Consider the following 144,039-nt stretch of genomic DNA (forward strand, 5'->3'; position numbering starts at 1 on the left):
AAGTCATTACATAGAACTTTACATTCGAATTCGTTGAACGCCTCTCGTATAGCCCTTCTCACACTACATTTTGACTCATGTAATTTTTGTTTGTCTTCAAGGCTTTGGCTATTTTTATGTTTGCTGTGAAGTTCTCTTTGCTTCCGTAGCAGTTTTCTAACTCGGTTGTTGTACCACGGTGGCTCTTTTCCATTCTTACGATCTTGCTTGTCACATACGCATCTAATGCATATTGTACGATGGTTTTGAACTTTGTCCACTGATCCTCAACACTATTTGTACTTGAGACAAAACTTTTGTGTTGATCCATCAAGTACTCTGAAACCTGCTTTTTATCACTTTTGCTAAACAGAAAAATCTTCCTACCTTTTTTAATATTTCTATTTACATCTGAAATCACTGATACTGTAACCGCTTTATGATCGCTGATTCCCTGTTCTGCATTAACTCTTTCAAATGGTTTGTGTCTGTTTGTCACCAGAAGGTCTAATATGTTATCGCCACGAGTTGGTTCTCTGTTTAACTGCTCAAGGTAGTTTTCAGATAATACACTGAAAAAAATTTCACTGGATTCTGTCCCTACAACCCATTACTAATGTTTGAGTCCCCCAGTGTATATCTGGTAAATTAAAATCTCCACCTAAAACTATAATATGGTCGTGAAATCTACTCGATATATTTTCCAAATTTTCCTCAGGTGTTCAGCCACAACAGCTGCTGTACCAATTACCATGTTTGAGCCCACTTTAACCGTGAGCTTCACCCAAATTATTTCACATTTCAGATCTCCATCAATTTCCTTCAATAGTATTGCACTTTTTATCGCTATAAACATGCCACCCCCTTCACTGTCCAGCCCGTCTCTGCGGTATACATTCCAATCTGAGTTTAGAATTTCATTACTGTTTACATCTGGTTTCAGCCAACTTTCTGTCCCTAGTACTATGTGGGCATTGTGGCCGTTTATTAATGAAAGCAGTTCTGGGACCATTCTATAGACACTCCTGCAGTTTACTATTACCACATTAATATTGTCATTCCCTGCTGCATTTTGCCTACTGCTACCTTGTCGCGTCGCAGGTGGTGTCTTGTCGGGCCTAGGAAGGGAATTTTCTAACCTAAAAAACCCACATGTGCATTCCACATGTACTCCACTACCCTTGTAGCTGCTTCCTGCGTGTAGTGCACACCTGACCTATTCAGAGCGACCCTACATTTCTCCCCCCCGATAGCGGAGGTTGAGAAATTTGCACCCCAGATCATTGCGGAATTGTCTGAGCCTCTGGTTTAAGCCTTCCACTCTGCTCCAAACCAGAGGACTGCGATTGGTTCTGGGAACGACACTACAAATAGTTAGCTCAGATTACACCCTGCGAGCGAGGCTTTCTGCCTTCACCAACTCCGCCAACTGCCTATATGAACTGAGGATGACCTCTGAACCCAGACAGCAGGAGTCATTTGCGCCAACATGAGCAACAATTTGCAGTCAGGTGCATCCAGTGCTCTCTATTGCCGCTAGCAGGGCTTCCTCCACATCTCGAATAAGACCCCCGACCTTTCCGCTATTTCCCTAAGGGGTCTATCACCCGCCTTACATTGGAGCTCCAAATCAGTAATAAACTTCTCCCCCCATGTGCCTGCTCAGACCTTGCTGAAGGAGCAGCCACATGTCCACTCACAGGCAGAGTGGGCGATGCCACACGGCCAGCCTCCATATTGACCCTCCACCTCGTGCGACGCGAAAACCATTGAACCCACCACTCCCCTTGTGGAGAGGGTGGCCCATCCGCGCCCGGTACCCGCGAAGATGTCTCGACAGCAGAAACCATGGGTGAAGCATGTAACACCTGGGATGTACCATGAAATGCACCAGACTCTCCACTGCCGCTACACTCTGAGGCAGCAACCTGAAGACAGCTGACCGTGGCCATCAGCATGTCCAGCTGTTTGCGAACAGTGGCCAGCTCCTACTGCATCCATACACAGCAGCCACACATCCTATCCTTCCTAAGAAATAAACAATTTACTGTAGAGAGTTAAGTAATCAACTTTTAGCTAGACTGCTAATTCACTAAAGGCAGCTGATAGCTGATTAAACTGTGATTACTAGACACTTCTTGTTGGAAACAGCGAAAATAAGCAGTGACTGTCTCTGGACTGTATTCAAAACAAACGTGAAATCTATGGAACACTATTACTAGTACTCAAAAATTAAAGCTTCCTAAAAGCAAAAACACACAGAAAAAGAAGTGACAAGTAAGAAAAACACATTTCTGCTGGGGTAGTGAGGGTCAAATTCATATTATTGAAGTTACTTGAAATGTCTGGTCTGAGGTATTCCATAGCAGCATCTAGAGAACCTGACAACCCCATCTATTCAGTAACAGTTATAAAACGTCTGTTAAATAGTTCTGCAACACTATGCACATCTGTCACCAATCTTCATGTCTGGTTCTACCGGTCTCCTCCTTCACTATATCACATATTGTCTTTATTTTGTTATCTCATGTGACTATCTTTTCCTTGTAATATATTTGCTTTGATGCCCGTATTACAGTCTTTAATATTTTGCAGTATTTATTGTAATGTGCTATAGCATCAACATCAGAACTGTTTCAGATTGACAGATAGAGCTTTCTTTTTGTTTTACAAGATACTCCTATTCCTTGAGTAATTCATGGCTTCTTTGTAGACTTTCCTCTAACCTTGGTTAGTTTCGAGGGGAAACAGTGTTCAAATAAGGTAATAATTTTATTAGGTAAAGTGTTATATTTTTCATTCATGCCATGAGCACTGTAAACATCTATCCAGTGAATGTCTCTGAGGAGTGTCCTAAAATAATCAGTTTTTGGCTTATTGATTACCCTCTTGAGCTCACATTTAACAGATTTTATATCCTATTCAGTATTAACATTTAACAGAAGGAACTGCATGTCATGATCTGAGAGGTGATTGATTATTGTTTTGTAATGTAATTTTGTTCATTGAACTTTTCTATAAAGATATTATCAATGGCTAGTGGGGAACTTTACAGTGGGAATTAAGTTGAATGATAGCATTACTAACTCAAATAAGTTCTTATTGGGAGTCTTTAAGAAAATCTACATTGAAATCACCAGCAACCACTATTTCTTTGTTTTTAGTTGTTAAATGGGCCAGTACAGCTTCAAGGTGGTTTAGGAACAGATTAAAGTTACCTGCAGGTGCTCGATGTACACCTAATATTATGAGGATTTTTTGTGAAACTCTACTTCTGTTACTATGTTAACATCAGGAACTAATTGAAATTGCATGTGAAAAAATAGTTGCAGTGTGGGTCAGATTCTACATTAAGGTGTAAGTTCTGACAGTGAAGTTGATACCATCTCTAACAGGACCTTATGTAGTAAAGCCTTGTGTGTTAATAATTGTCTGGCAGTGATGGCAGGAGAAGAAGATAAGAACACAGGTCAGAGAAAGCTCATATGGGTGGATAGTTCACTGGTTGTCATGACTGTATCAATTTTATCCCCTCTTTGATGAAAAATGTTCAAAAATTGTTCTACAACAGTCACATGATGTACCATTATGAAACAGCATTGCTGGCCAATGTTTACCCTCAGGAGGTGAATTATCAGTGCTTCTGATAAACACATATAAAAATGCGTGACACTACCCTAGCTTGTGTGACTAGCTGTTTCTTGTTCAGGCAGTAGAGTTGGGGAATATTTGTAACAAAAGGCAGGTCACCCACACCTTAGAATGAGAGGAACCCAGCTGTTGTGAGAAAAAGAGGAGACAAAGAAGAAAAAAGTGTGGAATTGTAGGAGATCAAAGATGGTACAGGGTGTCTCACAAAAGATGTCTGTGAGAGGTCCATGAGTAACACAGCAGTGCCACCGGCCACTACCATGCTCAACTCTCGGGCTCTAATCTGCTGGTAGTTGGGTGTGTGCATGCTTCCCCTGAATTAACATAAACAGTGTTGACATCTGATTAACTTAAGCCTATCTTTATTTACAGTAGGTGCTCAAAATGATGTCCCTGTGCGGTAAGAGCAGCCTGACATCTCCTGAACATAGCAAACACTCAACGAATTTAGGCTGCCCCAGTCTGGGAAATGACTAGCCAAACCCTGTCTTCCAACTCTTTGAGCTTGTGGGGATTGGTTGCATACACCACATCCTTTAACGTTCCTCAAAAGTGAAAATCACACAAATCTGTATCTGGAGAATGAGGTGGCCAGTTAGCTATCCTATTATCAAAAACACTTCATATTGTTGTTGTAGAAACATTGGCAATGTGTGCTCTTGCATTGTCCTGCATGAAATAACCGTACATCTTTTTGTTAGTTTAAAAAAAAAAGGATGCCGTATATTGTCCAGATACCTGTCAGAACATATTGTTTTGTGGAAAAAGATTGGTCCAGTAATCCGTCTTCCACTAATTGCACACCACACTCCTGTTTTCACATCATGCGGAGGTTGTTCATGTAATTCATAAGGATTTTCGGAGCTCCAATGTCAATTGTTCTGAGGATTTACATACCCTGACAAATGCAGCCATGCTTCATCAGAAAAAAAACATCTCAGGATCAACTTCCTCATCATGCAGACTAACACCCAGTTGCAATAATGACATCGAGCAACAGTATCTGAGTTTCTCAGTTGATGCACTACCATTATTTTGTATAGTTTCAATTTCAGTATGTGTACAGCTGTGTTAGCAGATGCTCTTGCCACACCAGTCTGAAATGCCAAACAGCACAGAGGTTTTCTCCAGCTCCTCCTCTAGCTCATCTAATTTATTTTTGGTTAAAACACTAGGTTCTCTAGTACTCTGTTTGTGTAACACAGATCTAGTCTCTTGAAATTTCTTCACTAATCTGTGTATTGTTGAATCATTGGGAACATGCACACCAGGAAATTTTCATATGAATTAATACCAACATTCTACATATGATTCTGTTTTTTGCACTCGTTGATCCGTTTTGTGTACCATACTGAGTGGAAACTCGACAGGAAACTCAGAATAAAACACTTGAACACTCAGTCGCACAGTGTAGAGGACACACACACAGTGTTTCAGTCTGAGGACTGGATCCAGCAACATACGGGTAGTGAAAGTCCCAGGCTTGGCATTTGCAATAATGATGTCTAATTACAATATTTGAGGCAAATAAACTTGACAAAAAACTCAAAAGAAAACACCAGTATACTCAGACACACCATGTAGGGGCCATGCGCAAAGTACTGGTGTCAGAGAACTATGCATAGTAACAACCAGCAGAAACAGTGGCAATGTGCTGCATGACCCACGGACACCTCTCGGATATCATTCATGGGACACCCTGTACGTTGGTAAGCACTTCTGTGCTGAGATGAAGACAGAGTGAGAAGTAAAAGTGAATTAATGCAAGAGAAGGGGGAGAACAAAGAAGCTAAAACAAAATGAAAATAAAGAAAATGGTGGGACATAATAGATAAAAATATATGTAAAACATAATGAAGAGATGATGATAATGAAAACAGAGAGGGAAAGTTTCTAATTGGGAGTTGCATCCAAGAGGTTGTTTGGATGCACAGATGTTTTGGAGAGCAAGTTCTGACCCAGGGCTCAGGGAAACTACTGTTGCATGGGAGGATCCAGACAGCCCATGAGTTGTAGCATGCACTTAGTCACTTGAATCATGATATGAAGACTGTTCAGCAACTGGGTACTGGGTGCCTCCCAAGGTGGACAGTTGTCTGTCCACTCATGCATTTGGCTAGTTGACTCTTGGTCGTTCCAATAGGACAATTCATTTCTCTTCATCTAAATCCATCTGTCATCACCACCGCTGGACTGAAGCTGACATGGCTCCTGGCACTGTATTATCTTTGACCCACTCTCCCTGATGCATGCCCCTCTCTCCCACCTCCATTTCATCTTCACATCCCCTCTTCCTCACAACAGTTTGGTTGCTCTCATCCTAGGATCTTGAGTGACCTGCCTTTTATGAATTTGTATGAGGGGCAGTTCCTGCCCTGTGCAGAAATTTTCAAGTTTGTCATTGAGATATGACACTACTGATTTTTTAATTAGTTAACTGAACATGAATATCTTTCTGCTCATTTTAATTGTCCTTTGTACTTTGGCAATCATTGTTGCCACAAGTGCATTATGGTCACTGATATCAGTTTCAGTGTGAACATCCACAAAGAGTTCAGATCTATCCTATATATTTGTATCATGAGTGGGGTTCTGAACTGTGAGTTCTAGGCAGTTTTCTGAGAAGATCCAGTTAACATTCTATGTCCACCCCTAATAATGAGTCGCGCACAATCAGGTTCACATGCAGCTGCAATTTCTGTCTTGGTGGATTTGACTTTCTTGCCTTCCCCAATAATCTCATTGCTATCAATTTCAGGTTTTAGCCAGCTTTCCATACTTAATATTATGCGAGCACCACTGCTTTTCAAGGAGTGCTTCAAACTCTCTCTGAATTTAGTAGCTCGGGCAACTAAGGATTTAAACCACAGTTATTACATATATAAGGGGGTTGTTTGTGTTGTTGCCCCTGAATGATAATTAAACAAAATATTTGTCAGGATTTGTAAGAGGTGGGTCCTTGAGGTACAGCAATACGCGAACATGAGAAGTAAGTTTAAACAGTTTTATTAACAAAGCCTGATTATAAAACATGCAAGCAATGCATGCCCATCATCACAGTGTCTGACATCCTAATTACGGTTGTATCGAAAGACTCCATGGTGAGCTAAGAAAAGAGACATATTCGTGCCCGAGGCCACGCTAGTTAATATGGCGCACTGTTGACAGTGGCCAGTGGCTTACTCCCTGCATTGCACTGTGGCTGGATGCATGTGTACTGACCAAGCAAATTGTCAGCGTTCCAGACAGGTCGGCTGGTGAGCACTTGTTACGTACCGTATGGCTGCGTGCAACCCGTAGACCCTTACACATATAAATATATTCCATAAACGGAATATATATGAGTATAAATATACATAGATGGTATACATATGAGTAAAGAGAAGTAATCAACTTAGGGTGTATCTTCATATAGAAACCCCAAAACAAAATGTGTGTGACAGATTAGCCAAATCTAGATCTCAGGACTAATAATCCAGAATTCATGTAAAATGTCTATCTTATTTAAGAACATAAATAAAAAGGGTGGCTGTGTCTGGAAATAGTGTTAAAGTTCTCATAGGAGATAGATACACTATGTGATCAAAAGCATCCAGACACCCCCAAAAACATTTGTTTTTCATATTGGGTGTGTTGTGCTGTCACCTACTGCCAGGTACTCCTTGTCAGTGACCTCAGTATTCACTAGACACCGTGAGAGAGCAGAATGGGGCACTCCGCAGAACTCACAGATTTCAAACATGGTCAGGTGATTGGGTGTCAATTGTGTCATACGTCTGTATGCGAAATTTCCACACTCCTAAACATCCCTAGGACAACTGTTTCCAATCTGATAGTGAAGCGGAAATGTGAAGGGACACGTACAGCACAAAAGCGTACAGGCCAACCTCATCTGTTGGCTGACAAGAGACCGCCGACAGTTGAAGAGGGTCATAATGTGTAATATGCAGACATCTATCCACACCATCACACAGGAATTCCAAACTGCATTAGGATCCACTGAAAGTACTATGACAGTCAGGAGGTGATAAAACTTGGATTTCATGGTCGAGTGGCTGCTCATAGGCCACACACGACATCGGTAAATGCCAAATGGAACCTCACTTGGTGTAAGGAGCATAAACGTTGGACAATTGAACAGTGGAAAAATGTTGTGTGGAGTGACGAATCAAGATACACAATGTGGTGATCTGATGGCAGGGTGTGGGTATGCCGAATGCCCAGTGAACATCATCTGCCAGCGTGTGTAGTGCCAACAGTAAAATTCAGAGATGATGCTGTTATGGTGTGGTCGTGTTTTTCATGGAGGGGCCTTGCACCCATTGTTGTTTCATGTGGAACTATCTCAGCACAGGCCTACATTGATGTTTTAAGCACCTTCTTGCTTCCCACTGTTAAAGAGCAATTCGGGGATGGTGACAGCATCTTCAAACATGATCAAGCACCTGTTCATAATGCAAGGCTTGTGGTGGAGTGGTTACGTGACAATAACATCCCTGTAATGGACTGGCCTGCACACAGTCCTGACCTGAATCCTATAGAACACCTTTGGGATTGTTTGGAACACCGACTTTGTGCCAGGCCTCACTCACTGACATCGATACCTCTCCTCAGCACAGTACTCCGTGAAGAATGGGCTGCCATTCCCCAAGAAACCTTCCAGCACCTGATTGAACATATGCCTGCGAGAGTAGATGCTGTCATCAAGGCTAAGGGTGGACCAACACCATATTGAATTCCAGCGTTACCAATGGAGAGCACCACGAACTTTTAAGTCATTTTCAGCCAGGTGTCCGGATACTTTTGATCACATAGTATATTAGTATTGTATGTAGACCACTTACCAAACAGTACTGTCTGACACTTTATTTATAATATATACCTCTGTAAGCCTGAACTTACTAGTTGTTAACAGCTAAAAGGCTTCTTGTATACACTGCTGTATTTTTATGGATCATAGTGTTTTGAAGGGTTTTATGAAGCAAGTTTGTAGTGGGCATACTGCTGTGTCTTGTTTCAATTTAATGTATTTTTCATCCATCAATGTACAGCTTTGTGATTACTGTCCAGATGATCATTCTTCACATGCGCTTCCTTATTCATGTCTGTGTATACTAACTATGTTTTTCTCATTCTGTTTTTTACAGTCCTCCGTGTTGATGGTTGCTGAACTGAAACTGGTTGAGGATAAAAGTGTATATGTAGTGCTAGTGACTCAAAATGCTTTCCCTCAAATACTTGACAGCTATAAACAATTACCTACAAAAAGTTAAAAAAGTGTAGGGTCCGATGTCTACAATATTAATTATTCATAATTAGAATAAGCCAACTATTTCAATTAACTGGATGTAACAATCAGTAGGGATATGAAATGACCACATAGGCATGGCTGAAGGTAATGCAGGATACTGGGAAAATACAGTCAGTCTAGAAAGGAAGCTGCTTACAAATCACTTCTGTCACAAATCTTACTCATTGTATGAGGACCATACCAGACTGGACTAACAGAGGCTATTTATCATGTACGAGGGGAATTTGAAAAGTCCGTGCAAAAATAAAAACTACTTACGTGTTTGGGGTAAACTTTTTTATTTTTCGACATAGTCCCAGACTTATACACTTCGTCCAATGCTGTTCTAATTTGTTGATCCTTTCCGAATAATAGGAATTGTCCAAGTCTGCAAAATAGCTGTTAGCTGTTGCAATCACCTCCTTGTTTGAATAAAATCTTTGTCCCACCAGCCATTTCTTCAAATTGGGGAACAAATATAAGTGCAAGGGAGCCAAGTCTGGAGAATAGGGGGTATGTGAAATGAGTTGGAATCCTATTTCCATTAATTTTGCGACCACAGCTGCTGAGGTGTGTGCTGGTGCATTGTTGTGATTGAAAAGGACTTTTTTGCAGTCCAGTCACCGGCATTTTTCCTGCAGCTCGATTTTCAAATGGTCCAATAATGATGAATTATATGCATCTGTAATAGTCTTCCCTTTTCCAGAAAGTCAATGAGGATTATTCCTTGCGAATCCCAGAAGACATTCACCATAACCTTTCCGGCTGAAGGAATGGTCTTCATCTTTTTTGGTGCAGATTCTCCCTTGGTAACCCTTTGTTTAGATTGTTCTTTGGTCTCAGGAATATAGTAATGTATCCATGTTTCATCCACTGTGACGAAACAATGCTTAAAGTCCTGCGGATTCTTCCTGAACAGCTGCAAACCATCCTTGCAACACTTCACACAATTCCGTTTTTGGTCAAGCGTGAGCAATCGTGGAACCCATCTTGTGAATAGCTTTCTCATGTCCACATGTTTATGCAAAACATTATGTACCCATTCATTGGAGATGCCCACAGCACTAGCAATCTCATGAACCTTAACTCTTCTGTCATCTATCACCATATCATGGATTTTATCAATGATTTATAGAGTCATAACCTCCACAGGGGGTCCAGAACGTTCAGCATCACTTGTGCCCATGTGGCCATTCTGAAAATTTTGAAACCACTTATAAACTGTTCTAATCGAAGGTGCAGAGTCACTGCAATGTTTATCAAGCTTCTCTTTAGTCTCCTGAGGTGTTTTGCCTTTCATGAAGTAATGTTTAATCACCACACGAAATTCTTATTTGTCCATTTTTTGACAATCACTGAACTTCTTTGATTCGCACCGATGCCAAACACAAAGAAATAGATCAATATGGCTGAAACTTGGTGTGCGTTCTTTCCAAAGATGCTACTAACTAAACATAACCTCGATACGTGCTGGTGGTGCCATCTCTCGGACTTTGCATGGACTTTTCAAACGCCCCTCTTATATAAAGAAGGGTGGACTAATGGCCTTGCTGCAGTAGTAAAACCAGTTCCCATCAGATCACAGAAGTTAAGTGCTGTCAGGCTTGGCTAATGCTTTCATGGGTGACTGTCTGGGTCCATTGAGTGCTATTGGCAAGTGTGGTGCACTCAGCCCTTGTGAAGCCAAATGAGGAGCTACTTGATTGTGAGTTAGCAGATCTGACCATGAAAACTTAAAAGGGCCAGAAGAGCAGTATGCTGACCACATGCCCCTCCATATCAACATCCAGTGACACCTATCGGCTGATGGTAATACAGTGGTCAGTGGGTACTGTTGGGCCTCCGATGCCTGTTTAGGTGGAGTTTAGTTTTGTAAAGAAGGGCAGAGTGAATGGTCACAGGTTTGTTTGATTCATGGGAGGGAACCACAGAAATGTTGAAAACCCTGAATTGGTAGATGCTTGAAGATAGATGCAAATTATCTCATGAAACCCTACTTACAAAATTTAAAGTACCAGTATTAAGTTAAGTATCAAGAGAGAATTTTCTTCCCCCTACTTATCACTCCCATAGGGATTGTGAAAACAAAATTAGACTAATTACAGCATATACTGAGATATTTAAACATTCATTCTTCCCACTCTTCATGTGCAACTGGAAGGGCAAAAAAGTTTAACATGCGAACCATGCTAAGTACCCTCTGTCATGCACTTCAAAATGTTTTTCAAAATATGTATGTAGATGATTTAGATAAGCTTTTGATGATCGTCAGTTTTCTACTAGACAGAACCATCATCACCATCACCACCATCGGAGGAATGTTACTTGTTGTATAGCAGGTGATATAGTATATATCCAGCTGTCAAGACAGAAATATGTTTCACAGCAGACCTTATATCCTCCCCATGGAAAGCCAGGATATTGAGCTTTCGGCTACCAGTAGAATGTTTTCTGTTGAGTTGCTATGCACTATAAATATAAACAATAGAAGTGTACTTCATTTATGGAAAAGTAGTTGTATCTTATAGCTCTAAAATACAGACAGGACCAGTTTTGCATGTTTTTCAAAAGAATTCTTCCTCTTATGCATTTTCAACATTGCATTTTATTCACTGTAGTGTTATACAGGACCTAAAATCCAGCTGCATTGGTGAAGGCAATTTTTAAGCTTATACATGTACATCACTGGGCAGGGGGCAGTTCCCCCTCCCCACAGCGTAATTCATGTTGCTGGGATGACTCATTTCACCCACTCTTTCTTTAATTGATTTTTACTTGTGTTAGGCTTTTAATAATGATTTTTGTAAATATTATTGAAAGGACAGTGATATCTGAAGGGGGGGAGTTATAAAAGTTAAAAATTAAAACAATCTTGATTGCATAACAATATTTATTACAATGTCGACTGATTTTAGTCAATTTTTATACTATTCTCTAATGGTGGCAGGGTCCGCCCCAGTAGCTGAGTGGTCAGCGTGACGGATTGCCGTCCTCTGGGCCCGGGTTCGATTCCCGGCTGGGTCGGAGATTTTCTCCGCTCAGGGACTGGGTGTTGTGTTGTGTTCATCATCATTTCATCCCCATCCGGCATGCAGGTCGCCCAATGTGGCGCCGAATGTAATAAGACCTGCGATATGGCGGCCGGACCTGCCCCGCGAGGGGCCTCCCGGCCAATGACGCCAAACGCTCATCATCATCATGGTGGCAGGCAGAGTGGTGAATGTAGCAGCGACTATCTGTTGAGAGATATTCTTCTTTAGCTATTAATGATGACTTGGATTAGGTCATTTTTGGCCTCTAGAAATGTGTACAATATGATTTTGAATCAAACAATGGAAAATTCAGGATTGAATGTAACAATATTATCTCCTTCTCATAATATTGTTAAAATAAGAATTTGTACCTTTATGATATGTCTACAGCAGGGGTGGCCAAGATTTCAGCTCATGGGCCATGCCTGTGCCAAATTGCTCAGCCTCACTTCACATTTCTCCCATCCCCATGCCAAGCTGTCTGAGCATGAAGAGGGGTAAGAGGGGGAAACAGCGAACACACCACATTTAAATGGCAGTACGGGCAAAATGCATGTGACTTGGTTTTGTATTTCATATTTCTCAACAATGTAGATCACAAATAAAACAAGTTTACAGTGTTAATTATTTTTGGCAGGCTGAAAACATCATATAATTTTTATCTGGTGAAAACTGTCGGCGTACAGACGGATGTAGACAATTACACAGAGTTTTGCACTCAAGTTGCCATATAATTGCGACTTATTTAGTTTCATAATATCAGAAAAGGGTCTTTCACAGAAATATGTCGATTGAAATATTGTGGCAATTTTGCGACCTCATTAGAGAAACATGGAAAATCTACCTGAGACAAGCAATGTAGATGTCCTAGACAGTTTTAATATAAAAAGATTTGTAATTAAAATTGGATTAACCTTGCAGATCAATCAGTTACATCTGCACAATCACAGGGGTGCTCGCAATTGAAATGGCAAACTGTCTTGAAAAAAGATGTAAGATCGACAGTGTCCTCAAAACCTTTAAAAGACTATTGTAATTTTTCGAAGGGCACAAAGAATTTGTGGCACTGATGAGGTCGACACCAGCATCGATCTGAGTATCATCTTCAAACTAAACTACGGTTATCTTTGGGCGAAACCGCCATGTTAGTTCTGTGTAACTCTTGCTTGTGTAAAGAGGTGAATAAATGAACTACTGTAAAATGGGAGTGTTGTTTGGTGTAACTGACCCAAACTTCCTCCTCAAATTCTTCAAACCTCAGGCTTTCTTTGAAGCCAGTGAGCTTAGGGATCTGGATTGTCTTCCTCAGAATGTGTCCCTTCTACAACGCAAGTTTCCTTTTAAATGTGTACCCGTCAAATGAGAAAGAAGTTACCTTGCAATGTCTTATTGTGGGCAGTGTGCAGTCATGTCCACTTAAAATGCAAAGTCTGCAGTCCATTCCGGACGTTCTAATGTCTCTTCCCTGCACTCTTTTTTTCCCCCCCTTCATAAATTCAATAATAGAGAGATTTAAATAAAAAAATTATTGGCAGGCTCAAACTCTTTGTTCATTTCCATTGAAAATTGTTGCAACTGAAAATGGAATAATGAGTACGACTTCAGATAGTTTGCTATTCGTACCACCAATTTCTTCACATACTCCATACCTCTAAATTTAGCACAAGGTGCTTCTTGAGGTACAGAACAATGAAACCTATCTGTTGATTATTGTAGTTTTTTTTGTCTTATATTGTTAACTAAAAGTTTAAATTTTTCTGCATGGTACTAAAGTGTCATTTTGTAGCAAATAAGCAGTACCTGTCACTTACACGATTTGATAATTCTCATCCCTCTTTCTATCATTGTCATTCCCATTCATTTTAAATGATTGTGACGATAGGTCACTATACTGCCTCTTTTTGTGCAAACAGCCACTGGGACCTGTGAATGTCCTTTGTGCCACAAGCAAATAGTGAAAGGAAACAGCACTGACACCATGAGTCTTCTGAACTCAGAGTTGTGCAAAGGGCAAAATGCCGCACCTCAGTGCTAAATGAAATGTCGCACTGTTCCAGATACTTGCAGGAAGGAACGAGCAAAGCTTTGTGGCAACATGTGCTGCAAGCATGAAGTTTGGCACGCCTTGGCCGGCCCTGGTCAACAGTATAAAGTTAATCAATACTGCTTCTACAGTGCTAACTCCAGAAGTTCCAGTAAGTCACATGAGAACACACTCTTGTATTTGCCGTAACACTACCATTTACTACAGTGCACCCATATGCTGCCTGCAAACATCACTATTTAACCTGTTGACTGCCACATGCTTAGTGACGGATGTTCCACTGGCAGGCCAGTGTTAGTAGGGATTGCTGGCAGCCACTCTGCAGTCAACTTGTCAAATCTAAAATCACTATTGGCTCTAATACCCAAAATTAGTATTTTTGGAATTGATAATACCAGGAGCAGCTGCCTTGTACATATCAATAACAAGTATGTATATGCACAGATGTCAGTATGGTTTTTACCTTAGTGGCAACAGTTTTTTTGCGTGCATCCCCACTACAGTCATCAAATGATTCCCACTCACCTCCCTGTCCACGTTTCCTTGGTATATTGTGATAGTACTACGAAGATAATACCCAACAGATGAGATTAATCCTTCTACTCCATTGAGTACACACATCACTTGTTGCAGGAGAGTTTCAATTGCAAAGCCCCAGGAAACTAATATACATCAATATCGCATGCCGGGCGGAACCTGTTTTCTTATTACCATTCAGCTGCTGCAGTGATCAGAAAGGGTACTGAAAGCTTCATCAAATCAGATGAATCTTGTATGCCATCACATTTCATTTAGTTTGGAAGGCTTGATTTATAGCATCTTTGATACATACTCAAATTCTGTCAACTTTTGTTACTGTATTCGTATCTTTGATAGACTTATATTTCCAAAGAAAGTACTGTCACTGGCTGGCGCATGTAAAATTAGCCTCACAAGCAGTTACTTCTTACAAAAATGGTAGTGTTATCACTGTGATTTTGGATGGCAGATAATTTTTTTTATCTTTATACTGTGTCATCATACCTGTTCCTTCCTCACTTCATCTTTATGAAAATTTGCCAATAAAATGTAAATTCATACGAGTCTGTACACGTCCCTCTTTCATAAGTAACTGGTTAGCTGCTTCTGCATAGCCAATAACCGTCCCTCTTGAAAAGTGGGATATTTGTAGGTTTGCTAGGAATGTAAGGCTGCATTCTAACTTTTGAAACATCCATGTGCTGAAGACGTTCTCCCACCATCTTATGCAATGAAGTTACGTAGCTGAGATTTGTCTTTTGATGTAACACAATCCCATGCAATCAATATCAGTTGCCCCTGCAGTTCCTTTTCTCTATAGTAGTGCTTTATTTGGTACTAAAGTTTCTCTACTTACTGCTCAAAAGTTGAAACCTAGTTAGTAAAATTTCTTGTTCCTTTTCAGCTTTCCCAGTAAACACTTTCGGTGTTCTGATGTCTGCAGTTTGTACCAATTCAGGACATCAGAGGTTTCTTGTTACTTTTATGTTTGTTTGAGTGTAAATGGGGCAGGGGAGATGGGTGTAAGTAGTTAGATATTGTACTAATACCGAACACCCAAAATTAGCATTTGAATCAACGCATTAACTCACTCTCCCACACCCCCTCTCTCCCACTCCCCCCCCCCACTCACTCACTCACTCACTCACTCACTCACTCACTCACTCACTCACTCACTCACTCACTCACTCACTCACTCACTCACTCACTCACTCACTCACTCACTCACTCACTCACTCACTCACTCACTCACTCACTCACTCACTCACTCACTCTACGTGTTAGTAGTCATAGGCAAACTTCACAGAACATAGCAAATGTAATTTAGCAACATCTGTCTGTTCACGTCTAAGAGTTCACTAAATGGCGTTCCCTGTTTTAAGTCTGCCCTGCATGATGTTCTGTAACCAAGTAAGTGAGAGCTGCTCTTCTATCTTCTGAGTAGGCTTCTGTCCATTGCCATCCAGTCATTGACGGATTATACTCGGCTGGCAAGGCAAAGTCGATATCTTCATCCTCAGCACCGCCTGTGGCACTGGTGGAACTCTTTCAAGTGGCGAGTCTATGGCACTGGCACCAGCTTGCACCTGTGGTGCTTTTGCCCTGGCTGTTTCTTGTTTGGACAACACAGCAGAATGCACCAATAATGTTTCCTAGACCACCTCAATCCAAAAAATACCATTTTTATTAAATTACAACTACAGCAGCAACTAGGAGGTTCAGTTGTGATGCTCCGTCGATGAGCTGCTCTCTCAGCTTCGTGGAGGACATCCTTTGTCCTGTAGAAGAGAACTGTAGTGAACTGGGGACCTAGAAATGACAGAGGGGCTTCGTCCCCATTGCAGCCCACAGTGGTACACAACCCACAACAGGCTACAGCAGCCCACTCACCCCACTGCCACCCCACACCGAACCCAGGGTTATTGTGTGGTTCAGCCCCCAGTGGCCCCCCCAGGAACGTCTCACACCAGACGAGTGTAACCCCAATGTTTGCATGGTAGAGTAATTAAGGTGTACGTGACATGGAGAAAGTGTTTGCTCAGCAATTGCTGACAGTGTAAAGGAGACGTAATAAGAGAAACCAGCCCAAATTCGCTGAGGCAGATAGAAAACCGCCTTAAAAACCATCCACAGACTGGCCGGAACACCGGACCTTAACACCAATCCGCCAGGCGGATTCATGCCGGGGACCGGCATGTCTTCTTGCCTGGAAAGCAGTGTGTTAGACTGCACGGCTAACCGGGTGAGCCCTGCTGGAGATACTGCTGGAGCTATTGGAATATTTTCCACCATCAATCCATCAGCATGTAGTCTCACGCATTTTGCGCATAGTGTCTACTAATTTCTCAACCAAACACATGGGGAAAGGTGAGTAGTTTGAGATGGACCACCTCCTTGGCTACCAGTCACTAGATTTAATCCCTCGTGCCTTTTTTTTATGCTTTAGGAAGTGTTTTTTATGGGACTCCTTTACAGTCAGAAAAGATCTCATTGCCCAAGTTCTGGTGGCAGCTGAAATTATTCAGTAAAATACATGTTAAAACATCCCTTCTTTTTCAGTCTGCATTAAATTAGCTAAACTCTTCTACTTCTTTTGGTGTTCTGTTTGGTAATTTAACTCCCTCTGTATCATCCGATTTAATTCAAATACATTTCATTACTACTGTTTTACTTTTGTTGATGTTCATGTTATTTCTTTCCAAGACACTAGCCATTTGGATCATCTGGTCTTCAAAGTCCTTTGCTGTGTCCATAATAATTACAATGTTGTGGCAAGCCTCAATGTGTGTGTGTGTGTGTGTGTGTGTGTGTGTGTGTGTGTGTGTGTGTGTGTGTGTGTGTGTGTTTTTTTTAATTTCTTCTCCCTGAACTTCAATTCTGTTCCAAATTTTTCCATGGTTTCTTGTAACAATAGCTCAGTTTAGAGACAGTAACATTGGGTATAAGCTACAACCACATCTCATTCCTTGTGCTGCTTCTCTATGTCACATGACTTTTAACTTACGGTTTCTGTATAACTTGTAAATAACATTTCACTCCCTGAACTTTTTTCCTTGCTACTTTCAAAATTTCAAAGAGAGTAGTCCAGTCAAAAGTTCTCTCTAAATCCAAAAATGTCTTCCACCCATTTTAATCCTAATCAGTACCAAAGGTTCTATGAATTTTCGAAAACAAACCTACACTATAATTGTGGATACAAGATGGGCTAATCCCTTAAATGGACAGATTTGCTACTGCTAAGACCATATTTTATCAAAATACAGGGAGGAAGATTACTGCCCATCACAGTCTTATATAAATGACAATGACAGTTGTTCACAGATAACACTGTTCTAGCCTCACGTGTGGCATAATAGGAACCTGTTACAAGAATCATGGACATTTAGTTGAACAACCTGTTGGTGCTAAGGTTGCTAATCAACAAATGTCAAGTGAGCATACATGTTTTACAAAACCTGCTTTTTATCACTAATTTATGAGCAATGTTATTAGGGAAAAGGAAGATTAGAGTAACTGTGGATGAGGTCATTAGAGGTTGAGCATAAATTAGAATTTCAGAATAACCATCTTGTTATTTGCCTGAAGTGATTTCGAGAAACCATGGAAAACCTATATCTGGATGGCCAGGCAGCATTTTGAATTGCTGTCATCCTGAATGAAAGTCAAGTGTGCTGGGTGCCGTGCCACCTCACTTGGTAATGTTATCGGTGTCAGTTTTAGTAAAACAACTATGTTAATCAGATGGAAAGCTGTAAACATGGTATTGTGAAAGCAGGAATACAAAAGTGGGAGTGGCTGCACACAAAGTCATCATCCTTACCTTAGTGAGTAGTCCTATTTTATTGAAAAGTTATCCGAATGGTGTGTCAAATTTGTCAAGTTTGGCTGTAGACTGTCAGAACAAATAACCTGTATTGTTCCACCTCAGGAAAGAGTTGTTGTTCTTTCTAAATTAAGTATGAAACTGCACAGTTTAACAATCTGAATTTAGCGACTGATCTTAGTTAATATTGTTTTTATTCAAATAAGAGATCTTTGTATTATGAAAGAAGATTGTAGGTTTGGATGTATGAAAACATTCGGAGTAATGTATACTGCCTATTTATTGTGTAAAAGTACAAATTACATGTGGAAATTTTTTTAACCACAACTCTATTCAAATTACAATTTTAGATATTCTTTGCTAAATAAAGAAAAATGATTACATCTAAAATGGCCAGTAGTTGCAGTCTGTGGTCCCCTGAACAAAGTATTAATACTCTGAAGCCACTGCACACCAAATCTTTTAACACTGTAAATTATGTTTATTTACAGATTGGCCTGGAAATTGCCTTGGCCGTGTTTGCGAAGACCCTCCAGAAGTCTTTTCCCAAATTCAGCATCAACTTTTGCAAAATTTTTGACTGCTCTCTCCTGCAAAGATAAGAAATGCATATTAATGGAGTCTGGCATAAGCACTGTGAAATGTTACAGAATTTATTTTGCCATTAGTTTATCCTCACTAGATTACATTCAAATTTGTTCTACTCAGTATGCCAAATGAAAGCAGGAAACAAGAAAATATATTTTGTGTATTCAGAAACAGCAGTTTCATCATGAAACAAACCATGTGTTATGACATATACTTGCGGGGTTTTGATTTTCTTAGCAAAATCCTCTAAATAAGTGTGCCATAAAGTGATATTTAAGTCTTCAAGACATTGACCCCAACTGGCTTACTCTTAAAACAATACAAAAAAAACTGTTGTTCAAATTCGAACTTCATTTTTAGAGTCTTTACTACATTCACTGTCATCACTTTGTAAATGTCATATACTGGGTGTACAATTGAAAGGTGTTCAAGATGAAAAGCATTTGATTCTGGATCGATCAACTTAGAACCACAGGTAGCATGTTATGTGTAAAATCTCCCGAAAAACCATTTCCTCTGAAGGAAACTTCGATTGCATTACAGAAGCGATTCAATGTAGCCCACATGAATCTGTATGTGCTGCTAGTTTGCAGTTATAGATTCCATGTTCAACAGTGCATGATGCATTGGACGAAACTCTTTGTCTAAAAACGTACAAGATTAAAATAATTCATACAATAAAATCTACTGGCAGAGTTGTGTGTATGGACTAAACATTAGAAATGCTACAAAGGATATGTGAGTCACACAACTGCTGGAGTTGTTTACAACTGTAGAATATGGGGCAGTAAAAAGCGACATGTGATGTACGAACTGGTGAGGGACACCATGAAAGTCAACGTTTAGGCTAGCTAAATGTTTAACACAGTTATCAGACTACTACTACTACTACTACTACTACTACTACTACTACTACTACTACTGACTGACTGACTGACTGACTGACTGACTGACTGACTGACTGACTGACAGCAATGAATTTCATACCCGGATTGTCTGAACAGCATGCCCTTCCACAACTACAACACGGAACTATCTTTCGGTGGGACAGAACTCCATGTTTCCACCTTATTGATAGGGAATTTCTGAATAGCAAATTACCCGGGAGGTACTCTGCAGGAGGTGGGCCAACTACATAACCTTTTACACATCCAGACATGATCCCATTGAATTTTTTCTTAAGGGTTTATGTGGTAAAGAAAAACCATCTACCAGGTTAAGATTGATAGCTGTCAACACCTGAAAACAAAATATGGGATGCTACGGCAACAGTTACACCAAACACGCTCCAGGCTATATGGAGCAAAAGGTGGAATATCATTTTGCACCATTTAAGCCATAAATTATATAATAATTACTTTGCGAGTTAGGGTTTGTTTATTTTGGATACTTCCACCCTGACATCGTATTGCAAATTGCATAATCTTGCTGAGTTTCACCTTAGTGTAATTTCTTCATCTGTATTTAAAAACTGTTACTTAACTTTTGAGGCTTAAAATGCCTACCTTACTTAATCTTTAGATTCAATATTTCAAGGACGAAGTAAGGAAACCAAAGTCAAGACAATGAAGAAAAACACAATGAGTGAGATCCCCTAATGTATATTAAAAAATAATAACCTTTATCCTAACAATTCACATTTACGTTACTTTGTTTACAACTTACTGTTAGCTTCACGAAGTTACACAAAAGCATTTCTTTTTCATTCTTCCCAACATATCAGTTTGTTTTCATCGCTCAAACTACGCAACATTCTCATCATGTCATAATTTCCTGTTTAGTTAGTTTGGTCATGTTAATCCAGTGACCCATCCTTGTGTAACAAATGCCTCATTAGTCTTAATTGTAGTAACCAAAACTACTTTGTCAGCAACACTACTATGATCACAGTTTTAATTTTTTATGTGAAGCAGCACAATTGCTATCAAATTCTTTCTGATTAGACCACTGGTGTTAAATACCGCTTCTCCACTAGTTTGACAGTTATCCACCATTTAACTTTGGAGCTTCCTAATACTATCTATCCCACTATGTCTTTGTGCTAATCCAAATGCCTTTTATTGTTGTACGTTTTATCTTTGAAACTATGAAAAAAAATTTCTATAACCAATTTCAGTCATTCATTTAACCAATTTCAAGTGTCTGAAATTGGCAGTTTCACTAGAGATTTAACCTTTTACCATTGAACTAACTGCTCTCCTTTTTTTCTGGAGGGGACAGGTAGTTCAGAAAGACTTTGTTGAGAAGTACTTGGCAAACACAAAATGGATAATTAAAGTACAAAATAATCTTCACTATATGCATACCATTTGGAGAAGGACATTGACTAGGAGAAACTTCTGGATGATTGTATCAACAAGAATCAACAATTTGACACATCTTGTGAGATACCAAATTTGATCAAAGTGAAACAAAGAGCAAAACTTCAGTTAGTACATGGGAGACATCTGGACTTTACATCAGTGAAAGCCCCAGTTCTCAGCCATCCAACACATCACAGACATCATGAAAACCTTCACAAAATATATTCTGTACAGTGTAACAATAACAGCATAGGTTACATTACCGATTGGTTGGTCTTTATAAATAACTATAGCTATAACTAAGAAACTGATCAAAAAATTTTCCTGAATTATTTTAAGTTCCTGAAATACATTTTAGACTAATGTTAAGGTTCTATACAAAAACAAGATAAATATTTCAGTTAAAACTTTGAGGGTAAGAGGCTATGGTTTAAGTATAAACCTTTCAATGAAGTTTCCTCTCTCTCCACAGGGATTTATCAAAGGTAAATCATTAACTGCATCAAATGATTAGGACAAAACACTAATGAATAACGTTGAACTTCAAAAAATGCTCTCTCAGCTTAAAAGTTTTAACTGAATTAAACTCCAAACCAGAAAGCCTTTTTAAAAATATTTATTAGTATTTAATGTGCTACTTATGAGGACACAAGGTTGTTCAATTTGTGATGAATTAGTTGTACCTGAATGAATCCTACAGCATGTCTCAAGTGGTCCACTATGTTGTCAACAAGACGCTGGCGTTCTTGTTCATTTAATGTCTTCTTCCAGAAGACAGCTGGTTGAGATACATTGTCATCATCATCTGTGTTGTACCTGCAATTTTTTATATTTTTATAGAGTGAAAAATCTTATGTACAAATACAAATTATTAGCAGAAACATCTCATCACAAAACTTTGTTCTTCATTTAGAGAGATTTGCAGTTACAGCTCCCTTGAAAGTGTAATTCAGTGATTCACCAGGCTGTGTCTAAAAAATGAACTCGTGCTGAGTGTGGAAAAAGCATCATAAGTGATGGTAACCCCTCCTGGCTTTCATTAAAGACATTTAGAATGTCAACCACTGAGCTTAATATTTGTCTATGTATTTCGGAAATCATTTGAGTATACATTTTTTGACAAATGAGTTGATCTAATGTTATGCATTGCTGGTGGTCACTGACTGGCTTCTATTTCCTTTTTACCTATTGCAGTATTTTGCTGTGGATGTTGTAATAAATTAATGGAAATAAAGTTTTACGCTAAACCATGTTTTATGCTAACAATGCCATTGAAATAAGCATATCATCATGTTCTATTTAAAGGGAGGAAAATCCATTTAGATATCAGAGACCTACACAAGTCTAAATATACTCGAGTACGTGCAATCTGACTCATGTAACCACTCAATCACAAAGAAACTGTTGAGAGGACGTATTGTTTTTTCTCTAGTAACAGTTGCAATTTGCTCGCATATATTCAAATTTTTATCAGTACGTATTCTTATCAAAAATTCTGCACAAGTAAGTTTTACCTTTGGACATCTCCAACTGTTGTAAACTTCGAAAGACCAACACTTGGAACTTCAATGGGTCCCCCAAAACTGTTTGGAAAGTAGTTTGGAGCACCATCTTGATTGTAAAGAGCTTGTGGCCCATCACGTTGGTAGTTTGCAATCTTTGAGCGATAAGGACAGTTCACAGGCAGTTGCAAATAGTTAGGTCCCAAACGGTGTCTGTGAGTGTCAGAATAAGAAAACAGTCTTCCCTGAAAATATGAAGACCAGATTAGTGGTAAAACACACCTACTGTATTTTATGTGAAAGTGCAAAAAAGAATACTTGACTGACAGTCAACTCGAGCAATATATTACCTGCAGCATTTTGTCAGGGCTAGGCTCAATTCCTGGAACCATATGGGCAGGACTAAAAGCTATCTGTTCCACCTCTGCAAAATAATTTTTGGGGTTGCGATTCAGCACAATTTTGCCCACTGGGATGAGTGGAAACTCGTCGTGTGGCCAAACCTAAATAAAACTCTAATATTATTTCATGTACTGCGAAGTTTGTACTGGTATTAACACTGTATAATTTAGAAACTAATGAAAAGATACGTCAAACAGTTTTTCTTGTCAACTTGAGAATAATCTCATAAAAGTGAATACAAAGTATCAATGAGAAAATCACATATATAGTAATAATGATGAAGGATAGAATGGATATAAGGTACTTGTACCATTAAGAGTTTTTGAATCAACAACTTGCCTGATCACCTGAAATTACACCATTAAACTTTGGTTTGAAGTAAGGCAAACCAACTAATCAGAGTAACAAAACCAAATCTAAAAATAAGTGAAACAATAAAGCAACTGTGATTTATGTTCTTTGTCTGCTAAAAAGGTCCCTTACCTTAGTGAGATCAAACGGATTGAATTTCCAGTTCTCAGCCTGCTTAAACGTCATGACTTGTATGTACATAGTCCACGACGGATAGTTTCCTGTTGCAATAGCATTGTAGAGATCCCTGATTGAATAATCAGGGTCACTTCCAGATAGATCACCAGCCTGTTTTGCTGGAAGATTTTTTATTTTTTGATCCGTCTGAAAAGGGAAAAACATTGTTGCATATGATTATCAAACTAGATAATATAATTTCCGTACTACTCTGAAATTTAAAGATCAGGTATTACCTTATAATGGAATTTGCAATAAACAGCTTCATTCTTGGCATTGACCAACTTGAACGTGTGTGAACCATAGCCATTCATGTGGCGATATCCATCTGGGATTCCTCTGTCAGAGAAGAGGAACATGACCTGATGGGTGCTCTCTGGTCTAAGTGTTATGAAGTCCCAAAACATGTCAACATCCTGTAAGAGAAATTATTTACATCAACAAACACTTAAACATAGCAACTGAATGTTATTTGGATGAATTTGAAGACAGGAGAGAAACGAAACCTTCAAGAACAGTAATCAAACCCTGTTTCATATCTAGAGTCTCTACACTGCCTGGAAGAGTTAGAAACAAAGTCAGTTTTCCATTTTGTGAAATTAAAGAATTTATATGAAATACTACTCAACCAGTTTTATATATAGTATACTTGGTAATACAAATAGGGTGTCATCTACATCTATTTGTGTAGTTTGTATACAAAATATACCAAAATATTTGATAAATGCTTATAGATTTGCTAAATACAGAAAAGTGATTCTTGAAATGAGAAATGAACAAAATATAATTAAATTAAATATTTGAGAATTTACTAGAAGTGCAAATACACACAGCTGAAGACAGTGATACAGTACAGTTAAGGGACACTAGGAGAGAACTAGTTCAGAAATATAATTCTAGCAAATGCTGTAATCCTGCATTTCAAGTACAAGTAACTTGAAAAAGAAACTGTCCGGTGCCATGTAAGAGAATATTTGCGAGGGTGTAATACAATTACATTAAAATATTCTGCATATTATGATAATTTTAAAAGGCTGTCCACTTAAATTAAAGTTTGGTATGTTATGTAGGAATTTAACATTTACACATGAGGAATTTTTTTATTTACTTTCTTCCTGTATTGAACAAAAATCTATGCTCTTAAAGGACACTTCATAAAAAGCTAATAAGAATTTTATGAGGTGAACAACTGAATAACAACTTGGTTATAAGCTTGAATGAGGGTATCAAACATTCTCTTTGTAGTTTTTAAGAAACAAAATCATCGTAAAGTTTCATCAAGTAAATACACCCTATTATTTTTATATACCAAGTGTAACTTTAGGGTATCCATAACAGAGCTCTAAAAATTAAAATGATATTCTTTTAATAATAACCTTCAGATGAGTTTCTGGATTCCTCTTCTGAGTGTGTATAAAGACCGGGAAAAATATTGGTTCTCTTATGAAGAAGATGGGGGTGTTGTTGCCCACCAAATCCCAAATACCTTCTTCAGTGTAAAACTTGACTGCAAATCCACGGGGATCCCTGCAGATAATAATAATATTTCAATATTTATATTGGTGTAATTACTAAAATGCATATTTTCTATGAATTAAGTTAGACTCACTCTAATGAAATAAATATGTGATCAATCAGGATGAAATCAATGAAGAGTCATTGACACAAAATTAAATCAGCAAAAAAGAATAAGAATTTTATCCTCCACAAGCAAAAGTACAAATATAACATTTTGAAGTTATTAAATCACTTCATTATCCTCAGGAGTTAAAATGTAAATCCGAAAGATATTAAACAGTATTTTGAACAACACCACTTCATCACAATATAGGAATTAATAAAAATTTGATAGTTCATTATAAAAGGCAGTATTGCCTGTCTCATCTATTTTAGTATTTTAGTGATCAGTTACCAAAACAAAATCTCACCTTACAGTATCAGCTGACCCACTCTCACCTCCCACAGTGGAGAACCTTACAGCTAATGGTGTCCTCTTTCCAATTTCAGAAAATATTTTTGCCTTACAGTAAGCTGAAATATCATGTGTAACTTCAAAGTACCCAAAAGCACCTAAACATAGGGAAAAAAGAAAAGGAATACATCATTAGCAGTGTTTATTATGGGCATTTCAAAATAATTTCTTAAATACAATTATAAAAAATAAAAAGACAAGCACATACTACCTAATCATCAAAGGAGACTAACTATGCTGCTTCCATTAAATGTATGTTTCTTCAGTTTAACCATTTAATATAAATTTAAGCATACATTAAAATTACTACTGCATGTATATGTGTTCCACATCTCCCAATCTTTCTTCACATCTCCCAATCTTTCTTTGTCTCAACTATTTACAACAAAATTTCACATTATCATTGCATAAATGTTTACCTGCACCCTTGGCATGTACAACTCTTTCTGGGATGCGTTCACGATCGAAGTGGGCAAGTTCATCAATAAGCGTAAAGTCTTGCAGCAGAATAGGTCCTCTTGGACCTGCTGTTAAGCTGGCTGTATGGCTGTCAACAGGATTACCACTGCCTGTTGTGATTTTCCCCTGGTCTTCTTCTGACTGTGGATATGAGAAGAAGAAAAATAGTTATGACTAACAATACAATCTCTTAAGCGATCAGAGATGATGTATAAGGATAAATCCACAGATGGAACAGAATATTCTAGTCACAGGTGTTTATACTGATTAAGAAATTACATAAATGGTCAGCATATTGCCATAATTTTCTCTCTGACAGTGTACTGTAATTGTCTTCTTATACAACAGAGGATATGCCAACTTCCAGAAATGTATCGTGATTCCCATTCTGAAAAAGGCAGCAGCTACAAAATGTTGGCAGTATCAAACTTCAAGCCTCTTATCATATAATCAGAAATTTTCAAGAGGGTAATTCTGAGGAGAGTCGAAAAGAAGGTGGGGGGGAGGAGGCTAAGCTCAGCAAAGTTCAATTTGGCCTCTGGAAAGGATTTGTAACAAGAAGAATTCTGGCACAGATACTACTTATTATAAAATAAAATAAAAAAAAAAGTGTTGCCTTTTTAGAGCTCAATAAGCCATTTGATAATGTTACTCGACATATCTTCAGAATACTGAAGAAAGCAGGTCTAAAAAAGAAACAGCTTCTGTAATAATAAAATGGCTGTGATTAGGAATTTTAATAAGGAATGAGAAGCAAAAATTAGAAATGTCACAAGACAAAGGTGTTGACTCTGCTCTCATATTCAGTGCTTACATCCAGAAAGTCTATATACTTAGTTTGCAGCAAGTGAGGCTGGGGTCAACATTACTGGACAAAAGACAGACATGCTGCAATATGCAGATGCTATTGCTGTGGTTATGGAGACAAAAGATCCAGATAAGATTCTTGGTGCAATGAATGAAGTTTTCTGTAATCAGTATGGCACAAGAAAGACTAAAGTGATGGTATGCAGTACTGAACAAAAATATGAAACTCTAAGAATGACAGTTATAAGAGAGGATTTAGAATTGGTAGAGGAATTTACCCATTTGGGAGGGAGAAACCAGAAAGAAAGGGTGAGCAGAATACAGGGGGCCAAAATTGTGTTTCACTTGAGAAAGAACTTTCTCATCAGCAACGACAATATAGAAATAAGTAAGGGTTCATATAGCATTTGTTTGGAGTGTCCTTAACACAAGTGTGACACTTTACAATATGCAGCAAGAGAGAAGACAGCTAAAAGTCTTTAAATTTGCTGCTACATAAGTTTAGCTGAAGAGATTGTTGCCAGTGAAGACATGCTGAGAAGAATACAAGAAACCAGATTTCTCTCAGACAAATATTAAGAAACAATAACATTGGAACAATGCCAGAAGAAGCGGCTGAGGGAGGGAATCCCTAGCGATAAGCAAAGGTGTAATATGCGCAGCAGCTGACGAGTTACGTAGGATGTGCTACATACTTTATGTATGCAGGAGGAGGTACACAGAAGAGTGGAATAGTCTACTGCTGCAAACCAATGTCAGCGTTTAACATTGAACAAGAAGAATCTTAAACCGAAGTATGTCACATCACGGCAAGAAATCATAATTATGATCCATGGAACTTGTGAATAACTAAATCAACTCTGAATATACACTTCGGTCAAACCAATATATGGTCCTGAGTATTTCTTTGAAAGCCAAGTCAAAATTTTATTCTCATAACACCTGGACATAATTATGAAGATAAAAATCTTCACTGCTTCTACGATAAGAGCTGCCTAAAGTACACACTATTATGCTCAGGGTCCTCTATGAGAGGACTCTCCCATTTCCCCTCCTCCCTCCAAAATTATATTAAAGTTCTTCATATTAAATGGTCACTTATTTCCCGTGTTTTGCTCATATTTAAATTTCTATAACCTAGAAAGGAACTACTCTATTAAAATACAGACAAGCCTGAGTGATATTACAAATGATCAGACACTAAATCAATGTTAAATACGTTTGTATGGCAACACCTGATACTAATTATTTTTCTTATACATTGAACACTACACAGGTGGGCTAGACAGAAGCTTCTTTTTTTTCCTAACTTTTCACGAGTAAATCACATCACATTATGTTTAATTTGAAATAAGTAGTGTGAGCAACTTCTTTAATGAACTCTCATTTAGTAGACAGTGACTACCACTGCTGTTATGACTACTTCCTGGCAACTGGAAGCTGTCCTGAAAATACCCATTCACAGAGCAAATGGGAACTGCAAACCAGCTTGTAGGAAAAATGATAAGAGTTACATAATGCCCCTTGCTCTTATATTTTTGTAACTTAAGTTATACATACATATCTAAATAAAGGGATACCTAGCAATGAACACAGGAGGTCACCTATCATCCTCCATATAGTCCCAACTTCACCCCCATCCCATTTTCATCGATTTCCAAAACAAAGAATAGTTTTGAGGACTTCAATTTGATAGTCATGAAGTGGTGCAAGCAGAGGGGAGATTGTGGCTCCATCAACAAAATCGAACATTCTACTAGTGCAGTGATAGTTTCAACAAACTGGTCTCTCTCATTGGGAGAGACATGTTTGTCATCAGGGTGACTATACTGAGAAATAAATTTGTAGACGTTAAGAATAAAGACGTAGAACGTTAATAATGTTAGTTTTATTTAAAAAGCTTTAAGAGTTTTCCCATAAACTCTGGGGCATTACTCTTCAGCACACCCTCATAAATGCAGCAGAACTTTAAGTATATACAGGTGTCAACATCACATCCAGAATTTAACAGACAAAGTCAGCTGCGTGGCAGCACTTCCAAAAGAAATGGGCGACTAAAAAGGTAAACAAGACACAAGAAGTTTCAACTGATAATGCTAAATATCAAATGGAGGGAAGACCATGCTCTTTTCGTGAGGCACTATTGCTGAAATTTTGAGCACTAGCATTTGAGTCTGACAGCAGAAAGATTCTACCACAGCCAATGTACATTTCTCGTAAGGGCCACAAAGATAAGACGCGAGAATTAGGGCTCGTACGGAGGCTTTTAGACAGTCGTTTTCCCTCGTTATTTTCGAGTGGAACAGTAATGGAAATGATTACTAGTAGTATGAATTACCCTCCATCCAGCACCGTACGGTGACTTGCGGATAATGTGAGTAGATGTAAAGAGCAAAGCTTATCAAGTCTCATCACACGCTGAAAAAAAAAAATTAATTTATCACAGCAATATTGGTTTTATAAAAGTTATTTCCTATTTCAGAGCGAAAATGAGACAGCAAGCTGTATAATGAATCTACAATAATGCTACGATCAAAAACTACATGCAAATGAATTTAGCTTTGAAGAGTAGGTATGTGACGACTCTGTACTATTCGCGCAAACTATGTAGACCCGGCGCGGTCGCTGATGGAAGCGACGGACCAGGCACGCAGCAGCCGTGATGACGCTTTATATACATATATCTTTGTCCCATCTGCACACGGCACAAACATTCCAATACGCTTTTTCTTGTATCTCTCCCTCATCCACAAACACCTCTAACTGCCCCAAAGGATTTTGTCGCTTCGCTGTCTCTGCTTCACTGGCCGGGGCTGTATAAACCCAGCCGGCCGAAGTGGCCGTGCGGTTAAAGGCGCTGCAGTCTGGAACCGCAAGACCGCTACGGTCGCAGGTTCGAATCCTGCCTCGGGTATGGATGTTGGTGATGTTCTTAGGTTAGTTAGGTTTAACTAGTTCTAAGTTCTGGGGGACTAATGACCTCAGAAGTTGAGACCCATAGTGCTCAGAGCCATTTGAACCATTTTTGTATAAACCCACGCCGTACTCGAGTAGGCGGTGTAACTACACATTAAAGGTGAAAAAAGAAAATATTAAGAATCCTACTGTCTCTGATTTCTTGACCCTAACGGCTGACATCTCTGCATATTAATATGTGGCAAGCTACCTCCGAATAGTTCCGTGGTACAAGCCGAACTACACACCCCGCTTGTAAAGCCAAGAATAAAAAAATTTTATTCGTTCGAAATAATTATTAATAAACTTGAAAACTGAAGTATGCGACGCAAACTGAATGGAAGAAAAAAAAAAACAAGCACGCCTCGTCTTTAGTCACCTATCGCAGTGACCAGGCGGATGAAGCGCACACTATCGCTGAGAATTTCATAAAAACATGAGTGGCAGACGAAAACCAATGTATGCTCAGTGAAAAATCTGCAGATCATAATCTTATAGTGCCGTTTTCGAACGAAACTTTTTCGCGTCGAATTAACGCTGTCGCAGGCTCTATCAAACAAGAACTAGTTTGACACCAACACAACAAATTCGTCTTGCAATTATAGGCGTCGACTGATGTTACAGGACTAGCCATCTTACCGATAACAGAAATAAACCACCTCGTTGGAACTATTGTATTGATATTTGTACAGTTGGGGCCAAGCCTATGACTGGATACAGCAGGGGCGGTATCACTAATAAAAAGTAAAGATGTAAACTGTAGTTCCACATATTGTATCCTGCACAGACAAGCACTCGCGATAAAGAAGATGCTTCTTGAGCCAGCAGTAAAAATAATCAGTTACGTTAAAAATAATCAGTTACGTTAAGTGACGCCCTCTTCAGTGCCGATTGTTTTCAATACTATGTGAAGATAATGGGAGCAGACATAAAACACTATTGCTCCACACCGAGGTTAGATTGTTATCTCGGGTTAAGACCTTAACATGAGTAACTGAGCTACGAGCTGAATTACTAGCTTTTATGACTGACGTTTCTTTTTAATTGAAAGACCGTTTGAGCGATGTGACTGTTGTTCAGACTAATTTTGTTGGAAGATGTATCTGAAAAAATTATATAAATTAAATCTGTCTTTACAAAGAAAACAGTAACAGTTTTCAATATGTGTACTAATAACTAAATAACATCCTTAAAAATAGATTTTTTGGATTGTTAGTGTTGGCAAGAGGGTAGCTTGGTAACACTAACGTTTTCGCTGGTAAGACAGCAGAATTAGCAAATTAAATACCTGAAGAATTGGTCTACTGTTCCCCACGATATGCGCGCATTTTATGAGACCGATTTTTCTGGAGATCAGAACGGTGCAGAATCCATTCCTACAGAATTTGCAGACGCCAGAAAATATGTTAAACGAAACCTATGTATCCTTTATAGATACATCCTATTTAAGCACGGATCCATTATTCAAAACAAGGGCTCTTTATGATATTTTTGTGCAGGATTTGTGAGATGCCACACTGGCTGTAACTTTTGCCATCTCGTTCGTAACAACATACTTGTACGAAACTGAATTATATGCAGCAACAGAATCAAAATATCGTAAGAGACTGGTTGCTGAATCTGAAATGCGCCTTCAACACACTGCTATCAAGCCTGACAAACAGTTTGTCAAAAATAATTAAAAACCTTCATACCTCCCATTAAATGGAAACAATTGTTGTATCAATTTACAATGGAAAACAATACAGGGTTACTTGTGTATTGTAAAATGCGGACAGTATATAGTGCCTGTTTCAGGTGGGGGGGGGGGGGTGTTTTGAAGCTGTTTTGAACTATGGTTCCATAAGATGCAGGTATCGGTCGGTCCTGAACTAACACTGCCAACTGCAGCAATCAATAGCGCTGTAGCATTACCAAATGCTTTGTGTATTCCAATTTGCTTTATGTTGTGGATTTGTTGTTTTTCGTTTTTCTAATTTTGAAATATGACCGTTATGTCAGTTCTGCTTTCGTGGAAGCACAGACCGCGGGCGTAGGATGGCAGTTCTTCGAGAGGGGGTCGGGACGTATTCACCGCACCGCTCCTCTCACCCGAACAGTCAGATTTCTTATTTGATTACGGTCAAGGCCGACTGCAAGGATATAGTGTCCGCACTATATCACTGTGTGTCGCTTTAGATGTTGTTTTATTAGTCAGTAGTGTATAATGTATCTGTTTTTGCACGATTTTCATTGAATGATTATAAATAGTGAATGAAAATAAAACTAGGTTTTTGTTTATTATATTTAGTATCTCAAATGGGGTTCCGTCGCCAAACAAGTTTGAGAACCACTGGTGTAGGCACCCAATACGCTAATTCATATAACAATGCTATAGTGCCAAGTGGAATAAAATGCTGTTAATCTTTTATTTGGCAGCGTTGCTCTCAAGCAACATCAAATTTACGTTGGCCTTATGGGACAAACACTTCCCAGTGATTTTTACTGGCATAGGTACCTCCAGGCAACGTTCCTTTACACACTGCGAATGCCAGTTGTTTTAACAGTTCAAGGTTTTCCACACGAGATGGCAGTTTGTGCAATGGTGTTACAGAGGTCTCCTCGTGTGAGCAACAGCGGTACCTTATTTTGGTTCTGAAAGAGTGGATTTCAATAAATTGGCAGTAATCTTAGCAGATTTTCTTCAATAAATACCCAGAGGTGAGTTTACAGCAGAAATATTTCATTCTAATATTGTTTTGAATTACGTAAATAGTATAAAACTTATGTTGCCTGTGAGCAACATTGCCCATAGTTGGGACATCTGCCATTAGTATATTACATATGCTTACGGCAGATATTCAAAACAATAAAATCGTGACACTTGCAAGCTCATTTTGTGGTGTCCAACCACTCTCAACAGTAAAATGATGGGACAGTAATGAAAAGAAAAAAAAAAAACAAGAATTGATTTGCCTTGTCCCAGTATTGTACGTCAGTACAACAAGCATATGGGAGGAGTTTATCTTGCTGGTATGCTGATAGAGCTCTGCAGAGTACCAATGAAAACTAGGTGTTGGTACATGAGATTGTTGGGATTTATGCTAGATCTGAGTGTTGTAAATGCCTGGCTGGTATTTCGAAGAGACTCTCTTGACAAGAAGACCTCACTGAAGTTATTCAGGGCAGCTATTGCCAATGGTTTGATGTTTTCAGGGAAAAGGAAAATAGGAAGGCCCTCAATAGACATAACACCACCACAAAAGAAGAGGAGGAAGCCAACAGCTCCGACTGTTATACAAGATGTCCGATTTGATAATATTGAGCATTGGCCTGTATACGGTCCCAAAGGTCGTTGTCGTTATCGTCCATCTGGATTTTCTACAGTCTTGTGTTCAAAATGCAATCTAGTATTGTGTTTCGTTCCAAAGAGGAACTGTTTCCAAAAATTCCATTGCAAGAACTAGAAGGGAAAATGAAACAGTTTTATTACACAGCAGGAATGCATAAATGTGTTTATAAATTATATTATCCACGTACAGGAAACCTTTTGCTTGAGGTTATTGGCAAACACTTTTTTATATAATATGTATAAATGTGGTCTACTGCTGTCAATGTTGCTTGTAAGCAACATTTCATAATTTTTGTCAAAAATTTCTAAAACTGACTGAATTGTATTTCTTTAAGCATAATAAATAAATAAATATAAGCACTGGAATTTTTTTGTTTTTATTTTCATCACTTGCCAAATAAAGGGTTAATCTGGGCACAAATATAGAACGACAAGTGGAATAATGACAATCTTTCTGCATTACAAATCTTTTATGATCACGGACAGTCTATAAGAATTTTTATGTATTGCTGTGGCTTCGCAAGATACTGATTTGAGGATCATCAGAAGGGCGTCACAAATAGCGGTTTCTGGTGATGCAGATTTAGATAAACATTACTACACACTACCAGTGGCAAGTCAATTTCCCGCTGGACGAAAACTGTTCCCTTTCTTACTTCTAGTAATCTGAATCGGTTTAGTTTCAAGTTATTTGCACATACGACCTTTATATCAGATTGATTGGCCGCATTGCTAGTGCATATTGAGAGCGAGGTCGCCGAACTCTTTCACTGCTGCTTTCAAGGCGAACTGCCTTCAGTGGGCAGTTTGCCCTACATTCACCGCCATTCAAACATTCAGGTTCTGAAGACATTCTCAGGTCTTACTATCTAAACCACTTTACTGTAGTGGACGAACATTGCATCACGCTGAAATGCTCTTTCATTATGAATAAGAACAGCTTGAGAAAATGGATTACGCAGAACACGAAGTTTTATTGCCTAATCCAATTAACACCGTATAAGTAGATTCAATGGCCCGTGTACTCGATAGGAAGCCAATTAACGAATGGAGTGATAGTAAACTGAAACTGGAACGGCAGTTACAGCGACGACAATAGAACTACACACAGAGCGTCATCCATTTAACAGCGAAAAACAATGCACTGCTGCAAGTAACGTCGCCTGGCGTTTTGCCATATCCGAGGACTTCCTCCGACTGCGTCATTCCACGTGATGCACTTTCGTCCCTCGTGTTTGGCGTCGCGCATTCCGTAGCGATCAGTCAATTTCATAATTTTTAGATCCAATGTGAGCATTCCGTTCCATGATCCTCTGATTAAGCGCTGGTGCACTGTTTCGAAATGACAGAGCAAACGCCTCTTCACGAATAGTGCGGGAGTGAAATGCACTTCCAGAGCCCAGTTTTTAACAAAACTTATCGTACCTCACAGGCACTGGTGGATCAATCAATGTCAGTGCTTTCTGCTGCTGTAGTTGGAGTTGGTATTTTATAATTCATACGCAAATTAAGCGAGACAAGTGGCAAATATGGATCTGAGATAGCCTCAAACAGTTTATACGGAAATATGTTCAAACTAAGTGGTATCGTCTAAATGGCCAGGAAAGAGGATTGTGTTTAACTGTAGGCAACCGGCCGAAGTGGCCGAGCGGTTCTAGGCGCTACAGTCTGGAACCGCGCGACCGCTACGAATCCTGCCTCGGGCATGGCTGTGTGTGATGTCCTTAGGTTAGTTAGGTTTAAGTAGTTCTAAGTTCTAGGGGACTTATGACCTCAGAAGTTAAGTCCAATAGTGCTCAGAGCCATTTGAACCATTCAACTGCAGGCGAGACTGTTCTAAACTTTAAGTATAAACAGATGAGGATCAAACATACCATTTGCCTTTCCCAGTACTTCCTACAACTGGCCAGAAAACTGAATTAAATTCAGTCTTTGTACAATGCAGAAACACTGCTGTAAGGCTACCAACCTTTCTTTACCGTTATCCTTAAGTGCAGTCAGATATTATCGAGTATCTCCCCCCCCCCCCCCCCCCCCACACACACACACACACACACACACACACACACACACACACACACACACACACACACACACACACACACCTCAAGTTGATCCAATGAGTATTGCTTATGTCTAACAATTTTTTTTAAATTTGAGTGGTGCTCAATCAGTATATAGCATAAATCATGGTCAAAAGCCCTTTAGTTCGTTGTCTATTTTCATTGCTATCATAGTAAAAAAGAAGAAAAAACATGTTATATATGTGATGAATTCCAAATTTTCTTCCCGTACTTTGTAATCTGGTAGTGTGTGGGAGCGGGGGGGGGGGGGGTTAGAATAAAAAAATCTATCCACAGCGAGAGCTGAGACGTGTTACAAAATGTGCGTCTCTCCCTAATGACACTTGCTTCACCTGCATCCTGCGCTCCCATTTAAAATCAACCACATTAAATGTGTACATCATACTTAATGTTTGTAAATCACTTGATTGCTGGATTCCCTACTTCTGAACTGGCAGAAAATGGCAGACTCCAGGCTCTCAACGCTTCGCCTCAGACCTCTTTAATAACAACAATATTGTGTAGAACACTATTAGTCCTTAGTGTTGTTTTGTGCTGTCAATTAGATCATTTTCTGTTTCGAAGTGAGTAATGAAGCAATTTATGATCTATTGTTGGAACTATCTGCAATCATAGAAGGCATTTTCAGGAGATATTTTGCGTTTGTTGTGCATATGTCCAGTGCTTTTTTCTAAAAAGTTTGACGGTGCTCCGACATTGGATATAATCCAGCGAAAATTACTTATAACTGAAGCATGGGGTACCACCCGTCTGCTTTTAGCCATGACGTCATTATCATCATCATGTAGCGGGACCGTAGACACATCTATCGGTAGCTCGGCGTTTGAGCGTACACATATCCGTTTAGCACTACCATCGCCCACTATTAGCGTGCGAGGGCACTACATGCTTGTTCAACTGGCTGCCAGCGATTCAGTTGTCAGGCACGGTTGCCGCAGCTTCTAAATGCTTGAAACAGTCAATGACATCGCTTTTCCCACTCCTAACTGCACTGGTATCGTTCGCATTGCAATTACCAACACGAAAAAATGAAATAAAAAATTAACGCCAGTGAAATAAATCTTTGGCACTCTTCCAAGTTCTCAACATCGCAAAAAAATTATTTTGTTGACGAAAAAGTTTAGGGGTACGCATCTCCCAGAAAAACAGCACTGCATATGTCTCATTTTTACCATCATCAAAATATGGTACACAGTATGTTTATAGTGGGCTGACTATGTGAGGAATCAGTAATCTTCATAGCAGAGTGTCGTTAATGGTATTTGAGAAAAAAGTAAATATTAACAAATTATATAATCAATATTACAGTAGTAACAATCTTTTAAAAATAACTTAGTTTCATGACAAACACAATCAGACCTTTTTAGTTTCCACCCCTCAGAAAATTTCAGTTTACTCTTCAGTGGGTAATACCCCTAGGGTTGGGAAATACCAGTGTGAGGCATTCATGGTTTTTCTGGAACAGTCTCAGAGAGGAACCAAAAATATCTCCAGTCCTCTGTTTCCGTCCATCTGCAATACACCGGTTCTCAAACAGCGCCTGGTCTTACTACTCTAGGATAAGGGAAGGTGAGGGGGAGAGGGGGGGAGAGAGAGAGGGAGAGGGGGGAGAGAGAGAGAGAGAGAGAGAGAGAGAGAGAGAGAGAGAGAGAGAGAGAGAGAGAGAGAGAGAGAGAGAGAGAGACCCTTTTTAAACTATTTCAGAAGATACCGCAGCAGTCGGCCTGTGTGGCCGAGCGGTTCTAGGCGCTTCAGTCTGGAACCGCGCGACCGCCACGGTCGCAGATTCGAATCCTGCCTCGGGCATGAATGTGTGTGATGTCCTTAGGTTAGTTAGGTTTAAGTAGTTATAAGTTCTCGAGGACTGATGATCTCAGATGTTAAGTCCCATAGTGCTCACAGCCACTTGAACCATACCGCAGCAGCTTATTTCACTCTCGCACCTTTAAGCTTCCGCATATCTGTATTAATGGTTCTAAATGCCTTTGCAAATTCCGAACGCTTGCTTCTATTTACCGTAGCCATTATACGGTGTTACTATTAAGTTCAGACATGCGCGTGAATTGTAGTGGTGTTAGCACACCCGCATGATGCAGCGAGTATAAAACGGAAGGCTTCGGTTCCACCCAGACAAGGCTAGATTAATTGCAGCCCACCCACGGACATTTAAGCATTTTCTTCGCTCTCCTTCCGCTTATATTGGGGGAAGAAATCCTGATTCTTGACACTATGGGAAGCATACTCCGCTATGCAATTCACAGTGGTTTGCACAATACGGATGTAGATACACAAATTTCCGAACTGGATGTGTGTTTTAAGCATGCCTTATTTTAAAAAGTAATTTAATTCCCCCAGCTACTCTCTGTACTATCACTCTTACTAAAACATCGCATTTTATGAATAGGGAAAATATTTCTCATCATAGATTCATTCTCATGCAGTCTTCGTGCGGAGTGTATTTTCTTTTTTTTTTGTGAGCAGTTTGACAAGACTGGCGAACTCAAATGACACTTTACAAATTATTCTGGAGAATACATATTAGAGGGGAACTTTAGTCCCCCAAGTGTGTTCTCTATTGTTACTGCAAACACCGAAATTGCATAACCAGGATCTGTGCACTTCGTCTTGAAATGTCAGGTCGAAAGTCATTTAAACTACTGGCCCATTTCATCGTCGTACAGCGAAAGTACGACAGGCGGCGAAGTTGAATTTATGAACAGTCACTTTCCCAAGAACAGTGCCCAACTTGAAAAATTAAATGAAGGTGTCCAAAGCGCGAGGTAGCAATGGTAATCAATTCAGGTGAAGTGTTTGAAATCTTAAGGAAAACTAGAGACCCAATTATACTCTTTGACAAGTGTTGGCAGTTTATTCAACATATCTGAGCGATCTTTATGCCGAAGAGAAGTAACAAGTCGCATACGTAAATTCGGAGCATTTAGTTTAACGACGAATTTTCATTAAATGCTATCACTTGTTTGAGTACATTACAGGGCCCGTATCTTTCTCAGCTGTAGATTAGCAACTTGTCTTCGCTGTTTGATACAGTTATCTCGTCCCCTTCAGTCAAGGTCGCTAGCTGAACTTTGCTTATTTACGAGACAAAGTTGCAAAAAATATGTAGTTATCAGGCAATATTCTCTCCCTATTCACGGCTAGCATCATTTAAAACCATCTTTACTTTATTACAGCATGTTCAGCAGCCTTGTAGGCTTAGGAATGTAGACAATTATGGGATAAGTAGTAGATACAGAGAATAAAAATCTCAAAAACTCTCGTACGTCAGTACATTTTTAAGCATGTCAGAACCATTTATCTGGTCGCTTTATGCTTCAGTAAGCGTGTTTCTCCAACTGACTGAAGAAAGCAAAGAGGCGATGGACACCAGTGCCTTCGAAGTCATCCACAATTCAGCGTAACTAAGACACCGCATGTGCCTTTTACTGTAGAATCACGTCGAACGAGGCTGTAATTAATCTGTTTATTACAGATAAGCCAGTGTTATTAGTATCTGGATAGAATTTGAATTATCTTCAGTATTCATGAGGAGGCTAGAACTTTTAGTGGAATGTTGTTCAAACTATTGCGAAAATTCGGGATATCTAAAGTATTAGGTCGGTTGCAGGATGCTGTTGGGCGTACTTTGTGGTGTACTTTATCGTGCAGTAGGTTCCTGTATCTTTCTCTGCTTAGAGACAATAAACGTAGGCGTTTACATTTCACCCCGTGCAAACAAACCCTACACGGTAATATCTCGACCAGCTGCCTAAAATTTAGAAGTAGTGTGCATCACCTCAGTTTTGAGGCATCGAACCTTGCCGTGGACGTGTACCATACAAACACAGCAACTCAGTTCAGGCAACTTTTCTCCCTTTTTCAGCGTCCGGAGCAGGTGTTTTGCGCCCATGCTAAACTGTATCCCGCTGGGACCAGAAGCATGTTGCTACAGGTTAAGGACCTAAGGACGGCAATAATGGCCACTTCGATTTAGTCTCTAAGATTACCGCAGCTAAGTGTGGAACTTATAAAAATTCGAGAGTTTTCTGTGGCTTAGTCAGCGAGTTTCATGGCGGAAGTTGCGCGCGCTCCTTCACAGTGAAATATTGTATGTTTTCTTTACGTCTGATATAAGACAGGTGACAAAGTCATTTGCGTACATAGTGACCGCTAATTCTAGAAAGCTGGTAAAACATTTTTAGCCTACGAAACTACATCTTGATGAATTGCCTAGGTTATATAATGTCGTATTCAGACAGCATTTAACGTAATGGCGTCTAATCGGGCACAGTGGCCAGTAGTTTCATGGTGACCACTTTGCCGGAACAAATACTTTGTTCAAGACAAAGGGATTGATACAGGTGCATTTCATAAAATATACTAAATCATTTGAGTATTAAGAATTTGATGAAAAGCTATGCTCTTATTATAGGTGTATGCAGATGCCATAAAATTATTTAAGAAAATCATTACAACAATCATTGGGCTTCCGAGCTATGCAACAAGCATTGAAGGCTGTAAAAAGATTTCTTTTGCTATAGCAACGAAACTATTCACTGTCTCAAAAAATCCTTCAAATATGAATTCTTAAAAAAAAGAAACCGCGGTGCTACTATAGACAAGAAGATTTTTGAAAACTTCAGGCGTGTATTCGACCAAGAACAAGAGGAAGAACTCCTTAACCATAGTTTTGACGTGGAACTGATATATTACGGCATACCAGTAACTGATTTACGCCACTTGGCCATTCAGCCTGTTGAGCGGGCATGGATGTGTGTGATGTCCTTAGGTTAGTTAGGTTTAAGTAGTTCTAAGTTCTAGGGGACTGATGACCACAGCAGTTAAGTCTCGTAGTGCTCAGAGCCATTTGAATCATTTTATTGCATATGCTTGAAAGTGACATGATGTTAGAGAAAAACAACTTTCCCCTTGGATAACAACTTTACTCAGCTTTCCTCTATACTCGTGGGTATTTACTTTTATACCGTAGCGCCAGGTGATGACTATGGATCCTACAGTTGCTCACCAGTTGTTGCCCGCCACTGGAATTGCGGGTGATTTATTGCACTGTGGCCCATCTATCCGCTATTAAAATCTGCGATGATTGAAGACGATCCCTTTATTCAACATGATTGAAGACGATCCCTCTATTCAACAGGTGGTTGCCTGCGGCAGTAGACTCTTGCGGCAGCAGTTTCTCTTCAAGCCAACATATTTGAAGTATACCCTTGACACGGTGGCACATAAAAATTGCAGTGACTGTACGACCTTTACGATGGTGTATGCCACGCGTTAGCCACCCACGAAATTGCCGCCACCATATACTCTGACATCCAGCCTTGACGATGGCTCTTGCGTATGTTCACCCGAAGAGCGAATTTCTTGCATCAATCTCTAATCTATGTACCTTGCAACAAGCTGACTACTAGTGGCAAGTGAGTGTTCGTCTGCAGCAGCGCCCCTGGTGTATTTTCCTGCACCTACATTCGCCTGCTACGAGTAGTCGTTTTCGTTGACACGTCGACGACAAAACTGCGCTTGTTGGAAGAGCTATATGTTGTACAGTCTGGCATTCGAACGCAGAAAGTAACGTTATGAGGGACCCATCTTTCTTATGAAATGATGAAATATGGTGACAGAATTAAGAAACTAGCAAAGACAACAGAGTTTATTAATGACCAAAGCGAAATTCAAAGTGGATTCTCTTGATAAAGGTCATACGCCAAATTCTCCACACTACTAAGAATTGAAGGGCATTTAAAAACATTAACACCTATTTACTTGGGAAAATATAGACATACAAAGAGCAAATAACACTTAAAAGGTACAGATCACCTATCATTTTCTTTTGCCCCAAGTTTTCTTTCTAAGTGCCAAAAAACACTGAAAATTACTTTATTTTCATGAAAAACATTTATCTATTTACTTTCTTCTACGTGTACAGTGTAGGATTTTTCTTTGTCAAGGTATCATAAACCATTAAACATCGTTTTGTTTTCCAATATTTGGTCCGTTGTGGAAGCACACATTTGAAAAAAATGAGATCCTCATGCAACCTTTGCAATTAAGTCATGAAAACAAAAACTATGAAAAACATTATGAAGACACAAAAGCTATTATATCACGACGGGACGGCTATCCATGGGTTCCCTTTTTTTTCAGTTCACCAGTTATGGGTACGGCCGAACAAACAATCACAAAATCGTTCTTTGATGTGCTTTTAAAACAATTTTTCTTCATTATTCATTATCAACTTCCCTGTCCCAACGCTACACAGACGTGCCTGAGCATATAAGCATTTGCTTCCATTTTTCTAGCTTTTTGTTTTAACTTTCTTTCTTTCAATAAGCTTGCTGACGGAGGAAGGAACGAAGCAAAGACGTATCCGCCACGATTCCTTTAGTACTGGCAGCATCTCTGCTCGCCGTTTACGAATTCGACACTTCAGCTAACTTGTTCTGTTCTGGAATGAAGAACAAAGAAGGTGGCATATCTTTGCAAATAACCAAGATGTTCAGAATAGATTTCTACGACCTACCACACCCAATTATTGAAGCCTTTCTCATATTTCACGGTGACCCAAGTAATGCGTTGGGAAATATACACGTTAGTTCCGCAATGCTTTATCGATTCTCCATCAGTAATATCGACACGGGAACTTTAAAACTAAGTATTCGTGAAGCGTTGTCACTGTATTTTCTAAGAAACAATCTGTTTCTTTACTTGCTCTCATTTTAAGAAGGTTTCGCATCTTATCACGTATCACAGCGGATCTATCCGAGATAACTTCCTCTCGGATGTTGAGAAGGGTGCCCCTTCGGAGAGAGAACGGGATTTAACGCGGACGATTGCCAAGTACATGTCTCTCAGACCAATGTTTACTTCGGTTTATAGTTGCGTGAACTACAAATGGAACGATACATGCCGCAGTATTTCCAAGCAGCAATGAACGTAAATAAAAACTACAACCATAAAGGCAATTAAAGTCACTGAAAAGATTAACAGAATGGTAAGACGCTGAGGAACTGCAAGTACTTCTAGGGCTGACGGTTATAAATCACTCAAGTGGGTCGTCTTTAAGTAGTAGAGTACACAACATCCACGCCTCAGGAATAACGTATTTCTGGCCATGTACAGAAGCGAGCCACGAAAACTGGTCTACTAGCGTAGATGTGCAGAAAACTCTATGGAGTTGAAACTGAAGCGCCTGACATACTGAAGCAAAGTAAAGTCCTAATAATTAGGTTTAACGAGAGGATTTGAAAGTTTCATACTCAGAATGAAGAACAAACCAGTAACAAAATACGTATGGTCATTTGGAAGTAACTCCTGCGACGCGTCAAAAACATTTTATCGCAAAGCTCGAGCGGGACATTAATTACGTATGAGGAGGAAGTGGTAGAGGCGTCGGCGGCCACGATTCTGAGGTATGCTTGGATGATGAGGCGAGTTAAATGGTTTCTGTGAAAGTCATCATTTTGCCGTAAACGTAGGGACGTTATTTCGTTATGACAGTTTCATGTTTCCAATCTATGGCGAAGAGGATGCCGTTTCAAAAACAAGACCATTATAAATGATTTATTCCCATTCAGAGTTATGCATTTCCCAGTGTATTACATGTACAAATAAATATGTTTTATTGATTTATTTATCTAACTTTATCTTATTAGCATCATCAGGCCCTCCCTTACATCGGACGAGGATTTCGCACAATTCCTTTTTTACATTTTATTTACCTAAGAATTAACAGTTTTAATTTGACAAATAGTATTAAAATGATTTTCGTATGTATAGTGACAATATGGATAAATAATACTGACTTAAGTAATAAAGTTAATACTGGCAGTACTTCTACTATTGCTGATAATAATAATAATAATAATAATAATAATAATAATAATAATAGCGTAACATAGAAAAAGACTTTATAGACGTACGACTAATGCATGAACAAATCATAAAAACAGAGTTTCCATTGTGCCCAGCAGCTGGCGTTATGAGTGCAGTGGCTTGACAAAAATTGCGAGAAAGCGACAAAATGTTTTTGAGTGAAACTTACTGCCAGATAAATACCGTGTGCTATCTTCAGTTGCCTCACCACACTGGCAAACAAGTGACTGGCTGGAAGCCTTAGACACATTTAGCGATTTTACGCAGGGCCGGTATTTTCTCTGGTTCCCTGCCAGACTTTTCGCTAAGGTATGACGTTGGTAGTAACTGTATGCTTCGCGCAAAGATATTTTCACATACCCATGAATCTCTAACAACCTTTGCGTATCATTTGCGCGTTCTCTTTCGAACCGAGAATGCAACAGCCTCTGCTTTCTAGATCTCGTCATTATACCATGGCGAGTCTTTTCCGCCCCTTAATCCACTTACTACGCACAATTCTCCAGACCACGATTTAAATTTTTTCTTTAAATTTGCCCATAATTCCTCACGTCCATCTTACTGGAACTATGTGGTGTCAGTTCGCTACGTGATATGCTAACAACTGCTTATCTGCTCTTTCTAGCAGAAACACTCCCCTAGCCTTCTTGACTACGATATTTCCATTCCGTATGGGGTGCCGAACTAGCTGCTTAATACAGTTCTCAGAAAACTGTGTTCGAAAGTACTTCGAATGATCTGTCTCTACTCCCAGCAGTGAATCCACACACTCTCCAGTCCATACCCGGTAGATTAAAGTCCCTCCACCTAGTATTTTGTTAGTAAATTGTCGAAGTATTCGTAACAAAGTTCCGAAACTACTGGCCTCCAGGAAAGTTCTCGCGCTCAAATTATTCTCGGGACCGGGACCGACAGCAGCGGAAGTGGAAAGCTCTGCATTCGAGAGCTGCATCAAACCAGTCTCAGGACTGAAGACCACAACAACAACAACACCTAGTATTACACGATCTAGATATTTACGCGCCACTGACCGTCGCCTTTCTTTGATTTACTCTAGAGCTGTCACAGGAGAATCGGGTGGCCGTAAAAACATCCAGAAATTAACTTTGTTTCACCTAGACCTGTTATACGCGACCAGATGACTGTCACACTCAACTTCGACCTCAACAGAGACAACATTTTTGTGAACGGCAATTAACACCCCCTACTATAGCCTCTAATCCGGCTTTCTGATATACGCAGCGTGGCTCGCTAAGTATATCAGAGCTTTCCACTTCCGCTGCTGTCGGTCCCGGTCCCGAGAATAACTTGAGCGCGAGAACTTTCCTGGAGGCCAGTAGTTTCGGAACTTTGTTACGAATACTTCGACAATTTACTAACAAAATTTTGTCAGTCTAACTGTCTTTACTCTGAACGCTGTTTGACTTCCCTTGCTGCGTATCGACTGGTCATTTGAGTCCGTCAAACTACCGCCTAGTCAAAAAAATCCTCGTGTACTCTCCCCAAGTACTCTGCAGCCCGAGGAACTGGTTTCTTTGCGTGGTGAACGCTAAAGAGCGTGTCGTGCGGGCAGACGAGTACTTACAGAACATCTATAGAGTGCAAAATGCAAAATATACAGCTGTGACAAAGAATGAATCATTTACAGTAGGCTTGTATGTTTGAGGTGGTGTGGCTGTTAATGTAGCAAAACCATGCGCCTTTTTTAATAATAGCAAATAAAAATAATTACGGCATGTGCACAGTGATACACGGCCATTTCTTCCCGCGTTCTTTTCACAGAAAAAACTGCAGCGAATCTCTGCAACCGTTACAATAATTGTACTTTTAATATATGTGTGTACCAATTTCACAAGCTGATAGATTATGGTAATACCCCAATAATCTCTTATGAATTTGCGCACTTCATATTTTGGAATGTAATACTATTTATCGCAGTTATGTGATTTGGGGTTGTGAATTACCCGCAGTAAACTTGCTGCGCTGCAGAACTCTTTCACATGCCTGTAGCGCCCTTACAGGAGAAAGTGGTTCAAGGAGTTTCGGTGAAACCTACAGCTTGTGTACGATTCTACAACAGACAGCTTCGAAGATAGTGTCTGCGTTTCATTACCATATATCAACACGAAAAGTAAGAAAGCAATATCTTGCTACAAAATATTTTTGCTCATCCACTTACGTGGAAGCTTCTACAAATCCGCTCTAATTAATTTCAGCCTTAATGATTAACAAGTCTGGTTCAGCATATTTTAAAATGTTTATTCTGCAAAAAGAGCCGTTTCAGAAATTAGAGTTTTAGAACTGTTCGTCTTCCTTTAAGTAACACATTAAATAATTTATCCTTCATCCAAGTATGGAAAACGTTCACCTGATATACTTCACACGTCATTGGCCTTCATCTACCAAAGATAGCAGGCACTGTAAGCGACAAACAAAGTCGATATGTGATAACGAGGAACTTTGTACTCGTTGGGATTTTCATGATAACTAGCTAATTGAAAAACATTTAAACTCACATGATTCATCCTTCTAGAAAACTCTAGATGCCGTTTCTAGATCTAGAGCGTCTCAAAGCTGTTTAATCTATTACACGAGTGAGAATCTACATCTACATCGATACTCTGCAAATCACATTTAAGTGCAAAGGGTTCATCGAACCACCTTCACAATTCTCTATTATTCCAATCTCGTATAGCGCTCGGAAAGAATGAACACTTATATCTTTCTGTACGAGCTCTGATTTCCCTTATTTTATCGTGGTGATCGTTCCACCCTATGTAGGTCGGTGTCAAAATATTTTCGCTTTCGGAGGAGAAAGTTGGTGAATGGAATTTCGTGAGAAGATTCCGTCGCAACGAAAAAAAGTCTTTCTTTTAACGATTTCCAGCCCAGATCCTGTATCATTTCTGTGACACACACTCCCTACTTCGCGATAATACGAAACGTGCTGCCTTTCCTTGAACTTTTTCGATGTACTCCGTCAGTCCTACCTGGTAAGGATCCCACACCGCGCTGCAGAAGTCTTTAGAGGACGGACAAGCGTAGTGTAGGTAGTCTTCTTAGTAGGTCTGTTACATTTTCTAAGTGTCCTGCCAATAAAACGCAGTCTTTGGTTAGCCTTTACCATAACATTTTCTGTGTGTTCCTTCCAATTTAAGTTGTTCGCAATTGTAACATCTAGGTATTTAGTTGAATTTACGGCTTTTAGATTAGACTGATTTATCGTGTAACCGAAGTTTAACGAGTTCCTTTTAGCACTCATGTGGATGACCTCACACTTTTCCTTATTTAGGGTCAACTGCCACTTTTCGCACCATTCAGATATTTATTCTAAATCGTTTTGCAGTTTGTTTTGATCTTCTGATGACTTTATTAGTCGATAAACGACAGCGTCATCTGCAAACAACCGAAGACGGCTGCTCAGATTGTCACCCAAATCGTTTATATAGATAAAGAACGGCAAAGGGCCTATAACACTACCTTGGGGAACGCCTGAAATCACTTCTGATTTACTTGATGACTACGAACTGTGACCTCTCTGACAGGAAATCGCAAATCCAGTCACACAACTGAGACGATATTCCATAAGCACGCAATTTTACTACGAGCCGCTTGTATGGTACAGTGTCAAAAGCCTTCTGGAAATCCAGGAATACGGAATCGATCTGAAATCCCTTGTCAATAGCACTCAACACTTCGTGTGAAGTGTTTAGTGCTATTAACAAGCGATTTCAAAAATTGACAAATGGGTTTACACTGTTGACAGTACACTTTTAGTCTTCACACTCTTAGAAGGAAGGAAGGAAGGAAGACTAGGTTTTAACGCTCCGTCGACAGAGCTCATTAGAGACGGGGCACAGGCTGACTGATCAAAGATATGGAAGTTCATTGGCCGTGCTCTTTCAGTGGAACTATCCGGACTTTGCCTGGATCTATTTAGGGAAATCGAGGTAAACGTCTGAATTGCAGGAGGTGAATTTGAACAGTCGTCGTCCTGAATGTTAGTCCAGCGTGTTAACCACTGCGTCATCTTGCTTTTTTTTTTACGCTCTTAGACATTTTCAACTGTCAGCCCTTCAGTTGGTTTGTACTGCCTTGAAACATTGCGCTGGATAAATCAGTCGACCTGAAGCGAAGTGCTGAACTAAAATCCGTTTTTCACATGCAGATTTCATTGCTACGTTTACTAGACCGATGAAGCGGAGTTTCCGCATGCTGTGTTCCTTTATAACAAACCGCCTTGGAGCTGCAGTGATTTGTACACTTTCATTAAAAATGACTTAGGGGGTGTGCTGCAGTGCTGAATTTTTTTGGTTTTACAGAAATGTTTATAGAGTTATGACTTCTTTTGTCGTCCTTTTCTCATAAAGTGAAATGCTTATGTGAGCTTTTTTCTTTCGCGTAACTTCACGACAGTGAACTTTCAGAAAAGATAAGATAAAACTGACTAAATTGAAAAACCTGCAACAATGCACATGCATGCATGAATGCGTGAAAAAGATATATCCTCGTAAAATCTGATGGCTCTTGAGAATAAAAATGTTTAGTCCTATGCGTAAGCTCAAATTCGCCTAAAGTTTCTATTTTCTTTTAAGTAGAACACTAGTCTTGTGAAATCGGATGAATGTTTTGCAACATACTGTATCATAGCAATCCAAACTTACTTAATGAATTCTGACTGCAAAAATCTATATGACGTATCTTGTGCATTTCTTTGTTAGTTTTGATTTATAATTTACCTCCTTGGTCTACGGTTGTACGCCGCTTAAAACCCAGTTTGTAGTAGCCACACTGATAAATGGCGACGCATTTCAGCGTCGTTCAGTAATGCGACGCATATGTACACGGATGCACGGAGATAACTTCGGTTCCAGAGTCTGTATTGTCCGACCAAGCACGGTGCGTGACTGGCGATACGACCAACGCCGTGCTTCGGAGGTGTGCTCAGGACAAACGGAAAAAGTAGTCACGAGGATTTGTCTCAGAAAAACGTGAAGAAAATGTAGCAAAACTGTCTAGCGCATATTGTGTATCATGTATTTCGAAGTCGTGTACAGCTACTTCTAAACTCTGCGAATAATATGCCTATCGTTGATTGTTTTCCACATCAAGGTTTCTTCGTGTTCCTTTCACTGCTGGTGTGTGAGGAGAATGACTGACTACATCCCTCTATATGAGGGATCAGTGCAATCTCGCTCCCCCCCCACCCCCCAGCCATAGAAACTTCACGGGAACGTATAAAAGTATCTGTGATTTTCATACTGCCATCCATTTCTTTGAATGAACTAAAAAGATTTTGGCGAGATGTTCAGCGTCTTCGAATTTTCTGTCACTCTCGTTCGCTAAATAAGCCCATCCATTTTAGCAGAATTCCAGCGTGGTCTGTCGAACCGTTTTGTAAGTAATATTTCGTAGGCTCATAGCAGTTTCACAGTACGCTACCATCTGCAACTGAATCTGAGAACCCAGCCTCTTTATCTCACCAAAATGTTACTCCCAGATGCATCTACGAGTGCAGGCGGTACTAGTGTAAAAATTTTTGCAACAAAAGCCTTTTAGACCGTTACATATATTTAATCGTAGGGGCCACTCAAAGTAAAACAAGACCTATGGAGAAAAGAAACTAAACCATCTAACATTCCAACATTTCAAAAAAAAAAAATATCGCCACTACAGTTAATACATTTATCCCACTGTGAAACAAGACAGCTTTTTTAGTGCCTTCATGGGAAAATGTTTGCGGTTGCCTACAGAACTATGCTTGTATCCAGGTGTGCACCTCTTGGTCCGAAGAGAATCGACGGCCACGATGTTTTTCTTGGGGGCTCCAAAAAGATGGAGATCGGGAATGTATGGAGGATGTGCAATACTCTGCAACAGAATGATGCCTCACCATTCCATCAACATTCCTCGGCGATTGGACTTTATTGTGCGCTTCAATTTCTGCAAAGCGTCCACATACCGCTGTGCGTTAATTGTGGCGCTGTGTTCCAGGAAGGAGTACCGAGCCCTTTTAGTTAAAAACGTCGTCATGGCTTTCCCGGAGATGGCGTGCCTGTTGTGTCTACTACGCTGCAGTAGTTTCGCTGGAAAATCCTTACACATCTTCCATACAGTCCCGATGTCTTTACGTACGTATGCATATTTTGGGAGTCAGAAAGACATTAGTGATTAGATTCGTACGTAGAGGTGTACGCCTGGGTACAATCCTGGTTCTGTAGGCAACTGCAAAACATTTTTCAATGAAGGTATTGACTGTCTGATCTCACAAAGGGCTATATGTGTTAACAGTTACGGCGATTACTTTTGAAATAGTGAACAGTTCAGTTACTTTCCTCCTCCCCCTCCCCCCATCTTTCTTGTTTTCATTCGACTGCTCCTTATATAACGACGTTTTGGCTACTGACACCATCAGATCAATAATTTGGAACTTGTTGTAGTAAGCTCAACGTCAGTTTCAATGAAACCCACCCCTACCCCGGCGTAAATTTACTTCATTTGTTCACATGTCACCAGAAATTACTAAAACTATGTGTCTCGTAATGAGCACTAATTTACCTCTATTAAAATTGTTTCCAGTCTTGTCAATAGTATGGTCCAGCAAGCACTAGTTGGCGCGCACACGAGAGTACAAGATAACCTAAAGACAATGATAATCAAAAATACACTTTTACCGGACACTGCTATTTACTTGCAAAACCATGTTACGTTTGAAAGCCCACTGCTTTACCTGTGCGTTACACACCAGAAACAACGAGTTGCAAATTATCGACTATTAGCTCTCGAGGAAAAGGCTTGACAAACATATAGGCATGAACTCGTCCAAGGACATGTTAAAAGCGAAATGTTCCTACATTATGTGAAGAGGGAAAGAACGGAACGGTAAAATAGTTAGAGGACGTGCGACGGGTTGGTGTGGGGGCTCGCATCGTATCCCAGAGATTATACACGAGACACACAATCGTACATAATAGTGTATTGTAAACGAAAATATTAGTTTCAACGACCACCGAATACTTGAGGCTTTTTTCCTTTGGAAAAACTCACCAGACAATACACACATAATCCGCAAACCGTATAATCGGGTCAAATGTAAGAATATCAAACTCGCTTATCCTTACAGCCACATACTAGAGTTGGTCGAGATATTAATAGCTACCCGGAATAAAGTCCGAAAGCAAAACAGAAATGCAGCAGCAAGGGAAAGATATATTGTGAAACAACGTCTTGCTTGTAATGAAACGTGTTTTTAATCTAGTGCAATTACGTAGTAAACGCTTTTCCAGTTTTTCCTCTGTTGCGTAAATTGTGCTTGTTGTCTTTGCAATAGCTGAAGACTTTGTATCTTTCAAGCGTAGAACAAGTTGCATGCTAGCTTGTACACTGGTTGCTATTTTTACTTCACTATTTAAGTGGGAAATGCGAGCCGAGAGAGTGTCGAGAAAAAACGCCGAGTCTGGTAGTGAGTGAGTAGTCTTCACTGTGAGTCTGTCGTGAGCGGCCGGCTACGCAGAGTGTAAACAGCTGCGTCGCCGCCGAAGGGGGGCGGTGGCGCAGTAACCGCTGCGTCACGATGACCTGCCGTCCTTGCCAGCAACGGCTAGTCGCTAAGCCAAGCACGCTCCACGCGTGCCTCCTCGTACCCACGATCCCAACAAGGCCTAACTCCTGTACATAGCAAGTCCCTATGAGCGTTTACAGGTACGTTTCGCATTACTTCTAATCTCGTTAGTTCACAACTTTTCTAACGACGTTGGTAGACACGAACTGAATGCTGTGACAGGCTGACGTTACGTAACGTATGATAAAGGTTCTCGTGTGGGTAGCCCAGTTTCCGTCGCCCCAATGCTCATTATCACTGTTCAGGCCTTCGAAGGGGCGACGTCGTTAACTGCGTTGAAGAATTTCCTTGTTCTTCCTTACAAACAGAGGACGCCCTCCAGGACTATCACTGTTCCAATTACCTGCGTGCTTCCCTAATAGACTCACCGGGAAAAAAAGAAACCGTGATCACACCCGTACCATGCCACTAGCCTCGATAATGGGCGTAATTCGGCGAAGAAGATAGTCAAGAAGTTTCATCAGCTGAATTCGGTATGATTAGATCTACCACTACCAAATTTTAGATATGTTGACTGCTAAACGACGTGTGCGCAAAAGTAGTGAGACTGACTTTTTATCTCCAAGATTTTATGTTTTTCAGATAACACTATTTTCCCCTTCAATGTAGTTCCCTTCTGAGTCGATTCCCTTCTTACAAAGGGAACCTCCCCATCGCACCCCCCCCCCCCCCCCGCCGCCCCTCAGATTTAGTTACAAGTTGGCACAGTGGATAGGCCTTGAAAAACTGAACACAGATCAATCGAGAAAACAGGAAGAAGTTGTGTGGAACTACGAAAAAAATAAAATATACAAACTGAGTAGTCCATGCGCAAGATAGACAACATCAAGGAAAGTCTGAACTGAGGAGCGCCGTGGTCCCGTGGTTAGCGTGAGCACCTGTTGAACGAGAGGTCCTTGGGTCAAGTCTTCCCTCGAGTGAAAAGTTTACTTTCTTTATTTTCAGACAATTATTATCTGTCTGTCATCACTTTTTTGGGAGTGATTATCACATCCACAAGAAAACCTAAATCGGGCAAGGTAGAAGAATCTTTTTACCCATTCACCAAATGTACAAGTTAGGTGGGTCGATAACATATCCCTGTCATGTGACTCACATGCCGTCACCAGTGTCGTATAGAATATATGTAAGACGTGTTTTCCTGTGGAGGAAGCGGTTGACCTATGACCTTGCGATCAAATGTTTTCGGTTCCCATTGGAGGTGCACGTCCTTTCGTCTACTAATCGCACGGTTTTGCGGTGCGGTTGCAAAACATAGACACTAAACTTATTACAGGGAACAGAGACGTCAATGAACGAACGGACAGATCATAACTTTGCGAAAAGAAAGTAAACTCTTCACTCGAGGGATGACTTGAACCAAGGACCTCACATTGCGCAGCTGCTCACGCTATCCACGGGACCACGGCGCTCTTGAGCCTACACTATCCTTAATGTTGCCTATCTTGCGCATGGACTACTCAGTTCGTATATTTTGCTTATTTTTTTCATAGTTCCACACAACTTCTTCCTGTTTTCTCGATTGATCTGTGTTCGATGGGGAGGTTCCGTTGTTAGTAGCAGCACTGAAAGGCTTCAACTGGTAGAGGCCTTTAACATGTCGGTCACGTTTTTTGAACGTTCTCCAGTCTCAAAACGACGTCCTTTAACAACATTTTTCAATTTTGGGAAAAGAAAGAGGCCAGTGGAACAACAAGAATGCTTTTTGAGGTCAAAAAGTTCCGTGATGGAAATGGGCATGTGACATGGGGCGTTGTCATGATGCATCATCCGTTGGCTGCAATGTCCGGTCTCACTATTTACACTTTCCTTGAGCCTTTCAAAGACATCCTTGTAAATCACTTGATTGATAGTTTATCTGGAGGAACAAATTCTTTACACACGATACCCTTACTGTGAAAAAAGCAAATCAGCATTCTTTTGATCTCTGATTTACTGATTAAAGTTTTTTCGGCCGAGGAGATGTCTCAGTGTGCCACTTCTCGCTTTGACGCTTTGTCTTAGCCTTTCGCATGTGCAGATCTTCGGTCAAAATTTGATGTACAGTGAAAGTGTGTAACAGGCAATCATCATTGCTAAACGTCGCTCTAACATCACGAAACCACGCACAGGTTCGACGTTTTCGTCGGTTTCTGAAGATGAAGATGTCCTTGAGCGTGGTTCATTTTTAATGTGTTCTCGGCCTTCCGAAAAAATGTGCGCCAGCGAAAAACTTGTGCTTTTGATAAGTAATGTTCCCCATAAGCCTGTGTAAGTTTTCAAAGCTCTCACTCGCGGATTCCTTAAATTTAACACAAAACTTGATAGCATATCGTTGCTCTAAATTCCGTTGTCCCATTTACATAAAAAAATGATGTGTATCAAAAAAGCACGTCACGGCTGTGTATAGCTTAAACTGACTGTAGACCGGTGTGTTCATCCCTTCCAGACGCTCAAAGTAGAACACAGGTTGCCACATCGCTCACAGTGTTGTCAGTCTCATTACTTCTCTCACACATCTCTTAGCTCAACCACTGTTCCAAATAGTTCCAGAAACTTCCAGTGAGCTTAAGGTCGGGTGATTCAGGGGGCTAGTCTATGTGCGACAGGGTCCTTCAATAGTTGTCAAACAAGGAACGTACAGCTGGAAGACGGGAGTGTCTTTATCATATTCACCACGGAGATGTGCTTTCCTCTACAACATGGTCACTGTGAACGTTGACAAACTGTCTTGTTCACGCCCGCAGCCTGAACGAACGGGCCCATGTTAAGGTACGAAAAAACACACCCAAAACATCACGGCACAAGGGACTGCACTGTCCACACACCGCCGGGTAAACGCCTCTGAGCCATCGGTGCACCCTGCGCCTTGAGTCTTTGAAAGGAGCCAAAACCATGACTCGTCGGAATGCACTACATGCCTCCAACAGGTAGTGTCCAGTTTCTGTAATCCTTGGCCCGGTTAACAAGTACAGCTTTCTGTTCCACTGTCAAAAATGACCTTTTGCGAAGTATCCGACTCCAGATGTTCATTGCATGCAGTTCTCTTCGTAACGTTCGCTTGCGAAGTTGTTCAGATGGAACTGAATTCACTGACAGCGGCAGTTCCTGTCGGGTTTGAAACCTACCGTCACAGCCGAGACTTAACATTCTTCTCTGGCTCCTGTCGGTTAGGATCTTTTTACGACCACTACTCTTACTCCGTGTTCCACGGCTGCAAGTGGTACACCATTCCTTGTAGACATATCGGCAAATTCATTCACGATGTCGTCATGAATATGTCCAAGTACAAAAGTTCCTTTCTGTCGTTCTGTCTTGTCTCCAAGTGCATCCGCTGCGCTCTTTTGATTCTATAAAACAGATTGGTACAAACAGTACACGCCACTTCACTGATATGAAGTGTCAGCGGTAAAGGGTCACATGACCTCCTTGTGTCAGTTTTACATCATCTACCGTCTACAGTGCTACAAAGCTACCAGTTTGCTCTTTAAAAGGGACTGATTTGTTGGGTGAGTTTGCTTGTAGAGAAGATTTAGCACCAACGTATTTTGATGTTTATAGTCGCCACCATGCACCGAGCAGTCGCTTTGACTGCATTCTTATTTCTTAAGAAACTGTACATTCTACTACGAAATATCCAGTACGGTCCTCCAAGAAAAATCTTTGTACTAACTGCAATTATATTAAAGTAAGTCGAGGAATACAGGGAATGTATTCGTAGTCGCGAATATGAAGAACCATTGACAGTAAATTTGAATGAGGACTAGAAATCTGTACTGGACCAGGACTAACACTGATTCTCTGCCCTACGCGAGTGGTCGCCTTAACCGCTTCGGCTATCCGTGCACGAATCACGGCCACACCCAAACTTCCATATGTATTCGTTCAGCCTGCACTCTTACATTACGTACATCCCCGTCCAGGAAGGACATATTTATTGAGAATCGAGCGCCTGGTAAACAAGAAATAGCAGTCCCTCGTCATGAAGAAGAACGATGGAATGTTGCTTCAGACATGCATGCATGCTGTTCCGTAATGGAAGAAATTAAGATGCAGCGAAGTTTTGTAGTCTGTCATAACTTTCTTCCCTACCTCCACTCCTCCCCCCACCCACATTCACAATACGATTCGCTATTTCCACACCCACGGTGCAAGGCTGTGCAGTTAAAACGCTTCGCCCGTTACCAATTTATTTTTCAAATTTCTACGGGACTTATGAGAGTGTGTTATTCGTTTAGAGTCCGCCAGTTCAGTTTTTTTTAGCCTTTCGGTTATACTCGCGAATCGCACAGACCTTTGACCATTCACTCCACCCTCCTTTGCATGCGGTAAGTGCGCTAGTGTGACTTGATATAGGCATATCTCAAAATGGATTGAAACATACAACTTTTTTTGATTCACAATTAATCCTAGGTGAAATTATGTTTTATCTGCGTATGACGGAACTGACTGCAGGTGGTACTGCTTAATCCTTTAATACTACCACCACGTTTAGTTACTTGTATACATTTGAAACTAGTTGCCATTCTCTGCAACAAATTGAAGTCTTACAAACATCTAACTAGATATTCTTTTTAGAATAAATTATTCAAAGTCGTCTAAGTAAAGTCAGATTTTGTCACAAATTTAATCTGCAAAATGTACTATTAGGGTGCACCAAATGAAGCTGTTTAGCTGATAACAGAATATAGGAATGCACAAAATGAACTGTTTCATTCTTTGTGAAGTCCAGTCCAGTGCCAAAGCGAGCAACCCGTGCATTCATTTCCGGAAAGATTCTAAAGAGAGAAAAATAAATCCCACAAGTTCGAGCGACGCTTTCCAGTTTGCTGGCGCCAGATTAGTAATACGCGTAAGAATTAGTATTGACGGAAACAAAACAAAACAAAATTTCGCTGTCATTTAATCTGCTATTGGCTGAATTGTTCTTATAGGTAACAATCGTGGGTATCAGTCGCATTCAGCACATCAAACTATCCTGGGCGTCATCTGTATTTTTACTGTAACACTAAACACTACAAAACTGCTTAACATTCAGTATGTATGGAGTAACGTAGTACGGCGAACCACTTCATTTCGCAAGGAGAAGAACAGAACTTAAGTTTATTGCTCCATTTCGCTCCATGCCTAGGTTTTCTAATCTTCACAGTTATCCCGCATTAAATGGTGACTACTGCCCATCCCTCCACCTTTTCCTACCAGTACTAATCGCTACTTACGAACGTACCTCATTTTCTCTTTTTTTCCAAAATACAGCTAGACGCTATGGGCGGCTAAGAACCATAATGGTTTTCTACGCAATCTTTGGGTATAACTTAATAGATTGCTTGTGCTGGCTACCCACAACGAATACTTCCATATATAGCGAAGTCTTCCGTTGTTCAGCGACGTTCACCGACAAGAAAAGGGGTAATCAAACTTTTTTACCATCCGTCCACTTTTGTATCTCTATTATGCAAAATTTTCTAACTATCCACCGGTTTCACAGTAATGGTGATTTATAAATTAGGGAAGTAGCCTTACTTTATAAAATTTATAAAGCAGAGTTACAGGAAGTTAAGGCATATCATAATTATTAATTACCAAATAATTAATGTAAAAATTTATGAAAACTTAATGAAAATGTTTTGAAAACCCCTACGGCTTACCGCCCACCGACAAAGCTGTAAGGCTCACTAATGGGGCTGTAGATACAAGGTTTACTATCGCTGGACTAGAATAACGCAATCAAGTAACGCGACCGGAAATAGCGTAAGCTAAAAATTCTCATTCATTTTACTAATCTGTACCTTGCGCTCACTAACCAGTATATAATATTTTCCCTGTTCGTACCGAGAATATCTGACGCTAACATGTCTCAACTGAATGACATGGGCTGCGGAGGTGGAGGCGTTACATCAGCTTTAACTTTGCTTGTCACGATTGGTTTCACACGAGCCAAGTCAGCTAGAAGATGACTCGTGGCTAGTCGCAGATGACGAGCAAAACACGTTGCAGTTCATCCGCTGAGCACCGCCACAGCTAACAGTGAAAATAAATCAGTATGTTGCAGGTATCGCCTTTGCTCCTAGAAGCCCCGCTTATCTGAAAGAAATACAGCTGGTACTGTTTGGCTGATAAATTAAACACTAACATCGTCTTGTTAAATATGGATCTTCTCACATCCCCACAAAACACACACGCACGCGCGCGCGCTGTTGACCCGTTTTGAAACCCGATGTTTTGCAGTAAGTAACATGACAACATTGTTCAAGTAAAATTATTTTAAGCTTTCCTGCGTCTACACGAAGATTCAGTCAAGGGCTCTTCTGGACATTTTAAGCTCTGTACTTAACCACATCTGACTTCATTCGTTACTTTGTCTTCAGGATGTATGCCAACTGAAGAAATACTATTTTTTCCTTCGATTTCTTCGAAAATCATTAATTAATGTTCCCACGAGCATCGCTCGCTACGAGTTCTGTTCATGTGAGTATTACCAGAGACACGAAGACAGCACAAAATTAATGTCACCGTACGATTTTGTTCATGCTCTGCTATGCCTAAGTAAGACACCAAAGCCTAGCGTTATATAGCTTTACAGTAATTGCTGATCGATTAGCAAGATGGAATGCGAAAAGGCTGCAATTGCTAATTCTAAATAGTACCATAGTTTTGGAGGGCTGACGGCAGAAGAGTTCTTCGCGAAAAAAGTTTGCGGTGGAAGAAGGCTACCTGTCCTCAAGTCTCGAGAGCCAAGTGCATACTAAGGATCTGAGTTAGGTAACTCGTTAGTTTCATGGAAGGAGGGAGAAAACGAAGCACTATTTCTCACAAAATAAAAGTACTTTAAGCTTTATTTATTAATACTACTACATATAACATACATACTAATGCTACCACCTCATAACAGTTGTATATAATACTTATGATGTTAACTGACAACATTTTGCATAAATTTTGTACATGTCAGGTAAGTAAATAATTTATATATTCACAATTTAATACAATTTGTTTAAGAGATTCGCTAGTAACGAAACAAAAGAGATCCTGAATTTAAGGTACAACGCAACTGGAAGCGTTTAGAACACCCAACCACTTGGGATTTTCAGTTGCAAGGAGAATAACGGTGAACGGCTAAATACAGTAGTTTTGAGAGTTCGTGACGGATGACTGTGTACTTTGAAACTAGTCAGTTTCCATTACAGGTGTCCCGGCTTTTTTAAACGACACCGAACTCTTACGTCTCTTCAGTGCCGAAAGATTGCGAAGATTACATTATTTTCAGTAAGAAAAGAATGGAGTCAGGGCGGTGTTTCTTTAGATAAGCGCGTAAACTTTGATCAGTTTTGTTAATACCGCATTAAAGTGAGGAATCATTCTCACATATGGGCACCACAAATCTTCAAAAGAACATACAGGGAAATATGTTGCTCGAATATAGACGAGACACAGAAATCTTGCTCCCCATTCTGACGGTAATAATACGTGTCACTTTGGGTATAAAAATAGTGCAAATGGTGTTAGGGTTACAAAACAGGTGGACACTGAATGTGAATATGCGCCTTTAGCAATACTAAAATCTACCAAAAAGTGAGCAATGGCTGTTTCCTTCATGTAAGGGGAACGGTCAAACACATTGAGCCACTTTCTTTTCCTCTTCTGTTAATTAACTGGCTGTGTTAAACAGAACGTCTACCTTAATTAGGACATGCGCTCTCCGAACCATCCGTCAAAGACAAGATCGGTGAAAGGCTGTCCCTTCATCGAAACAATCTTAGAGCATATAGTTCCAGCACTGAATTGTTCTTTCCCAAGGAAGGATAAGCACTGTAGGGCCATTGGCATATCTCAAAACGAAGATTCGACTGAATAGATGTCACTTTCTAAGGCTGAAGAACTCCTGCAGACGCTGCACAGTTATCTGGTACATTTGCTAGTGATCACACCTCTCCTGGAAATAAATGGTTTGACAAGTATTTAAAATGACAAAGTGATTCAACGGATAGATGAGATGTGAACAATGAACATTAATCTATAGACCTTCAAGTATCTTTGGTACTTGCGCAACTACTACGAGCAACTTCTGAAGCAATTAAGTCACGCAGAGTGGCGGGCACATTTTTGCTGATTTCACTGTCGAGTACAAGCTGACACGTGCATAAGGTGTTTGCAAATCGCAAGCCTAATGAGTAATTCCTGGCTGACTCAAACCATTCTTCAAACACTGATTTTACAATGACTCTTAGTCTGCTCTGCAGAATGCGTACATGTAATCAAGACGTGGAAAAAGAGGCACAAGAATCTCCAAAGCGCTGAATATTTATTGGATCAGTGATGCTCTGATTCTATCAGTTACTTCATGCTCCTGTTCATATAATAAAACAGATTTTACTGGATTTGGATTATGGAAAAGAAACCACCATTTACAGATGCTCATCAGTACAATATCACCTACTATTAAAGTTTTTAATGTACAGCCAACGTGCATTTATTAGTTCATCTACAGAAATCTAAGAAGCCAAAACAGAAAGTTACTGTACAGTTAGCAAAATAGCTTTCCGAGTTTTAGTGGCCAACTAAGTCAATACGCTCTGGAAGGTATGGATTTTTATGAACAGTCGGCACAAAAATATTGTACAGTTTCTTTATATGTTATATATGACAACATTCCATTATAACTACTGATAGCCTTGAGAGAGCATCCCTGAGAAAACACTACCATCTGGTGAACAAGATGTATGAGACAGGCGAAATTCCCTCAGACCTAAAGAAGAATGTAATAATTCCAATCCCAACGAAAGCAAGTGTTGACAGGAGTGAAAATTACCGTACTGGCAGTTTAATAAGTCACGGCTGCAAAATACTAACACGAATTCTTTATATACGAATGGAAGAACTGGTAGAAGCCGACCTCGGGGATGATACGTTTGGATTCCGGAGAAATGTTTGAACAAAGGCAGTACTGACCCTACGACTTAACTTAGAAGAAAGATTAAGGAAAGGCAAACCTACGTTTCTAGCATTTGTAGACTTAGAGAAAGCTTTTGACAATGTTGACTGGAATACTCTCTTTCAAATTCTGAAGGTGGCAGGGGTCAAGTACAGGGAGCGAAAGGCTATTTACTATTTGTACAGAAACCAGATGGCAGAGTCGAGGGGCATGAAACGGAAGCCATGGAGAAGAAATAAAAATTTTCAGATTGGCTGATGACATTGTAATTCTGTCAGAGACAGTAAAGGACCTGGAAGAGCAGCTGAACGGAATGGACTGTGTCTTGAAAGGAGGATATAAGATGAACATCAACAAAAGCAAAACGAGGATAATGGAATGTGGTCGAATTAAATCGGGTGATGCTGAGGAAATTAGATTAGGAAATGAGACGCTTAAAGTAGTAAATTACTTGCTATTTGGGGAACAAAATAACTGATGATGGTCGAAGTAGAGAGGATATAAAATGTAGACTGACAATTTCAAGAAAAGCGTTTCTGAGGAAGAGAAATTTGGTAACATTGAGTATAGATTTAAGGGTCAGTAAGTATTTTCTAGAAATATTCGTATGGAGTGTAGCCCTGTATGTATGTGAAGCATTGAAGGAGGAGGAGGAGGAGGAGGAGGAGGAGATTAGTGTTTAACGTCCCGTCGACAACGAGGTCATTAGAGACGGAGCGCAAGCTCGGGTGAGGGAAGGATGGGGAAGGAAATCGGCCGTGCCCTTTCAAAGGAACCATCCCGGCATTTGCCTGAAGCGATTTAGGGAAATCACGGAAAACCTAAATCAGGATGGCCGGAGACGGGATTGAACCGTCGTCCTCCCGAATGCGAGTCCAGTGTGCTAACCACTGCGCCACCTCGCTCGGTGAAACATTGAAGACAAGTAGTTTAGACAAGAAGAGAATAGAAACTTTCGAAATGTGGTGTTACAGAAGAATGCTGAAGATTATACAGGTAGATCGCGTAACTAATGAGGAGGTAAATGTGATTTGAGACTTTCTCGGCGTATTCCATTCGTGAAATCTTCTCGGGTGATCAGCCGAGTAAAGGCGTCGTCTTCTCGCAACGTTTCGAAGGGTTTCGTACCCTTCTTCAAGCGAAGATGATGGGTACGAAACCCTTCGAAACGTTGCGAGAATAATAAGGAGGTACTGAACAGAATTGGGGAGAAGAGGAATTTGTGGCACAACTTGACTAGAAGAAAAGATCGGTTGGTAGAACATGTTCTGAGGCATCAAGGGATCACCAATTTAGTATTGGAGGGCAGCGTGGAGGGTAAAAATCGTAGAGGGAGACCAAGAGATGAATACACGAAGCAGATTCAGAAGGATGTAGTTGCAGTAGATACTTTGAGATGAAGAAGCTTGCACAGGATACAACAGCATGGAGAGCTACATCAAGAATGGTTCAAAGGGCTCTAAACACTATGGGACTTAACATCTCAGGTAATCAGTCCCCTAGAGCTACATCAAACCACGCTCTGGATTGAAGATAACAACAACATATGACTGTAGAGCCAGTATTCTGTGACTTAATACAGAACATTTATCACACTGTCTAAAAGGAATAAATTCTTCCATGGGATCCTGATGCCAGCTTAAATTTGTAGGCCGTGAAGGCCACACTTCAAGAAATTTGCAATCTCCCCAGACACTGACGTATTCTCTAGAAAACTCAGTCCCCATATACTTGTCATACATAGGAAGTGGCTAACCTATGCTCATTTCTAATTAACAACAACAGTAAACAGAATGAGATTTTCACTCTGCAGCGGAGTGTGCGCTGATATGAAACTTTCCTGGCAGATTAAAACTGTGTGCCGGCCGAGACTCGAACTCGGGACCTTTGCCTTTCGCGGGCAAGGTCCCGAGTTAGATTAGAGTCTCGGTCCGGCACAAAGTTTTAATCTGCCAGGTTTCTTAACAACAGTAAAATTCAAATGAACTGTCGAGGAGATCTCAAATGCATGACAGATTTATTTGCGCTCTTTGTGGCAATGCATGCGTGTAATATATACACACTGGCCGTTTTGAAAATACGGGTGGTTAGTTTTCAAAATGTAAACGTGCTGACGTAGTCATCAAAGAGAATGCAAGCTCCCAGATACAGGCCAGATTTTACTTCAGCTGTTTCTATTGAGCGCTTAATTGTAAGTCTGCTGAAACCGAAACTTCAAAAGATATTACTGTCTCCAATGATTTTCGTCTCCATGTTCCTTCTCCGTCTAGATCCCGTGCTCATATTCTGGTCGTTTCTTTCAGATCTATTCTCTCGAGATGAAAAGCTGTGTGGCTTCGTAACAGGACTTTTATAATCTCTCTTCAGTACAGAAGCCGCTGACCGTTCCACAGGCCTGTGGAGTATCTCATTTCTTTTCGGATTTGCGTTTTTCCTTGGACCACCGATCTTAAGAACGGCTTGTCCCTCCATTGTACACTGTGACATTGGTGAAGCACCCATACAGAGGCGAGGTAAGAAAATTTAACTTTACGATTTGAGGATATGCAATGCTTCAGTGACTGCAATATCGGATCAAATTTATGAAGAATGTGGCGTATGAGAGCAATTATCTGTATGATTATGCACGTCCCTCTGGCCTGGATGGATACACAGAGAACCGGGAACTGTGTCGTGACATCGTTGTATCTTCTTCTGAGGCAAGCTGGCCCGCAACCGTTGTAACCGGTCCTCGATATACTCGACAACGACACTGGAACGGAGTTTAAGTCCGAGCTAATCTCACACACTTTGTATCCGAGATGGATCTGGGGATTTTGCTGACGACATGCGTACCTCAACACCACGCAGGCAGTTCATAGGCTTGCGACATTTTTGAACGAGCATTGTCATGCTGAAAAATGGCACCACGATACCGCCGCAGGAGAGGTGACACATGGAGAGACAGGATGTCGGACGTACTGTTGTGTCATCATAGTTCAGTCAGGCACTGCCAGTCAGAGCCTGAAGTCATATTCGATGGATCCCCACTATGACGCCAGGAGTAACTTCTGTGCCCCTCCATAACGTGGAGGAAGAATGTTACCTGTTCCCAACTCGCCACCATAGTCGCCGAGGGTGATCAGTGCGGAGCTGCGATTGATTCATCGCTGAACGCAATGTGACGCGCTGATCATCAGTTCATGCTTCCCAGTCACAGCACCATTCCAAACTAAGCCGTTTTTGTATTGTGTTAACGCCAATCTACGCATGGGACGGTAATTCCCAACAGACGAGTCAGCTACGAAGAACCCTGATAGTAGCGTTTATGCCAGATGCGTTGTCACAGACACTTTTACAAAATCGCGTTAAGCAATTGGATGAGGTAGGCGAATTGAACTGCCATTCCCAGCCCATAGGAACCGTCTGGGAGCTTCTTAACCCGACTATTATAGTCCAGCAACAGCTAGTCATCGAACAAATGGTGCAGGGATTCTATCACATGGCAGGCGCAAATGTGAAGGAGTTACGATGTGCTTTTTGCACAATACGTTGATCCTTCCTTGGGGTGTCATATGTGATCGTCGGGAACCTTTACGAGAATGAATGCCTTCCCATTCCCATAGAGTACAACATCTGGCCACTGTCACATCCGAATGCTCCACAAATCTGGGTGGTGCACGATTCAACCAGCCAGCCATATAGATAACCCAGAAGGAGATCCTTTCAAACTGTCAGATGCTGACGAATCATCGTTATCACCGTGCCTTTCACTGACGCTGTTCACGCCCTCGTTTACATTAAGATGATGAAAGTCATATATAGCGATATACAGATAACGGTAGTATCGCGTACACGACGTATAAAAGGGCAGCGCATTAGCGGAGCTGTCATCTGTACTCGGGTTCAAAAGGTTCATATGGCTCTAAGCACTATGGGACTTAACACCTGAGGTCATCAGTCCCCTAGACTCAGAACTACTTAAACCTAACTAACCTAAGGACATCACACACATCCATGCCCGATGCAGGACTCGAACCTGCGACCGTAGCAGCAGCGCAGTTCCAGACTGAAGCGCCTAGAACCGCTCGTCCACAAAGGCCGGCTGTACTTAGGCGATTAATGCGACGTAATTATGGTCGCACGGCGGGAATTAACAGACTGAACGCAGTATGATACTGGGAGCTAGACGGATAGGACATTCCATTATGGAACTCATTAGAGAATTTAATATTCCGAGATCCACAGAGTCAAGTGTGCCGAGAATATCAGATTTCAGAGCAGCGGCGTCTGCGTGTCAGTGCTAACGGACAGAAAACACTGCTTGAAATAACCGCAGAAATCAGCGTGGGATGTACACAATGCGGTGAAATTGGAGTTAATGGGCTATGGCAGCAGACGACTGATGCAATGTCAGTTTGTAAGAGCTGATGGTAGGGTTACTGTTAGAGTGTGGTGCAGACGAAGCCGTGGACCCAAGTTGTCAACAATGCACTTTGCAAGCTAGTGCATGGTCCATGATGGAGTGGGCTGTGATTACGTGAAATGGACTGGGTCCTCTGGTCCAACAGAACCAATCCTTGACAGGAAATACTTTGAGAAGATTTGCAGACTTTCATGGGCTTCATGTTCCCAAACATCGATGGAATTTTTATGGACGGCAATGGTCGTGTCACCGGGCCACGACTGTTGGCGTTCGGTTTGAAGAACGTTCTGGACAATTCGAGCGAATGATTTGGCCACCCAGGTCGCCCGACCTGAATCCCATCCAACATTTATGGAACATAATCGAGAGGTCAATTCGTGCACAAAATCCTGCACCAGCAACACTCTCCAGATTATGGACAGCTATAGAGGCAGTATGACTCAAGATTTGTGCAGGGGACTTGGTACTTGTTGAGTCTATGGTCTATGCTACGTCGAATTGCTGCATTAATCCAACAAAAGATACGATATTACGAGGTATCCCATGACTTGTCACCGCAGTGTATGCCGTACCCGGTCTGGTAATGACAAACATGACAAACTAATGCACTCTGGCGGCCGTTGCAACTCAATCATTTACTTATCGGCCAATGGTATGTGCATGTACGAAGTTACATTGACTTCTGACCCTGTCTTCTGGGTGTTCACTTTTCTTGTCAGGCAGTAGAATTTATCGATATGACTGCAGGTTTGAGTACATGTTTCTGGGACCTCTTTGCAACAGATACAAAAGAATTCTTCGAGAACACTAATGGAAGTTAAAATATACATATTCCTCTCCAGTATGACTTCACAGCAGTCTTCAACTTAACTGGTCGCCATGCGGAGCTTAGAGGTTTCCCATTACAACCAGAGCTTTTTTTTTTCCTTTCCTTTGTGTGAGCACTGGTATGGTATTCACTTAGCCCCATGAGAACATGAAGGTAGGCAACAGCTCATTTCTGAAACTCCTCTCTTGTGCAAGCCTGTTTTAGTATTGATAGTTTAGTGATCAAATAAATCATTCGAGCCATCAGTTTCTGTTATACTTCAATTTCCTTTTCGTGCTTATCACTAGACTTGTAAATCAAAGAATTTCATATTCGCTTGTTGTTTAAACTTAATTATATTATTCGTTACAGCAAGGAAGAAAAAGCAGCCATGTTGTCCGTCTGTATAAAGAGTGGAAGTGTATCTTTTTTGTATTCTGTATACAACAGACTGGCGCCCAACTGTGATGGTTCGGAAACCTCCATCTTTACTACACGACCGATCTCTCTTTACCGATTACTGTTTACAGAATAGAATTTGTCCACACGTCCCAGACGCAGATGCTTGCTAAAGTGCCCTGTGATATCAGCAATGAGTAGCGATTTACGTAATGAGCATATTGATACTTGCCTATCTCATATTAGATACTCACGTAAGCCAAACTCATTTGTGATAACGCGAGCAGGAGCACCGATGTAGGCTTACATCGGAAGAGAGTTTTCATCCCTGTCAGAAAGCTATCCCATAGGATCAATTAGCAATACCGATTATACCGATTACCAAACGCTATAGCGAGTAAAGTAAGAAACTTTTCCAATAGACTTCCATTGAGAACCAACAAATAACTGGGGAAGAATGTGCCTGTAGCATTCGCCGTTCACAAACCTGTGGCTCTAAGCCTGTACATGACTAAATTCCCTTATGAGACGAACGTTATGTCAAAAATATTTTTAGAAACAGTAATATTGAAGGCCCTATAATACGATTGTTAGGATGTGAGAAAAAACGTTCATAGTTATCCGAGACACTGTATGACATCTTAGGACATTCGTCTGGTAACAATGAAGAAATGGAGGAGTCACTTTTTGGGGTGGTATTCTGCGCAGTGGCTTTCGTGCCATGATTTTGCTCACTTATAAAAAAAAAAAAAATACCTTAATGTAGAACAGAACCATCGTGCTTTAACATTCTTAGGACTATCTGTACCCTCCAGAACGACAGTCCAACGGGTATCGCGAATTTCGCAGACAAAGACTTCCTCCTCCTCCTCCTCCTCCTCCTCCTCCTCTCCCCCCCCTCAATCATCATCTGCCATCGGGATGTCGTGCAGGTATAGTTCTACACTGAATTTAAAATTCTAAAGACCAGGGAGATGAGTAATACGTCTTTGGAAATTTTATGGAGAACACTAAATGACCATACAACATAACGACTACAGAGACGCTTATAATATACCGCAATGGACTAATAACTATATAATCTATCCCTACTTCTTGTAAAATAGTTTTCGACCCACACACTCCAGGAAAGACAAATGTGGGGCAGATCTTAAAAAATTTGAACTGAGAAGGTGAGGCATGATTTGAGAACAATTTTAAATGGGAGTAGTATCATTTGTCAAATAATAAAAACTTTATATCCTTTTTATTGTTCTCCAAAACTCACAATAGCGTATGAGTTTGCGACCTAACTTTTTATCACTGCAGAACTTCATCGTTAATTTAATCAATCACGATTAATAACAACTAGGTTTGCAGAATTCTGAAGTTCGATACGATGGCGACTGCAGACCGAGTGCGCTTCTTCCTAATGGCTGAATAGAACTCGCTATCAAAAATTGAATACATACCGTCTTCCTCCGCGGAAGGGAAAACATAAGAGGGAACGCAGTGATGTACATCTTATCTGTGACTTTACGTAATCACAGACAGAAGTAACTCACTGAAGTACTGCTTGCCGTTTTAGTAAAAAATTACAAGATTTCTAACCATGACGGAAGGCCTACGAAATGTTACGGAACTTAACGAAAATCCGCCGTTTAATACCTATCCCTTTATAGAGAAAAAATAGCTTTCTTGATCTCATTTTATCAACAACACGGCACACCTGTCCACTGCTTCGCTAGATGCTCACTGTTGTATAGTGCGTAATACCAGCTGCCTTTAGTCATTGCCTCTTGGACTTTGTAGCGTTCAAAGTCACAGTAAAGCCGTCATATCCTGTCCAGCAACGAAACAGCTCACACAGCAGCATCAGCAGATTTTTTGAACCAGTAAATCCAATAACCTGATTAGTCACCTGATGAGTTCTTTTTCCTAAGGCGAAGGGGGCCGTTTCATCCTGCATTGCTATGGCGAATGAAATTTCTCTTACTCCTGTCTGTACTAAAGATTAAAAAAAAAAAACATGCAAGTGTTAGAACGACAGAAAGCAACCGTGGACAACTATCTTATAACTGAATTACCAAAAAACATGCGGAGTAAATTAATTTCTATGGATATATCCACTGCGTTGTAGAAGAAGACAAAGTACGCACTCTTTGGACTTTACTTACTGTTCTGCATACCGATATTAGCGAGGAGCTTATGACTAGTCGACCAAAGATACGAGATCGAATTTCCGCTACGAATTTATGCTTCCACTTCACAGCGTACATAGTGATCCAGCTGCCCCTACCTGTGGGTTTTAAGTAACCCACAACACCTTCAAAAACCATCTGTAAGATTTTCATATTCTTTCACTCGCTAAACGCAAACTATTAGTCCCACAGAAAAAAATGAATGGGACTTTATGTTGGAAATTTGATGTACTTAAATTTTGTGCTGCAATGCTTTTTTGCTAGAGGCCATAGTTTTAGAGTTATTCAGGAGAAACGCATTCTTACGTAATTTATGTACTTTTTTCTTTAATAATTCGAAAACTACGGCCCCTTCGAAAACTAGTCCCAGTACAAAATTAAACTAAGTTAGATTTCCTACAAACAGGCCCTGCTCAATTTTTCTGCAGAACTAGTAGATTGCATATATTGAGCGAGACAATATGAAAATCTTGCCGTGGTGTTTGAAGGCATTGCTGGTTGCATAAAACCCATAGGTAGGGGCAGCTGAGTCACCCCATATGTACTAGAAACTTGCTTGCTTCTCAGGAAAACGGTAAGAATTATGGTGACAAACTGTAGTTTTTCAGAATTTCTCTGTAACAAAGACGGCATTTCCTGCCTAAGCGAAGTCAGATGAATGACAATCCTTAGTTCTGAATGTGTATTTTTTGTGTTTCCTGTGGAGCGCACGAGTTCGTGACAAAGCGGCCTGGTGCTTACCCGCGGTCGAGGCAGGTGGCAGGGCAGGTCACTCCGACGAAGTAGACGGCGACCAGCAGCAGTCAGGCACTGCCAAGAGCGCTGTTACTTAATACTTTTAATAACATTATGTTTGCAGAATGAGATTTCCACTCTGCAGCCGAGTGTGCGCTGATATGAAACTTCCTGGCAGATTAAAACTGTGTGCCGGACCGAGACTCACACTCGGGACCTTTGCCTACCAGTACCTCGTCTCCTTCGCAGGAGAGCTTCTGTGAAGTTTGAAAGGTAGGAGACGAGGTACTGGCAGAATTGGAGCTGTGGGGACGGGTCGTGAGTCGTGCTTGGGTAGCTCAGATGGTAAAGCACTTGCCCGCGAAAGTCAAAGGTCCCGAGTTCTGCCAGGAAGTTTCACATTATGTTTATGTTGAAATGAAATATAATTTCCATGTATTGGACCTCTAAAGAAGTATCTCGTTATTTATGCAGTTTTGTTTTTGTACTTGATCTAATGTGTATTACCGTGTTTATTCTGATATAAAATAAATCGATATCGCCGCGCGGGATTAGCCAAGCGGTCAGGGGCGCTGCAGTCATAGACTGTGCGGCTGATCCCGGCGGAGGTTCGAGTCCTCCCTCGGGTGTGTCCTTAGGATAATTTAGGTTAAGTAATGTGTAAGCTTATTGACTGATGACCTTAGCAGTTAAGTCCCATAAGATTTCACACACATTTGAACATAAATCGATATCATCGTTGAAATAAGAACATATATTGGATTTGTGCGTAAGTTCATATCGTTTATCCATAAATTTAATAAACGTAACACAAACATACAATATAGACTTCACCCATCAATAATATATTCTTTTTCACTATTTACAACAATCACCCACCGCTGGTGTAATTCTCGATTCCGCTACAGTAAGAAATCACGTGGTCTCGAGGCAAAGAACTCTTCGAGGTATGTTCGGAACATTTTCATACGCAAAGGAAGTTCCTTTAAGGCTGACAGAGCGGAAACTGTGAAAATATGAGGGCGCAAAATCAAGTGGGTGAGGAATGACTTCCCAACCCAACTCCTGTATACTGTTTTTTGTCAGTCTGCGAGAGTTATCGTGGAGTAGTATAACTTCACACTCTACCTGGTCGTTGTTCTTGGATTGCGTCTCCAAGGCGTCTCAGTTGTTGACAATGTCAGCAGTGGTGACTACACCTTGGAAGAACAATTCATAGTACACCACACTTTCGCTTTTCCACCAGATGTATAACATCTTTGGTGAATAGGCGCAGGTCTATGTACGGGGAGTTCTTGCTTCGTCCAGGCTCGACCATTTCTCTCTTTTTCCTTGTGTCAGCATAAAGGCGCCATTTTTCGTCACCAAGAACGATAAATGATGGGAATGGTCGGTGTAGTTCACGAGCCAGTTGACCAAGCAGAGATACGCTTACGACCACACACAGATTTTGTGCGATTTTGCCTTTGAGCACGCGGTACCCAGACCCCCGATTTTTTAACCTTCCCCATTGCATGCAACTGTCGTTCGATGGTGAAATCACAGTTCATCACATTTGCCAGTTCCCAAGTACACTAACATGGATCATTGTGGATTAATGCGTTCACACGACCTTCATCAAACGCCATCCTAACGGTGTTCCTGAACATGGAGAGTCACTAACGTCAAAACAATGTCCTTAGAACAAGAAAATCATTTTCTTCTCGTGCTCTGTCCAGTGGCATCATCCCCGTGCAGAGTGCAAATTTTCTGGCTAGCTCCGCTTCTGCCTCCGCTCTACTGAATTCCAACAGTAGAATATGTCGGACATGTTCTGACTTCCCCCACTTGGCTCTCCATTTTCTAGCACACACAATTCCACTCACTATCTCCAAATGATAAAACGAAACCCCACGATCATGCTCTGAGGACCACGCGATTTCGGCCGGCTACCGTGTCATTATCTGCCACGTGGCGTCATCCGCACGCGGTACACAGTTCTCTCGGCCATTGTCGATGGCGCGACACTGGAGCCGCTACCTCACAATCGAGTAGCTCCTTAATTGGCATCACGAGGCTGAGTCCATCCCAGGCCACTCCTCCCACCACAGAGATCCTTGGTAGTACCGGGAATCGAACCCGGGTCCTCCGCATGGCAGCCATGTACACTGACCCATCAGCTACGGAGGCAGACCAAATAAAAATAAACCAGTTTAAATATATTCAAATTACACTAATTACAGAAAGGAAAAATATATATATGTCTGTCTGTGGCGTTGCTGTTGATTGACAATAATTCAAGTAATAAAAAATTCAGACAATCTTATCCATTGAGCTGTGACTAAAGAACATAGATTTTTTAACAGTTGTTACACCAGAACTTATAAAAACGAGACAGAACACTCAAACCCTTTCTAATTATTTTTTTTTAAAACGAGAAGCTGATACGTAGCGTGCAAATGACGTCAAATGCTAGATGATGGAGGTTAAATATTGGTTACTATTGTTTTGAAATTATATATATTTCTAAACTGCTAAAAGTTGATAACGCGCCTGAGTACAAGAACCGCTGCCAGATCAGTAGACACAAAAAAAACAGCCAGAGAAAAAAGACAGTAAGTAAAACGGCAGTGTAAATAACAGCGTAGAAAAATAGTGGTGTAGAGGTAATGACGATACGGAACAGCAAGAAGGATGGAACATACCCGAATCGTAAAATGACGATAATGCAAGTACTTTGCAACTACAGCAGTTTCTAAGCGTGGCCTTCCCCGTGATTACGTTTTGCCTTTCGGCACCATCGCCATTTTTATTAAATATCACTGGTGAAACAACGTATTAAAACTAATTGGAAAGAAGTCTTTCTTCTAATAGAGGTGTGTGTAAAGTCAAGGTTTTTAAGCTGTTCATACTGGCACACTATATCGAGTTAAGCTACAAAGGGTTGATGTACAAAGCGCTCACAAGGGAAATACTTAATTATGCATACAGTAAATAAGCCTTGACGCAAAAGGCCTTAGCGTGCTGAGTCGGATTGTGGCGCAACAACGTGCGAGTGCAGTGCTGCTTAAGTGCAAATTGTGCTGTTTTTAATTGACGATTGTTAAACGCAGTATTACTATATGGGAGAATCTATATGGCTACAGTCATCTCAACATCCTGTCATATACCCGTTACGACAATTCACCATCTGATTAAAACCAAAAATTCCGAAGTGCTAATCACGTAAATCTTATGCCTGCCAGAAAGGTTGCACTGGTCGCTTTTACATTAGGCGTAGCACGACTCGTCTCTAAGCCCTTCTCCTAATAATTCCTCTATTTACGGACAAGAGAGCGTTTGTTTCACAACTGGTGACCAGACAGAGGTACCATTTCAGTTAAGAGTTACTATTTCGTTTTAAACGTTACAGGGTCACTGTCTAACTTGAAGTAATCTAGATCGAAAAGCCTCTATTGAAATAACTAACTACACTTTCTAAGTTGATGGCCTAATAGTTGTGCATTATCTGACAATCTAACTACCATCATTATTTGATGCAGGTGCCAAATTTTTTCTGCTATACACTTGACAGACAGAAACTGATACAAATATGATAAGTTTGAGTCCTTTAGATATTCCACAATTTTTCGATTTAATTTTTCTTATAAAAACTTCTGTAAGTTATGTGGTATCTGGGATATTTTGCTGTTTCTGTTCCAGTTTGTGCTTTGTGCTTCCTAGCAAGAAGCGCACAGATTTTTTTCAGCAGATGAAGCCTGGTTAACAATAGTCTGTCGTCTCAAGCAGAACTATTGTTAAGAGACATTTTATTCTCAGCTCGTGGCTTCCAAGACGAGTGTCACTTTGTTATGCAACTCTTTAAACGATTTGAATTCATTTTTCCACCTGGTCAAGCCATTTTTACTAAACCTTAATGCCTTCTTCACATGTGGTAAAGCCGATTTGCACCTGGACTGATTGCAGACTGACATTTTAATCAGTTTACAAAATTGAAGGAGGTATCGCATTCAAAAAGATTTTACCTGAGAAAATGCTGTAATGCTCTTACAGATCTCCGAGCTGATTATATTATACTTTTAAAGACCAGGAGGCTCGTTCAACAGGTCACGACAAGGTGAGGAATCTTTTCCATAGTTCCTTCCATATGTTATGAAAACAGCAAAAAGGCTAGAAAGTACTGATTTACAGCTACACCCATACGATGCAAATCAATGAAGCATACTGCAAAGAGTACTTCACATTGTACCACAGATTACGGTTTCTTCCAGTTCTATTCCATATTGATTGCATCAATATACATACAAAAATCATAATCGTATTGTTGCACGGCTATTATTACGAAATGTCGTCACTGGCATATGCTGGAACACATTAAGTGTAAGGTGCCTGCGATGGTAAGCAATGCCCGAAACTAGTCCAGTAAAAGAAATTATTACCAGCAAGCGTTTACGTCAATCTATTGTTAATATGACATTTACAATTTTGTTTTGTCCTGTGTGAGCGATACGTAGTATCTTCCAGGGTTTCTTAACATTGGTTTTTGAAAAATTATGTAATAATCTTTCGCCAGTTGATTAGTTTTTTTACCTTTAAGTAACTGCCAATCTTTTTTTTGTTTTTTTTTCTCTTCAGAATTTACGTGATGTGTGAGTCACACAAACCTATGATCATTCGTGCTGCCTGTGTTATTGGCAATATTCTAATATGGGACATGTGTGTTGTAAGCAGCCTCCTTTGCAGACCAGCTCCATTGCCAATATCCTACCAATGAACCAAATACTACTAACTGCTTTACCTATGATTGAAAGAGTGTGACCATTCTGCTTCACATCTCCTCAAAATGATACAGCCAGCTATTTGTAGGAGTTAATTGGTTCGAATTGTGACTCACGTTGTAGTCACGCAAGCTACGTTTCAGCGTTTTGTGAAATGCGCGATTTACACGTCCGAAAATTTAAAGCAAGTCGCCAATCTCTGCACAACTTTAAAATGTGAACAACATCAGCCTGAATATTTCTGCTGAATGTTTTTTATGCATTACTTTATTATCGATAACTAAATCAGATGAAAAAAGTGTGAGGTTACTATTAACATTGTTTGACAGGTGATTAAGATTAGGCACCAACAAGATTTTTCCCTGGGACACTGCTGATGTTACTTCTACTTCAGTCGATGGCTTCTTATCCACAATTAGAGACTGTGTGTTCCCTAAAATAGATATTCAAATCCAATTACGAAGTCTTTTTGTACGTCATGCGTTGGTGTTCTAATGCGTCAAATGTTATTCGGAAGTCAAGAAATATTGCACTTACCTGACTGCCTAGGTCCACGAGTTCCTGGACGTCATTTGAGAAAAGCACGATGTTTTCGGAACCCATGCTGGTTGGCAAGGAGGAAGCCTTTACCTTAGAGCTCAGAATACGTTGCAAGATTCTACAAGGCAGGGTGTCTCAGCAGGAATGATCAGTATTCGGAGATGCGACGGGAACTAACATTCGAATCTGAAATATAGTAAACTTGGGATCTAAAATGTATACCTTAAGAACTATGAGCACTCAATCTTCGCTACTGTGAAACAAGTCTCTTCTACTGAAGAAATGTTCGTAGCTCTTAAGCTATGTATTTTAGAGCCATTTTTATTAGACATTTTGGCTTCGACTGATGGTTCCCGTCACATCTCTGAAAACTGACCTCTCCGCCTGGAACACCCTGTACATGGATAGCAATAATTTTGGACAGGATTTCTTTGATTTACATCCGCTACGCTTCTTGTAGATGGGCCTGCCCTGTGCTTTCTTCCTATAACCTGACTTTTTTTTGTTCGCGTGATCTGCGATATATTACGGTAACCTGAGAAGATTAGTTCACCTGTAGACTCTGTATAAAATGTGACACTGATTCCATTGGCGTCTGGGGCCTTGTTTAATTTTAGAGTTTCCAGACATTTCCCAACACCACTAAAACTACTATCTTTTTCGGTCCTCTGTCCAGTGGTGGGAGAATTTAAGTGGTCAGTACTCTTCCATTTTCCGTTGTAAAAGAACATTTTAAAACACTTCAGCAGTTATAATTTTGCTTTACTACCTTTAATTACAGCACTCTGCACGGCTAACACTCATTTGAAAACAGACACTAGAATGCATTGTGAAATGCACACATCCACCTCTTAACTTTTGCTCCTGGTGCATTCTTTTCTAACCAGCCTACACATTGCATAACAGGCGCCGGACGAGGACTGTGGATCAAGATGCCGCCAGAAGAATGTGACGTGAAACCGGTCAGGCAAGGTCGAGTCCCATGCTCGTGAGAGCAAGTCTCTTCCGCCATCGCCTAGAAGTATACAGCAGTCCGAGACAACTATACGATATACAGAGCGATTTCATTTTATGTTCCAAACTTTCAGGGATGATTGAGAAGGGTACACTTGTCAATTTGAGGTAAGAGACCCTGGTCCGGAATACCTTTGACACTGGAATACGTGTACCGGTACTACTGTTGCTAAGACGTAGGGTAGGCAACTTTCAGGGGTCATAGTATGGACGAAAACAAGAAAAAAAGTCTAGTAAATATGTGCCCTGAAATGCAGACCATACGAGCTTTGGGCACTTGTTCAATAGAAGGGATTGTTTCTCGGCATCTAAGATGAAAAACTGCCAACAGCTCGTACGATACGCACTTTCACTAGAATTTTTTTCTTGTTTTTGTCCATACTGCCATAGCTGAAAGTTACCTACCCTACAATCTTAGCAACAATAGTACCGGTACATGTATTCCACTGTCAGAGTATCGGGAAGATTTCTGATTGTAACTTTCGATTGTCGTTTCTGGACTAAGGTTCCTCATCTCAGATTGATACATTTATCAATCTCCATTATCCCTGAAAAGTTTTAACTTCATTGCGGAATCACCCTGTATTTCTATGCGATCATGAACAATTTTGTACTACATCTAGGAGACGCCAGAAACGGTGACGAGCGGAAATTAATGAGACCTTTGATTGATTTATACTACATACCGATGGTTTACAGAGACAGAAAATATATTAATTCGATAGTGGCGTCATAATGACTAAGAGTTCATTTCTCCAGACTCCACCATGAAACTGAGAAAACTAGTCAGAGTTCGTTTAGTTGGGAGTGAATTCGAATGCAAATCGCCTTGGTACTGGTAAAGGTGCAACGCCATAATCTCTCGTCAAACTTTAAGTGCTTCATTTACTACTAATTTTATCCAGATTATTCTAAGGAGTAATTACACAATGGTTAGCTACTAATTAAAATTACCAGCGTTAAGCTAATGCATTGAAAGCAACAAGGGAAGACACGTCAGCAGCCTCCATTTTCCGACGTAATTGAGCTTAATAGGCTGAAGTTTAAACAGTGCCATGGACGGATGAGGGAGGCGGGGGGGGGGGGGGGGGGGAAGATTTGGAGGAGAGGAAAGAAGGGGGTGGGTATGGGGGCGCCCGATGGTGTACTCACAGAACGTACGATTAATAACTTCAGTGAATCGCAGTTCACGAAAGCAAACTTACATTTCAATAAAATGAAACGGTCATAACGACCATTTCTTGAGCTGCAGGGCCATACATTCAGCTTCCAACGGACTCACCATTTATTATTAAATTTTTATTTAGACTAATGGCATACCATTGTTTCGATTCGTCGATTGAGACATTCAGACTAGCTTCCATACCTAACGCAATAATGCGCTTATAACTATTTTGAGTGTGGGAAGAAGTTTAGGTCGCAGGAACTGAGGTTTAGCGAGTACGACAGGTGACTCCTAGAACTAAATTTCATCTTTTTAGTCTTCAACTCTCCATTCCGAATTCTGCCAAGCTGCTTTGTTTTATAATCTCGAGGTTTCTAAGTCGCGAAGATCTTGAGTCGCTGGTTGTCCCATTTTGTGTGTGTTTCGTTGTTTGTTCCTGCGTTTGGCTTATTTGAATTCTACATAAATGATAGAGTTCATTACATTCTGAATTTCTTGGATCGTGTCGGAACCAACTGTTGCTGCTCAAAGCATCGCTTCGTTCTTCCAACTGGGAAAAACTATCATTGTTGTATAACATTTCGGGCGGGAACAGTCTTGAGTTTCCGCGGGCTCACGAAAGTCTACTTAATATACTTCTACATTCAATATTGCGGCTTTCGTGGTTTCATATGAACCAATTCAGAGGTCGAAAGAAAGCGACAGGACCACACCTGGCAAAGAACTGCGGCATTCTAATGAACCAACCGTATTCAATAAGTTGTAGATAATACTAGTCATTCTCCAAATAAATTCAGTTCACGATTATGCACTGCTGCATAGGGTCACGTCTCTTTGAATCAACTCATTTACTTTACATGTAACTATTCAGATAAACCAGCACTATTATAATAAATGAAATTTCCACCTCCCAAATACAGCAGCCGCCGCACTTTTCGTTACCCTCGTGTGCAGCGACCGGTAGTCTGTTTTCCGTCAGGCCCAATAATAAAGACTTGGATTCTCACAACTTATATTCTCAATCACGTTGTGAAATCCTCAAATCTGTATCATTTCATTTGCATTTACCCATCCAATGGAAAATAGGATCACAGTTATAAATCACTGTACTCATAAATAACGACTACCCTAAAAAATATGACTGTTCATACATTTCACAAATGTGCTAGGTTCAAACATTTTTTTAGGTAGATCCCAAGTGCAAGATGGCATAGTATGTTGCATTATGCGTAGTCAAAGCAAATAAATTTTCTCACCGAGAATAACACTATAGTCAGACTTTTGCCAATCTGAAGGATACCACACGGCAGTCAGATTTCTCTTCAGTTCTCAAAAATTCTCGATAAAGTCGTCTTTGAAGTTTTCCGAGTGTCTTTAATATAACAGAGCAAGGACTTTTTTTGATGGGGCGCATGGCTGTGTGGCAGAATGCTCAGCTGCAATGTGGTCAGCGCGACCACGGCAAATTTTTAAGCAAAGATGCATACGCTGCGAGCATTTCCGTGATGTGTAACATACATGAAGAGGAAAAACAATTTAAATGTAAACAATCGCCTGTAACAACTTTTATAAAAGATCGGTAATTAAGGACATATTTGCAATGAAAACTGCATTTTGTGTGCGATGTGTAATTAGAAATAAGACGACGTGCATTTTTCATAAAAATGGCAGACTATGTGCTAATTAGCATATGATAATGAAATACCTTAAGTATTCAAACTGAGCGACGAAAAAACTACACGGTTCTGCGATACGAGTCTCGATTGCTACCCATACTTTTTCCATCTTCACGTATTTTACGTTTCGTGGAAATGTTTGTAGACCATGTGCTTTAGTTTGAATCCCCAAGAATCGTATGCAGCCGCCGCCTCCACATCTTGCACAGAAGAACGCAGCTTGTCGAAAAATCGACCTTACTTTAGTATATTAATCCGTTCAGACCTTCTTCTGGAGAAAGACTTTCGTTATGCTCTTAGGTAATTTTTTAATAATTTCATATGACAGATTTATTCAAACATAAGAACCCCTTCCCAAAACATACTTCGTACACTTGGCTTCCATCTATTGGAAGAAACTATTTTTAAATATTCGTTGTTGTTATAAGTGCCGGCTATTGTGGCCGAGCGGTTCTAGGCACTTCAGTCCGGGACCGCGCTGCTGCTACGGTCGCAGGTTAGAATCCTGCCTCGGGCATGGATGTGTGTGACGTCCTTAAGTTAGGTTTAAGTAGTTTCTAAGTCTAGGGGACTGATGACCTCAGAAGTTAAGTCCCATAGTGCTTAGAGCCATTTGAACCATTTTTGTAATAAGTAAACGTAACCTTCAGTAATTGCCACGCTAAGTAACAATATTAAATCATACCGTGGGAAACAACTAACTGACTACCTCTGCGTATTCAGTGGTCACAAGCTGCAGCATTCACTTGACATCATTATAGTGATGCCCAACAGGTAGCAGCTCTCGTGCATGGCGAAAAAGAATGAACATCCACAAATGTGTACGTGAGGTTCCCATTGGGGAAAGACTGGTAGCTGAAGCACAGCATATATTAATGGACACTATTGTAGCCGGTGTGTCGGAAAGGGTTAAAGATGCTCGGAAAATTTCAAAGTCGATTTTTCTAGAGAATTTTTGCGAGCTCCATCAAACTGCTTTGCAAAATTGATACTTGCGTACTGAACTTCACGTACGAAAAATATAAATTAAAAAATCCGACCGTCGTGTTGTCTCCTTGTAAACTTGAAATTCTCTGAACTGTCTCGAACAGAACACAACATGTGCATCATTTTGCTTAAAGCAGACCTGTTGCAAGTCGTTCCTCTACCAGTCTCAGTTTTTCCACCCAGATTTGTTTTTGGAGAGCTGTTTTAATATGAATCTGTAAATTAACTACAGTCCTATTAATTTTAGGGCAGTTTCAAGAGACTAAGACTGGCAGCGACGCTTAACGTCTTACGTAATGACGGGGTAAAAGCTGGGAATGTGCAAAAAATAATTTGTATCTTTAACATTTAGGTCACGTTAAGTGATAAAGAGGGTCACAGTTGCATAACCTATGTGCGCAACAACTCTGGTGACATCGAAGTAATCAAGGCGACCGCCTATCCTTGCTTATGACAGCGACTGCCCTTTTGGCCTCTGTCGCGAAGAAAGTCATCAGTCGCGTTAAAATCAAAGTGAGCATAATCAGTACGTGATAACGCACAGTTCTGGTGACATCTTAAAAAGAAGAAAAAAAAACACGCTAGATCACACCGGTATCCACTTTTCTGTGCCTAAAGTAGTAAGGAATCAGCGTGATTTATTGAAAAACTACAATACTCTCACCCCTTCGATTAAGTTATTCGCCTTCCTCAGTGTTTCTCTAGGCAGTCTGGGGGTCTTAAAACACCGCCATAATAACTTTATTTGCTAGATACAACGTGAAACAGATCCAAACTAGATTCATAGGAACAATAATGACCATAAATGGCAGGAGATTACACTGTAATAAAAGTATCACTTATCCAGCGTTTTGAAATGTTTGCAAATACGAAGGTATTTTCAGATGTAAATCATCTTTGGCAACTTATGTCCTACGGTCAAATTTGTTTACGATACACCAGTATTCAGCATCGCGCTAATGCGGAACGTAGTTGAAGCTGTCAAACTGAAAATATATATTATGGTGGGAACACTCAGTCGTAACTGTTCAGTTCAGTCTTTAATACGTATGAATCTAATATATTCTACTAGCAATAATACTTCACATCGTTACAATTTAGAGGGACCACGATTCCCATCAACAAAATTCGAGGTATTTTTTCAGGGATTTTGATGGCGTGTTTAAACATAAACGCATTTCTTTTATTATAGAAGTAATTTTATAGTATCATACTCATCCTTTCTTTTATATACTATTTACAATCCATTAGGAAGAAAAGCTAGCAATACGACTTTTTTTTAAAACGTCGATTACCTACAAGTATTAAAGGTTTCATGTTGTGTGACTTTGTTCATAGTATTTTTATTTTTAACGTTAGTGCTTACTTTTACCTAAAATAATGCAAAAATACGCAATCTAAATGTTTTTCCCTACAACAGAAATTATCAGGCTAATCTTCACACGGGTAGCTAATATCATATACTTCTAGATTCGAAAGTGAAAAGCCATACACACAAACGGGAGACCAACAGCGCTCGAAACTCGTGTCAGTTTTTCCCGGTAGGTCCAGCGTCGTCGTATTATCGATGGTCATTATACAGTTTGACACAGAGCAGCCATATACAGTGGGCGGCACTGGGGAGCAGGAGCACTGAGCTGTAACAATCTCGTCATATAGTAATCATGGAACAGTGAAACTCAGTTGTTTTATAGCATAAAACTGTTTTGCAAGAACAATGACAGTTTGGAAACTGCAGAGGGAGTTCCGAGCTTTTTTCAAATTTGATCGTCATGGTCGTGTTCACTCAAAACGCGCCAAAAACTTTAAAATTTTGAAAACGATCGAGAAATGCTCGTATTCCACAGAATACGGAAGACGTATGCGTTTCAGTCTTACGAACCCCACGGAGTTCATATTGTAAGCAATCCTCTGCGGGCACTGATTCCCGACAGAGTATTCGCCGAATTCTCCATTTTGATTTAAAGTTTCATCCGTACAAGCTACAGATAGTGCATGAAGCAGAACGATTGCCAGCTGTGAGCAGAATTCTGTCGGCTAATAATGACAACCAAATGAGGACAGTGGATTTCTGGACAAGCTGTGGATGTTAGATGATGCCCATTTTCATCTCGCAGGTTACGTAAATAACCAGAATTATTGTTACTGCACGACTCGCCTAAGAACACGGGGTGAACTGAAAGAATTAAATACGAAATTCGTGGCATCCCAGCTGTGATGTTGCTGCACGGTGGGGAACCTAAACAGCAGTTTGTAAGAATGCGTACGTACAGGAGTTCGGCAGGTACAGGATGTAATTTTCAAACATTGATAATTTTGATTACTGTCTTTCAAAAGACAAGCTGTAGTGGTTCAATTGCCATCAACAAAATGTTTTGTTGTTTTTTCTATTTTTATTAAATATTTCAAAGGCTGTCTTCTCTGCGTCACCCTGTATTTATATTGTAGAGAAGAGAGTATTACCTTTTAAATATCGTCTACTTTGTGTCATTGTAACCTACAAAATTTTTGATCGCCAGAAGGATACAGTTCATGTTCTTAATTATAAGAGCGGTGGTGATGGTGGTAGCGGAAGAGGTGGTAGATAAATAGTTTCACGCCAAAAATCTATTTGTACCGCCAACATGTTACATGACGTTCTCCTCGGTGCACTCTTAACAAACTGCTCTCCCTTTTCCATGACCTGATGTATGGAATGTTTTCTGTTTAAGTTGGAGAGCTGCGTGTGTGCTTTATCATTAAGAGCTATTGGGATAGTGTGCACTCAACACTACGTCACGTCTTCAAATAGCAGCAACGTTCGCAGCTCAGACATATCTGCAATGTTTCTTGCCACGTTCACAGTGGTCCATACTTACAGACCACTCGTACCATCCAAGATGAATGCTGTAGAACAAATTACCGCCATACAAAAATCAGGGTTTTCAACAGGCCAGGTAAAAAGGGTATAGTTAGTGTATCAAGCCGGCTGCAAAGGTTGCAGTCCTATAATAATAATAATAAGAAGTCCAAGTTATCTAACATCGCAATGAATTGGAAACCAGATCAAAACTGTCGAAAAAACCGAAGCATTTTTATTCACATATCGTCGAGTGTTATCCGTACATGTTCTGTTGTCATGCTGTTGGCAATATCTGTTCTAAGCAGGGCGTCTTCTCAGTACGATGATGTAAATTATTTCCAAATGACCGAATGTGGGTCTAAACCAAGAACCACAGTGACAATTGCTTAAGTTTCCAGGGGAGGGCCTATCATTGTGATAGTTTTAGTGCGGCGGTTTATAAGAATATTGAAAGTCTTCTTGTCTTTCCTCACTGTAGTGTATCGAGTACGAGCAGTGAGCCTATCAAGCATGTATACGTTATGAACGAGCACTCTTTTACACAAGACGTGTAATACACCTATGTTTATTCATCGTAAATTGCTGTACGGTACGTGAAAGAGCGTGTTCTTATCTCACGGTCCGTACGAAGGCATGAAGTTGTGCTTGTGCCGGTTCTCCACTTTCACTGGACGTTTTGCGAGATCAATGTCCTATTTCTTCTATCGATTTCCCTGTAAGTTCATAGGTATTTTACGCTTGCGCGGAGGCTTTGTCGACTTCTATACGATTCTAGCGCCGTGGTCAACGTCTAAGTCGTGGCAGTGTTAAGGATTTCAATAACTATAAGATTGCGGGACATTTTTTCACGGGAGTTATGGGGATGCTTTCGATTAAAATCTCAAGGCCACACGCCCAGTACGTATGGACGCTGCAGCTTCATACGAAAAAATGTTTGACGCTCTTCACATAAATCATTCACACATATGATCAGAGCCTATGGCTGTGGAACTATATTATAAAAACAAGTGTATCAACAATAGTTATATTTTATCGTAGAATAGGTACCGCACTACTACGGTTTATTCTCACCATTTTTAGCAAAATGTTTTTCTGCCAAGGTACATTACGTTGTCCATGCAGTAACAACGTTCCCTGCCTTTCAAAAAAAAAAAAGTAATTATCGAGGGAATTGTACAGAGCAGGTATTTGTAATTTTATCACTTTGGTTTTGTCTACCGTTGGCAAACTTCCTATATTATACGTTATTAAGTAGCTGCATATACAAATATCTGTTCTCAGCATCGTCAATAGTAAAGCCATTCAGTCATGCACTCTAAAGCATACGTTGCCGCGTCCATCACATTTTCACACAACTACGTTTCATACCCTTATCTTTTCTTACTAACCGTAGTCTCCTAATGGATGGCATATATACAGAAATGTTTTAAATAAGTTTTCCACTGATCTGGACTTTTAATAAACGATAATTTATTTTATCCCATTAAAATTACATAGAGGTTTATTCACAGAAAATCATGGCACCTTGATATAGAACAGATAAATAACAATTCTAGTACGGATTTAAAAAAACGCTAACTTTTCATGCATTACTTAGGAAGCTGATGACTTTACATCTCATTTGTGAAGAGAAACATTTTCGTAATTTTCCAATTTACCAACTCTCCTAAGAGAACGATCAGACGTTACGTAATTGTTTGTCCTTCCAGGCACTCCGTGGAACCTTTGAACTATAGATAATTGCTACATGGATTAGCGTGTTCGGCGTATTTTTCTTGACTTTAAAGTATTCTGAATCTGCTCTTAGGAAAATCCAATGTGATATCAGTCTCCAAGAAAATAGTACGCCCTCTGATTTAGAACACAAGCTTTTCTGATATTTCTGCGAGCCGTACAGTCATTTACCGTGCTGGCATGAGAACCCAGTTACGTGAGACTTCAGCAAATTAAGTAAAATTGTCAATTTAACCGTAGTTATTTACCTCTTAAATAGATGTTAACATCTAACTTACCTTCCGACACTTCTACTTTCCCGTTGCTGTCGGCAGGAGGGTCTGTGTACAGGAAAAGGAGGAAATCTCCCTTTTGGTAACAATTGCCTTTCAGAACGACTAAGCCGATATCTTCACAGCTGACGAAATTCAAAAGTCGCGCGCGTTTTGTAATTGCCGTGCCAAATCAAAGTGTCTATACTGCAGCACAGATCACTATATACAAGCTTTCAACTACTACTGCGCTTATGGGAATAATGTATTGAAATGGCTTTAATATGATAAAGCAAGATTTTGCTCTTTATTACTGATAAAAGTTCTGTATCTGTTACATTTAATTCAGTGATCACGACGAGAAGACAAATATGCTGTATCGCCTTTAAATATTCACTAATTAAATCATGAGACTTAGCTAACTTAAGCTCTACATTTCCACTCTGAGGAAGAGTTCAATTTATCAAGTTATTTTCTTTTTAAATTTAATTCACAGGCGTTTCCTTTACAAGATGTCTTTTTGTGCGTAGAGGAAACGTCACCGAGAAATGGCTCGACTTCATAATGTCTCCAAAAGAGTGGAGGGAACGTCCCATATGAGAATAAAAGCTCTTCCAGTCATATTTAATGCCATTATGGAAGAACACTGAGTGGCAGATATGTTTTTGAATTTAACGAAAAGAGTTAAATATTTTACTGAAGTAGATTTCCACTTTTGGAACGCTATAATTCTGTATGAAACGCAGAGAAATAAGACATTTATATAGCTCGTCAAGCCAGCAGCAGGGGCGATAGTCCATAAAACGCACGTGGGCCTTGCGAAGATCAAAGATGTAGATCTCGGGTAGCGTTCGAATGTTGTTTAACGCTGGTGGTGAGATTCCCTTCGTCGTCCTACCCTAACGACCACGACATTAAACTAATTTCCCTTCGGGCACAATAATTGTTTAGTGCTACTAACCACTCAAAACTGGTGCAATCAAAATATGAAGTTTTCATTTCCTCTTTTCACCTTTTCCTCTGTTTCACTATAAACTAGCAAGGCTGGCGTTTGTAGTACTTCAAAATTTCTACGTAAATTTTCCACCAGATATTCCAGTCTTCCTATTGAGGTGTCAGCTCTGACACTGCACCATAACTGCGACACTCTTCCGAGTGAAATTATGTATACCGCTGGCATATTGTAACGCTTGACATTCGCTGTGAGTGTAACTTGATGGGCTGCAAGTACTCGAGTTGAAATGAAACACATAAGAACTGTTTAAATAACCTTCGCCGTATCCTACCAATGAACCGAAGTTGGCTACTTCCTTTATTCTTGATAAATCTATCTACAGTACCACTGTAATTCATCAACATATCGTTATTCGCGGGAATTTGTACAGCATGTCTCCCCCCCAGCTACAGCTTTGTCTATAAATGTCATGTACATTTTACTTTTAATGACGTCCCAGCTTTACATTTCTCTGAGTTTTGAGTTAACTCTCATTCTTTGCCCTAGCCTGAAAATTCATCAAGACTTTACTGAGCCGGCTGTTGTGACCGAGCGGTTCTAGGCGCTTCAGTCCGGAACCGCGCTGCTGCTAAGGTCGCAGGTTCGAATGCTGCCTCGGGCATGGATGTCCTTAGGTTAATTAGGTTTAAGTAGTTCTAAGAGTAGGGAACTGATGACCTCAGATATTAAGTCCTATAGTGCTTAGAGCCGTATACATAACTTTACTGAGGACAACACTAGAACATTATTACGTCTACGAAAATTAGAAAAGTAGAAGTGTTAAATCATATGTTTGTGCAACAGAATTTTATTTCATATTACGATAAACTCCGACTCGACAAGAACGGGGTAGACGCAGTAGTCCAGATGCTTTAGCGTCTCTGTCTGCTGTAGAGTTCATTCATTGCCAACACAGTTTCAGATTTACTTTTATGGGATACAATTAAAATTAGGAAATAAATTCTCTGCGCCAATGCCATTGTCAGAAGCTGTTTTCAATAAAAATAAATAAATAAATAAATAAAAAAGTTGACGCAGAAGACAAAGGTAATTGGTATAACAAAATTGCTACAAATTAGCACAGTGTCTCCGATGTTCAGAAAAAAGAAAGGATAAATTGCTAGTAAAGTAGCTCCGCAAAATAAATTTTTATGCGGAATCCAGTTCTGAAGCCGAAAATGATTGTGCTCTTGATCGCAATGACCACCCAAACACATTCAAAACGCAGTTGTGCACTTCCGGAAAGGCAGCGGGTGCGAAATGCCGCAAGTCTTCTTTGATTTATTACGTATACGAGCACACCAAACTTAAATTCTATGGACCAATGATAACTGCTATGCCTTACGAGCTACTGTTATTACTTATACTTTAGTAGATGTCCTATAACACAAAAAAAGCATCAATATATTTTACAGACCCAAACTAAAATCAATGATTTCACGAAAGTAGTTAATCTCATTTCCAAATGGATGCAAGATGACATAAAATCTGCAAACCTTAACGCCCTTCTTGTAGTTCACCAGTTGGTCTGTTGCGGGATCGCGCGACATTTCGCTTAGTGTTGACTGTAGCTCGCTCCTCTCGACCCGGGCAGCACCACGATAATGTAAACACTATTCCGGCCCGCGTGTATATAAACCCAAGTATGACTACGTAGTCAGTGGAGTAATGTGCAAAACAGAAACGGGAACTTGTTTATTTATAATTGAACTGTATTTCATAAAAAATAGAAAACAAATTAAAATGTTATGAATTTAGGTATTGGTTTCTTTTTAAGAGCAGCTACATTGATTATTTAATTCTATATTTGACACTCAGCGTTATGTTTACATATTCAGTCAAAGATATTCCTGAGGACAAAGATACCAAATTGCCTTGTCACGCATATGTCAACTAGTCTGTAAAGATTCATAATCATAAAATATCACTGACGAAAGCCGGGAGGCCTTTGGCGAAGTGCGCGTCATGAACGATAAATGTACTTCGATGGTTGCACAACTGCTAGTCACCCGCGCCCTGTTTCATTTTTAGCTGATTGCTATTCCAAAAGTGTATTTTGCACGAAATTAGTAGTAACTTCGCGCATAGTTCTGCTTTTGTTTTATTATCATTTGTCACCATAACGTTTGCTTCACTGTTCGATTAATAGTAGCATTTGGATAGTACATGTTTACTTGATTTGTCCTACATCATTTTCGGTATCAGATACAGCTGTTAAACACAAAATGTGTACAAACATACAGAAATATATGCACTACCTTAAAACACACATGATTACAGCCGTTTGTGTTTCTACTATTTGATACTAACGTTTCTTGGCAGTCCTTAAAACAAAGGTAGGCCTAGTTCGAAGATCAGTGTTGTTATGTGGTGGAAGCAGAATAATTTTAAAGTCTACTAGAGAGCCGGTCCCTACATCCAGCCATTTTTTGCTTTCTGCCCCTACAATGACACAGATTCAACAGAATTGAAATATACGATCACCTGTCAACATCCATATGTTGAACATACCAGCCTGTTACAGTTGTAGCACCACACATGTGAAATATCGTTTCTTCCGTCAAGCGGCCAGCAGAGTGTTGTTAAAAACACTCAAAAAATAATGAGATACTTTATAGTGAGAAATGAGTGGGATGAATTTTGCCTCATTAATTTCAGTTAATTATACTGCAGTTTAAACATTATCAAGCTAAGAAATATTTTTTCTAGTAGGCCTACCGTAACCTTCTACACTTCACGTAACACTTGATTTGCAGAAAAGGAGCCTTCTAAGTTGCTCTTTTGATTCTGACTATGATGTAAACAGAATCTTTTGTAGTCTCTGTTTCAGCATGGAAGTAGCCTTTGTGTAAAAGGGGATGCACTGAAGCACACTAAGACTGATAGAAAAAGCAAAAACGGAATGTTTATCCTGTCAGGTAATGGAGTTGGTGATGTTGACTGCAATCACAGTTCTCAATGCAACTGCTTAACAAATCTACCTGGCATGAATAGTCATGTCATCTGATTTCTTTGTTTAAAACAGGTACTAGAAACCGAAAGTATGAATTGAATCCGGAGCATATACTTTTGTCCTGGCATTAAGCATTGCCCTTTTATAAATCTCCTTTACTTTTCTGTAATTTTGTAATATGAGACCAAATCTCATGTTAACTTTTTGTCCCCTTCCCTTCTCCAATTCACCTCTCACACTCTGCCATAAATCTCACCACATCCATCATTTTCAAACCTGACTGCTCAAGTCCATCAGGTTTTCTTGAAATGTTTGACAATGAAGATATAAAATTTAAAAAAAAACTGCCATACTTACTTTACTTTTACTCTATTATGTCATACGGTATCACATTCTGTGGTAACTCCACTAGCCGAGAGAAAGTTTGTAGAGAGCAGTAGCATGTAATAAGACTCTTATGGTGTAAATTCAAGAACAGCATGCTGAAACCTGTTCAAAGAAGTAGCTGTACTAACTATGGATTCTCACTATCTGTATTCCTTAATGAATTTCGTATGTCTTTTTTCCAACCAACAGCTCAGTGCATAACATCAATACTAAGAATAAAAACAATTTACATACAGACTTAAAATCACTTACTTTGGTCGAAGAGGTCCAATATTTGGCAACACATATTTCAACAGGTTTCCAGCAGTCATTAAGAGCTTAGTTTAAGACAAAGTACAGTTTAAACAGAGACTACTGCATAATAGGTATAAAACAAAGCACAGGGCTGTAGTTAGAGAGATGCTGAATGAAACAAGTTTGGCAGCCAAAAGAGCAATGCATGAAGCCTTCAATGACTACTGTATCAGAATACTGTCAAACGATCTTTCACAAAACCCAAAGAAATTCTGGTAAAGGCTGATAGTGGCACAAATGTTAGTGTCCAGTCATTCATGTGTGAGACTGAAACTGAAGTTGAGAGCAGCAAAGCAAAGCCAGAAATGCTTAACTCTGTTTTAAAATATTCCTTTACAAAGGAAAACCCAGGAGTGAGTTACTGGCACAACTTAATTCTTCCACCAATGAAAATATGAGTGAAATAGATTTCGTGTCGGTGGTGTTGAGAAACAGCTGAATCATTAAAACTGAATGCAGCATCAGCACCTACTGGAATCCCTGTCTGACTCCATACCCAATTCATAGCTGAGATAGCCCCTCTGTTAATTATAATCCATCATAGATCCCTCAAACAAAAAACTTTGCTTAATAATAGGAAGAAAGTATGGGTCATAGAACTGATCCACAAAAGTACCTTTGAATATCTTGACAATCAACTTATTGTAAAACCTTAGAACATATTCTGAGCTCAAACCCAGTGAAGTATCTGGAACAGAATGACGATTCTGAAAACATCGATACTGTGAAACCTAGTTCACACTTTTCTCGCATGACATCCTCCGCTATATGGTGAGTAGCAACTTTCTCTTTCATTATATTGTTACACTCCATCCTGGATTTTTCATTGTTTAAAATCATATTGCGGTTTCTCAGTGGCTGGTCTTCTTTTCAAGTACTTACAATCTGAGGAACACCAACTGCACAAAATATGTCATAATTTATGTTAGGTAGCTGTTCTGTTTTACCATCAGTGTTCTTTCTTTATGCTGCAGATAACCCTTTACAGTCTTGCTTATTTTTACGTTCACTGTTATTTCTACTCCTGTTCTACTATTTACAGACCCAGTATGGATGATATTACAGTTCCTATTCCAAAAATATCCTTATTCTGGTAGTTATGTCTTACAAATTCCTGAAATATAAATCTCTAACCAGTTGCATCTTTCAGTGTTCTAGTTTCACACTGTTTTAGTGTTATAACAGTCTTTATGCCCTATAAGGGACTATAAAGTGTAGCAGAACTTGGAGCAGAAGATAGAGCCAATATGGTAATCAGGCCACAGCCAGAGTCATCCGGCACAGGGAATTGAACTGCCTGATCAGTGGAAGCAACTGCACCTGTATTGTCAGACCACAAGCACCACTGCAAGGCTAAATCTCCTGGAAGTACTACAGCCCAATCTGCTGCCAGTTATGACAGCTGTGTATTGCCTGTGTTCCAGATCATTCAGTGTGACATACATACACAATGACTTCCATGGTGTCACCAGGGAGCTGCAGCATTTAAGCCCAGCTGAACCAGTCCATTGCCATTGAGCATCTGGGGCAGTTATGTCATGCTTAATCTGTGACAGACAGTGCCACATCTATGATGCAGCCATATCTACCACCATTGGGCCTCAAAATGCTGCTTGTCACCTGAGCACACTGATGCTTGGGCAACTCAGGACTTTGGTACTACCTTGGGCGTACGAAGCAAGGACCCTGCCCTACCTGTCTTAGCCGAGGCATCAACTGAGGATCTTTGCACCCTTGAAAATTGCAGTGTGATGCAGCCACATTTACATTCAGCCACTGCTACCAGGTTGCCCATGCTTTGGCCAGGGGAAACGAGCTTCTCGTAACACAGTGGCAAAGAGGCACAGGATAATCCACCAGAGTCCATCGTACTGGGAGACATTGTGATGTAGTATTCACCTCACTCACCGTCACCACTTACAGTTTCCAAGTCCCATGATTGTGCTCAAACAGCAATAAAGAAGTCAAAGAAGTTATTGTAACCTCACGAGGACCTTCTACTGCTGCACCTGCATCCATGCTGTCAGAGAACCATTGCCCACACCCAGCTTTCCTGTCATCCCATTATAATTGGTGTCAGAAGTGGGATGCTTCTGCTGCCGGGCCTCGAATCCCTGCCTGTCACCTGAGCACCTAGACACATGGGCAACACAGCTCTTTGCCACTGTCTTGGGAGTAGGACTCAAGGGCACAGCCATCCCTACCTCCTACTATAATTGGTGTCAGAAGGGCTTCTGAAGATGAAATTGGGCAACCAGAAGTCAGTAGCCAGTTCCCTGGTTCCATTGCAGCACTTTTCTGAAAGGGGAGTGAGTGGATGGAAGGCAGAGTCCTGAAGAATCGTCTGGAGCAAGCAAGGTATGCAAGTAGCAGCCAGGACTTTAATATTCACTCGTGGGGTTCCCTACACCCTTCAGTTTGACCTTCTCCTACTTCTCCTATAATTTCAGGGTGGGATACCACTGTATTGTTCAGCAATAGACTGAGGGCCAAACCATAAACTCCTGCAACATGCGTGCAGTGCAGTTAACTGGGTATTTCAGTGCATGCACTGAGTCACTTCCCGTAGTTTATTGGGTATGTCAACGGAAAGGGCATTATGCCAGCCAATGCCGAGTGGATGCTTGGCTCGGGCATGGGAAACCCTGAGGACCCCAAAAACTTCAATAATTTCTTAAGGATAAGCCAGAATAGGCATAATGTTTTCACTGTAACTTTTTTAGGATGAGTTAAGGATGATAGGGTGGGCATAAAACGTATGTCAGTAATTAAAGATAGGCATCATGTAGGATGTAAGGTAAAGCCTGAGAGTAGAATATCAGGAGATATAATCTGCTATAATGTGACCCCCAAGGAAGATACTACTTAGTTTGCTAAGACAGGTAGTGACATAGCAGGAAAATCAGTTAGATGTTGGAAAACATGTGGAAGTAAAGGAACTAACCCATGTGTAATATGTGGCGTCTTTTTAGACACCCAAGGCTTGTTTAACTACAAATAAACATTTTAATGTGGGTGTAGACTACTCATTCTCCAGGTACGCTATTCACAGAGATTTTATTGTAACTGGGTAAAATATTTATTATTATATCACAGTCTGTAGTACAACAATTTAAAATTTTTGCAGTGGTTCAGAAAATACCCAAGGTATACAATATGTGCTTTTCAGTGTTGTTACGAAAATAAGTCTTGGCAACAACATACTTATAAACAGACATTCATTTGTACATTGTTGCAAACAGTGAATAGAAAATACTTTCACATGCATTGTTATGACAAATTCACAGTTTGGAATTGAGTTTTGTGGGAGGAATATATGGTGTTATAGTTTTTTTTGTCAAGGATGGTGATATATGTTTTGCAAGGGGCTACAGTCTTGAGCAGGCTTTGGCAGATTTACTAAAGAGTGACAGTGAGAATGAGTCAATTTTTAGAAAGGAAGACGACAGTGATGCTGATGGAGATCTGATAGAGGAAGATAAACAAGTCGAAGATGAAGTAGATATGAATGACTGTGAAGAAGGTAACAATGGTATTCAGGTAACAAGTGCATCTACTTTTATGTCTAGAAGTGGACAAATAACATATAATACAGTACCATCTTATGTGCGAAAGTAGGTTCCAAGCAACATAATATATGAAACTGCTTATATTCCACATCACCTTACTCCACAATTACAGACAAGGGCAGATTGTTTTAGATTTTTTATCACCAATCACATGCAGAGAGTAATAGTAACACATACCAATAATCATGCAAAAGGTAATAAAATTTTGTATCTAACTCTTTAACACTGAATTGAACTAGATTCTACAGAGCTATAGGCATTCTTTGATCTACTAATAAGAGCTGGCTTGCATAAGGGACATGGGAAGCTTTTGAGTGAATTTTGGTCAGAAGAGTATGGCTTACCTATTTTTTGAGCCACAAAGAGCTTTTCAAGGTTCGTGATATTTTGATGTGCCTCCATTTCGATGATAAATTTACAAGGGAAGAAAGAAAAGCTGCTTCTGGATCAAAAGCTGCACCAATAAGGGCTGTGTTTGAAATGTTCATTGATGCATGAATTTCATCTTATGTCCCTGGACCTTGTATTACAGTTGATGAGTATCTGTGTACTTTCAGGGGACGGTGTCCATTCAAGATGTACATTTCTTCAAAACCTGGAAAGTATGGGATAAAAGTGTGGACTGCTGTAGATTGTGAGGCCAATATGTTATAAATGCACAAGTTTAGATAGGGAAATCTGCTGAAGGAAGGGAAATAAATCAAAAGAAACAAATGTTACATGATTTAGTTGATCACCTGAAGGGAAGGGGTAGAAACATTACCACTGATAACTTTTTTTACAAGTTTTGATTTGGGACAAGAACTTCTTGCTCATAAATTGACACTTATGGGAACTCTTTGGGCTAACTGAAAAGAGATACCAAAAGAAATGTTGCTGTCAAAGCAGAGGCGTCCATTATCGACCACTTTTGGGTATGCACAGAATACTGCTTTAGCTTTGTATGTTCCTACACAAAATAAATCAGTCACTTTGTTGCCTACTCTACACCAAACATTTGATGAAGTGAGCATGAGCACAAAAAACCTGACAATAATAATATTCTACAACTCAACAAAGTCAGGAGTTGATACAGTTGATAAGATGGCTAGACAGTATTCAGTGAAATGTGGAACAAAAAGGTGGCCGCTTGCTGTATTTTTTGATATACTAGATTTAGCTTGTCTCAATGCTTATGTTCTGTATTGTAAATTTTTACGTGATATGAGAAGTAAAAATTCAATAAGAGAATTCTTCTCAGAACTAGGAAAAGAACTACTCAAACCTTACATTGAATGACGAATCCTGTCACCCCAGTTCAGAACACAACCCATTCGTTCAGCAATAATATCTTCAGGCTTCAAAGATCTTCGGAAGGAAAAGTAACTCCATAACCAGGAATCTGATGTCCCAAACCTGAAAAGAAAACGGTGTGAGTCCTGCCCAAGGTCAAAGGACAGGAAAGTGAATCAACAATGTGACTGGTGTCACAAGTTTGCCTGTAAAGAACACGCTAGGATAAGTGTGTTGTGTAATGATTGTTGATCATATGACAAGGAGAGCAAGTAGGAGTGCATTTCTAATAAAATTCCATGTAAGTGATATTACACATAACATTAATAATCAATTACAGTATTGTTATATAGTGTGTGGGTTATGAATATTTTGTGTTAAAATAATTTTTGGAGCTAAACAAACTAAACAAAATTTGTTTTCATATTTTAAACAAATGTAGTAAATAATTAAAACTTACATATAACTTAATTATGTTAAGAAACTATGGAGTTGTAATATAAACATTGTGCATATGTTTCTCAATAAATTATAATTCTGTTTGTGGACAAATTTGAAAATGTATCGCCATAAAGTTGCATGAATCACTTCGGGGTCAAAAGACCCCAGACATACGATATGTTTTTCCAGGTCTGATACCACGCGGGTTAAAGGGATTTTTGTTACATGTGATACAGATGAGGCCGATATAGCACCTGTAGTCAGAAAAGAACTTCAGGCAGTGCCTGTAGCTGGGAAAATGGTAGGGTTATTGTGCGGCATAGGTGGGCTAATATAGTGTCCATAGGTGGGTCAGTGTTATCACTGGATAAATCTCACAGAGTCAGAGGAATTATTAAAGAATTAAAAAAGACTTAAAAGAGTAATTACAGTATAGGAGTTTGGATAGATTCCCCAGTCTCAGTGTCTTGACACCACGACCAACTATCTTGAAAATCAGAGGGTTCACTTAGTGTTGTATTGCCAAACAGTAGGGCAGTGCACATAACATTCTGCTTCCATAGTCAGTCCTATTGTCCATAGATTAAGGAAGGGTTTAGCTCACAGTATATGTATTCTCCTTGCTACTCTTTAGCAACAGGTAGTGTAGTGTAAACTTGCAGACAATGATATAGAGAAAAGTAGATAAGAGCAAATCAGATTGTTGTACAAGGAAGCCATCCTGGTACCTGCTCCCTCCCACATAGTAGAGCCGAAAGTTGCTCACCAGTGAGAAACAGACTGACAAAAGATAGAATTAATTGTGAATGAACACTCTGTGTGCAAGCCAATTGCTAGTGTTGTCCAAAGAAGTATAAATAGTGAAAAAGAAGCAAGGGTCACTTTCAGTGAAATTAAAAATGTAAATTGTACATACTTGTAAGTAAATTAGTGCCTATGTTACTGCAAAATTTTGAATGGAAATCTGGGCCCATATTTTTGGTTGAAAGGAGGAATGGTAAGGGACTAAAAGCATAGTAGACTTGGAGCAGAAGATGGAGCCAGAACAGTAATCAGGCCACAGCTAAAGCCAGCCAGCTCTGGTCACTGAACTGTATGCTCAGTGGATGTGATCACCCCTGTGTTGTCAGACCACATGTACCACTGCCAGGACAATTCAAGTCTCCAGGCAGTGCTTCAGCCTGACCCTCTGCCAGGTATGACGGCCATCATTGTCTGTGTCCCAGATTGTTTGGTGTGTCACGCATATGCACCCACTACCACAAATTCAGCTGTAGCATTTAAACCAAACAAAACCAACACATCATCATCATCATCATCATCATCGAACAGCTGGGGCTGTCATGTGATGCCTAGTCTGTGATGAACAGAGCCGTGTTGATTACACAGCTGTATCTACTGCCACTGGGCCTTGAATACCTGCCTGTCGCCTGGGCAACTCAACACTTTGACTCCATCTCGGGAGGATGACACAAGGGCCCAGTCATCCCTGCCTTCACCAAGGCATCAGCAGAGGACTTCTGCACTCTGGGACACTAAACCATGACACAGCCAGATCTTCTCACAGCCGCCACCACAGCTGTAGTATTTTGACAAGAGGATACAAGCTCCTTACAACACAGGAGCAGCAGCAGCAGCAGCATCTGCAGGACAAACAGTCACCAACCAGAGGCCATTGTATTAGGGGATGCTGTGATGGAGTATTTATCTTGTTTGCTATCATCACTTTCATTTTCGAAGTCCCTTGATTGTAAACAGACAGCATTTAGGATGTTAATGTAACCTCACCAGGATCTTCTACTACTACACATGCATCCATTCTTGTCAGAAACTACTGCCCACACCCAGCCATCCTGTTATAGCCTACCCTAAATAGTATTATCTTTGTGTCTAATACATCCACCAGAGCAATAACCACCTGAAGTTTTGAATGGGAAATTAATTTACCTCGGGGAAATTCATTACAATATTTTTAGCAGAAAACCGAGTTTACTGGGGAAAGATAAAGTGATATTTTTTTGTTGCATACCGAATTACATGTGTGTTGATTAAAGTCAACCCCACCACAAGCACAGGTAACATCACAGTTGCCATAGCAATCTTCTTAATTTTGGCAACTATGACTTCTGGAGGCACTTCTGTCTTCATCCAGAATGAGGTTTTTCTGTGTAGCAAGCATAACAGAGACCTTCTGCTTCCACTCTGTGATGCTGTCAAGAGACCTTTATGAGGTACTAGTGGTTGGGCTAGCCTGACCAAGGTGTGCTACACTTTCATCACTCCTCCTCCACCTTGGCCTGACCTGCCTTCCAGGCGGCATTCTTATACTTTTGTTTATCATCATTGTAGTTTCTTTTTTATCTTATTTTTTATGTAAGATTCCATCGGAACATCTGAACCAAAGTTACTTGGTAGGAGGAAATCACACTGTAATTCAATAAAACTGATAAGAAAATTTAAAAACCAGGACAGAAGAGTATAAAAATAATTTAAAAATTGAGAAAAGATTAGTAATACTGCATACAATAAATAACCTGTTACTGCATCAGGCTTTAAACTACTGTGAGGAACTCCTGTAAAAGAATAAAAGTGGTGTGCCACAAGGAAGACTAACAACTTAAATTTCATTAATTTAAGGTCGATTACTAAATTTCTCAGTTCTGCTTATTGGAAACAGAATGTGCAAAATAGTGCATACTATTCTGTTCAGTGGTTCAAGAAGTATTATCCAATTGGGAATTATTTTTCTACCTAGTGTTTACTGCATGCAGTCTCTTTAGAATATGACCATTTTATTAACTGTGAGCCCCCTGAGGAAGTATGTGTACAGGGGTAGCAGAGCTAGCATCCACATGCTTGAACAATTGTTTGCATATCTTCCAAACTGCACTTTTCTGTACTAAGAGTATTCTTTGTGAATGCACAGAACTGTCCCAAAAGCCACAGGATGCACTGGTAACAGAGTGAAAGTATGTAAAGTACACCAGATTTCATGTATCAGTATCAGAGACAATGGAGATTATTCTTGTAGTACACACAGTAACCATTTGGTTTCTGTGCGTTATGGTGAAAGTGATATTTTCAGGAAAGATTTTCTTCTGTCTTCAATTCTGAGAATTTAAAATGTTCCATTTAACTGATTATCTGACCACCTTGGGCAGTAAAATTTCACTTTTAAAGGTGTTGAGTGGGGGGAGATTGGTGCTTAACATCCTGTCGACAACGAGGTCATTAGAGATGGAGCACAAGTTCGGATTAGGGAAGGATGGGGAAGGAAATGGACCATGCCATTTCAAAAGAACCATCCCACCATTTCCATGAAATGATTTAGGGAAATCACGGAAAACCTAAATCAGAATAGCAGGAGATGAGTTTGAACCATCTTCCTCCCAAATGCGGGTCCAGTGCGCTAACCACTGCGCCACCTCGCTCTGTAAAAGGAGTTGAGTGTCAAAAACTGTATGTACCTTATTTTGTTAAAGTTATGCATAATCACTTGTCTGTAAGTCCCAAAGCTAATTCATCAACTATTCTATTTTTTCTAAATCATTTTCATTAATGTGTCATCCTTTCTTTCCACTTGATCTGCTTGAGTGAAAGGTTTACCTAATTATCCAAATTGTACAAGGACGGGCAGTATTGTCTTCCAGAGGTACTTCAGATATTAATGAGGCACAGCTGTGACTGAAATAAATAATCAATGTTGTTGTGTGTTGTTGTTGTTGTTGTTGTTGTTGTTGTTGCCTTCAGTCAGAAGACTGGTTTGATGCAGCTCTCCAAGCTACTCTACCCTGTACAAGTGTCTACATCTACGAATAACTACTGCAATCTACATCATTCTGGAGGTGCTTACTGTATTCATCTCTTGATCTCTCTCTATGATTCTTATCCCCCAAACCTCCCTCCAGTACTAAATTAGTGATACCTTTATGTCTTTGAATGTGTTCTATCAACGGATCCTTCCTTTAGTCAAATTCTGTCACAAATTTCTTGTCTCTCCAATTTTATTCAGTACCTCCTCATCAGTTATGCGATCTACCCATCTAATCTTCAGCATTCTTCTGTAGTATCATAATTCAAAAACTTCTTTTGTCTTTTTGTCTAAACTGTTTGTCATCCATATTTCACGTGTCTACACTTTGGAAAAATAATTTCAGAAAAGATTTTCTAACACTTAAATCTATATTCAGTGTTAACAACTTTCTCTGTTCCACACACACCTTTCTTGCCATTGACAGTCTACATTTTATATCCTCTCTGCTTTGGGCATCATCAGTTATTTTGTTGCCCAAATAGTAAAACTCATCTACTACTTTAAGCATCTCATTTCCTCATCTGATTCCCTTAGAGTCTCCTGATTTAATTCAACTACATTACATTATCCTTGTTTTGCTTTTGTTGATGTTCATCTTATATCTTTCTTTCAAGACACTGGCTATTCTGTTCAACTGCTCTTCCAAGTCTTTGTTCTGTCTAACAGTATTACAATGTCATTTGAAAACCTCACAGATTTTATTTCTTCTCCATGAACTTTAATTCCTACTCCAAATTTTTCTTTTGTTTCCTTTACTGCTTGCTCAGGGTACAGATTGAATAACATCGGGAATAGGCTACAACCTTATCTTCCTTTCTCAACTACTGCTTCCCTTTCATGCCTCTTGACTATTATAACTGCCATATGGTTTTCGTACAGGCTGTAAATAGCCTTTTGCTCCCTGTATTTTATCCCTGCTATCTTCAGACTTTCAAACAGAATATTCTAGTGAACATTCTCAAAAACTTTCTCCAAGTCTACAGATGCTGTAAATATAGTTTTTGCCTTTCCGTAACCTATCTTCCAAAAGAAGTCAGAGGGTAAATACTTCCGCACATGTTCCTACATTTCTTCAGAATCCAAACTGGTCTTCCCTGAGGTTGGCCTCTACCAGTTTTCCATTCTTCTGTGAAGTATTCGTTTTAGTATTTTGCATCCATGACTTATTAATGATATTTTGGGAATCTGTCAGCATCTGTTTTCTTTGGAATTGGAATTATTTCATTTTTCTTGAAGTCTTAGGGTATTTCACCTGTCTCGTACATCTTGCACACCTGATGAAATAGGTCTGTTATGGCTGGCTCTCTCAAGGCTGCCATTAGTTCTGATGGAATGTCGTCTACTCCAGGGGTCTTGTTTTGATGTAGATCTTTCATTTCTCTATCACATTCTTATCACAGCATCATATCTCCTGTCTTACCTTCAACTGTGTCCTCTTCCCTTTCCATTATATTGTGTATAAGTTCAGCTCCCTTCCACATACTCTCTATATACTCCTTCCACCTTTCAGCTTTTTCTTCTTTGCTTCATACTGGTTTTTGCATCTCAGCTCTTGATATTCATACAGCTGCTTCTCTTTCCTCCCAGGGCCTATTCAATTTTCTTGTAGGCAGTATCTATCTTTCCCTGTAGTAAAATACTCTTCTAAATCCTTACATTTGTTCTCTAGCCTTTCCTGCTTAGCCTTTTTCCACTTCCTGTAAGTCTAATTTTTTTTTATGTGTTTATATTCCATTTCACCTGATTCGTATGCTGCATTCTTATAGGTTCTCCCTTCATTAATTAAATTCAGTATCTCCTCTGATATCCAAGAATCCCTACTAGGCTTTGTCCTTTTATGTATTTGATCCTCCACTGCCTTCACTATTTCCTGTCACAAGTCTACCCATTCATCTTCTACTGTATTCCTTTTCCCTGAGCTAGTCAATTGTTGCCTAATGCTTTCTCTGAAACTCTCAACAACCTCTCATTCTTTCAACTTATCCATGTCCCAGCTCCTCGAATTTTTACCTTTTTGCATCTTCTTCAATTTTACTCTACAGTTCATAACCAAAAAATTCTGGTTAGAGCCGACATCTGTCCCTAGAAATGTCCCTCAGTTTAAAATCTAGTTCTGAACCTCTGTCTAATCATTACATAATCAATACGAATCCATCCAGTGTCTGCAGATCCCTTCCACATACACATCCTTCTTTCAGGATTCTTAAACCAAGTTATAACGATGATTAAATTACTCCCTGTATAAACTTCTACCAGGTGGCTTCCTCTTTCATTCCTTTCCCCATTCCATATTCACCTACTATATTTCCTTCTCTTCCTTTTCCTGCTATTGAATTCCAGTCCCCCATCAGAATTAAAATTTCATCTCTTTTAAACAACTGAATAATTTCTTTTATCTTCAGTCTCTTCATCATGTATGGAATTAGTTGGTATAGATTTGAACTATTGTGGTGGGTGTGGGCTTCATTTTTGTCTGGGCTGCAGTAATTTGTTTACTATGCTGTTCATAATAGCTTACCTGCATTCTCATTTTCTGTATCCACCTGACCAGAAGTCCTGTTCCTCCTGCCACCAAACTTCACTAATTCCCACTATATCTATCTTCAATCTACCCATCTCCCTTTTTAAATTTTCTAACTTACCTGTAGAATGCCAGTTTCGTTTCTCCTGATGATGACATCCTCCTGTGTAGTCCCGGCCTGGGGGATTATTTTACCTCAGGAGTATTTTTCCCAGAAGGAAGCCATCATCATTTAACCACACAGTAGAGCTGCATGCCCTTGGGAAAAATTACGGTTGTAGTTTCCCCTTGCTTTCAGCCATCTGCAGTACCAGCACATCAAGGCCATTTTGGTTGATGTTACTAGGCCAGATCACTGATACTTGCACAGAAATCATGTAATATCTGCACAAACTAAGTTGACACTTACTGTGGCGTCTGATGGAAGCAATTGTAAATGGGAAATGCCTTTATGGTCGGCCCCATAAGTCACTGCACTGAGTGACACATTCAAAGTAAAAGCATCAGCATTTTTAAGTGAATCATGTATGTAAACATTTTAAATACTAAAAAAACTGTAAAGCAGCCAGGAATGTAGCAAAAAGTAAAATAAGTGTGGGAAAGGAAGAAATCACTCTCCCAGTTAACACTCCCAACAAATATTTTGTAAACTCTGCACATTCCCTTGTATCACAAAGTAATGATACATCTGATGCTTGAGCCCTTCCCTTTGCAATTATGGAGTAAAACAAATGAAAGATTCACTTGGAGAAGAATTATTGCCACAGACATTACTAACTCTGTAAACAAGCTGAACAACTCTTGAACACTTGAGTACTATGGTTTCAGTAACTATTTTGTAAAATGTATAATTAAGAAAATCAGAATGCCCCTGCTCTGTGTTGTAAATAAAATTTTTGTTGTTGTTACTTCCTTTGAAAGCCTTCAAACACAAAAAAAAGTGATGGAGACATACCAGATAACTATAGACCAATGTCAATTGTGTCTATAACATCTCTCTCTCTCTCTCTCTCTCTCTCTCTCTCTCTCTCTCTCTCTCACACACACACACACACACACACACACACACACACACACACACACACACATTTACATCGGTATCCAAGAAGGTTCTGTTCTTGGCCCATTCCTCTATATTGTCTATGTTCACGACTTCTCAAACTATATGGCTGCAAAAATATTCTATATGCTGATGATATGACTTTGATTTCATCCAGTGAGAATATGCAGGTAGTGAATGGACAGAAATAAGAAACTATTTGAAAAAAGTAGCCAATGATGTAAAGCCAACTAGTTATGTATAAAAAACATAAAAAGGGATGTTTATTTTAACCTAAAGACATCAAAAGAAGAGAATCAAAGTGTCAAAATGTTGGGCCTCGTAACAGACCAAGATCATCCTGCAGACACTTATTTAAAGAGCTAGAGATATTCGCTGTAGCCTCACAATATATTTATTCACTTATGAAATTTGTTATTAACAATCCGAATGAATTCAAAAGTAATAGCAGTGTACATGGCTACAACACTAGGAGACAGGATGATCTTCACTACTCAAGGTTAAATCTAACTTTGGCTCAGAAGGGGGTAAATTATGCTGCCACAAAAGTCTTTGGTCACTTACCTAATAACATCAAAAGTCTGACAGGTAGCCATATAGCATTTAAAAGGAAATTAAAAGAATTTCTTAATGTCAACTCCTTGTACTCATTAGATGACTTTTTGGATATAGTAAGTGGGAAGTGGGTAGTTTCCCCAACCTCAAAAAATAAATAAATAAATAAATAAAATAAAAATAAATAAATAAATATTAAGTGTCATGTAATATTTGGTAATATTTTGTGTAATGTAATATCTTGTATAGACACCTTTTATTAACCTGACATGTTCTACATCATTACAAAGGGTTGTATTCATGATCTATAGAACAAGTACTAATCTAATCTAATCTAGCGACTAATGGAGTAAGCTTATAAAATATTTGACTGGTAAACTTGCATGTATGATTTTTCTACTACATAAACAAAGATATTCCATTGACAGAAATTTACTGGTTCTTTATTACTATACATTCTTTCAGTCACTCCTGCAGTATTGAGTACTGTTATCATGGAAGTTCACTAGATACAAAATGTATTTTCAGATGGCAGAAAAAGTAACCAGATGTATTCAGTGACTGTGTCTGAGAGAATACTGTAAGAAGCATTTTAGTCGACTCAGTGTAATGATACTCTCGAGTCTCTATAACTGTTATTACATGTACAACTGCTTAATATATGTGAAAGGAAATATACAGAAATTTACCCCAAGAATGAATGTACATTCACACAGTACCAGAAAAAACTGCATGCTAGTTGAACAATTTTCAATACAGTCAGTGATACATAACAGCCACAAGAAACTGAGTCTGAAGATATATAATAAACTGCCCCCCGCTGTAAAAATCCTAATTCTAAGTAAATTTAATGTTGTAATAGAGGTATGGTTTAAAAATAAGGCATGTTATTCAGTGGAAGAACACCTTCAAAGTAACATGAAAGACATGTATAACAAGGAAAAATGCCTAATTACTAGGAAATAAGAATATCATATTTGTGTACTTGTTCAAATCATGTGTGTGATCATAATCATTCAAATCACATGTGTGATCATAATATACTTGTTCATATATGAAATATGTAAATTTACCATAATATAACGTGAAATTGGAAGAAAGTGTGTGTACTTCTGTAATCAATATGCAGTTACATAATGGAAGAGATGGTGTATTTATTCATGCTTAATTGTCTAGATGTGTAATGAGATATACTCAAATGTTAATTATGTAATGATTATCATCAATTTGTAAATGTCTTAAAACTATTTGTATTTAACTAAAAAATACCTGTACATATATATCTTCAATTGATGACATTAATTACCTGGTAAACATACTAAAGGTTAGTAAACAAACAGTCATTCTTGACCTTTGTCACTTAATTATGACTGCAGTCAGTGAACTGTTTGTGAATATATTAATTCCGTAAAACTTGTGTTCTTTCATGTTTATCTATTGATGTACTGTACAGTCAACTCTGATGTCATTGTGGTTAAAATAAACAATGATTTGTTAGTAAATGGAATGGTTATAAGTTCCTCATTTAAAAAATGCATAGACTGCTTCGCTTTCTAATGAAAAAGTAACTTCTTTTTCAATGACTGTCATCTAATTCCAACAACTGTTACTAAATCCTATAATACATAAATATTTTCTCGGGATGTAAAAAAAGTATGAATATAGGAAGAATTACAAGAAATGTGTTTTATTTTCCTAGTAATTAGTTTCTGATTTTGAGGTCCAACTGAAAATAAGGCAGAATGAAATGATGAAAATTGTAATGAATCTCATTTTTTATATTCAGTAAAATTCCTTTAATAATGTGACATTTAGCTTAGTATCTGCAATTCTCACATGATAGACACAAAAAATGCTGCACGCTAATCAGGTGATCTGACTAATGAGGAAAGAGTTCAAGAACTTCATTGATTTAAATTTATTGTAATTGTTAAACCACAGCTACAACTTAACCACACTTAGGCATACCAAATTGTATCTGAGAGGTGTCTGCTTTCTGTAACTTTTGGGTGACTACCACACTTTTAACCATCACACCCAATAAGGCAGTTTGCAAGTGCTGTCATTCCACTGGCCATTTATTGCCAATAGCGAGCTGAGCAGTAGCTTATAATTGTTATCATGGCTCATGTCAACTAGTCAATTTTAGACATACACATGAAAGAGGGCATTACTGGCAGTTTTGCAAAAAATGAGTGCAGTCTAGTAGTCCTACATTTCAAACAAAAGAAAATTAATTATGTAACTTAATTTTTTGAGTTGATAATTAAAACTTTATGATGATCCTTTGTACAGAAGACCAACATACAACTGCACAATTTCTGGAACTCTTGCAATATTATTCCAAGCTGTCAGAAATTGGTATGTGTTCCTCTCACTGTAATGAGTTTGTACCACTGGCAGGTCTGTCTTCAAGTTCCCAGCAGTATGGTATCAATTGAGCTATTGTGATCAGTTAATGTAGTGCAGATTTTATTTTGTGTGGTGCTTGGATATGGCATGCAACTATCAGACTCTGTGTCCAGGTTTAGTATCTGCAGTACTATATAAATGAGCATTTCAGTTTTTCTATGTTCATAAAAGAGGTATCTTTGAAGGTTACAGAGTTGTTTTACTCTCTGTGACCAGATGAAATATGAATTTGTAGAATGATTCTATGAAGAACTTTTCTTCTGTTGATGTGACTGAAGACTCCGGTGCTACACCATTTGTTTGTTCATATTATTTGAGAGATAAACCTTGATGAACCCATAGTGTTCCATAAACTACATGTGTCTCCTAAGTGGTGTTAACTGGAAAGCACCTGAGGGGTATCACCTGTCATTGGCTTGTTTTGGTCTTGGCTAAACCACACTACCTAAACTGGAACTACGTGAAGCCACAAGACCTTCTTCAGCAGCTCCCATTGATTGTGATGATGGAACTTTGTATCTAACATAGATCAAAATTCTTGGCTTAAGTACCTGGGTTATAAGGTTGGCAAAAAGCAAGAGTGGGAGAGGAGCCTGTGATGTTCACCTGCTTTGTTTCTTTGTTGATAGTCCGATAGTCCTTGGTGTTGATGTACTGCATTGTTATACTGGCTGAAAAAGGGAGGGGGGGGGGGTGGAAGTTCAACACTGACTGCTGTAAATGATGTAGCCAATAGTTGCACAGTTGCGTTTCACAGCTCTTTACTTTCAGTTCACAACCCCAAATATTACACAGTTATATGGCCAGTTCACTATTGGTTAACTTTTGAAAATCCTCATTAATAATTTGCAGGCAGACATCAGCATACTGTTACAACAGTTTGCTGTTGAACATCTATGGGCAGTAAATACCTAACCACAAAGCTCACTACCCGCATCGGCCTTCTGCGTCGTGACGGATCGCGCTCAACCACAACGTGTCACCTTCACGCTGCCACCCGAACAGCCGTCATTGCCACATCCCCTGGAGGCACACTCTCCTGGAATACTACAGCAACAACAGGTCGATTCAGGCAGTGCCCCGATGAACTCAACTCAACCTGTTCTTCCGAACATTCTACAATGCTTACCGACACTGCCGCCGTTTAATCCCGACAGAGCAACAACCTCGTTCAAAATTGTGGACGAAGTGTTCGACCATTACAAACTTGACGAGTCAACCAGGTTTCTGTGCCTCATCACGCACCTGCATGACCAGGAGGACTTGACTGCTGACCTGGTCGATGCCCCGGACTCATCTACCCAGTACACTCTAGCCAAAAAGACAGTTCTACGTCGGCTTGCATGCCCAACTGAGGCAGCTATATGGTAAGTGCTCCACATCGAGCAACTAGGCAACAACACACCTTCCCAGCTCTGGAGACGGCTATGTGCCCTGGTCAGTGCCGATCTATTCTCTGACACAGCTCTCCTCGCCATCTGGTCAGGTAAACTATCTCCTTACATCCGCTTTGCTCTGGCTCAAAGGTCTCCTGAACCTGTTGAGCAAAGAATGACAATTGCTGACAAGCTACACGATGCATCACTGCTTTATTTCGCCAGCCATTGTATACCTGACAAGTCTCAGGTTCAGGCTCATCACCCTGCAGCCGGACGCGGCTGGGGCTGTACTGTGCCGACCGTTCAGCTCGCTCCGGGACGCAGTAAACAAGCGACTGGGACGTCACCGGCTCCGCCCATGGTCATGCCCCCTCCTGCAACCGAACCTGCTGCGGCCACCGAACCTCGGCCACCGCCCCTGGCAATGAACTTTCCGCAGGAAATACAACCGCACTACATCTACATCTACAATTATACTCCACAAGCCACCCAATGGGGTGTGGCGGAGGGCACTTTACAGGCCACTGTCATTACCTCCCTTTCCTGTACCACTCACGTATGGTTGGCAGGTAGCAATATATTTGATACCTCATCCAGAAATGCACCCTCTCGAAACCTGGACAGCAAGCTACACCGTGATGCAGAGCGTCTCTCTTGAAGTGTCTGCCACTTGAGTTTGCTAAACATCTCCGTAATGCTATCACGCTTACCAAGTAACCCTGTGACGAAACGCGCCGCTCTTATTTGGATCTTCTCTATCTCCTCTGTCATCCCAACCTGGTATGGATCCCACACTAATGAGCAATACTCAAGTACAGGCCGGACAAGTGTTTTATAAGCCGCCTCCTTTGTTGACGGACTACATTTTCTAAGGACTCTCCCAATGAATCTCAACCTGGCATCCGCCTTACCAACAATTCATTCTGTACTTATACTCCCAGATATTTTACAGAAGTAACTGCTACCAGTGTTTGTTCCGCTATCATATAATCATACAATAAAGGATCCTTCTTTCTATGTATTCGCAATACATTACATTTGTCTATGTTAAGGGTCAGTTGCCACTCCCTGCTCCAAGTGCTTATCATCTGCAGATCTTCCTGCATTTCGCTGCAATTTTCGAATGCTGCAACTTCTCTGTATACTACAGCATCATCTGCAAAAAGCCGCATGGAACTTCCAACACTATCTACTAGGTCATTTATATATATTGTGAAAAGCAATGGTCCCATAACACTCCCATGGCACGCTAGAGGTTACTTTAACGTCTGTAGACGTCTCTCCATTGATAACAACAAGCTGTGTTCTGTTTGCTAAAAACTTTGTTTATCAGGCGACAGTGCGGAACTGTATCGAACACCTTCCGGAAGTCAATGAAAATGGCATCTACCTGGGAGCCTGTATCTAATATTTTCTGGGTCTCATGAACAAATAAAGTGAGTTGGGTCTCACACGATTGCTGTTTCCGGAATCCATGTTGATTCCTACAGAGTAGATTCTGGGTTTCCAGAAATTACATGATACGCGAGCAAAAATCATGTTCTAAAATTCTACAACAGATCAATGTCAGGGACATAGGCCTATGGTTTTGCGCATCTACTTGACGACCCTTCTTGAAAACTGGGACTACCTGTGCTCTTTTCCAATCATTTGGAACCTTCCATTCCTCTAGAGACTTGCGGTACACGGCTATTAGGAGGGGGGCAAGTTCTTTCACATACTCTGTGTAGAATCGAATTGGTATCCCGTCAGGTCCAGTGGACTCTCCTCTGTCGAGTGATTTCAGTTGATTTTCTATTCCTTGGACACTTATTTCAATGTCAGCCATTTTTTTGTCTGTGCGAGGATTTAGAGAAGGAACTGCAGTGTGGTCTTCCTCTGTGAAACAGCTTAGGAAAAAGGTGTTTAGTATTTCAGCTTTACGCGTGTCATCCTCTGTTTCAATGCCATTATTATCCCAGAGTGTCTTGATATGCTGTTTCGATCCACATACTGATTTAATGTAAGACCAGAACTTCCTAGGATTTTCTGTCAAGTCAGTACAGAGGATTTTACTTTCGAATTCACTGAACGCTTCACGCCTAGCCCTCCTTACGCTAACTTTGACATCGTTTAGCTTCTGTTTGTCTGAGAGGTTTTGGCTGCGTTTAAACTTGCAGTGAAGCTCTCTTTGCTTTTGCAGTAGTTTCCTAACTTTGTTGTTGAACCACGGTGGGTTTTACCCATCCCTCACAGTTTTACTTGGCACATACCTGTCTAAAACGCATTTTACGATTGCCTTGAACTTTTTCCATAAACACTCAACATTGTCAGTGTTGGAACAGAAATTTTCGTTTTGATCTGTTAGGTAGTCTGAAATTTGCCTCCTATTACTCTTGCTAAACAGATAAACCTTCCTCCCTTTTTTTATATTCCCATTTACTTCCATATTCAGGGATGCTGCAACGGCCTTATGATCACTGATTCCCTGTTCTGCTCTTACAGAGTCGAAAAGTTCGGGTCTGTCTGTTATCAGTAGGTCCAAGATGTTATCTCCATGAGTCGGTTCTCTGTTTAATTGCTCGAGGTAATTTTCAGATAGTGCACTCAGTATAATGTCACTCGATGCTCTGTCCCTACCACCCGTCCTAAACATCTGAGTGTCCCAGTCTATATCTGGTAAACTGAAATCTCCACCTAAGACTATAATATGCTGAGGAAATTATGTGAAATGTATTCCCACCGAGCGAGGTGGTGCAGTGGTTAGACACTGGACTCGCATTCGGGAGGACGATGGTTCAATCCCGCGTCTGGCCATCCTGATTTAGGTTCTCCGTGATTTCCCTAAATCATTCCAGGCAAATGCTGGGATGGTTCCTCTGAAAGGGCACGGCCGACTTCCTTCCCTAATCCGATGAGACCGATGACCACGCTGTCTGGTCTCCTTCCCCAAACAACCAACCAACCAACCAATGTATTCCAGATTTTCTCTCAGTTGTTCTGCCACTAATGCTGCTGAGTCGGGAGGTCGGTAAAAGGAGCCTATTATTAACCTAGCTTGGTTGTTGAGTATAACCTCCACCCATAATAATTCACAGGAACTATCCACTTCTATTTCACTACAGGATAAACTACTACTAACAGCGACAAACATGCGACCATCGGTTGGATGCAATCTATACTTACTAAACACTGCCTATGCCTTTGTAAAAATTTCAGCAGAATTCACCCCTGGCTTCAACCAGCTTTCCGTACCTATAACGATTTCAGCCTCCATGCTTTCTATCAGCACTTGAAGTTCTGGTACTTTACCAACCCAGCTTCGACAGTTTACAATTACAATACCGATTGCTGCTTGGTCCCCGCATGTCCTGATTTTGCTCTGCACCCTTTGAGGCTGTTGCCCTTTCTGTACTTGCCCGAGGCCATCTAACCTAAAAAAACGCCCAGTCCACGCCACACAACCCCTGCTACCCGTGTAGCCGACTGCTGGGTGTAGTGGACTCCTGACCCATCCAGCGGAACCCAAAACCCCACCACCCTATGGCGCAAGTCGAGGAATCTGCAGCCCCATACTGTTACTTCCACACATGGTTTGGTGAGGCGGCACGGAACTGCAGACCACCCTGCTACTTTCCAAACGCCAATCGCAGGTAGGTCCGGGTGCTGCCTCCTGTGCACAACATGACAGCCCCCCCCCCCCCCCCCCCTGCTCCTTCCTGTCTGGGAATGACTGGATAATTGCGGACGACTTTACATTAAAGACATTTCATCGGGTTACCTTTACCTAGTGGACACAGGCGCCAATGTTTCGCTACTGCCTACGTCCTTAGCGTCGTCGAACATCTGCCCTCATCATACTTCACTGCAAGCCATGAATTCAACTAAACTACAATGCTCGGGTTCAACTTTCCACATCGTCTCACTCTCCACAAACTACAAACTCGAGTGAACTTTTTTAGTGTCTGAAATTGACGAACCTGTACTAGGCATTGACTTCTTGCGACACCACAAACTTTCACCGGACCTAGTGCGAACCACCGTGTTTCATCATCCGTCCAAGACTCACTTCCCCTGTGCTCCGTCAAGCAACCCCCCACATGACACATTGGTCCGGGCTCATCTTATCCATACATGCTCGTCGCTGTCAACGACGTTACAAGAAACCACGCACAAGTGCCTTTTCGAGCTTGAACAAGTCACTCGCCTACGAAAGGAAAACTTTGAGCTCTTCCTCCCACTCCACAAAACACAGCTCCAGCTCTCCGATGCAGCAAAGGAATTACAGACACTACAGCAAGGACAAAGCAAGGTCAGTAAGTGTGCTGAATCTGCTTGCAATCCCAGCAATCGAGCCTCCGTGTGTTTACCTCCCACTACCCCTCACAATTGTGCTATCAAGACTGCCATAACGTGTACTGATAGTTCCACAGGGTCACACCCTCCTAACACGGCAATGTTTGACACTCGGCTGGACACAAGTGCGCATGCGTGACAAGCATCACGTGTTCCAGAACTGACGGCTCCTACCCCGCCCCTCGTAGACAGCGCCTCAAACTATGCAACTTTGGCTCCTGCGCGCTGCCGTGCGGCCGCCACTGACAACACAAACAGTGCACTCATGCCAATCATTTCACGCATGACCGTGCTGCCACAGGCCGCACCCTCAGACAATGGACTCACTAACGGCTCACGGGCTCTACCAAGCTCACTCGACCACAGTGCCAATGCTTCTGGCCGGCGGCCGTCTTGTCACGTTGACTCCTGGGACACTTTGCTGCCTTGGCTCCCATCGGATCCGCCGAGTGGCTCCGAACACCACGACCATGCCTCACCTGCCCCACCCGCCACACATTGTAAACAAACCGCCTCCCATGCCGCCGACAACATTTCCGTCATGACCAACGGCATGGTTCCCCTGATCTCCAGTAAACCACATTGACTTAGTCCCGAGCGCCTCTCCGACCTTAAAAATCAGATTTCTGAACTACTAAGCTCTGGCGTCATTGAACCCTCTGCCAGTAGCTGGTCTATGCCCATACATATGACACCCAAGAAAGACAGGTCCTGGTGCATGTGCGGAGACTACCGTCGACTAAATGCATGAACAATTATGGACACCTACCCCATACCCAACATTGCCGACTTTACCAGTTCCCTCACAGGTGCGACCACGTTCTCTGTCATTGATTGCAAACGGCCCTACCACCAGATCCCCATGGCACCTGAAGACATCGAGAAGACAGCAATCGCCACCCCGATCAGGTTATTTCAGTTTCGATTCATGCCCTTCAGTCTAACAAACGCAACACAGACCTGGCAACACTTGATCAACGAAGTGCTATTCAACCTAAAATTCTGCTTTGCATATCTTTATGACATTCTTGTGTTCAGCTTCTCCATCGAGGACAACATTTGACATGTGCAAACTGTTATGAACACTCTCACGGCAGCAGGCATCGAGACCAACCAGGACAAATTGCAGCTACATCAACCCACTTTCACTTTTATTGATTTTCAGGTCTGCCAACAGCATTTCACCGCCTCCTGAGAAAGTACAAACAATACTAAACCTACCCAGACCTTCATCATTCAAAGAGCTCTGGCGCTTTCTGGGGACGGTTAATTATTATCGCTGTGGAGATCCCGGCTCCACTGACAGATGCCTTGGCAGGCACCAACACTTCTGGATCACGGCCCATTCCATGGACCCCTGCTATGACTGACTCTTTCATTGCCCTCAAAAATCTTCTTGCCGAGGCCTGCACCATCATGCATCCTCATCCCAATGCGCAGCTTTTCATCACCACAGATGCGAGCGATACTGCCATTGGCGCTGTCCTTAGCCAGACAATCGATGGCCAAACTTCGCCTCTGCAGTTCTACTAGTGCAAGCTCACCAATGCACAACGGAAATATTCCGTGTTTGACAGGGAGTAGCTCGCCATCTATAAAGCGATTAATCATATTAAGACTGATGTTGAGGGACGCCTTTTCTATGTTTTAACAGACCACAAACCCCTGGCTGCAGCCATTACAAACCCGCCTCCTCGCCGCTTCAGATACATGGACTTCATATCTCACTTCACACCGATGTCAGACACATAAAGGGTGCTGACAATATAGTTGCTGATTTCCTTTCACGGGTTGACACTGTCCATTCGCTGTTAGACCTCTCTGAACTGCCTAACCTCCAACCCGCCACAAGGAAACACAAAACCTGATTTCAGACTACTTCTTCACTACACTTTGTCTGCACCACCTTCCCTGTTCCCCCAGACATAATCCACGACATCTCTATAATGCTATGCAATGACACACTGTTTGTCATGTGTTTCCCTTCATCCAGTTCTCATGACACAACCTCCGCCATTCCCTGCCACCTGGTGAAATGTGTTCCCCTCTCGCCCAACGTCGACCTGGACATGCTTCGTGTGTTCACCACGCCCACCGGAGACATCGTCGTCGTCACTCCATTCCTCCCTCAAACCGCTGACCTACCTGTCGCCGCATGATGAGCACACCCAGTACGACACACAGCGTGCTTCAACGACTTCCAGGTTCGGTGGCCGGACCTTCCTTCATGACATCTAACCACACGGCTCCCCAACGATGCTGTTGAGCTGACTGTGGTCCGGCTCCTGCGGACCACACCTACCGACGCCTTAGTCACCCCCCCCCCCCCCCTCCCCCGGCCTCTCAGAAGTACTCCGCACTGCAGTGGGGGGAGGGGCTATGTGGTGCCGATGAGATCGACACCAGTATCGATCTTAGTATCATATTTGGACTAAGCAAAACATCATCTTTGTGTTGTTTCGCTACCCAGTTCTGTGTAAGCCTTTGTTGTGTGAAGATGTGAATAAATGAACTCCTGATTATAAGGTGTTGTTTGGTGTATCTCTCCCGAGCATCCACCTAAGGCATAAACTCCAACTAAGTTAGTAAATACTTGCTAATGTGGCAAAAATGTTTTTAGACAGTGTGATAGGGACATCATTCTAGCATTTGGCAACTCTTTATAACAACTTATTTCTAACAGAGTAACACAACACCGTTTGAAGTGAAGAAAGAATTAAAAAGTATTGTGACTGAGGGTGAACTTGCTGAGCTTCATATTACTGCAGAACAGTCAATACTATAAAGGTGTATTTTATTTCAGTATAATGATGATAATTTTTTGCTTTAGTGATCGAGTGTTTGTATTGGAACTATCATTGAGTAATGACTGTTATGCAGTGTAGTACAAAGTTTGGTTGCAAAATTAAATACACTACTGCACTGGAAAAACAAACGTATATTTATAGCACCCGTAACCTATTAGAATCTTGGCAAAGCCTTAAAATAAAAACAAAGCTGAACTGTTCAGACAAAAACCTTACTTTCTAATATTCATTCCGGTGTAGGGGGGGGGGGGGGGGGGCAAACCAGTATATCTCCCCCATGTAGCAATTTCAGGACCACCAAATTCATATTATTTAAGGAAAAACCTTGTTGCACAAAGCGCCTAGCATCCAATGCATGTTGGTGTATCAAATCCAATGCATGTTGGTGTATCAATTATTCATATCATTTTGAAATGCATCTGTTGGTTTTTGAACGAATCGTAAGTTTATTTTTGGATGTGTGCATAGTGTACGTGATCTCCGCCAGGGGAATCCCCATCACATCTAGAAACAGAAAACTTTCTCACAGACGAAAGGCGACAGGGCTATAAGAGTTGAACCAGATAAATGCGAGCGGGTTTTCGCCGATCGTTGTTTATTTATATGGTTGATTGGGTGTGCAAACGATCAGCGCTGTTATAATTATTAGTAAAATCCATAGATTCAGACTACCAGAGTAGAATTAAAGGCCTAACAGGAAAACAAGTAAGAAAGATCACATGTTAATCTTCTCAGTGTATCCAAGAAAATGAAATTATGTCAGAAAATTTTTGCCAGATCGCTACACTACTAAGGACGAGTTGTACATGCCCTGGTTAGCAACTGCATAAGTTCTTTCTCGGAATAGCGCGGAAAACGCGTTTTACGAACACATAATGACGCCTAACTGGTGAATAAACGCGTGATAACTAAACTGGTGATTCTTGCAGGGTTAGTGAAGTTAACCGAAGAATAAATTTTGACAATGGCAGGAATAGTTACAGAATTAGTAATGACCAGATTGTTTGTTAGAACGAGGTGGGAGAAGGAACACAAAATCCCCAAATCATAGGGAAGAATATGACGATTTCACATTTATTTAAAAATTTCGTTCTACTGCTTTTTGATCTCATGCTTGAGAAACTGGAGCACATGAGTGGAATATGAAACCTTTTCCTGATATAAAACATTTTGCTTGTAGTGGATCCAATAGGCATTTGATGTTGGTACTTCGTGAATTATAGGCTGTCGTGTTATTTATGTACATAAGGTAAATAACAATGACCATTTGAGCCAAAACAGTCTCACTTATTTGACATGTGCTACAAATGCTGCATGTTACATTTCGTTTGATCTAACAGCCAGCCAGCAGAGGATCAAGTAGGTAAAAAGACGAGGGCTAGTAGAAATTCTTGGATAACAGAAGAAATATTGAATTAAATGAAGCAGGCAAAAAGGAATACAAACGTCTCAAAAATGAGATCAACAGGAAGTGCAAAATGGCTAAGCGGGGATGGCTAGAGGACAAATGTAAGGATGTAGAGGCTTATCTCACTAGGGATAAGATAGATACTGCCTACAGGAAAATTAAAGAGACCTTTGGAGAAAAGAGAACCACTTGTATGAATATCAAGAGCTCAGATGGAAACCCAGGTCTAAATAAAGAAGGGAAAGCAGAAAGGTGGAAGGAGTATATAGAGGGTCTACACAAGGGTGATGTACTTGGGGACAATATTATGGAAATGGAAGAGGATGTAGATGAAGATGAAATGGGAGATATGATACTGCCTGAAGAGTTTGACAGAGCACTGAAAGACCTGAGTCGAAACAAGGCCCTGGGAGTAGACAACATTCCATTAGAACTACTGACAGCCTTGGGAGAGCCAGTCGTGACAAAATTCTACCATCTGGTGAGCAAGATGTATGAGACAGGCGAAATTCCCTCAGACTTCAAGAAGAGTATAATAATTCCAATCCCAAAGAAAGCAGGTGTTGACAGATGTGAAAATTACCGAACTATCAGTTTAATAAGTCACAGCTGCAAAATACTAACACGAATTCTTTACAGACGAATGGAAAAACTAGTACAAGCCGACCTTGGGGAAGATCAGTTTGGATTCTTCAGAAATGTTGGAAGACATGAGGCAATACTGACCCTATGACTTATCTTAGAAAATAGATTAAGGAAAGGCAAACTCACGTTTCTAGCATTTGTAGACTTAGAGAAAGTTTTTGACAATGTTGACTGGAATACTCTCTTTCAAATTCTAAACGTGGCAGGGGTAAAGTACAGGGAGCAAAAGGCTATTTACAATTTGTACAGAAACCAGATTGCAGTTATAAGAGTTGAGGGGCATGAAAGGGAAGCAGTGGTTGGGAAGAGAGTGAGACAGGGCTATAGCCTATCCCCGATGTCATTCAATCTGTATATTGAGCAAGCAGTAAAGGAAACAAAAGAAAAGTTCGGAGTAGGTATTAAAATCCATGGAGAAGAAATAAAAACTTTGAGGTTCGCCGATGACATTGTAATTCTGTCAGAGACAGCAAAGGACTTGGAAGAGCAGTTGAACGGAATGGATAATGTCTTGAAAGGAGGATATCGGATGTACATCAACAAAAGCAAAACGAAGATAATGGAATGTAGTCGAATTAAGTCGGGTGATGCCGAGGGAATTAGATTAGGAAATGAGACACTTAAAGCAGTAGATGAGTTTTGCTATTTGGGGAGCAAAATAACTGATGATAGTCGAAGCAGAGAGGATATAAAATGTAGACTGGCAATGGCAAGAAAAGCATTTCTGAAGAAGAGAAATTTGTTAACATCGAGTATAGATTCAAGTGCCACGAAGTCGTTTCTGAAAGTATTTGTATGGAGTGTAGCCATGTATGGAAGTGAAACATGGACAATAAATAGTTTGGACGAGAAGAGAATAGAAGCTTTTGAAATGTGTTGCTACAGAAGAATGCTGAAGATTAGATGGGTAGATCACATAACTAATGAGGAAGTTTTGAATGGGATTGGGGAGAAGAGAAGTTTGTGGCACAACTTGACTAGAAGAAGGGATCGGTTGGTAGGACATGTTCTGAGGCATCAAGGGATCACCAATTCAGTATTGGAGGGCAGTGTTGAGGGTAAAAATTGTAGAGGGAGACCAAGAGATGAATACACTAAGCAGATTCAGAAGGATGTAGGTTGCATTAATGGGAGATGAAGAAGCTTGCACAGGATAGATTAGGATGGAGAGCTGCATCAAACCAGTCTCAGGACTGAAGACCACAACTAACAGACAGTGACAAACTAGATCTAATCAAATCGAGAAACCACATCAGTCTAGGGTACTATTCGTATTAACAGCTTTTTCAGTGTTGGACAATCACATTTCGATTTTTCATGTAGAAAACTTTGATGATGTGATAGATTCTTTCGCAGAAAGGAAAGCATCCCGTGAAAGCTCTAGCAAGATCAGAAAGAAAAAATGATGGGACCTGAGTATTGAAGAACTGTGTACTGTCTTGCCTGTGTCTTGTCTTTGCTGATTTTATGTTCCTTATATTATGCAAAAGAGAAAGTTATTAGATAGTAGTCAATAAAGAGTGCAACCTTTCTGAAGAGTTCTTATTCTCCCAATTATAAATAAACCCAGTCAGTATTAATTGCGAGTTTTTGTAAATGGAGGTAGAATGTCAAACTGGCCAATGGTGAACAGAAGATGTACCATATGACATTTTAATTTCCAGGATTGATGGCTCCCATTACATAATATACCTGTTTGAATTCCACAGAGCAAAATGCAGTGACATATGACAGAAGAGTGCAGTGTGAAGGGTCATGGCACCACACCTTGCCACACTTAAGACCACATAACATGTCTTACGTTTTCTTGAACATATATATTTTATATATCAAACTCTTTAGAAAGATGTGCACCTCAAAATGAACATACTTTTGAAAAATCTTTTTTTTTCCTTTTTAGCGTCCAATCTCAGTCGCCCCTGGTGGTGGTGGTGGTGGTGGTGGTGGTTGGGGGGGGGGGGGGGGGGGGGCATGACACTATCACGTTTTTGCCCATGTTTGGAAATATTGCAGATCTGGAGCTGTAGTTTACAAAAAAATTTGGAAACAGTGCTCTTTGGTATGCAATACATATTGTAACAGTTCTGTCACTAAATGTAACTGGGTTTTCTCTTTTGATGCTAGTCAATTGTCAGGATGAGCATTACTGCAAAGGGCATTTGATTCTAAAGCATTATGTCAGGGTGAAAATAATAAATAAATTAACTTTTCGCTCTTAACAACATGTGGGCAGGGTGGGTTCTTCCTAGGCTCGGGTATGAGGTAGAATGAAACAGCATTTTTACATAAGATAACTTTTATTGAAGATTTGTACAACTGTTCCCCTACTCGATTGTTCTGGCTCAGAGAGCGTGCAGCTGTGTAGTTTGCGAAGCCTTCTGCTGCGGCAGCGGCGGCGTCTGATTACGCCTGGCGGTGTGTATCTCGTGTTGCCGTCTTGCCCAGTTGACTGGAGACGCGCATCGTGCCGTGGCCCGTTTAATTATTGAGAACGAAGTCGTGAATCGGATGGCGATATCTTGGATGTGGCATCCCAGTGTTTCTCTTCTCTAGTGTCCGCGTGTGTCAGTGTTGTGTGTCGGCCAGCGGAGCGGCGCGGTGGGGGAAGGCCAGTGTCCCAGACTCGAACAACGGACTCCCACTTGCCAGTCTTCAGCTGTCAGATCTTCATCGCAGCTCACAGGTGACTGCTAATGTGAGGCCGACTCCTTCTCGTCCTCACGAGTCACCCGGGTACGTAAAAATCAGACTTCAAATACCTTTTAACTTCTGTCTTCTGGCGCCGAGGCTGCTGCTTGCTATTCCATTACAGAGGCGGACTTGGTGCGTCTGTGTATGATGTAGTCTCTTCTTGCATGACGGTCTTCAGCACCGAAACTGACTGAAAACTACTGCTCTTCTTCCTTCTCGGGCCCACTGCGTCTCGAGTATTTATTCACTTCAGTTCACTGGAGGTGAACGACTTCACGGTCATTGCCTCTTCTGTCACATTGAAAAGCTTCTCGAAGAATCTTCTTAATGTCGGTCATTGGCTCTTGGAATGTAGGCGAGGGCCTTTGATCACATGTGACAACTGAGAAACACGTGAGCCGGTCATTGCCTCTTCTGTCACGTTGAAAAGTTTCTCGAAGAATCTTCTTAACGTCGGTCATTGGCTCTTGGAATGTAGACGAGAGCCTTTGCTCACATGTGACAACTGAGAAACACGTGAGCTGGTTGGGCGATGCCCTGACGGCTGAATCGACAGTGTCCGCTTATGTGGGGAGGACGATGGCTTCTCCTGAACTTGCTGACTTCACAGTCATTGCCTCTTCTGCTCTGCCCGCTGTTTGTCAGTATGTAACTCTCTAACTAAATCAAGGTTTTCATTTATTTTCTAGTTTCTACTTCACTTTGATCTCACTAATTTATTTACTTATCTTAAGCACCACTCAACAATATAGTGCGGTGACTCCAGTTGCCAGATATTTCAATGTTACCTCTAATTTAATGTGGGCTGCAGCGGCTTCTCACATATTTACATTAGACTTTTGTACATAGCGTGATATATTAAGCTCTTCATCTAAAAGCTCCAAAACTCCCATAAAAATGATTTCTGTTGTCACCATCTTGAAAGTTGTATACTAGTATTAAGTACCATTTCAGCATGTTAAAAGCACATGAGGTTTGTCACAATGACAAAAAGCTTCCATCACTATCATGTCACATCATCAAAGTGGAGTGCACTCACAAAGGATGACAATCACCGAATTTTTTTTTTTTTAATCCAAGCGCCATCCGTCTATATGGATTTTGAGGAGATGGTCATTATCTGTTAACTCATGAGCTGTAAAAGAAAATGTAATAAAAAATAATAGTGAGTACATACTTTAGTGTGACAGGCTAATAACTGGAAAGTTTTACACAATGTTTCATAAACCTTCACAACATTCAAAGAATTTTGTTTTCAGCATTTTAGAATGAGTGTTTAAAGCCTTGATGAAAATACTTTGCATCTCACCTGCATTAACATATGTCAAAGTCTGACAGATAGTCAACCAGAATTTAAAAGCAAGTTATGAGAATTTATCAATGACAACTCATTCTACTCAACATATGATATAAATTAGTAATCACATACTCATTAAAAGAAGTTGAATTAAGACATTTAAAGAAACATTTGGTAAATGGACAATTTCCACATCAATACGAAGTGTCATATTCATGATGTATGGAGCAAGTTTTAATCTAATTAACAAAAATATGAACATGATGAACTGAAGTTGTCCCAAGTTTGTGAAAATATTGTTCAACTGATTTCTTCCCCTCCTTTAATTTTAATATTTCAGTTCGAATAATGCTTCAAATTTGTGGAAAAGTGCTGGCCTTTTTTCCACCTCTGCTATAAGAATAGCATAATCAATATAAAATTTGTACACAGTCACATTGAGCAAAGATATTGATGCCATGTCTGTATGTCACTGTGTCGATAGTTGGAAATCAAATGGGTGGTGGAAAATTCACGGAGAGCGACAATTTTGTCACTTGCATGCAAAAAGCTATTAAAACCTAGCAGCGCATTTACAGTTTTGTCTTGGCTTGTTTGTGAGTTGGCTGACAAAAAGGCAACCCGGTTGTCATGTTGTAACATGCATGAATCTATGAGTATCTATGCACAGACTTGAGAAGTGTGCAGAGGCAGTCATGGCGACGAAAAGCACCCATTTGTGGTAACCATAACTTGCATAGCGGTGCGGGAATGCACATCTAAGTAATTCATGTCTGCGGAAACCTGGTTTAGACACATCTGGAGATAATAAACAAGTAGAAAAAAACAGTGCTGCTGCCTTTCTTCTATAATTTTCTGTAATACATTATCCCCACATAAAGATGAAACCTCAGTCTGTGCTCTCCAAGATAGACAGTGTGTCATTTATTCACGTTTGTCTTGACAGCCTTTAACATAAATTGTACAGTCTCATAAAAACGGCTCATGTTCAGCCAACAACTAAATTAACCCAAAGAAATTACCATTATCTGGCTCTCCTAACTGATGACTGCTTCCCCTAAATAGTATACTTTGTGAGGATAAAAAGGTGGTAAGATCTAAAATTCTTTTTAACAGTCATGTAAAAAGTCTTTTTTTTTTTTTTTTTTCAACAATAGTTTTTAGATCGTGAAATGCACACTGCTACCTGTTAAGCTTTGCTCGTAACATAACAAACTATTCTCGTTATCAGGAAAAATAGAGTATAACTCTTTCCAACTTGTTTTTGTGTAATCTCATACCTCATCTAGTTTAGCTAATCTTGAAGTAACAGGCTTTTTGGGATCATTCTGAAATAATAGGCACAGTCAACAGAAAGGATTTTTTCTGACTGTCACTCCACATGAACCATCTCTTTTTACTCCAGTTTTGTTGTTAGAGCATTCTTTTCTGCTTTATCTACAAACTGTTGAAATGTTCGAAGGTCAATAATTGAAACACCCTTTCCTAAATTGTTAATATTCCTACCTGGAGTTTCTACTGTTATTAATTCGATGTGGACATTGTCCATTATCACTTGCATTCCAGTCTCAGTCACTATATCCATCGAATTCAGATTTTTGTTCGTTTACCACTCATTCATCAGATGGCAAAATGCCTACACCAGGAACAGTTTATGTTTTTGCTCAGAACAAATTCCTGCTGTCATTGAAGGGTTACTTATGTTCGACAGTGGATTGTCTTTTGGTAAAAAGGAGGTAACTTTTTTTTATTTTCTCTAGCTCTTTCACAAGTTTTTCATTGCTTTGACATTTTTCTGATTGCTCCTGTGCACCGGATTTACGTGAATAAGCTGACATTATCCTGGAAATAAATAATTAAAATACTTATTGAAATATGTTCATACAAAAAAGGAAAGCTTTAAATAACAGTGAAAGTGGTAGTATTAAATTATTTTTTAAATTTTGTAAATACCTCAGATTGAAAACAATATAAAGAGAACTGCCTGATGGATTCACAGATACCTGTAGTAACTACAAAAATGAAGCCCAATTTTTTCAAAAATAAACAAATTCCATACTGCCATCACTGGTAATACTAAGTGAATAAATGAAAATAAGCACAGACTTAAATCAGAAACACACCACATGTAATACACCAGCCACTAACAAAAGGGCCAAGTGTGAAAACAAAGGCCATCAGTAATGTTGCCATTTTAACATTGTACAATCACATTAATGTTACCACCTGTTAGAACCTTTGTCAGTGCGGACTGCTGAGGAACCTGCAGAAAGAGAATCAACGAGGTTGTGGAAAGTACTGACAGAAATGTGGAGCCCGGCTGACTCCAGTGCCATTGGCAACTATGCTAGCTTCCTCAACTGAGTATCCATGCCTGAAAAGCCCAATCGAGATGTCCCGCAGTTTCTCGGTTGGGCTCAAATACAGGTAGGTGCCACTGTCCTGAGGAAAATCAAACTGCATGTAGAGGTTGACGTGGACACCAAGGATAAATGCATACTTGTATTGATCCATTGTGCCTTCCAGAATGATGAGATTACCCAGGGAATCCTAAGAAAATATTCCCGAGATTATAATGCTCCTTCTTCCAGTCTGGACCCTTCCAACGGTTGTCACAAGGTGTTTGTTTTCAGACGATGCTGATGGAGCATAAAACGTGATTCACCTGAAATGGGTGCCTGTTACCACACAGTGGATGTCCAGTCGCACTACTGACATACAAATTCCAGCCTTCATCGCTGATAAACAGCTGTCACCATAGGTGCATGAAACAGGCATCTACTGTCGTACGCAGCTGTGGTTGCTGAATGATTACTGAGAAGATGCTGTTGGTAGGCCCTTGGTTCATCTGTATGGTCAGTCGCATAACAGTGGTACGTCTATTTGCCCGTATGCTCTCCACAGTTTTCGTTCACTTTGTCATCTATGGACCATCATGCACCACAGTTGCTTCAGTGCCTGTTTTGGATAGCGCCATTTTGCCATGCATGATATATTTTAACCATTGAGTCATATGAGCAGTTTACAAACTTGGCCATTTTGTAAATGCTTCCGCCCTTGGCCCAAAAGCCAATTCTCATGTCCTTTTGACGTATGATAAGTCACATTATGACAATGACTACATTTCTTTTTGTGTCTTTCAGACATGCTTTATATCCCGCCGACAGCTAGTGCTGCCACCTATCATTTGTGAGTGATTATTGTATGTTGACATCGAAAATAGGTGGTGGTCGCATCAATGTGACTGGACCGTGTATGAAAGTAGCGAAATCACAGTAGTAGAGTCACTAAATTCCTGTAGGCTTATTATCAATGGAATAAACTTGATTTTTGTCATCAAAGGGATTTTGGAAAGTCACTCAATCCATGTTTAAGTATATTTCATCTCTATAAAAGTTAACATTATTTGTCTCTGACAAACATAACAAATGCCATTTGTGGAGATTTATCATTTAATTTGGCGATAGTAGTGTTCTGTCATCACCGCAATCGATTATCAGTGTGTTGTACAACTGATTTCGATAGTTAGGAGGCTGTAGCTTGTCCAACTTTATTTGAGTCGTATCAGATGGTAGTGCAGGGAATGAAGGGTGGCCGTGGGGTGAGGAATGTCAAGTGGGGAACATTTCCAGCAATGATGACAACATCGTAAGCTCGCACTACATTCTGACCATGTGCTGTAAAGCAAATGATGCACAGAAGTAACAAGGCTTCATGAAAGTATGTTCAAATAATGTTCATTTTCACATGTTGTACTTACTTGCAGCAACAAAATTGGTATGAAATTTAATTACGGCCATCGTTCAATGTCAAACAGTTAGCGGAGTATTGCGTAATTGATGCTGCAGTGCCACTCAGTGTCATCTTGCATAGATTGTTAGCAGTGACAAGCACAATGGCCAACATTACAAAACTTAAGAGCTCTGTCTATGAGAACCAAGAAGTATTAGGGGGCATTGCCCCAAGAACAGTTGGACAAGTTATAAGATCTTTTGATTGCATCAGTGTATTTTCTGTCACTTTAAATTTAGAAACTAAATAAAAGAATGTCTAGCATCATTGTCACTCAAACAATCACACAGCTTAGACTAGAAATATAATTTTTTTCCATGGACTCCCCAAAAATCCCGTCATACCAATATTCGTCAAAGTTGCAACTGCCTCCCCCCCCCCTCCCCCCACTTATAGGTGACCCTGATGACAGAACACACTGCTGAGCACAACATGCTAGAATTTAATGGCTGATTCACGTGTGTGTGTGTGTGTGTGTGTGTGTGTGTGTGTGTGTGTGTGTGTGTGTGTGTGTGTGTGTGTTTTCTCCAGTACTGTTACTAATATTAGAACAAATATAGGCAAAATATGAGGGCCATTTCAAAAGTCGTGTACACTGCACATGCGCGACCATTACGGTGACATGACGAAGCTGAAAATTGTGAGCGACACTTTAGGTGCAATGGTCGTATATGCGTTAGCTGGTTCGCGTATCTGTGTTTTGAGTAACTCAGTTTTAAAATGAAGCTGAAACCGAAGCAAGTCACATTACATGTAGTGATCAGAATTTCTATGTGAAAATGGAATCCCTATGTGGAACGAACCCAACAGAAATTTACAATGCTTTGAGAGACGTGTAAGGGAATAGTGAAGTGGGTTGTAGCGCAGTATCAAGGTCGTCTGCACGTTTTCGTGAATTGTGTGTAAGCACTGAGGGCAACCCAAGAAATGGAAGGCCATCAACTGCAGCATAATAAATCTCTCAGGTAATTGATAATGACATTTTGTGAGAGGATCTACGAAAAAGTCAGGAAATTGCATATAATGTCAGAATGTCTGTCCGTTCAGTTTAAGAATCATAAGTTAATTGGTATCAAGGTTCATAGAGACTCTCCAAAAAATTTCTTTACTGATAGTGTTATAAATAATAACACCAGTGTCATCACAAAGTAAATCTAATGTTCCAGAATTAGATTTTCACTCTGCAGCGGAGTGTACGCTGATGTGAAATTTCCTGGCAGATTAAAACTGTGTGCCCGACTGAGACTCGAACTCGGGACCTTTGCCTTTCGCAGGCAAGTGCTCTACCATCTGAGCTACTGAAGCATGACTCATGGCCGCTCCTCACAGCTTTACTTCTACCTTCCAAACCTTACAGAAGCTCTCCTGCGAAACCTTGCAGAACTAGCACTCCTGAAAGAAAGGAGACGAGATACTGACAGAAGTAAAGCTGTGAGGACCAGGCCCGAGTCGTGCTTCGGTACCTCAGATGGTAGAGCACTTGCCCACGAAAGGCAAAGGTCCCGAGTTCGAGTCTCGGTCGGGCACACAGTTTTAATCTGCCAGGAAGTTTCATATCAGCGCACACTCCGCTGCAGAGTGAAAATCTCATTCTGGAAACATCCCCCAGGCTGTGGCTAACCCATGTCTCCACAATATCCTTTCTTTCAGGAGTGCTAGTTCTGCAAGTTTTCGCAGGAGAGCTTCTGTAAAGTTTGGAAGGTAGGAGACGAAATACTGGCAGAAGTAAAGCTGTGAGGACCGGGCGTGAGTCGTGCTTCGGTAGCTCAGATGGTAGAGCACTTGCCCGCGAAAGGCAAAGGTCCCCAGTTCGAGTCTCGGTCGGGCACACAATTTTAATCTGCCAGGAAGTTTCATATCAGTGCACACTCCACTGCAGAGTGAAAAATCTCATTCTGGAAACATCCCCCAGGCTGTGGCTAAGCCACGTCTCCACAATATCCTTTCTTGCAGGAGTGCTAGTTCTGCAAGGTTTCGTGGGAGAGCTTCTGTAAAGTTTGGAAGGTAGGAGATGAGATACTGGCAGAAGTAAAGCTGTGAGGACTGGGTGTGAGTCGTGCTTCGGTAGCTCTGATGGTAGAGCACTTGCCCGCGAAAGGCAAAGGTCATGAGTTCGAGTCTCGGTCGGGCACACAGTTTTAATCTGCCAGAAAGTTTTTTAAATCTAATGTATTTATTCTGTTACAGAGCTATAGATAGTATCCATTAAACTTACATCGCTTGCTTTTCTCTGTGGTTTCGCTGTGTAGGAAATTAGAAAAGGAGTTACTTGTGGATCGCACTGTAGCCCAATTCGACAAGAAAATTGTAGTCCTCCATTGATGGACATTATTTTTAAACAAAATAAGTGTAATATTTTCTTCTATCATTCAGAATTATTGGTTTGGTTAGTAAACTTTGTATACGATTTTGTATGTGTAGATTGCACAGTTTTAACTATGTCAGTTCTTACAACGTGGTTCAAGTGAGACTGCAGATCATACTGAGAAATTAGGCCAGGTAATCTGCAATACTGTTATATCAACCCTCTTATAACGCTGGAGACGAAATTACTGAACGTTTCCGAAAGGTGAGATATTTAAATAACAAAACGTTCAGTAGAAAAGTAAATTGACTGCAGCATATGTGATAAGTCCGTGTATTGTTCTGGTACACAGGAAAAAATACAAGTACCATTTCTGTATACTATATGAAGCTGTGTCTGTTTAGTTTACAGTTCATTGTTAGCTATTGCCTTGTACCTTCTAACTCTTTCATGCAAGGTAAATTTCACAATTATTCTGCAACGTTTACATATATATTATCTGTACTGTCACTAAGGCTGCTGACAAATAAATTTCCTGAATGACGAAACCATATAGCGATACAAAGTGTTCAAAACATTGACATGAAAAATTTCTTACTATAATCAGCTCATCAGATATGGGCAATCGCAGTAATACGTTTGATTCAAAGTGCATTTCTCTACACCCATTGAGAAAGTTCTGTACACATCATCAGGCAACAAAACTGTTACACCATTGCTTTGTCGCTAATTTCAGATGCTAATAGCGGAAAAATCTTTAATGTTAATATGAATCACTTTACAGGGTGTTATGGTAACAGGCAAGAATTTTGGGGAGGGAAGGAGGTGGTCAAATTAGTAATATGGAGACATCAAATTTTAATACATTGTTTTTCTTCATTCAGTATATATTCACATGTCATACTTTGGCAAATATAATTAGCTTCCCCAACGTCTGCCTCGTGTGAGAATAGTCACCCTGTGCAGCAGCGGTTGCTTTTCTGTGTTTGCCTTTAATCTAACTTGGAGGTACACAATAGCAATACGTTTAATTAACTGTGACTCATGCATGTCATCACAGGTAGTGGCAGAGATTAGCGTATGCACTTTGCTAAATACATACATCAAAAAAAGTTTTGCATCACCCCAGTTCCCAGAACTCATGAAGATAGACGTTGACTGTGGTTATTGTATCACAGACACAGTCCCTTTGACTGTTCAGAGATGTCACTAAGCCGCCCAAAGATGTACACAACGATACATGAGCAGAGCCTATTAGATGGAGGGGATCGGACAGCTGATCAGTTCCAGTCAACCTCCCAAGAAGGAGGTAAACTGCTCATGATGTATGTAGTTTAAGCATGCCTAGACGGTCAATACCACGGTTCGATGGCGTCCGCCTAGTTACTTTGTGCCAGGAAGGGATCTCAACAAGGGAAGTGTCCAGGTGTCTCGGAGTGAACCAAAGCAATGTTGTTCGGACATGGATGAGAGACAGAGAGACAAGACCTGTCGATGACATGCTTTGCTCAGGCCGCGCAAGGCTTACTACTGCAATGGATGACCGCTACCTTCGGATTATGGCTTGGAGGAACCCTGACAGCAACGCCACCATGTTGAATGATGGTTTTCGTGCAGCCACAGGATGTAGTGTTATGACTCAAACAGTGAGCAATAGGCTGCATCATGAGCAACTTCACTTCCAACGTCTATGGCGAGGTCCATTCTTTGCAAACACGACACCATGCAGTGCGGTACAGATGGGTCCAACAACATGCTGAATGGGCCGCTCAGGATTGGCATCAAGTTCTCTTTACTGATGAGTGTTGCCTGTGCCTTCAACCAGACAATCGTCGGAGACGTGTTTGCAGGCCGCCCAGTAAGACTGAACGCCTTAGACACACTGTCCAGCAAGTGCAACAAGGTGGAGGGTCCTTGCCATTTTGGGGTGGCACTATGTGGGGGCGACGTACACCGTGGGTGGTCATGGACGGCGCCATAACGGCTGTACCATATGTGAATGCCTTCCTCCGACCGATAGTGTAACCATGTTGTCAGCATATTGACGAGGCATTTGTCTTCATGTACGACAATTCGCGCCCCCATTGTGTACATCTTGTGAATGACTTCCTTCAGGATAATGACATCGCTCAACTAGAGTGGCTAGCATGTTCTCCAGACATGAACCATATCGAACATACCTGAGATAGATTGAAAAGGGCTGTTTATGGACAAAGTGACCCACCAACCACTCTGAGGGATCTACACCAAATCGCCGTTGAGGAGTAGGACAATCTGGACCAACAGTTTCTTGATGAACTTGTGGATAGTATAGCCATGACAAGTACGGGTATGCATCAATTAGAGAACCTGCTACTGGGTATTAGAGGTACTGGTGTGTACAGCAATCTGAAGGTCTCGCTGTATGGTGGTACAGCATGCAATGTGTAGTTTTCATGAGCAATAAAAAAGGTGGAAATGATGTTTATGTTGATCTCTATTCCAGCTTTCTGTACGGGTTCTGGAACTCTCGGACCCCAGGTGATGCAAAACTTTTTTTATATGTGTGTTATACACTCAAAGAAGACAACAGAATTATAAACCTCCTATTACAGGCGACGTGCTGCAACAGTATGAAATTTTTTTGGGAATGTAGGATATTAATGCATTGTTCCGTTCACTCTTCTTTACTGCTTGCTATGATAAAAGTAAATGACTAATGATGAAGTTAATCACTGTTGTTTCCACAAGACATTGACTTGTGAGCTCCCACATTCATCTGCACAAATGAAAAACTAAATGATGCAGAAAAAACACTGTTGATACGGCCTCCTAATGCGTGGTTGAATTTTAAAATTTTGGCTATGTCTTTGACCAGGGGACAACCAACGCAGTCATCACATTGACCCAAATGAAATAAGTCACAGTTTAATAAATATTTAGGCAGGAAAGTGTGCTGAAGGCATATTCACTTCTCACTTTTTACAGACTGAATTTAATGCAGAAAAATTAAAAGAAATGTCCTTTCACACCATTTACATCAATGTATTATTATAATAGTATTTCTCAGAGCGAGACCCTAAATGAGTTCACCAGCATCACATTTCACTTATCATTTAGGAAACCTATGGAAAATATTTAAAGTGCTTCAGCACACTTCTATGTTGAAGTTCTGTAATCACATAATAAATATATTTTTAATTGTGGGTCACCATAAAAGTTAACTTCAGAAATGTTCACAGAAATTTATATTAAGGCACCAAACCTAAAACTGTTCAGTGTCTTCACACAAATAATTGTTTCAAATTCTTTGTGACTGAAACTCGTGAAATGTTTACAAGTCCCAACCAGCCAATTCACATGATAAGATTCTTCAAATTCCACACAAACTAAAAACTATTTCAGAGTTCCTCATGATCATCACACATGAAACATTTACAACTCCATGACTAAAGATTACACACAGTAGTGGCTTGTGAAAAATGTTGCCAGTATGCTACAATATTAAAAAATAGACAGAAAACAAATTCATAAAAAACATATTAAAATAAAACTAGTACTCATTCAGTGACGAAAAATGAAGCTGATAAGCCACTGTTTTCTGCTGTAGAATTTATCTATAACTCTGGAGTTGAAACCCTCAACGTTGGTTGCCATATTCCTCTCAGTGAAGAGCATTGTAGGACCATTATGTCATTGCGCTCACATGTTAATCCAAAGAAAGGTCTTGGTCCTCTTCAGAGATGAAAAACAACTTTAGTTCAGCAGTGTCATCAGTATGGTCACTATTATTTTCAGACGTTTTGCTACCTTAGAGAAGGTGTCCTGCAGATTGTTGTTGGATACGGCGGTACTGGGCACTATTTACTGAAGTTTGAATAGTTTGGCTCGAGCCCCCACGTGCTATGGCACGAAAATATATATATTTGTTACACTCAGCTTAATTGAGCGGCCCAGAGATGTGACTGGTCTCAATGTTTGGCTACGTTCTTCGTCATAGGGTGCCAGCTCACACCTGTCATAAACTCAATTTTGAAGCTGAAATAAAATGTAAAAACACCATGCAGGCCTGTATTGAGGTGAAATTTAAAATATTGAGTCACTCACGTTGATTTATAATTTGAACAAGTAGTTTATTTTCCTTCAATAAGTTCACTAAACGCTTAAAATGTAGTCTGAGCAGCTCTTACATAAGGGCTGCTTTTAACAAATGATGCTACAACACTTCACATGTCGCGATCACGGCACTCGACAGTCTGTTCACAATTCACAAAATGCACTTTTGTCTGCTGTCCTAAACCACTATATTGCGCTCCACTTGATCCCTTTTGAACGTGTCTACCGACCCACTATTACCTCTAGGTGCGCAGCACCTCTCAGCATCGCTCAGGATTCACCCTTCCCCAGACGTCTGGCTCTTAGCCTCGCTCAAACTCAACTCCCCTGTCATCAAAGGTTGCCGCCCTATGCACTGTCTAACTCAAAACAATGTTTGACAAAACGAATTACGAATACTCTAAAACTAAACACAAAAAAATATGATACATTGAAATATATGGAAAATTTCCGGGCAATAACAATTTAAATTCCAATTTTCTGTATCTGCCACCGTTTTTTCACAAATAATATTCTTGTGGCATGATATTGCTTTTCCCGGGTTTTTATACTAAACATAAATAAACAAATAAAAATACATACTTAATTACTGATCTACCTCATTAAACTTTAGAATGCCACTGCTAGTTTCGTCTCTTTAAATTTATTTATTACTGTTGTGTCTAGACAAGACAGCCTAGACACAATGAGAGGAAGCCGAAAGGCACGCGCTTAAACTCACGCAGGCTGGCGTGAGGTCTGAAACAGGATACGTAATGAATGCTATAAAGAAAAGTACGTAGCTTCTGGAATACTTAACTTTAATCCACATTTGTAGAACATCGCGCTTGATGATACATTAATAGAATCTCAATATCAATTGAATACGGCGCTTTGCTAGATCGTAGCAAATGTAGCTGAAGGCTATGCTAACTATTGTCTCGGCAAATGAGAGCGTATTTGTCAGTGAACCATGGCTATGAACGTCGGCTGTACAACTGGGGCGAGTGCCAGGACGTCTCTCTAGACCTGCCGTGTGGTGGCACTCGGTCTGCAATTACTGACAGTGGCGACACGCGGGTCCGGCGTATACTAATGGACCGCGGCCGATTTAAATGCTACCACCTAGCAAGTGTGGTGTCTGGCGGTGACACCACAATTACCAAAAACACAGTTTCTCGCAATCAAATCCCATATTCTGATCTTTCATTCAAAAACGGTACGCACTATGTTAAATCGGCTCTGATTGCTCGATGCAGCCCTACTAGCCGCATCTGTAGACACTTTGTTCATATTAATCAGCCAAAGCATTGCCAAGATAATAGCTTTTGAACTTTCATAAATTTACAAATTTGAAGACAACAATAACTTTCAAACTATTATATATTTTTGTGGCCCATCTAGATAATTTAGCTTCACATATTTTTCTCTCCGTGTGTGCCAACTAGCACCTCCATGTCACTCTTAGTTTTGTTTTTATCAACTTTTCTCTGGCATATAAATTTCTCCAAGTGCGCAGACACGGCCATATGCACCCCTGCCAGTTCTTGGGTTTTTCCAAGGCCGGGCAGACGCCAGCCGCTCGCCATGGCTCTGTAACAACCGTCAGCCACGTGCTCAGCAGCTGGAAACTGGAGTAGTGATGCAGGTACAGCAACCTGAAGTCTGATTGTTGCTATAATACCAAGAACTCCATCTTTGGCCTTCATTTCTTGTACATGGTGTAAGCCTCGACAGGAACATTACGTTCTCTCTCAGGGAAATGTCTTGAGTATTCTTCAAACTTTGAGGAAACCAACATTGTTGCTGTGTGTAGATGATCTAGGGTATGGAAACGCAGACTTCTTATGCATCAGAATGTCGGCAATGTCTGCTGGTGACTCTGTGAGGTAGCACTTCTTGTGACTGCAGAATGAAATGGGGTACTGAGCTTTTTACTCTTACAGTGTTGGCTGATCTTGCCTGCAACTGACAGCTACATGAGGCATTATTTTTGGAAGACTGCAAAAGAGAAATTATTCATATTATAGATTGTGATGGGGTGCAACTACTTGACAACAAGTTTGGTCAAAGGTCATTTTTCCAGCACTGATAAACCCAGCAGCAAGGTTTTATTAATACACATTACATGTATAGTCCGTGACTTTAAATTCTATCTGGTAGTTGGTCTTCTAGGAATCCTTCATGCGTGAATGCCTCTAATGTGGAAAGTCGTTCTGGCTGAAAAACCTGATGAATTTGTAAAGAATACCACAGCTGACTGATTTTGTGAAGCAGCACGTTCCATTGTTAAATTTAATTGCTGCACATAACAATGCACAGTATGTGCATTAGGATAGACTGTTTTAATTTTTGCTTCCACCACACTTTTACAACCACTCATTACAGATAAACTGTCACATATTTTTGCAAGAATTTTGTGTGGCATGTTTTTGAACAAAGGATGTATAACATTCAAAACAAATGTTGTTAGAACATTAGCATTACACCCTTCAGGATTAGGAAAAACTTAGAATCTTTCATATGGAATACTATTGTGCTTTCATACTGCAACACTTATTCTAACTGCATATTTTCGGAAACATGTCTTTTTGTCTGCCATTGTAGCAGCAAACTCAGCCTGCTTTATTTCTTCCAAAATAATGTCATGAGATTTGTACATACATTCAGCAGCTCATTTTGGATGGATTTTGGAATACCCTCAAAAACCTAATTACTCTCTGTATGTTCTTTCATAGCACTGTCTGTATCAGAAATGAAGGCTATCAAACCCAAAATGTCACCCATAATGTGATTCTGACTAGTCAAGCCCTTCCAAAGCCAGTTAGAAAGCAACAAAGAGTTTTAAGTGATCGATAATTCTAGATAGCACATATCTGTTTTTTTTTATTTGCTGATTGTGTTTAACTACATGGTCATGAAGGTGCGACTTAAAATTATTGCAATATTAGCTTTGCCTAATGCCCTAAGATCAAGTATGTTTTTCATATGTTTATTATTTCCACTATATTTTTTATTAATGCATTAATATGTCCTAGGTCTTTCACTCTCCACGTACCCCATCCATTGTCGTTCTCAAAAAACAATGATGGGAAGGAAAAAAGTTGATTGCAAACATTACATTTGCAGATTTAACTATGCCCCTCCTATAGCCTTTTGACTTACATTTAAATCTGGAGTAGGTTTTCCTAACTCTTTGACTTTCATTTTCTCCTCCAAAGATCTGCTGGAAAGGGGCTATTTAGTAGATCATTTGCAGAATTCACCATGTCGCTTGCTCGCACAATACATCACGTACACTTCCAATAAAAAACACACCATGAGACACTTCTTCCAAGAAACAAAGCACTCCATAACAGCACTCTACTGATGTAAGAATGGAAATAAAAGGGAGCTAGCCGTATCTCCATCACATCATCGGAGTTCTAACCAAGCCATCAATGAGAAGTTGTAAATGGAACGCCAATCAAAAAGTAGTGTGATTCACTCTCATGTGGTTTTTTTGCTAATGTTGTTTTTAGCGCATTGGAGAATTATCACTAAAAAGTCACACTTGGTATGATTTCTTGTAATTAAATATCAACTACTGATGCAGTGGGAATAAAAGCCTTCAGAAGATCCTAACATGACCAATAATATTGTTGCCACTGCAAGTATGCAGGGGGGTAGTAATTATCAAATGGTTCAAATGGCTCTGAGCACTATGGGACTCAACTGCTGAGGTCATTAGTCCCCTAGAACTTGTTGTTGTTGTTGTGGTCTTCAGTCTTGAGACTGGTTTGATGCAGCTCTCCATGCTACTCTATCCTGTGCAAGCTTTTTCATCTCCCAGTATCTACTGCAACCTACATCCTTCTGAATCTGCTTAGTGTATTCATCTCTTGGTCTCCCTCTACGATTTTTACCCTCCACACTGCCCTCCAATACTAAATTGGTGATCCCATGATGCCTCAGAACATATCCTACCAACCGATCCCTTCTTCTGGTCAAGTTGTGCCACAAACTTCTCTTCTCCCCAATCCTATTCAATACTTCCTCATTAGTTATGTGATCTACCCATCTAATCTTCAGCATTCTTCTGTAGCACCACATTTCGAAAGCTTCTATTCTCTTCTTGTCCAAACTATTTATCGTCCATGTTTCACTTCCATACATGGCTACACTCCATACGAATACTTTCAGAAATGACTTCCTGACACTTAAATCAATACTGGATGTTAACAAATTTCTCTTCTTCAGAAATGCTTTCCTTGCCATTGCCAGCCTACATTTTATATCCTCTCTACTTCGACCATCATCAGTTATTTTGCTCCCCAAATAGCAAAACTCCTTTACTACTTTAAGTGCCTCATTTCCTAATCTAATTCCCTCAGCATCACCCGACTTAATTAGACTACATTCCATTATCCTTGTTTTGCTTTTGTTGATGTTCATCTTATATCCTCCTTTCAAGACACTGTCCATTCCATTCAACTGTTCTTCCAAGTCCTTTGCTGTCTCTGACAGAAACTCAGAATTTTTCTTTTGTTTCCTTTACTGCTTGCTCAATATACAGATTAAACAACATCGGGGAGAGGCTACAACCCTGTCTTACCCCCTTCCCAACCACTGCTTCCCTTTCATGTCCCTCGACTCTTATAACTGCCATCTGGTTTCTGTACAAATTGTAAATAGCCTTTCGCTCCCTGTATTTTACCCCTGCCACCTTCAAAATTTGAAAGAGAGTATTCCAGTCAACATTGTCAAAAGCTTTCTCTAAGTCTACAAATGCTAGAAACGTAGGTTTGCCTTTCCTTAATCTTTCTTCTAAGATAAGTCGTAAGGTCAGTATTGCCTCACGTGTTCCAGTGTTTCTACGGAATCCAAACTGATCTTCCCCGAGGTTGGCTTCTACTAGTTTTTCCATTCGTCTGTAAAGAATTCGTGTTAGTATTTTGCAGCTGTGACTTATTAAGCTGATAGTTCAGTAATTTTCACATCTGTCAACACCTGCTTTCTTTGGGATTGGAATTATTATATTCTTCTTGAAGTCTGAGGGTATTTCGCCTGTTTCATACATCTTGCTCACCAGATGGTAGAGTTTTGTCAGGACTGGCTCTCCCACGGCCGTCAGTAGTTCCAGTGGAATATTGTCTACTCCGGGGGCCTTGTTTTGACTCAGGTCTTTCAGTGCTCTGTCAAACTCTTCACGCAGTATCATATCTCCCATTTCATCTTCATCTACATCCTCTTCCATTTCCATAATATTGTCCTCAAGTATATCGCCCTTGTATAGACCCTCTATATACTCCTTCCACCTTTCTGCTTTCCCTTCTTTGCTTAGAACTGGGTTTCCATCTGAGCTCTTGATATTCATACAAGTGGTTCTCTTATCTCCAAAGGTCTCTTTAATTTTCCTATAGGCGGTATCTATCTTACCCCTAGTGAGATAGGCCTCTACATCCTTACATTTGTCCTCTAGCCATCCCTGCTTAGCCATTTTGCACTTCCTGTCGATCTCATTTTTGAGACGTTTGTATTCCTTTTTGCCTGTTTCACTTACTGCATTTTTATATTTTCTCCTTTCATCAAGTAAATTCAATATTTCTTCTGTTACCCAAGGATTTCTACTAGCCCTCGTCTTTCTACCTACTTGATCCTCTGCTGCCTTCACTACTTCATCCCTCAAAGCTACCCATTCTTCTTCTACTGTATTTATTTCCCCCATTCCTTTCAATTGCTCCCTTATGCTCTCCCTGAATCTCTGTACAACCTCTGGTTCTTTTAGTTTATCCAGGTCCCATCTCCTTAAATTCCCACCTTTTTGCAGTTTCTTCAGTTTTAATCTACAGGTCATAACCAATAGATTGTGGCCAGAGTCCACATCTGCCCCTGGAAATGTCTTACAATTTAAAACCTGGTTCCTAAATCTCTGTCTTACCATTATATAATCTATCTGATACCTTTTAGTATCTCCAGGGTTCTTCCATGTATACAACCTTCTTTCATGATTCTTAAACCAAGTGTTAGTTATGATTATGTTGTGCTCTGTGCAAAATTCGACCAGGCGGCTTCCTCTTTCATTTCTGTCCCCCAATCCATATTCACCTACTATGTTTCCTTCTCTCCCATTTCCTACACTCAAATTCCAGTCACCCATGATTATTAAATTTTCGTCTCCCTTCACAATCTGAATAATTTCTTTTATTTCATCATACATTTCTTCAATTTCTTCGTCATCTGCAGAGCTAGTTGGCATATAAACTTGTACTACTGTAGTAGGCGTGGGCTTCGTATCTATCTTGGCCACAATAATGCGTTCACTATGCTGTTTGTAGTAGCTTACCCGCATTCCTATTTTCCTATTCATTATTAAACCTACTCCTGCATTACCCCTATTTGATTTTGTGTTTATAACCCTGTAGTCACCTGACCAGAAGTCTTGTTCCTCCTGCCACCGAACTTCACTAATTCCCACTATATCTAACTTCAACCTATCCATTTCCCTTTTTAAATTTTCTAACCTACCTGCCCGATTAAGGGATCTGACATTCCACGCTCCGATCCGTAGAACGCCAGTTTTCTTTCTCCTGATAACGACATCCTCTTGAGTAGTCCCCGCCCGGAGATCCGAATGGGGGACTATTTTACCTCCGGAATATTTTACCCAAGAGGACGCCATCATCATGTAATCATACAGTAAAGCTGCATGCCCTCGGGAAAAATTACGGCTGTAGTTTCCCCTTGCTTTCAGCCGTTCGCAGTACCAGCACAGCAAGGCCGTTTTGGTTATTGTTACAAGGCCATATCAGTCAATCATCCAGACTGTTGCCCTTGCAACTACTGAAAAGGCTGCTGCCCCTCTTCAGGAACCACACGTTTGTCTGGCCTCTCAACAGATACCCCTCCGTTGTGGTTGCACCTACGGTACGGCTATCTGTATCGCTGAGGCACGCAAGCCTCCCCACCAACGGCAAGGTCCATGGTTCTAGAACTTAGAACTAGTTAAACCTAACTAACCTAAGGACATCACAAACATCCATGCCCAAGGTAGGATTCGAACCTGCGACCGTAGCGGTCTTGCGGTTCCAGACTGCAGCGCCTTTAACCGCACGGCCACTTCGGCCGGCTAGTAATTATCACTGAACTGAATACATTATTTTTGAATATGTAAATTGAAATGTCTAAATATATTTAAATTTTATAATTAATTGTTCAAAATTGCAAGGATAAAATAAAATTAAAGAAGGAAAAAATGTTGGTAGGAGTCGGGTATCAAACCCATGCTCAAAACTTGAGAGACAATGTATCTGACCACTCTGCCCTGGAGGCCTTATCACAGTTTCTGCTAAAATATCCCTCATACTCTACTCTTGCACAATATAATACAGAGTTTCAGAGAAAACTACTGACCTGTTTCTGTGAGTAATGTAGCGCTCCTAGTGCCAGAAGGAACGATGTCACATCAGAGAATGCGCAGTCGAAAATAGACATCTGCTTCCCTTCTCTGAATTGATTGTGGCGGGACTGAGTATCATTTCACCACTCGACTCCAATTCCTAGTTACCACGGAGAGAGCACATAGCAATATGTTTTTGTCCCTTTTATTTGCATACCAGAATGCATTCAAAGAGAATTGGCGTTAATTTTAGTGGCATTTTGGGCTCACATTCGAAGAGAAATGGCATAATTTTAGTGCGATATTTACACTGTGCAGTAGCACATAAAGTAGATGATAGCCAGTCGCCATGGGTATACACACAAGGCGACTCTCAGCCCTGCATATTTCCTATCTGTATGTGAACTCTGCTCCAACTGCCTGTAACGAAGCAAATTATTACGAGTTGTCACACTGCATTGAAAACATAGCTTGCCGTGGAACCGGGAGGAGAGAAGATGTTGGTTTGCACACTCGCACAGCTGATACTGGCTACTGGGCCAGGCACGCGGTGTATGTGCTTAATGCTGCGTACAATGCATCACACATAATCTCTATGAATATGAAGAAGTACTATTAAGTATTAATCGATGTTTTTCGTACATTGAAAATGGAAATGAAGTCCCATGCTTCTTGACAGAGCATAGGGAAATGATGCGGGAGACCCGCACTGCTGTACTAGGCAAGGTACTAATGGAGGTGGTTTGCCGTTGCCTTCCTCTGACCATAATGGAGATGAATGATTATGATGAAGACGACACAACAACACCCAGTCACATTGGAGCAGGTGAAAATTCCTGACCCTGCAGGGAATCGAACCCAGCACCATGTGATAGGGAGGCGAGAATGCTACTACGACACCAAGAGCTGCGGAATTTCCATACATAGTGTACCAAACTCTAAGGATAAGAGAACCATACTGCTAAAATTACAAATCAGTAATTTCAATACCTTTGGAGACATAAATTTTTACCTAAAATACATAATAATCGTGCTGGCATTGTGGAACCAAGTAGGGACTGTAATGTATTGATCTGTAGTATCAACTGAAACTACAACAAAGAGGATAGATTCATATAATATAATTTTTTGGAATTTTCTATTGTTTCATTGCCTCAAATTTCTGACGTAATTAAAAGTAAAATAGAAAATTATTATTTCAATGTGTTTTGGCTGTGTGAGTGGTTTGGAGAGACTGAGAGAGTCACTATATATTGTTGCGTGATGGTGGAATTTGTGATATATGTCCGAGTGAGCTTCATTTTTTTTAGGGCAGCCAGAAGGGCCATTGAGTACTATGAGGGTGGTTTGAACAGCTCTCAGAACAGAATAGAAAAAAAGTACTTACATCACTGAAACTTTTTTATTTTTCAAAGTAGTCTCCTTTTAGATTAATGCACTTGGTCCAACTATGTTCCAGTGCCTTGATCCCATCTCGAAAATGAGTTTCATCCAAGTCTGCAAAATAGTTGTCAACTCAGGCTATCAATTCTTCATTTGAAGTGACTCTTCGTCCACAAAGAAAAATTTTCACTTTTGGGAAGAGATGAAAGTCTGACGGAGCCATATCAGGTGAAAAAGGGGGATATGACAACAATTCATACCTAAGTTCGTGTAATTTTGCCATGGCGACTGCACATGTGTGCGGATGCGTATTGTCTTGATGGAAGATGACTTCTTCCTTGCTAAACCTGGCCTTTCTGTGCGTATCTTTTGTTGCAGTTTGTCCAGGAGGTTAGCATAGTATTCTCTAGTAATGGTTTGTCCAGTGGGGAAATAATCTACAAAGAGAATCCCCTTCACATCCCAGAACACTGATACTATGACCTTTCCCACTGAACGAATTGTCCTTGCTTTCTTTCTTGGCGGAGAATGAGCATTCCACTGTTTTGACTGTTGTTTTGTCTCTGGGGTGTAGTAGTTCACCCAAGTTTCATCTGTGGTCACAAACTGGCGCAAAAAAATCTTGTTCGTTTCTCCCAAAACAGGTCAAACAGTGTTTTTGATCCAGCGTGAAAAGTCGCGGCAATATCTTGCAGAGAATCTTTTCATTTCAATTCTTCAGTTAAAATGTGATATACCCTTTCAGATGATATCTGGCAAGTGTGAGCAATTTCACGCACTTTCAATCGGTGATCCTCCATGACCATTTTGTGCGCTTTTGCAATGATTTCTGGAGTAGTGACAAATCTTGGCCGACAACTGCGTGGATCATCATCTAAGATCTCCCGACCAAATTTAAATCCGTCTGTCCACTTGTCAATAATTGACTGTGAAGGAGCAGAGTCCCCCCATCGTATTCTGTAAATCAGTATGAATGTCATTTGTTTGCATACGTTTCTTTTCGATTTACTTAATCACTGCTCGAATCTCGATTTATTCCATCTTCACAAATCACTATGGCGGAACAACAACAGAGCCACAGCTCTCTTCTAAGAACACTGACGTGGCACGGCACGTGTTTACAAGCAACAGTCGAATGAATATCACATGAACAACTTGTTGCACTAGCACTGACCTCTCGAGGTGATTCCGAGAACTTTTCAAACCACACTCGTAAATTTATTAGTAATTTATTTTGTGGAAAAGAATCGTATTTTGTTTCCATTAAATTTTATGTAGTGTCGGAATTACGAGATTTCTAGTCTAAATTACGTGTGGTAATCAGATTGGCTGACAATCGAAATACCACGAGTATAGAAGTGCTCGAGATGATTTGATTGGCTGCTTAACTTACTAGTCAATAGGAATTCAGCATTTCCCGCGCTTTGGAGTAGAGCTTCTAGAAAACACCGATGATAAACCACACTGATCAAAATTGTACCAAAATGAAGAAATGTGCGCATTTGATCGGTTCTCGTGTAGCTGATGAAAAGCGACTATATTGTTGAGTATTCTGAGAAATTTTGAGTTTTGTGAGTGATTTATTTTAGGAGATTTCGCGTTTGTACATTTCAAGTTGTTCATAAACTCCGTGTGGCCTGTTACATGCAAATTACGAGACATTATGGCGAGCACTTCCTGTACAAGAAGACTACTGAACGATTGACTGTGTTAACTAGCAAATGAGCGAGGATCAGTGACTGTTTAGGACGTTTAAAATATTGGGTCCACCTATTCGTCTGGAGCAAATCTATTGCACAAATGCCTCTTCAAGTCTCCGAAATTTGGAAATTGTGTGGGGGGAGAACAGGACTGTATTGAAGATATATAAGTTCTGCCCAGCACAATTTCGGCAAAGGTGCAACAACCTTGGCAACATGTGGGTGGTTATTATCCTGCAACACAGTGATACCATCTGTCAATCCACTGCTCATTGACTTTCTGGAATATTGTGCCACAATTAATGTGCAGCAGTTTGCGGACACTGTGAAAAACTGTATTGTACTGTTAAGTGCAAATGCGCAGGAATGTTGACAGACAGCATCATTCTGTTGCAGGATGATGCACACCGGCATGTTACCAAAGGTGTTTCACTACACTGCAGATGTTTTGCTGGAAAGCCCTTGCCTGTCCTCCATATGGTTTCAATCACTCCTCATGCTATTTCCATATTTTTGGATCCCTGAAGAAAGACATCCATGGCTGTTGATTTGCTCCAGACAAAGAGGTGCACTCCTGGGTACAATCATGGATCTGTAGGCAACCAAAAAATATTTTTCCATGAAGATGTTGATCATCTTTTCTCCCAATGGGAGAAATGTATTAATAGTTATGGTGATTCCTTTTGAAATAATGAACAGTTGCTTTACTGTTTTGCATGTGTCTCATTCGCATTTAAATGCCCCGTACAAATAATACATGAAAAAGAAACATAATTATTATTATAATTATAATGTTTAATATTTGAATTAGATTACTTAAGAAATAGTAACATGTTTTCACATTTATATGGGGTGCAAATGTTAGGGTACAGAATTTTTTCGTGGTTAAATTAGGATTTTTCCCTCAAGAGTAAGAGGTGTGAAGTTTTCTGTATGTTTGTATTGTATAAATGAGTAAAAGTGTTGCTTATTAATTTTATGTTTAATTTTATCAACTTAAAACATTATGCCCTGTGTTGCATATTTTTATATATATGCTATTATGTGTTAGTACAGCTTGTGTGTTTTGTGGCAATTGGAATTCGCCAGCAGTTCCAATACAGCTATCAGCATTGAACGCATAGGAAAGACTTATAATAGACAAATTTTAACATTCACAAATGAAGAATATCTAATAACAGAAGTAAGAAAACATTTTGTAAAATATTGGCATGTCGTTTTTAGGAATATGAGAAACAGTTGAAGAATGGCGCAACTTGTCTCATTGCTTCAGTCATTCACCAACTATTGTTAATGACTGTGGAGCTTACAAGATCCAACCTGGATGAAGTAATGTCAAGAATGTTCTCACAATGACATTTTTTTGTAAGGGTTCGTGTAATAAATGGTCATAGCTGTGTAAATTTGTTGAAAGTTATTCAAAGTACATAGAAAAATAGTTAGTGAATGATATACTGAAATTAAAAGTGTGTCAATATAATTTTAGGCTTTAGCCTCCCAGAACACTCTCAAGTGGTATCTTATAATGTCTTGAAAATAAGTGTTCCTTTTTTTGCGAAAGAGCAAAGGTAACTGTGAAGTACATTAAGGCTGCATGTCAAGTCCTCTGTTTTTCTTATTTTTTCTGGGTAATTTACCATACAATCAGCAGAAACAGTGTTGTTTATCATAGAAAATTTGTCATGAACAGTCATTATGAATTTTGATATGATCATTAATAAAGTTAATCACTGCCAGTTTCTTAAGTTTCAGTCACACTTGATGGAATGGAATGGCATTTGAAAACGTCCTACAATACATTTCAAATGGTGTCATTCACACAGGCCATCAATGGAACAGAACAGGATGTCAGAGTCAAGGTTTCTCTGGAAGAGTTGTGGGGGACGTAGGCTTTGTCGTCATATGTTAACATCAGAAATTAATGTATATCTGTTGCCCTCAGTCTTTTATTGCTGTGGACTTCGTACTTTGGCGTCTTCGTAGTATGACTGAGATTAATAGATAAGTACACTGTGGAAGTAGAGTGCTCCTTTTACGATATACTACCACACATATAAAAACATAAAAGTATTGGCGAAATTCAGACACAAATTGAAATGTTACGAGACTATGAAACGTCAGTATCAGAATTTCTAGAGAAACATCTTAGCAACTACCCAGAAACTGTATGTTCCTATAGGTAAATGTGACTAAAGCAAACACATGTACAACTTAATAGAATCAGGCTCTATCTGTATTGTGTATCTCTGCTACAAATAAAGTATACAAAGTGAATCACATAAAACTTGAAACGCAAATGTTGCAGAAATGGAAAGTGCCATTGATGCGCTGTTTTCATAGAATGGATTGGTAGCAGGGTTCGTATCGTTAGCCAATAAACAGATCGAAATAATACGTAGAAAGTGTATCTATTGTGCAAACATACACTTTTTTAAAATGGATCAATGCCTATTGACAACAACAAATTAAATGTAGGGTAAACTAAAATGTCGGTGGTGTTTATTGCAGGATTCTAGTGTGAGTTGTTTACGAGACATCGTATTTTGAGAAGTTCTCACATCGACACTTGTACGATACATGAGGTAGCACACACTAAACAACAACACAAGTGCATACACTATTTATGTGGATTCCGACCAGTGACGAGACAATTTACCATCACTGCTTTCGTGCAAAATGACCACCTTCAGCGGGAATATAAGGCTTTCAGTCTGGTATGGAACGACTACTGTACAGGTGCTAGAATTTCAGAGGAGATGTCCGAGACGGCTGCAGTAATACGTCGTCGCATATCATTGGGTGTAGTTGGTATGTCCTTCTAGAGAGCGTCTTTCAGCTTTCGCTATAGAAAAAAAGTCTATAGACATCAAACACAGGGCGTGGGCAAGCCCAGTTACAGGTCCTCTGTATACAATCCAACGATACAGAAACAGTTCGTGAAGACATGCTGTAGTACTTCATGTACTGTGGGCTGGACAGCCATCATGTTGGTACCTCAGGTTTCTCCTGGTCTCTAGAGGAATGTCTTCTAGCATCAGTGGAAGACGGTCTGTTAGGTGGCTGCGATACTTGTGCACGTTCTATAAAACACAGGCCTATGAGATGATGGCTCACTGTCTCACACCACACGTTTACACTCCATGGATGCAAGCGTTACACCTGACAAAGCTAACAGGAATTATTAACAGACCAACAGCGTATCATGTGGTGGTTCATCTGGCAATGATTGGTAAATGTGGCTTCATCACCAAACGAGGTTCATGATACATCTGGAGTATCCTGCCTTGACCACTTACAGAAATTAACACAATTGTCATAATTGTTTCCATGCAGCGCTTGATGGAGAAAGAAGTGACAGGAATGGAACCTATGTCCATGGACAATGCGCAGAACACTTGCCTAAGACATGTTACTTCCTCGTGCAATTGCTCAGGAGCTAATGTGTGGATGATCTGCAACAACAGCAAGAATATTGACGTCCTCCTCTTCTATTGTCACTTGTTTCCTTCTGTTACGTTGCCTAGGTGTTACACCACCACTTTCATGTAACTGGTTGAAGAGGTTGATAAATAACTGCCGAGATGGTTGACGTCTATTGGGATATCTTGTTGCATACACAGTACAAGAACAAACTGCTTTTTTCCTACACCCTCTATAGACCACGAGCAAGTCGGCTTGTTCTGCGTTTTTATATCCCATCTTCCACACACAATCTACTGGTTTAACTGTAACACACAGACTAGAAAATCGCAATACACACAAACTAAACATAAGCACACTGTAAGCAAATGTAACAACATGATACCTAGAAATTATGCAGCTTCAGTGGCGCAAACAGGAGTCAGTATTGAAACTTTTCAAAATACCACATCTCATAAAAGACTCGCACTAGAATACTGTAACAAACACCACTGCCATTCTAGTTTACCCTACTTTTAGTAGCTGATTCCAATAGACATTGTTCTTTTTAAAAACACAATTTATAAGTATTATTACAATCTGTTTATTGACTAACTATATGAGCCCCTGACTACCAATCCAGTCTATGAAAACTGCACATCAATAGAACTTGTCATTTCCACAATATTTGCAGTGAAAGTTTTAGGTGATCCATACTGAGGATGCGTGTAATGATAACAGCTATACAAAGAAATTTTTCTAAGAATGAAGAAATAGATAAATTAGATAAATAAATGATTTTGCTTGCTTTCCTGCCACATTGAAAATGTTCTATGATGACTTGGATTTCTTCCCTCAGAGTGTTTTTCCACAAGAGAAGCTGGATACCTGAAAGTGAAAAAGTTTTAGGTTATACAATATCTGGACTGAGAAAAAGTCTGTATCGTGTATAAATAAGAATGTAAATGTATGAAGTAAATTTCATTAAACAATCTTATTTACGAGTGAATTAGTCAGCTCTATTGCTGGATAAAATTAATTGTTTTCACAGTATTTCATTCTTTGGGAAAAAAGCATAATGTTTAAGGTAGAGAAGCTCTATAGTTTGCTTTATAAATTCGGTTTGATGTATTTCTATGTGAATCTTGTATTTTTGCTATGAAATAAATGTCGATACTGTGGTGTTTATCGTGTTCCCTGGTGTGCTGTGCTTCACCTTACTTGACACCAGGTGTAACTCCACCTTCTCTTTAGGTGGTTATATGTTCAATATGTTATCACTGGATTGTTGGTCGCCTACAATAATAATTATGAGCAGGACCTACTAGTCCATTCCACCTTGATTTCTTGCAGCGGTCAGTAACTTCTTTTCCAAAGTGCGACAGCTTCAATGAAAGAGAGAATGGTTTTTGCTGCCCTTAGCTATGTAAATTATTTTCGACAGAGACTTTGCTTTAAACACTATATTTTCTCCACTAAACTTAAACAAATATAGTTCTCAACCATTAACAATAACTTTTAATCTTGACCTTCACCCAAAATCAATCAGTCTCTTTTGTGTCTTTTCTAGTATCGACTTTCTTGGGGAGGTCTACTTGTGTATTGTATAGCGGCCCTTTCAAAGCACCTTCAACTGGTGGCAGCATGGAATAGTGCAGCAAGTGTAGATTCCCACTCACTATTCAGGCTTCACACCCGGGCAGCGCCTTATCTCGCTTGACTCTCGTAGGTGTGCTATTTTTATGTCCATGTAAGCTGTATGTAGTACATTTATATTGCATTCACGCAGCATTCCTCCATACTTTGAAGAACCTAACAGTGTGCCTTGATCTCTCCCATAGAGACTTTATGAGACATTACAATATTTTTAAATTTTCGTAAGACACTGTTCCTATATTCCACTTCTTAGCAGTTGGCCATACAAAATTTATGAACAACATCCGTTAGGAGGTTTGCTTTGTCCATTAATAAACTTTATCGTTGCTAGTTCTTT

General features: G+C 40.2%; 1 protein-coding gene across 1 annotated transcript; it reads right to left on the reverse strand.

Annotated features, from left to right (window-relative positions):
* Positions 1 to 18,600: 18,600 nt before the first annotated feature.
* Positions 18,601 to 85,802, reverse strand: LOC126413638 (catalase). Its single transcript, XM_050083280.1, has 10 exons — positions 85,672 to 85,802; positions 26,053 to 26,233; positions 25,590 to 25,731; positions 25,038 to 25,188; positions 23,898 to 24,077; positions 23,617 to 23,808; positions 23,082 to 23,234; positions 22,744 to 22,976; positions 21,913 to 22,045; positions 18,601 to 18,928 (listed from the first exon to the last, which is right to left on the reverse strand). The coding sequence occupies exons 1-10, from the start codon at positions 85,723 to 85,725 to the stop codon at positions 18,824 to 18,826; spliced, it is 1,524 nt and encodes a 507-aa protein (XP_049939237.1). The 5' UTR covers positions 85,726 to 85,802; the 3' UTR covers positions 18,601 to 18,823.
* Between the last annotated feature and the right edge of the window lie 58,237 nt (positions 85,803 to 144,039).

The sequence above is a fragment of the Schistocerca serialis genome, chromosome 1, assembly GCF_023864345.2.
Source record: "Schistocerca serialis cubense isolate TAMUIC-IGC-003099 chromosome 1, iqSchSeri2.2, whole genome shotgun sequence".
Lineage (NCBI taxonomy): Eukaryota > Metazoa > Arthropoda > Insecta > Orthoptera > Acrididae > Schistocerca > Schistocerca serialis.

Coding starts and splice junctions, on each gene's coding strand:
- LOC126413638 (XM_050083280.1), bottom strand. CDS start 85,725: ATGTCGCGCGATCCCGCAACAGACCAACTGGTGAACTACAAGAAGGGC. Junction 26,234..85,671: donor ACTACAAGAAGGGCGTTAAG/GTTTGCAGATTT, acceptor TCATATCCACAG/TCAGAAGAAGACCAGGGGAA. Junction 23,235..23,616: donor ATCCGTTTGATCTCACTAAG/GTAAGGGACCTT, acceptor AGTTTTATTTAG/GTTTGGCCACACGACGAGTT.